Raw genomic sequence first — 144,179 nt, 5'->3', positions numbered from 1 at the left:
TAAGAAATATGTCTTTAAACATAATTCAGGCCTGGGTGAGCAAATCGTTAATGCAAAAATGTTTGTGTTTTGGGGGGGGGGGGTTACAGGCATTATTAATAGTGATGCATTCAATCCAAGTTTTTGTGATTCATCCAAATCCTGAATCGAATACTGAATCTACAGAACCGTTTACTTAACCTTTACTAAAAAGGAGAGCTGCATCTTTGCCATAACCCTCTGTTTTCTTTAATGACATTTCAACCTGTGTCACCTGATCTGAGAGTAAGGTTGTCAATAGGCTCCAGAAGTGAACACTTTAAGGAAAGTCAGGTCTTGTAACTCACCTCTCTAAACTGCAATGTATTCAGCAAAGTGAGTGTGAATTGTGCAAACTGTCACTAAATTAATTGAATTGTTTTATTTAATTGTTACCAAAAGTTTCCGTCAATCAATCAGACCTATACTGCATCTGAATGGCTTTCTGTGTGAAGCAAGAAATATTAAACAAACATAAACTTGACCTGCTGCCACGAGGTTAAATAATAACCTCATAAATAAAAAATTCACGCAATATGATTAATTGTTGTTACAAGGCTCTCTGGATAGAATCGCCACCACAATTAAACAATTAAAGAAATTTCCTAAACTGCTGAAGCAATTCACACTCACTTTACATGTCGAATTCATTTGGAGAGGTGAGTTAAAAAAACTTGACCTGCCTTAAAGTGTCCCGAGATTCGGGAGCCTGTTGGCAACCCTATCTGAGAGCTATGAGGAGAAAAATACCGTGATGGGTGATCTGAATGATCTCCCTGTGAAATAAAACCCACGTTGATTTAAATACACTGTGTTTAACACATATCAAATAGGCTACGAAATAGTTAAAAAAAATTATTTAATAAAACACAGCAGTTCCCAAATGGTTCAACTTGTATTGGCACATTACAAAAACGTAAAATCGTATTTACTAAAGCGTATTGTTCAACAACGTCTTGCACAGTTGACAGTTGTAAAGTTACAAAAAATATGTATTTCTGTGCAACGATTTTTTATTTTCCTTTTATTGTCAGTATGATCTCTAGAACACGTTTGACAGACAAAGCAACAAAGCACAAAAGTCTACAACAGTCTGCCGCTACTACAGATTACAGGTTTACTGCATAACTTTACTCCATGAAAAGTGTGATGTGAATGTGCGGTTGCATGCGGGGGTATGTTTGTATTAAGCAGCTGTGTGACGGGTTTAGTGCATGAGCCACCAGTAATTTATGAAGTTGAGAGCTATGACAGAGTTCATCAGACGTGTTCTTGTTATTAAATACAACAGTTATGTTCAATACCAGATTTGTGTCTTTTATTTAAAGAAGAACTGCACACATTGGAGGGATGTATTAAAATGGATGTGCGTCTGGGCGGATATAGGATTCGGTTCACAATGCTGGAATTAATGTGTTTTTATACCTCTGTAAAATGACCCCATCCCCCACCCACCCTACAAGGTGCAGCATTAGAGAAGCCACAAAATCCCCTTTGTGAAGCGTCTTGAACTTTTGTTGTTATTTTATTATATTTAATTTATTTTTCAATATATTCTGTATTTTCGCCAGTCATTTTCAGTATAGACACGGGCAATTAAGACAATTAAGACCTCTGGCCAAGTCTTGTCTGATACTTCAGTGAGCAGACAAGGATAATAAAGAACCCTAAAAAAAAAGCATTACACCGTGTAACAATTTTTTTTTTTTTTTTGGTTCCTGGGTAGTAAGTGTTATTTCCTAATTGCTTATGCCTCAAAAGTATAGAAAATGGCTATTATTCCCCACAGACTTTGCTTTTGTGACCAGGACAGTGATATTTTGAAATTTACCTATTTTCCAGAACATTCCAGATAGATTCAGTGCTGAGTAAACTTGGAGTAACTTCTAGAACTTTCTAGAACTTTCCAGTAATATAAATAGTAGTATAAATGCAGGGGCTTTAAGCCCACCAGTTCAGTTTAGTTCCAGCTGCCTTTCTGAGATGGCATCAAGAGGCTGCAAGCATCCGGCAGACACATTTTGCTATGTCTGCGGCCAATTTATCAAGACAAGAGCGAAAAAGTACTCCGTGGAAGCATCTGCTAAGATGTGTGAGGCCTACAAGGCATATGTCGGCATGCCTGTCGGGGATCAAGACAAACCCTGGGCACCTCATTTCACCTGCGAGCACTGCAAAAAAACTCTGGAAGGTAAGATGGACAATTGTTGCTCTGAATTTTATGTTATAAAATTTGTTAACATTTTTAAAATTGTAAAAGTTTTTAATTTTAAAATGTTTTACAATTTTCAATGTTATTGAAAAAATATATCATATATGAAAAATGTTGCGAGAATCTTTTACACATTAGTCATGGGTGAAATAATTGTATTTTTGTAGGATGGTACAGAGGGGAAAAGAGAGCCATGAAGTTTGCTATCCCAAGAATTTGGCAGGAACCCACTGACCACTCAAGCAACTGCTACTTCTGCATGGTGGACCCTTCCAAACGTCGGACTGGCAAGAATGCACCTGCTATCACGTATCCGGACCCTCCTTCATCCATCACCCCGGTGCCACACTGCCATGAGCTCCCCATACCAGAGAGAGAGGAGCCATCTTTAGAAGAGAGCAGCAAGTCAGAGAGCGAGGAAGACGTTGTAGATCCAGGTGACAATTTCAGAGGTGGAGCTGAGGAGAGAAACCCATACTACCCCAACCAAAAAGACCTCAACGACTTGATTAGAGATCTTGGTCTCACCAAGTCCAATGCCGAGCTTTTGACGTCTAGGCTCAAGCAGTGGAACTTGTTGAATGAAAGTGTGCAAGTCGCACACTTTATGTGAACGAAAAGACACAAATTCACCTGTTTTCTCATTGGAAATAGGTAAATTTCAAAATATCACTGTCCTGGTCACAAAAGCAAAGTTTGTGGGCAATAATAGACATTTTCTATACTTTTGAGGCATAAGCAATTAGGAAATAACATTTACTGCCCAGGAACAAAAATTGTGTTACATAGTGTTATCAGTCCTAACACACATATTAAAAACCATACATCATGCCTTCTCCTGCTTAGAAACAGAAATGCTTCTTATGTGAAATTTACCTCAAAGCTAAGAAATCTACTAAGGGAATTGTTAATTTACTCCAGATGGCATTTGCCCATTATTATCTGGTATAAACAAATATCTTGTTAAAATAGTGGTAACAGACATTAGCAGTCGAAATAATTTACTTAATGATCAAGTTTTAAAGGTTTTTATATCAAGATATAGAACATGCCAAGTCCAGACCATATCAATACCAAATTATAATTATTGATAGTAAATTAGGCAAGAAGGATATACAAGATTACAGTAGAACTAAGCATGACTGAGACGGGTTCATACATCTCAAAGACCACAGCAATCTCACTCATCTGGAGTTAAAAATAACTGAGGGGAAAAAAAAAAAACCTTCCAGAAACATAAATATGCTTTTGAATCTCCCTCCTCAGTGTTAAATGCAGAATTTAACAAAACTGACATGGAAAATTGCCATAGAATACTTCAGAAAAAATATTTTTTATGGTGTGGATGTTTGTAACCACAGTGTCATTCACTGAGATGGGACCCTTATTTTGTTTATTTTAATTATGTAAAACCGTGGCGTAAAACTGCTCTCCCCTCAGTGCTGGAATGCAGTTACTGAGGATTAGAAGGGAAACTGAAAGGAAGTCAGCTGCCTGTCTAAGCAAAGCTTACCCCAGTAATGACTGTTCCACTGGCATTGACTGACATTGAACAGCCACTTAAAGAATTAACACATAGTCAAATCTATTCAGAAAACAAATCAGACAGTACAGTATAAAAGAACAGAGTCTATTGTTTTGAGCTAAATTAGTTCTTTTACACTCATAATAAAATACAAATGTAGAGAGATGTAAAATGACATGAGTGCAGTATCAAAGTGTTTTGTGTTCATTTGTAAATGTCTACGTTGGGACCACTAGATTCTTTGTTCTCTGTGGAGGTTGATGGCCTACACTCAGCCCTATTGCTACACACACATTAATGGTACAGAAGCTGTCTACCAAAGCAAACTAAGGATCATTAAACCATAAACTAATAACGCCACAATGTTAATCTACAAAGAACAAGTGCTATAAATGTTGTATAAAGATTCCCTCTATGAAAGAACAGCTGTTTAAGGCTCAAAAGGGCCAAAAGAACATCTATCAATTGAGACATAACTCATGCTGGGAGCAGCAGGAGAGCAGTATCCATGGGCACAGTATAAATGCCTTCCAATGCCCATTCTTGATTAGCAGCCAACAGAAATTGCCTGTCTGTCACTTTGCCTTGCTGGCAAATACCCAAGAACCAACCACCAACAGCACTGTAATTGAGTTTATGACTCATGTGATATGTCTCATTTAAATGCTAACTATATCAACTTCTGAACTTTCATTATGAAATTACTTTTTTGCTGAGCGGGAAATATGTGTTCTCTACCTCAAGGTAGTACATTAATTAACCCTATAATGTTCAATAACATATGTTTGAGAACAATGTGATGGTAATGTAGTTTACATAATGAAAACATTTGGTAATTGTTGTTCACTGTTGTCTGACTTACTTTGGTAAATATTTCAGTTTTTTTTTTTTTTTTGTCTTCTTCTAAAGTAGTGTTTGTAAGAAATTGAAGACATATAGCAGGGCCTTAACCAGCCATGAAAAATAACTGAGGCACAAAAACTTCACCCTTGCTAAACTTGTCAAATAAAATTAATAATAACTGCAATGATTAATTACACTATGTAACACAATTTTTGTTCCTGGGTAGTAAGTGTTATTTCCTAATTGCTTATGCCTCTAAAGTTTAGAAAATGTCTATTATTCCCCACAAACTTTGCTTTTGTGACCAGGACAGTGATATTTTGAAATTTACCTATTTCCAATGAGAAAACGGGCGAATTTGTGTCTTTTCGTTCACATAAAGTCAGAAAAAAAAAACATATGAATCCAAATCAACATGTATTTATACTTAAGTAATACAAAAATGACTACAAAAGATTTAGAAGTGAGTAGTTTTTCGAGATTTACGATTATACTGTAAATCACTTTCACGAATCAGCCCCAAAATGTTGTCTCCCATCATGTTCTCGTTATACTGTCCTTGGTAGCGACGTTCAAAGTCCAGTATATCCTGGTGGAAGTGCTCGCCTTGCTCCTCCAAGTATGCTCCCATGTTCTCTTTGAATTTATCAAGATGAGCATCAAGGATATGGACTTTGAGGGACATACTACAGCCCATTGTACCGTAGTTCTTCACCAGAGTCTCAACCAGCTCCACATAGTTTTCGGCCTTGTGATTGCCCAGGAAGCCCCAAACCACTGCGACAAAGCTGTTCCAAGCCACTTTCTCCTTAGTGAGCTTCTTGGGGAATTCATTGCACTCCAGGATCTTCTTTATCTGTGGTCCGACGAAGACACCGGCTTTGACCTTTGCCTCAGACAACTTAGGGAAGAAGTCTTGAAGGTACTTGAACGCTGCCAACTCCTTATCTAGAGCTCTGACAAATTGTTTCATAAGGCCCAATTTGATGTGCAGTGGTGGCATCAGCACCTTCCGGGGGTCCACCAGTGGCTCCCACTTGACGTTGTTCCTCCCCACAGAGAACTCGGTCCGCTGTGGCCAGTCCCGCCTGTGGTAGTGCGCCTTGGTGTCCCTGCTGTCCCAAAGGCAAAGATAGCAGGGAAACTTGGTAAAACCGCCTTGGAGACCCATCAGGAATGCCACCATTGCAGCCTCTTGATGCCATCTCAGAAAAATGCAGATATGTATCCACTTAGGCAGCTGGAACTAAACTGAACTGGTGGGCTTAAGGCCCCTGTATTTATACTACTATTTATATTACTGGAAAGTTCTAGAAAGTTCTAGAAGTTACTCCAAGTTTACTCAGCACTGAATCTATCTGGAATGTTCTGAAAAATAGGTAAATTTCAAAATATCACTGTCCTGGTCACAAAAGCAAAGTTTGTGGGGAAATAGCCATTTTCTATACTTTTGAGGCATAAGCAATTAGGAAATAACACTTACTACCCAGGAACCAAAAATAAATAAATAAATAAATAAAAAATTGTTACACGGTGTTATGTGTTTGCATTATAATTATAACTTAAAATGCAGAGCAATTCATTTTATTCCGGCACCTTCATTCTGCAAGTTATTCATTGGAGTAGAAAGAAGTCTTAGATAATAGGCTTGTTTTACTTTTTAATAAAAATAGAGGACTCAGCATAAATCATACTTAAAGGCAAGTACATTCATCAGAAAAAAATTTAAAAAAACAGAAACTATATTTTTTATATTTTAAATGCCAATATTAAATTCAAATGCAGACAGTAGCCTACTAAACACATCAGTCAATAATCATAAGTAAACAGACAGTAAAGATGTTGAAGAGCACAGGGGCTATAGTTATCAGCTGGACTTGGGAATTAATGTATGTACACAGCTGTCCAGATAAGCTGACTATCTGCCATTTTTTACGTATTAAAAAATCCAAAATATGCATTAAATTAAAATGTAATGCTTAAAAATACGCATAGCAATTTTGCAGCACATCTTGTCTGCCTCCCCTCCGGCCTCCCCTAAAACTAACAACCTTCATCTCCCAGAATACAATGGCTTCAGTTACTAGGAAACTGTATACAAGAAAAAACAACCCAACAAACATTATCCAATCTCTGGCTAGCTCTGCTGCCTTTGCAGCCAATCACAGTAAAAATAAAACAAATTTGAAGTGACACAGGTTGAAGCGTAAACACCCCAGTCCAGCTACAAATCCAACCGGAACCATCATCAGAGGCAACCGCTAAAAAAAGGTGCCTATAATAGTAAACAAACAGTTTTATAACTTATTAATTTATGCCCTTATTTTATTTATCCATATGGCTTATATTGACGTTTTAACATGTTAACTTAGTTAAAAAACGCTCTGAGTCGATTAAGAACCTTGTTGAGCACACGTGCAGTTGTGCAGTAGTGTGGTAGTTTCTTCCACTGCCATTATTAGCCTATAATCTAAAGTGTTATCAAGAATCTTTATACATTATTAAAAACATTTCTTACAAAAAGCAGTCCTCAAAACAGTCACTTTGTGACTAGGACTACAGTATATGAATCAGAACCACTAACATTGTGTAGTATGTGCTTACAGTATGGAAACTGACCTGTACTAAGACTCATTGCCACTACAAATCTAGGCAGTTTCACAAAACTACTCTCAGATACCTCATTACAGTTGAACATGGCATGTACATTATTAGCAACAGTAATCTTATTATTATTTTTTTTTGTTTGTTATAAATGTTTTTTTTTAATTGTAAGAGTCTCACAATCCGGGTCAACCATGTTTAATCAGTTTTGTTATTTATAAAAAGTATAATACAAAGTCATATGAAAGTAGTTGACCTGCTGACCTTATGGTTTCAAACCTGTGAAATGAATTTTCTGTGTAACATAATTATTGAAATATTATTCAAAGGTTTCTCTTACTGGGTAGGAATTTTCAGCGGTGCAAAATGGAATTTACAACTCTGGGAAATGCATATTAGGTATGGCATTCTAATTTCGCTATGTGGCAGTTCAGCTTCAGTACTGGGAAGAAAGCTGTTATGGCACATCCATGAAAGCAGGGGGGAATTAAAAAGCTGACACTTATACTAACACTCTGGTTTTCATAAATATACTGTAAACAGTCGGACAAAGCAATAGACAGGGACCTAGTTCACTCATTAGTAAATGAGACAGATTTGTTTAACAGTTTATTCCCTACTGGGATTTTTGCAACCATTCAATCATTCTTCTGATATTTATCTCAATACTTCACAAGCTTGTTCATCTCACCACAACTACATTTCCTTATTCCCATCTTACCATTTCAATGTGGATCTGCTCTTCTGTAGAAATTTGACATATAATGAGTCAAAATATGTCTGAGCTTCAGAAATTAAAATGTACAGTAGCAGTTCCAAGTAGCCTCTATGTTTTATCATTAATGCTTTCTATCAAATTGGTTGGATGATAATACACAATTTCTAAAGCAATTTGGCTAAAAGACCTTTTCAGCGGCCAGCTTTTTAAATGTCTCCGCTGTGGCCTTTAACAAAGAGTTTACAGTGGCTTAAGTAACCATTTCTGCAAATTGCTTTTCACATGTCAACAGGTCAGCTATTGCTGTAAGTCCCCAAAAGAGACGGTTTGAGGAATAAAAAAAAAAAAAAAACTTACCCCATTAAATATCAATTCAGATACAAGTATTCCATGCCACCTTCCCTTCTCTTGCAGATTAGAAATGTCAGCATTTTAATTCCTAGTCAGTATGTAGGTCCTGCTATGTAAAGAATGTGCATCCTACACTTAACAGGCACAAATAACATGCTGCCTGCGTTTTTGCTGTGTGCTGTTCTTGGCAGACAGTATTCTGCTATGTGATTTAAAATCCTCCTCCACATCCACTCATTTAGCACAGCGGGTTAATTCTTAAAGATGCACAGCTCGCAGTCTCAGCCCACCAGTGTGTGGGTTTGGGTAGAAACTCCTGTTCAATATGTTTTATCTGGGTTTTTTTTTTTCTAGGTGCATTTTTTTTTCTCCTGCTCTAAGTGGAGATTATTTTTTTTTTGATTTTATTAATCTCCAGTTATTTGATTATTTTCTCCCAATTTTGCATATCCAATTATTTTTTAGGCTCAGCTCACCGCTACCACCCCCACGCGGACTCGGAACCGGCAAAGATGAGCACACACTGTCCTCCGAAGCGTGTGCCATCAGCCGACTGCTTTTATTTCACACCGCAGACTCACCGTGCACCTACCTCAGAGCTACAGCGTTGGAGGACAACGCAGCTCTGGGCAGATTACAGTCATGCCCCCAGGCGCCCGGCCAGACTACAGGGTTCGCTGGTGGGTGGTGAGCCAGGGACACCCTGGCTGACCTAAGCCCTCCCCCTCTGGGCAGTGCTCAGCCAATTGGGCACCACCCCCTGGGACCTTCTGTCTGTGGTCAGCAATGGAATAGCCTGGACTCGACCTCCAGGCTAAAGGGCGCATCCTGCATTCCACTCGGAGTGCCTTTACCAGATTTTTGTAGTTTGTAGCCAGGATTGGATGACTGTAATTTAAGTTACCAATCAAATTGTATTTTTGTACTTTAAAATATGACAGGTGTTGTTGTAACTCAAACCACTAAACCTTTAGACTAAAAAACAGTCAACTGCCATTTCATACTGTTGCCTAGATTTAAAGTCATTTTTGTGGACCTCAGTTAGTCTCTTCGAGTCCATTCACACTTGGTGCTATACTATACAGTACTATTAACACTGAATAACATTTTTAGACACATGAATTAATATGTTTTAGACACCAGAGGCAAAAGTTACTCAACACTATGCTAAGTGCCTAAAGCCTCAAATCATAAAACTTTAACTCATCCTCAAACTTCACACATTAGTAAAGCGAAGCTTAAACTAGGTTTAAAAAGGGACCAGTATTCGGATGGAGATATGTCTGCTACAGGTCAGGTATCTCAGTACGATAGACTCCTCTGGGGAATGCCGTACTCGGTCCTACCTTCTGAGGGAACAAATAGTTGCTCCATGGAGCACCATAGGGGGCAATGAGGAGCAGATTCTGTTTTGCCCACGTCAGTAGGCGAAAGGCTATGCAATGTAATCCCAGGAACCGAAGTCCTCCCTGGCGGTTGTCATACACCAATACTGACGTCGTCCATCCAGACCAGGACGTCTCCCTTGAAGCACCAGAAAATGCTGGAGAGCAAAGTGAACCATTCGCAGTTCCAGCGCATTCACATGCATGTCTGCCCAGACTGCTCCCCAACCTAAGTTGGATGCGTCTGTCATTATTATCTGATGGCTGTGGATCATCCCTATCCTTACACTTTCGCACAAGTGGGAGGTTTGCCTCCACCAGTGTAGTGCTTCCCAACATGCTTGGGATACTGTCTGCCAACTGTGCTTGTCGTGCTTGGGGTGTAGACGGAAGGTATTAATCCAAGCTGGAGGGCTGATGTGGCTGCGGCCATCAGACCCAGAAAAATTTGGCACAACACCAGACATACTGTCGATCCTTCTTGAAACAGAGCGAAACAGTTCTGTACATCGGCTACTCTGTCGTCTGACAAGCATTGCAAGGGATTCCAGCCGGAGTCACAAGTAAATCATATTTTGCAACGGTACTAATTGGCTCTTGGCATCACTGGGGGTGAGAACCAGCCTCGACAGATGTCCTTTCACAATCACCATGTGGGTCACTGCTCCTTCTTGTGACTGGGAACAGATCAACCAGTTATCCACGTAGTTTAACACTAAGATCACTTGCAGCCGTAAGGGAGCTAGGATGGCATCCACGCACTTTGAGAACGTGCAGTGGTGGTAGTGCAGAATGAGGTGCCGGAGACCAGGAGTGAAAATGATTCTTATTTAAATTTTTCAAATAAATAATAATAATAATAATAATAATAATAATAATAATAATAATAATAATAATAATAATAATAATAAACACACACAAGTTATTTTTATAATGCTAATAAATACGAATACAGTCCAGGTTCATGTCCACAGTGAACGTGGACCCTCTGCCGTAGAGTTCCCAGGTGAGTTGGTGCTGTTGTTCCAGTTGGTTGCCTCTGTCATCGGTTGGTGTTTGAACTTTGAGTTTCCCTTTTCCCCAGGGTTCCCAGGATCGATCATCAGATGGTGCTGCGAGGTCAGGATTACCAGGTAAGTAGAACGACAGGGTTTGGTGCTCAGGATTGCCACCGGCGGTTCACTAGAGTACTGCACTTCAAACTGCTCCCAGCCGACTCTTAATGGAGACAGAACAACAACGCTGCTGCACAGGTTAGTATTTGGCAGGTACTATGCTTTCAGGAACACTAACATGTTTAATGCTCAAACTGAACGCAATAGGGATTCAAGGAAACACATATACTTTGATTAGGGAGTGGTTAACGTGTAGAAAACACAAAGTACTGATTAGAGAAGAAACCTCAAAATGGAGTGAGGTAACCAGTGGAGTACCACAGGGATCAGTATTAGGTCCTCTGCTACTCCTAATCTACATTAATGATTTAGATTCTAGTGTAGTATGCAAACTTGTTAAATTTGCAGACCACACAAAAATAGGAGGAGTGGCAAACACTGTTGCAGCAGCAAAGGTCATTCAAAATGATCTAGACAAGATTCAGAACTGGGCAGACACATGGCAAATGACATTTAATAGAGAAAAGTGTAAGGTACTGCACACAGGAAATAAAAATGTGCATTACAAATATCATGTGGGAGATACTGCAATTGAAGAAGGAATCTATGAAAAAGACCTAGGAGTTTTTGTTGACTCAGAAATGTCTTCATCTAGACAATGTAAAAAAGATGCTTGGATATATTGTGAAATGTGTTTAATTTAAATCAAGGGAAGTAATGTTAAAACTGTACAATGCATTAGTAAGACCTCATCTTGAATATTGTGGCAGTTCTGGTCACCTGGCTACAAAAAGGATAGATAGAGTGCAAAGAAGAGCAACCAGAATTATTCTGGGTTTAAAAGGCATGTCATTATCAGACAGGCTAAAATAATTGAATCTATTCAGTCTTGAACAAAGAAGACTACGTGGCGACCTAATTCAAGCATTCAAAATTCTAAAAGGTATTGATAATGTCAACCCAAGGGACTTTTTCGACCTGAAAAAAGAAACAAGGACCAGCGGTCACAAATGGAGATTAGACAAAGGGGCATTCAGAACAGAAAATAGGAGGCACTTTTTTACACAGAGAATTGAGGGTCTGGAATCAACTCCCCAGTAATGTTGTTGAAGCTGACACCTGGGATCTTTCAAGAAGCTGCTTGATGAGATTCTGGGATCAATAAGCTACTAACAACCAAACGAGCAAGATGGGCCAAATGGCCTCCTCTCGTTTGTAAACTTTCTTATGTTCTTATAATCCACCGTTCTTCTTGTACAGGTCTCAATTCCCTTCCTGGAGGTTGGTGAAAGCTCTATTTCTTTTTATATTAGTTTAAGAATCAGCCTGATGTCCTCTGGACAGTAAAAATAAAATGTTCTTTTAAACCCAGCTACTTTTGCTGAGTGTTATTGCAAATCTGAACACCGGTGTATCTTCATGCCCATTAATGTACACAGTCCCGTCCTTTAATCCCTCCATGAGCACAAAGCCAAACAGACACCTCATACTCACTGTGCTGTAGCTCCGTGTCTGTGTGCATTGCTCCAATCCTTTACTCATTACGCGCTTTCAGTCCCTTGCCTTGATTAGAAGTCTTGCTTGTGTAACCCAGCGCAATGTCTTCAAGCAATGTTGTATTCACTCCATGATAAATGTGGTCTTCAGTCACAGCTCGGCTTTGCTACCGCATAACAAAAGTCTTATTTTTATTCCTCGTTGCTTTAATCAGCAATGTGGCAGACTCAAGCAGTATGCACCATTCCACTTTCGTCCCGGACTGTAATTATGTTTTTCGTTTCCATCTCGCTCTCCACTTTCTCTGACTCGGGCAGCTTTTTAAAGCTGCCACCAGTTCCCACGTGGCAGTGATGGGCTTCGCTAGGGCTACTAGGAAGTATAGTGTCTAACTGTGAGATATGTGTGATATTTTAACACCCGGACTCTTTCGGACTACATGTGTGGCTTCGGCCTGTATTTTCCCACCTGTATATTTATTTATGCTTATTTCTTTTTTTTTGCCTGAACACCGAGCATGTGGGCCGAGACAACAGGGGGAGTCGACTCAATAGTGGGACGCGGCAGTGCTGAGTCACAGTGGAGAAAATCATGCATGTTTTTTTTTTTTTTGGTTTTTTTTTTTAGTTGCAAGTAGCAGAAGAAAAAAACATGTAACAGCAGAAGATGTTGGTTAAAATGCAGGCAGACTGGTGAAAAGACAGAAGACATCAAAGTGCACTTGCGCAACGATAATAGCTCAGTTCAGAAGCTGAGTTTCTGATTATGGTGATGTGGCAAGCCAACTTCCAGCAATATATATATTTTTTTAAATAAAGCAGGGGAATTCCAGATAACTTGAGAGAGCTCTTTCATACAGACTCAATCAGCAACTGGTGTGGGTTAGTACTTTACCGCAACGCACTACGGTGAGAAACAAAAGAGGAAGTGAGCTGCGTGGAGTGACTATTTGTTCTCTCGGAAGTCAGGACCGAGGACATCACTCCCCAGAGGAGCCTCTCGGCAGCTCTGATATAAAATGCTCAGTGAATACCTGACATGTGGCAGGCATGGTTGGTGGTTGTCTTCGAACTGAAAGGGAACCATAAGTCCTGGTTCCACATGCGAGTCAAAACTTCTGGTCCAATCTGTTGCTTCGCCTCTATGTCGCTTCTAGTGTGTATGGTCATATCACAGCGTAAGTGTTTTGTAGCCCAATGAAAAATCTCATCATGTCTGGTGTGTGGTGGCCTTAACTCAGATTCAACTGGCTTAGGCTGGAGGGATTTTTTGAAGCTGGAAAGTATATCCCCAAACCTCTGGAAGAAAAAGCATGCAGAATTTAAAAAAAAAAAAAAACTTTTTTTTTTTTTCTTGATGCACAATCTGTATCATATAGCAGTGTAACTGGGCCCTTAGAGTAATTTGCTACTTTCCGGGAGGGAAGCAGTTGACCTTATGAAGAAAGATTTGTGTGGTGTCATGTGTGGGGAGGACTATGACAGGTAGACTGTAGTTACTCCCTTCTGTTTTGAGTTATGAAGGCCAAGTAAATTGGGACATTACAAGGAGACAAATGCTCAACACACAGTGTCAAAGAATGGATATGCCTAGTAAAGCTCAAATAGAATTTTTTTTTTTTTTTTTGTCTTTTGAGTTACAGAGAACACCCAAAGGACATTCCTCAGCTTTGATTTCATTTAGGATAGAGCACAGTGAGAACCAAACATAAATCCTACTTTTATCTTTATTACAGCTTAAAAAGTAATGTTTGCTTTTCACGTCAATAATCTTGCTTCAATAACGAGAATCTTTCTTCAATAGCAAAACCCTTGTCTTTCGTTAGAAAACCATTTAAACAAGCTGTAACTGTTTTAGTGCAATTGTAATCCATCTAATTATAACAGATGGGGTGCTTTAAAACAGAACCCTAAGGTTTCTCTAAATTAAAAGTCTACTCTATATTTAATCCCTTAATATGCAAACTGGCCAAAACTTTATATGATGAAGGAACATTACAGTATATAAGATATACTCAAAAGTAAACATTTAATTAACAAACATTCAGCATAGATATATAATACTGACAAAGTGCCATTGCTATTAAAGAAAATGAACATGATTTAAATGTATCATATTTTTTTGTTATTGTTATTAACAGTTAATCACTGATTTAAACTATGTATCACAGCTGCTGCTGCAGAGTCACTTATTCTATACAAAATGAAATCATTCCATCACCCACCTATCATTTAGCTACAGTGCTTATAGAAAGTCTATACCCCTTTTCAAAATGTTCACCTTTTGTTGCTTTATAGCCTGGAATTAAAATGCATTAAAATAGTTTTATTTTTTCATTTATCTACACATCCTACCCCACAACTTCCAAGTGAAAAAAATATTCTAGAAATTTGTAGAAAATTAATTAAAAATAAAAACTGAAATAGCTTGGTTGGATAAGTGTCCACCCCCCTTGTAATAGCAATGCTAAATTAGCTCAGGTGTAACCGATCGCCTTCAAAATCACACACCAAGTTAAGTGGCCTCCACCTGTGTTAAATTGTAGTAATTCACATGATTTCAGGATAAATTCAGCAGTTCCTGTAGGTTCCCTCTGCTGGGTCATGCATTTCAAAGTAAAGACTCAACCATGAGCACCAAGGTGCTTTCAAAAGAACTCCAGGACAAAGTTGGAAAGGCCTTGAATATCCCTTGGGGCACGGTCAAGACGATTATTAAGAAGTGGAAGGTGTATGGTACCATCAAGACCCTGATCAGGCCGTTCCTCCAAACTGCATGACCGAGCAAGAAGAAGACTGATCAGAGATGCTACCAAGAGGCCAATGGAAACTTTGCAAGAGCTACAGGCTTTTATGGCCAAGACTGGTCAAAGTGTGCATGTGACAATAATATCCCAAGCACTCCACAAATCTGGCCTATATGGTAGGATGGCAAGAAGGAAGCCATTACTCACGAAAGCCCACCTTGAATCTCGTTTGAAGTATGCAAATAAACACTCTGGAGATTCTGTAGCCATGTGGCAAAATGTTTTGTGGTCTGACAAAACTAAAATGGAACTTTTTGGCCTAAATGCAAAGCATAATGTTAGGCACAAACCCAACACAGTGCATCACCCAAAGAACACCATCCCTACTGTGAAGCATGGTGGTGGCAGCATCATGTTATGGGGATGTTTCTCATCGGCAGGGACTGGGGCACTTGTCAGGATAGAAGAGAAAATTAATGGAGCAAAGTACAGAGAAGTCCTTGAGGAAAACCTCCTGCCCTCTGCAAGAAAGCTGAAACTGGGACAGAAGTTCACCTTTCAGCATGACAACGACCAAACCACATAGCCAAAGCTACACTGGAGTGGCTAAGGAACAAAAAGGTAAATGTCTTTGAGTGGCCAAGTCAGAGCCCCGACCTAAATCCAATCAAAAATTTGTGGCATGACTTGAAGATAGCTGTCCATCAACGCTTCCCAAGGAACTCGCCAGAGCTTGAACAGTTTTGTAAAGAAGAATGGTCAAATATTGTCAAATCTAGGTGTGAAAAGTTGGTAGAGACCTATCCCAACAGACTCACAGCTGTAATTGCTGCCAAAGGTGCTTCCACCAAGTATTAACCCAGGAGGGTAGAGACCTATCCAAGTATGATCTTTCAGTTTTGTATTTTTAATGTATAATTTTTCTCAATAAAAACTTTTTTTTCCCCTTAACAGTGTGGAGTATGTTGTGTAGATAAGTGAGAAAAGTCCTAATTTAAATGCCTGAAACTCTGAGGCACTGACACAACAAAATGTGAAAAAGTTCAAGGGGGTGTAGACTTTCTATAGGCACTGTGTGTCAGCCACTTTCCACATAAAGTACTTTCCCGTGTAGAGGAGAATGTCCCGGGTAAGAGAGGCAAGAGAGTAAAGGATGTAGCACACCAGAAGGTAATAAAACAGGTCTGTAACTGCGTTAAGATCTTGGCTGGTTGTGCTTTAAACTGTGTTTAAAATTCATGACAAGAAGGAGTAGATTGAGATGGGTCTTTTGTCACTCAGTACTCCACATCATTTTAAATTCTTTAGAATCTTTAACCCAAATCTTCTGTTTTAGGCCTGGGAAAACATGACACAATTCGTGGAGGAAACTAAACTTGCTTGATCCACTAGGTGTGACGTGGTTTCTTGAATTAATTTGTGTGACTTTTTTTTGTTTTTGTTTTTGTTTTTGTTTTGTTTTTTTATCTGTTCTTGTTACAAGAACATGTAACAAAGCATCAAATGTAAGTTATATTAACATATTCCAAATGTTATTCACTAGGGAACCTAACTGATTGTATCGTGTTCTCACATTTATGATGTTTTTTTTTTTATGTTAACCCCATTTTCTAAACACCTCTAGCACAATATTTGACAATTGCACTTGGGATTTTTTTTTTTTTAATATATATTTTTATAAAAGTGCAAATACATACAGTGGTCCACGTCCAGCCCGCGCAAGGACCCAACCAAAGCCTACGAGCGTGCTAGTCCTCATAACGACAAAATAATCTCGCAGTACCTGAAAAGATAGAAACATTTGTAGAAAATTGGGAGTTTTTACATTATAACGATCCAAAAGAGGTGATGAGTGTATGATCAAACAAAGGCTGTTATCATGGTCACACAATAGACCGACAGACAGACGGAAGGTCAGATGAAAAGACACGATCAGTAAATAGGGATCACCAGTTATTCAAAAACCTAAGCTATTGGTCTCAATAAATCACAGGTCCAAACCTCAAGTTTTCCAAGTCCACTTGTGCTTGCTTGAAGCCATTTGCCTCAGCAATGAAGAGAATGGCTGCCCTTTGCGATGATTAATGATTGTATGATCTCCAGCTATTCTACGTGGATTGTTTTTGTGGCCTTGTATATATACTACCCTTATTCAATTTGAAATGAAAATTACCATGTGTAGTCAGCAGTAAACAAGGATTAAGTTTGCATAGGAGCATTTATGCAGCTGTGATGGAAATTGCCTGTGCGATAAATACATCCTGTTCTGGTGGCTTCCAATTTCTCCTAATTTAACCCCCACAAGCTGAATAATGAATGAGCTTTACCTACCTTCAGGTTGTTAAACAGTGGCTTTATTGTAGCTGATCCATGCAGGCAATTGTGATAGATTCCAGCAAAGAAAAAATGGAAAGAAAAATAACTGTCCTGATTCTGTTAATCTGTGCAGAAGTAAGTTATTCAGAAAGGCTCCTTCATCTTTCAAATTACGTCTTTATTAACCCAGTTTAATCTACTTTTCTCATGTTAGAAAGACACACACCCACACACTGCTGCTGGTGTAGTCTCTGTCGTTTGCACTTCAAACTATCTCTTCTGAGCAATGAAAAACAATCCCCAAGCTCAGAAACAATACCCAGGCATACAAAGAGAGCAGGAAGAAAATAATCCAGTTACGGTACACCCTTGTCCAGTCAGGTTGCGTAACACCTGAATCTGCTGCCTGGGGAAGCTGGGCCATATTAGGCTTTCAGTAAATCCAGCACCTGCTCTTCATTGACTGCTTTATTCGTAATTGGTATCCACTGCTGTTTTTTAAGGACTGCACGATGACTCTCAGTATTTTCGCTTGGCACGTACCATTTTCTTTTTCAATCTTTTCATATTTGTCCTTTTGTAATCTCTGTGTATATGGTGATTGAGCTCAATGGGTGTGCATTCTAAGTGGATTCATAACAGGCAGCTCCTCTGTTAACTACGAGCCACTAAATCTGTCACAGATAGTCATACTTTGTGTTCAGACAATAAAGGTTATACAATGCATTTACATTTCAGTTTTTAATGTGTTTTTATGAATGATAACACAAAAAGCCAAATGCAATGTCTCATTTGTGCTTTTCACAATGATTTTAATCATGAGTTATTTAAAGAATTATTAACTGAAGTACATTTTTATTAACATTTACATGTTTATAGATTTATTTTAAGTTACAGAATTCTAACTCGTTTACATGTAGCAGTTTATTTTTCACATTGGATTCAAGAAAACTTTTCCATTATTCAGTAATATAGTCATTAGTTTAAGCCACCTCTATTTTAATTGGATCATCCTGAAAATAAAAGGCATTTATCACACATGTGCTACAAAGAAAACGCAGATTAACAAGTAGTAACTGTTGCAAGACTCTGTGTCATTTACCCCTGCAGAGTACCACTTTAGCAGGCAGCCGATGTCAATGTGGGGGTGCGCTTCAGTATGACCCATAGAAAGCAGCTGACCTCCTCTTGGCATGTGGTGGTTGTCATTAACATTTTCATTTAGAAGAGGTTGTTGGATGACATTCATGAGGGACATCTTAACAGTGAGCAAGTAGAGGCTAGACCTAATTAAGGAAATATACTGTACGTTGAACTGATCAGCAAAGACTCATTAATCTCTAATGTCCTGGACCAAATGATATGGTGGCCAAATATCTGTCTGTGGGATACTTCAACCGTACAGCCCCCTTTAACTGAATTTCATCAGCTCTGCATTCCTTTGTGCATTTGCCATTAAATTAAAGTACTTGAGTTTTTTTTCTGTCATGCCTTTAATTAATTTACTGAATTCATAGGAGACAAAGGTATGTCCTAAAAGCTCCAGGCTAATTGACTTCAAAAGTTGTGTTTAGTAAGCGTTAATAATAATACTACTTAGAGCCAGCAAACCTAATTTAAAATACTCCATTAATAATGGGATTATCACTTCACTCATCAGTTAAAAACCGTGAAATTACATGACTGATGGATAAAGCAATGAAGCTTCACATAAAATGACAAATCGTTGCTGAAATTAAGTATATTTTAGGATACCTTTAAATATTTAAAAATTTCAAAAATAATATATTATCTTTTAATAAGTAAAAAGAGTTTGTCCTTTCAGGTGGATGAGTATATTCCATTTCATGGATATCAATCACAGACTGGCATGAATATATTTCTTTGTTCCTGCTCCAGCTCAGTTGATGAATGCTGGGTTTTCTCTTCTATTTTCCTTTTCTTCTGTGATTTCTTCCAGATGCCCTAGACTGATAATTTCACCAGTAGTACTTCATCAAGGTCCTGAATAAGTCATTCTCGTCCACTCAGTAGGTTGGCAAATGCCTGCCCACTTCCAATGTGGCAGCAAAAAATAAATAAATAATTGACCTGTTTTTTAGGTTTGAAAACGCTGTCAATGGCTTAAAAGAGCAGGTGTTATACTTTAATATATTGTGTACAGCTCTTGCTATTTCCATAAAGTAAGAATTATTTACACACACTGTCATTGGAAATCTACTTTAAAAAAGCAGTACTTATTTAGGACTGATAAGCCAATATATATATATATATATATATATATATATATATATATATATATATATATATATATATATATATTATATATATAATATATAAATATATATATAAACTGGTTTAAACTGGTTAAACACTGGAACTCCAAATCAGTTTTCCTTCACCAGATTACACTGCCCCCATGGTAGTTGGTTGTAACCCCAACATGTTTAATACACGGCTACACATTATTACTAATGAAATCTAGTGTATTTATTTACAGGTGAATACATGTGTACATTATAAAAGTATAATTGTGTTACAATATACCTGTTTTGCATAACAGCATTAATAATAATACTTTAGGTTACAATATTGCTTTTATAATAATTTTCCAAAATAAGGATTCTCAAACATCTGCAAAAGTCACTTCTATTTATGTATTTTGTGAAATTCCAAGCCCTGAAGTGTAATTTTTTTTTTTTTTTTTTTTTTTAACTCAAATAGACTTTCAAATGAGGGTAGATGTTATAGTAACCCTTTACATCCCATTTTTCATGACAAAGTAATGCTTTTTTTACAAGAATGGTATCGGTGTAACAAGTTTTTCTTTTCAGAAAAAACTACTGTTAACTGCAAACTGTATTCTCTCCACATACACCCTATTTATGTTCCCATCTCCAGCAATATACATTTGGATGAACAAACAAAATAGTTAGGGATGAGTTAAAAACATCTCCACTAGAAGATACACATTTCAGATTACAAATGAAACTTGTAACATAGTCAGCAACTTGTAAACTTTTTTTTTTTCCTGTGCATTTAAGAACGATCATCCAAGGTAAATGACATTGTTGAGTAGAGTGCCCACCCTGTATGTCCAAGCAATACAAGGAACATGTGCTACATTGCTAGTTTAAGTAGGGCTCCTCATTCTACAGAATGCACTATTAATTCATTAAACATTTATTAAATATTAAACCAATGTTATATATTTAACGTGACCAATTTGCGAAACCAACAACTGTTGATAATATATTGAACAATAGAATCGGCAAGCACTGACAAAAAATATTTATATTCATCTGCCTGCTCCAAATTCCTTGCATGAAATGAAGCTCCCATCTATTTTCTCGATCAGTTAAGTGGAATGAGCTGAGTACAATCCACGAGGATCAGATTTCACCTGATAAAAACCAGCAGACAATGCTGTCAATTAAATTCCAGGCTGTGTCATCGGGCAGCCCAGACTCATAGCGTAAGAATACAAGTCCCTTTATGTTAGCCACTCCTTCAAGTGAACACCGGCTCTAGATCAAGTTTCCTTTTGTATTGATAGGGATACAGAAGGTGTCCACTAGATGGCGCTGGCACTTGCTAACTTAAAGAAACTATCTGATCTAGCCTATGTAATGTATGACTATGGCTTGCATAGAACATAATAACATAAGAAAGTTTACAAACGAGAGGAGGCCATTAGGCCAATCTTGCTCGGTCAAATGGCTAATCTCATCAAACAGCTTCTTGAAGGATCCCAGGGTGTCAGCCTCAACAACATTACTGGGGAGTTGATTCCAGACCCTCACAATTCTCTGTGTAAAAAAGTGCCTCCTGTTTTCTGTTCTGAATGCCCCTTTGTCTAATCTCCATTTGTGACACCTGGTCCTTGTTTCTTTTATCAGGTTGAAAAATGATTTCCATTATACGGAGAGTAGATGTTAAAACTTTATGCTGATTTGAACTCGGCTCTCGCCAAGATAAGCAACAACTAAGACGTAGATTTACAATAAACTAATGTGATCCATATGTGTCTCCATCCATTTGCATTTCCTTCCATATAATGATGTAGATATCCTTCTGTCTGGTGTTAATGGCCGAAGTGTAATGCTAGCTCCCGGGATCAGCTTATTTGCCTCCCTGGCGCATCAGCACACGCAACGGCTGCGATGCTGGCTCCGGGGATCAACCACAATGCGGCCTCCCCAGCGCATCAGCATGACAACCGTCTGGATTGAGCTAAGTAGGGTACATCTCTGGGGTCTTCAAGTGGGCACCTTCCATCCTCAGTGTTTCGTCGACTAGCCCACAACACCTCAAGAGGGCTTGACGGTGATTCTGGCGTCCCAGCATCACTCCCCTCCGTCCCCCACTCAACTCAGCCCAGCTTACTTACCTGTACATCAGCGTTTCTTTCTTTCTATTGTGCTTGAGATCCCCAGCCAGAATCTTTCCGTCTCAACCACAGCCAGTTGCTGCTCCTCTCTGCTGCTTCAGATAAGTTCTTCACTGTGCGATGCAACTCTTGGCCACTGAATCCGACATCTCTGAGAAACCAGGTTGTACAGTTTGCCACAAATCCTCGACAACCCACTTCCACTGGGTAAACCCGGACTCTCCATCCTTGCTGTTCGCTTCAGTGGCTAGTTGGGCATACCGCAGTTTCTTCCTCTCATACGCCTCATCTACAGCATCCTCCCATGGCACTGTTAACTCTACCAGGTGAACAAGGCGTGCTGATCCAGACCACAAGACAATATCTGGTCGAAGGTTAGTGGTGGCAATCTCAGGTGGAAAAATAAGCCGTTGACCAACATCTGCCAGCATTTTCCAGTCTCTAGCAGCTTCCAGTTGTCCTGGGCGAGGATTGGTTTTAAAACCTTTTCTTGGTGGTTGCTCTCCTGGGCGGAGGAATGTTGTCTTTTGTGTGTAATGTTTTGATGGAACAGGTGGCAACTTATTGGTCAGGTTACGCTTGTCTTCCATTGCTAAGGCCAAACATCGCAGCACCTGGTCATGGCACCAAGTAAACCGACCTTGGCTAAGAGCCACCTTACATCTTGTCAAAATGTACCTTAATGTTGCAGGTGATGAACACAAAGGACATGAGGGATCCTCTCCTACCCAGAGGTTTAGGTTCTGTGGTGATGGGAGAACATCACATGTTGACCTGATGAGGAAACTGATCCTGCTCTGTTCCATTGACCATAGGTCTTGCCAGCCAATCTTGCGTTGTTCCACACTCTCCCATTTCATCCATTCTCCCTGCTTGGCCTGGGAAATGGCCTTTATACACCTCATCCTCTCCTCCTGCTTTTGCACCTCGTTGACTACCAGCTTCCTCCTTTGAGCTGGGGCTGCCTTGTGCCATGTAGGAGGAGCTGAACTGAGACCAAGACCCCCTCTTCCATGCTGAACTTGCCCCATGATATCACCAATTCGAAGGGCAGCCTTTGCATCTTCCACAGCTTTCTTTGCCGCCCACTTCCAGTTTTCAACACAGTTGCTGCCTCCCTTACGCATTTGTCGCGTGAATCTACTAATGTCATTTCCAGTCTGACCTTGGCGCACTTAAATTCCTCAGTTAGAGCGGAGACTGGTAGCTGCAGTTTTCCTTTACCATAAAGTCCCACTCTGTGAGGCAGCGTGGAACTCCCAACCATTTCCTGAAGTATGAACTGATTAAAGCTTCCAGCTTCTCTACTGTTGTCAAAGAAACCTCGTACACAGTCAGTGGCCACAGCAACCTTGTCAGTAGACCACACTGAAAGCACCAGAGTTTTAGTTTGCCTGGTAGAGCACAGCTGTCTATGATCTTCAACCCTTCCACTGCTTGTTGTCTAACTTCTCCCACACGAACTGTGTCCTTTAGATCCCCGTTGTACCATCTCCCAAGACTCTTCACTGGCTTCTCAGAGACTGTTGGTATTGCCTCACCATTAATGAAGAATGTTTTATCTACTACTTTGCCTTTAATTATAGAGATGCTCCTTGATTTAGTGGGCTTGAATTGCATTCATGGCCATTCAATGTTATTGGTTAATTTGCCCAATAACCGATTAGTGCAGGCTACTGTTGTAGTCATGGTTGTCATGTCATCCATGTATGCTCGAATTGGTGGTAGTCGCATTCCAGAAGCCAAGCGCTCTCCTCCTACTACCCATTTTGATGCCCTAATAATTACTTCCATTGCCATGGTAAAAGCCAGTGGAGAAAAGGTGCATCCTGCCATTATTCCAACCTCTAGGCATTGCCATGTAGTTCTGAATTCTGAAGTTGAAAAACTAAATTGCAACTCTCCAAAGTAGGCTTTCATTAAATTTGTTATTGTCATCTGTACACTGAAAAAATCAAATGCTGCCCAAAGAAGTTCATGTGGCACTGAACCATATGCATTAGCCAAATCCAGGAATGTCACATGGAGCTCCTTCCTCTCCTTTTTAGCTGATTGAATTTGTTGCCAGATCACATTGATGTGTCCCTTAAGTCGACATTGTCAATTCCTTTTAGAATTTTGAATATTTGAATCAGGTCGCCACGTAGTCTTCTTGTTCAAGACTGAATAGATTCAGTTTTTTTAGCCTGTCTGCAAATGACATGCCTTTTAATCCCGGAATAATTCTGGTCGCTCTTCTTTGCACTCTTTCTAGAGCAGCAATATCCTTTTTGTAGCGAGGTGACCAGAACTGAACACAGTATTCTAGATGAGGTCTTGCTAATGCATTGTACAGTTTTTCACATTACTTCCCTTGATTTAAATTCAACACTTCACTATATATCTGAGCATCTTGTTGGCCTTTTTTTTATAGCTTCCCCACATTGTCTAGATGAAGACATTTCTGCTTCAATATAAACTCCTAAGTTTTTTTCATAGATTCCTTCTTCAATTTCAGTATCTCCCATATGATATTTATAATGCACTTTTTTATTGCCTGCGTGCAGTACCTTACACTTTTCTCTATTAAATGTCATTTGCCATAGATCTGAAGAATAGAATATGAAACATTTTAGTAAATTAGTATGAAAATCAAGTATAAACTGATTGAATTTACTAGGAAATAAACAATAATAATAAACAAATTTAACAACTGTTGACATATCTGTTATGAATATGTACATCCTCCAAGCATTCTAAAATAGAAGAATGTGTACAGATATCCATTGTCCATTAGGCAAGAATCTTCTTTTATTTTATGTTATGATTTGTTTATATATTTAACAAGGATAGAACTCTTGAGATATACATCTCATTTCAAGGAGTTCCTGTCAAGAGAAGGCAGCCAGAAATAACATCATAAAATCAATGGCAAGATGAGACAAATCATTCAAACAGGATAAAAAGAGTAAAAACTAATACAAAATAAAAGCATTAAAAAGTCAAATAATTCAAATGTCTGGCCAGATTTAAAATAATTCAAACCTGGAGATTGGTTGTCTCTGCTAAAGTAAGCTCTGTACAAGTATGTGGCCTTATACAAAGTGTATAATATTCAGCAGCTCTCTGCATGAAATGACATGCTTGCTAACAAACCCAGCACTTGTTAAACTTAAACAAGAAATATATTATTATACTGATCCTTTACTCTCAAGGTTAATGGTGAGAACAAACACACATTTATCACGACGACTAAGAACAGGTTGAGTACACATGTGAAACCAAACATTCTAAGATTCTTTAAATGGAACTCTTGTTCTATCTGTTAACAAATAACTAGTCCTCAATTCAGAATGCAAAAAAGAAAGTGTGTTATCTCTGTGACCATTCCTCTTTGCCAATCATTAATGTAATCCTTGTTTTCACATGTTATAGTGTTAAGAAATATTTGGAAAGGGCTTTATATGTGGATCCAGACTTCTCATGAGATAAACTTTATTAGCAATGCCTCCAGAGAGGATTTGCTGCCCTATATGTACTTCCAGCGCTGCCCTTGTAAAATAAACCTGATTTATAGTGTTTGATTTCAGATTAAATTCACCAGTGCGGGAAATAAGATCAGAGGCAGCTAAACGTGGTCTTATTGTAAACATGATGCAAATACTATCCAATAGCTAGGTCAAAGAGCAGTACAAAAATGCTGTTCCATTAGATTAGACCTAATCACTTTCAATCTCCAACTGTTTCTAATGGGATCACAGTTCTCTGCCTTTATTTATGATCTTCCACCCAGCTGCTGCTAGACGTTTCATCTACAGGTGCTTAATTTCCACTTGAACATTTTCCATTGAAGCAAAGCTGAAGTGATTTGCTGTACATGTGGTTAAAATTATTTTATTTCTTTGTGATTTTAAAACATTATTGTCGTGGGAGGCTCCCTATTATAAAAGGTTAGGATGTTTTGCAAAGAAATCATTTTGTATTTACAGTATTTAAGTCTGCCCTGTGTAACTAGATATCTGTAGTAAAAGTAAGATTAAGTGCTCAAGAATGTCTTAGGCTCTTATTCTGAACACTGACAGATATGCTGACTTGTTCATTTTGACTGAAACTGACTAACAACACTGAGATTAATTTTTTATATATGTTACAAAATATGTCAGAGATGCCAAACAAATTAATCAGTCATGTGTGTAATACCCCAAGAAAAAGAGTTTCCAATTTTTTGTCAACTCACTAAATGTATGGTAAGTATGAATCAATACATTAATTTATTTTTAGGTTATGTATATTCAATTGTGTCCTTCAACTATTTTGACTCCATCTACATGTATAGTATATAATCCAGTGGAGTCAACACAGTATAAACATAAGAATACCACATGTTTTCTCAAGAACCATGGACCAAAGACAAGTGGCAAAACAACAGATGTTTCAAATTAAGATGGCAGCCAGGTACAGGTATAATCAGCACTGTTGATATGGTTGTGGGTCTGGGAGTAATCTACTCACTAAATTTTAACACTGAGAGAGTAAAATGTATTTTGAAGGGGCAAAATGCCTTAAAATTACCTTGAAGTCATTAATAATATCAATAAACATTACAATATGTAATGGTAATGGGGTAGTGTGGCAAAGTGGTTGATTGTGTGCAGGTACAGGTGATTAAAGAACAGACAGACAATTGTAATCCAGGTGAAAAGGTTTGTTTTATTTATTTTTAAGTCCAGTGCCTGACGGCAAAACAAACAGTAAATAATAATTGAGGTGAGTAATACAGCGGCATATATTACTTCATTTATAATCCCTGTGTTGCCCTGCAAATAATAATCCTGTTTTTATTATACACCCACACAAAACACAAAACACATACACAAGTGTGTTAGTGCGTGAATTAGTGCTAGTGGTGCAAATACAGTTTTATTTGTGACAAAGGTGCAGTGTTGTCCTGTTTTGTGCTGGCCCCTGGTGACAGCTCCAGAATTGTGTTAACTGTCTGTAACGTGCAAGACAAGACAATTACACAAACAAACAAAAACACAACACTCACGATTCTCAATAACAACACACTTTTACTGTCCTTCTGGCTTTTACTTACTACAAACCGATGCAAAGGAACAGATTACGATTCTCCGTCCCCCTTATATGCTGTCACGCATGACCCCTTGGTAAACTAATGCAGCTGCCTTTACAATCTGCGGCTGCTGCATTAGCTTGCCTTCCAGGTCAATACGTTCTTGCAAAAATTAAACAGCATTGCTATTTCTGTGTTTTACCACATAGTACATACACTAAGCAGATGGGGAACTTCGCTTCGGACTCAAATGTTACACTTTTGAGGTTAGGATTACTATTGGTTTGGGCTGGGTTTCAATTGTGGTATAATTAGGGTTAGGTTTAGGAATAATTGTATTTCGGTATCAGCAAAAACAACAGCCACACCCAGATGTATTTGCATATTGTACACAGGCAAGAATAATTGCACACATTAAAAATAATACAGGACATATATTATAGGCAGGCGCATGGACATACAGTACATATTCTATGTCACAGCAAATTTACCGTAATCCCTCTCAGTTTAATAGAATGTTATGTGCACTTGAAGCCTTTGCCAGGTTTATGACAGTGTTGCCTTAGTGGTTATGTGGGTAGGATGTGCTTCCTACTTAAGCACTGTATGGTGACCAGTTGAAATTTATTTAGGGTTGCTGGTTTAATTAGTATTTAAACCTGTTTTATGACTAGAATTACTGGTGCTATCTTAAACTCATATTAGGATGCCTATGCCTAGAATTTCATTACACAAAAGTTAATCCATGTTAATTAAATAGATTGATAAATGTATTGGTCTAACAAAATGTAATAAATGCATATACTCTAGGGATAATAAAAGTCCTTTCTAAAATATACACAGTGGCAAATCCTGGCATAGTCTTTAGAATCCTCATGTATTATCTGCCATCAATGTTTAATATCCAGGTTTTTAATAGAATCTTTAAAATGATATGTTAAATTGATATCTGTAAGAAATCTGTTATGAAAGGCTGTATAGAATCCTACCACCCATCAAGTTGTTGAATATCTTTACAGGTAAGGAGTTGGCAGCCCCAGTTCGGTATATCAGACATATTTTACAGTTGAGATATTGTGGAGGATTTGGGTATCCCCTTCCTACACAGTAACCAAAAATTGAGTTTTCTGGGAAAATAGTGTTTACCTGTATATGTGTGTGGAAGGGGTGTGGGTAATTCACTGACTAGGAGACAGACAGGTGTAATTGAAAACACCACACAGGTGACCAGTTTTATTTGAGACCAGTTCTTGCTTTTTCCGGCAGAGGGCACTGTTGACCGTGGGCTGCCTATCAACGATGATAGACAGCACCACGGAAATACCACAGCTGGTACGCGAACAGCAAGTGCACTCGCAGGTGCTCAAAGAAATAATAATGAAAATAGAAGGCGAAAAGAACAAGGGAAAATAAAACAGTAATAAAACTACAAATAAAAGTTGCTGCACTCGGCAGCGTTATCCCGGTCGTCGCTACCCGCACGACCCGGATCACCGTCCTACTCTGTCGGCTAACTAGCCTGCTCTTTTACAATACGCTGGGGTCTGCCCAAGGGTTCCCCACTCTCTCTGTCTCTCTGTGAAACTCTTTCTTTGTTTCGGCTGATTCCTGGTCCTGAATCAGAGCTTCCGCACTCTCGGCGCGTCTAAGTGGGCAGACCTGAGGAAACAGCAGAGCATTTTTTTATAGGGCTAGCAATCTGCCAAGACTCGCCTCTCAGCCATTCAGAGAGGGGGAAAGTACACACACCTACCTTCCCACCTCCCCGTGTCACTGCCATGACTCACAGGTGGTTGTTGGAAGACTGCCGCCCTCTTCCTGCAGTACTGTGAACACGCCAGCAGAGTCAGCACAGATCTCTCCCTGCTACAGTGTGATATTCATTTAAAGTGATATTAAGCAGGTGCTGTACAGTTGCTGCCTGCTGTCGTGTTCATATTTATACAATATATTTTTCAACATAATTGCTTAGATTTGTATACACATACTGTACCCTTGGCTATAAATCAGTGTTAACCATTTATTTTTGGTTGATATCAAATATGCATCCTATCTTCCTGTGAAAACTTCATGTCGATGACACAGCAGCTACTGATTCATCCACATTTCAATCATAAATATTCAGTGCTGTGCAGTTAGAGACAGCAGCTGCAGCAGGAACAGGGAGGCATAGCCCCTGACTACAGACTGAGTGTGCTAGTTCTTATTGGTTGTGTTATGCCTCTATATGTTCGTGTGTTTTTTGTTGTATTACTTTGTTCATTACTTTATGGCTGGTTGTCCCCAGAGACAGGTATCCTGGTTGGGGTTGTAGTGTGTGTCAGTTCCTGACCTGTTTGCATTCCAGATAAAAAATGCCTGTTCAGTTTTTACACTCTGACTCCTCATACATTCCTCCATATCCATAATTTGTTACAATATGATCAGATTTGAGACCTCATTGGTGAGAGTCAACTGAATATTTTATTTGACTTTGTGGAGACTACCAACAGTTTTGTTTTTGTATGAAAAATAGAAATACTGTAATTATAAACAAAAACTAAATCTCTCCATTTGAGACCAAACCATTTTTTGAAACAAAAAATATCCTTTTCAATAGATATTATGTCCTTGTTTGTAATGTTGCTTCTTAGAGCTTCAAAGTAAAACTTTCAAGATCTGGATTCTGCTTCCAGTTCCTTACTCTCCACCCACACACTGAATGTATATGAGCTGGTGTCTTGCTCAAGGGAGGGATTGAGCTCCAATATCAAAACTGGTTGGAAAGGGATATTACAGTGTTTAAGAAAAACAAATCTCTTTCAGAGAAAAGGGGCACAAGATGGAACCCTGTGCTAAAGAAATAAATACAGCTATATGCTTGTGTCTGTCAATTAAGATCATGGCAAATTAAAGCCTCTTAATGAGCTCCCTGAAACTTGTTAGAGGGGCAAAACTAGGTACTGTAAACAAAGAATAATAGCAAGATCCACAGAGCACATCAAAAGAAGGTTATTTATTTAGTTATTTTTAGTAATGGGGCAACCCCCCACCCCGGTTAAGTGACAATATTCTAAACCAAATATTTGATGTGAACTAAGCAGTAATGTTATTTTTCATGCATGCATTGGGAAAAGCTTAGATTATCATAAATGACTGCGTGAACCAGCAGCCATGTCTTTTTACAACATACTGTATTCAATAATACAATTACTGTTTGTCATGCCCCTTTCAAGCAGTGTCTTGATTTAAGAGGTCCCATACATAACTCCATGATTTCCAATTTCAATTTTAAACGACGACACAGACCCTATTAATTGACTGTAATGAAAGTAGTCAGCATAATTTCATGCATATTACTGAAATCTATTCATTGTTAGTTTCCCAGCATTTGTTGTGTGTCAACCATTACCCATTGCTCAAAGTTAGATTTAATCTGCATTATATCAGCAAAGCTTTTCAACAATGAATTGGTGAAAAAAAAATGTAGAAGGTAAAGATGCCAAGACTACAAGTATGTACTCTTAACAGCAAGCTATACATGAGTAGTGTTATTTTATTTACTGCAATTAATTTGTCTGCACACTTGTTCTATTGAGGTATACAGTAGTACCACCATCACTGACAAAGCTTCTTTCAGGGGAGTGTGGTGTTCTGTAGCTGGAAGAATTTTGTTTAGTTTTTTTCAGACAGTGTCAATCACTGGGAGCAATCTCCTGACACTGTGGCTCAAGTCATGGGGCTGCTGTTTTCAGGCTGTCAGAGCGTGACCTGATAAAAGCTGAAGGACTTCACTGCACTGAAGACTAGAGTTATATATCTTTTGTTCCCAGCTCTAACAAAAGGATGTCTTGGCTTCCCTCACTGATCAGCATTGATCCACAAGGCAGAGATGTCAGTTAGTCATCATTCAAGCCACAGCCTTTTTTTGTGTGTTTTTAACCCACACCCAATAAATAGTGCTACATCTGCATAAATGCATAAAACTGAGTAGCACCATCTGCTGTCAATAATAAAATAGCATCCACAGTAGGAGGGGAAGTGAGAAACACGTTTTCTTGACTTATCATACACATACCAGGCTCCTGAGTTTAATGTTTAATATTATCTAAGTTATTTCTTTTTACTTCAACTGTGTGTTTGAATGTGCCTACAGCATTGTCAAACAGATTAGCAGAAACACCATCAATTTAAATAATGACAGTCAAATCTACTGTCCAACTGACAAAACAAGTAATTAGCAAGACAGAGTAATTAACAACTAACACAAGAAGGTATTTTAAGTACAGATAGTTCCTAAGTGTAGCCTGATTAACAACTTATTTAGAGTTTGCAAATCAAAGGGATAAAACTTCATATTTGAGTAATGTCTTTCTAAAGGAAGGTCACGTATTTTCCTAATCAGGACTCTTGGGTGTAAGTTAGTTCATTACCAGTCATAATGTGAAATAGATGGATGTAAAATTGAAACAGTGCATATATAGTGCGAATTGCCCACTGACTTTGGGCAAAGCTCGATACAAACTTTTAAATAACTTATTTCGGGCTTTGCCCAGGCAAACCATGGTCTGCCCACTGTTTCTCGGGTCCAAATCACTCCCTCTGTTCTTTCATTGCTGTTCTGAGTGACAGGAAGACGTTCAGAACAAGGAATTAACATGAGAAACCCCACTGACACTTGCGTAGTACCATCAGCAATAGGATAGGAATCCAGATATATATACAAGGAACATCAGAACAAAAATTAACATGAGAAACCCCATTGACACTTGCGTATAAAAAGGACAGTATTATTAATAACGTAATAACAACCATCAAAATTCGGAAAGCGTACTTGGCAGAGTACCAACAATAGTAGCATCACCTGTGCAAAAATACACAGGAACAATGTTTGAAAATAAATACAAACATGCAAAATAAAACACAGTGGGAAAAACAGTAAAGAAACAAAAGCCTGCCAAACAAGCGGGTGAGCGCTGCTCCTGCTATAGCGGGCTTCCCACTCCAGGAACCTCCCTAACACACCCTCATATACCTCTGTGCGATTAAAATTCCCTAAACTAATTCCTATCTTACATGTATTCAGATAAGGATCCCGGTTTCACACACGGTGACAATATACCGATATTCACCTTCTCGAGCAAAGGAACTGGCTTTCCAGCATTGCTGTTTTATAACATGTGACCATGGCTAGTTTTATAATCAACAAATCAATCAACACCTGGCCACAATTCACAACTGTTTTCCCAGTGTGAGGATTCTAACCCATACCATATGTAGTAGATATGGCATGGGTTAGAGGCATTGTGGTCCAGTGGTTAAAGTCCAGGGCTTGTAACCAGAAAGTCCTTGATTCAAATCCCACCTCTGCCACTGACTCACCGTGATTCTGAGCAAGTCACCTAACCTGCTTGTGCTCCATCCTGCGGATGAGATGTTAAATCAATCTCCTATTGTCAATGACTCTGCATATAATGCACAGTTCACAGCCTACCTCTGTAAAGCGCTTTGTGATGGTGATCCACTATGAAAGGAGAGCGGATGTTAGAGAGCTACCGGTCTCCTGGAGGACAAAGGCCAGTCCTGCAGGTGCCCTGCACTGGATGTCTAGCCAGCAGGGTTCGCTGTTGCACAATGAGGAGAAGCAGTCCCTGCTGCTTTTGCCTCCCTAACACACATATGAGACACTCCATTCGGAATCTACACGGAGGTCGCTTCTTGAACATTCTTGAATTATCAGCAAATATGTTCACTAAATCATCTCTTTTGATAATCTATGCCCTGATCTAACACTTACATTTCCAATGAAGTATACAGTACTGTGCTCCATATATTTAAAATGGCTAATACAATCTGCACACTGCCATTATTGCTATCACTGATTCAACTCAAAACTTGACTTATGTAGTCTTTAAACATTGCCCTGTGGTATAAAACTACTGTATCCATATAATTATTGTTCTACAGCCTTGAGCTGCTTAAAATAAATGGATTTCCTGTTACAATATGTTATGTGCTCCTTTCGACACTGAGATCCTTATCCATTCACTCATCCTCGCCATAATTTACTTCTTTAATTGAGTCAGCAGATAACAGTGGTCAGGGCAACATTACTTTGTCTCCAACTAAAGTTTATAATCCATTTTAAAATCATACCTTTAATATGTATGGCCCTAAAGCTGGACTTGGTTGCATACAGATGCACCATGGGCTAGGTCTATTAGTCTTGTGCTGCCTATTTGCTTGTACTGACATGCAACATGATGCTTAATATTGTCACAATACTGCATGCATCCTCAGTTAAGGGATGCATACTGTACATTTCTTACCTTAGAAGATAAGAAATATACAGTAAAGTTTAGTGCACAATGAACAGACTAGCAAATACTGTCTTATAAAGTCAGTTATATAGTTGTGCAATAAACTTCTTCATTGTAATGTATTTCTTCAAATAAAGTGGGCTAAATATAAATGGTATGCATTGGCCTCCATTAGATAAACATTAAAATGTAAATGGGTCTGTGCAAATAGTTGAATTTAAATCATAGGGTACATTAATGCTTCTTTTGCCAGTGGAAATATGATTCAGTGTTTGGCCTGAGAACTTGATATTGCAGGCGGAAGAGGCATTCGTAATGGTTGAATAAATGGATAAAGACAAGTGGAGTTTTAAAAGACAGCGGAAGCTAGAATTACTTTTATTGAATTGGACACGGGAAAATACCTTGAGGGGATTGGAGTTTTGGATAGGTAATTGATTCTTGAAGTCTACAGCTCAAGGAGGTTTTCACAAATGACTGGTGTCATTAAAATGATGCACACCTGATTCCTTAAATAGAATTTAATCATATGGTCAATTATTTGCTGTAATTTATATTGCACAGAATTTTGAGCAATAAAAACAGATCACTTGGAATAAGTATCCAAACATCACGCTGTTACAGTATTATCGCTTCCAAATAATGCTCTAGAAATTCTGGTGGGTTCATTATTGTACTTCACATGAACACAATTTACTCAATGTCTTTGTCTCCACAACCAACTGTTTTACCCGAAATATGTATATTATCATGTGCTGATGCGGAAGTATTGTGACGATCCTTGTATCTGCCAGCAGGTGGCCCCATGCAACCCATGTTAAAGTCAATGCACCATGTATCCTATTCAGACTGATGTATGTAAATAAGCAAGATATGAATAATGGTAATGGGAAAACATTGTTAGGTAAGCGGCTAATACATATGTTAAATGTGAATGTTGGGGACCAGGAATATAATAACATTCTAGCAGGATTGCAGGTCATCTCACCCAGTGCTACAGGGACACCTTGGGGTGAATGCGTTTTTTTAGTACTGTGCTAATGTTTCCCTCTATCCAGTATATTAGCCATTAAACATGATTCTTCTCTCTGTGCTGTCTATGGCTTTGGCTGTCATGTTAATAAAGATGGCTGCTGGCCAATCAACCAGTGTGATCTGCTTTGGGACCTGGCTGCAGGGTTAATTGACTCAAATAAAACATTGAACAAGGTTGAGCAATTCCAGAGAGTCCAGCGAATTGTTTGCTTTTAAGAATTAATTTCAAACAAAGCCAAGTGGGGCTTCATGGTAGAATGTTCATCTCAAAAGGTTCAGAAGTGCAGAGTTTGAAAATAAGCTTGTGTTCTTTCTACTTGCATGTGTTCCAGAACATCTGTATATTCTACAGAGAATGACATCATCAATAGACTGTCCGTCCGTATTAAAATGTATAGCTACGGGTATCAAGGGGGATTAGACAAAGGGGCATTCAGAACAGAAAATAGGAGGCACTTTTTTACACAGAGAATTGTAAGGGTCTGGAATCAACTCCCCAGTAATGCTGACACCCTGGGATCCTTCAAGAAGTTGCTTGATGAGATTCTGGGATCAATAAGCTACTAACAACCAAACGAGCAAGATGGGCTGAATGGCCTCCTCTCGTTTGTAAACTTTCTTATGTTCTTATGTTCTTATGATTTGATCTTAATGCTTCTGAGGTGTTCTCAAAAGCAATCTGCAAAATGTCTTTCAATTTCTCCAATATATAGCAAGTTGAGTTTTTTGCAGATAATACAATATACAATTCTCTTGGTAGAGCAAGTAACTGTTCATTAATGCATCATAGGATCTGTAGTCCCTACAATACAGTACAGAGGTGCTAATGTGGATGAAGTTATTATTTTTACCAATATCCTTTACAATTCAAACTAACATTTTGTTTTGTTCACATTTTTCTTCTCTGGGAGGGCTCCAAAATAATTAGCACTAACAGGAAATTTGTATTATATAATAAGAAGTAATACATTTTGGTGGGACCTTGTACGATATTCGTCTAATCCAAGTTCGTTTTAACGAGAAATCAAGATATAAATATATAGCTCTATACATTATAAGAGCAACATAGATCTTGAAGAATACTTCAAGTGGATATAACATGATTATAAACGGTTTAAAGTACTGTCAGGGTTTCTGATTGTAATTGTAAAACCTGGTCACATAGGTAAAAGAAAGTGGCTGCATGCTTCATTGCACTTAATGACATAAGAATTCAACTACATATGAAGAATCAACACATTTCTCAGGGAGAAAGTTTAAAGAACCGATAGATCACAAAAAGCACACCAAAAACAATTAGCTATGAATCTAACATTTCACAGTTATGGTGCTTATGGAGCTTGGTTGTAAACTAAATGGAATTTATATCAATAAGGATCCCCTCACAATGTTCCAGTTAAACTTGTTTGTATCTATTTTCATATACCAACATTTTAAAATGCATAAAACCCATGTCTTACAGAACACTGGAAGTAATAGGCATGTTAAATTATTACTGATGAGTGACCAGAGTCATGCACTATTTGTTAACAACAAAAATGGAGGTAGCATGCTATGACAGCATCGCTATTATTCTGGAAACAAAGCTACTTGATCCTGTCCTTATAATAAACTTCTAAAGTGCCTCTCCAGTTCATGTCATTTTATATTAATATAATATATTATATTAATAGGCTATGCTAATATTTTGGATGTCACACAGCATTTTTTTTTTTTTTTTATGGTTCCATCATAGCATTGATTAAGGTGCTGTGCAAAACTTTGTACTATTAATATGTGTTTTATGCCTCTATTCACTCAGGATAACTGTAATAATGCTACTTGCTGAGATGTTAGTGATTTTATCAGTGACAGTGTGAAGGTGTGTATATTTCGACTGTATACTGTATTTGTAATGTATCCAAAACAAAAAGTACAATATAAACAGATGAACCTGTTTTAAGATTATTCAGAGTTTGCAATTACTGAGAATATACATTTGACAATTGGGATCGTGTACTGATGAAGCTCTGTGCCTTCCCAGGCAAGTTTCATTGGCATTATTTGTCCTGAAGTTGTGTGATAAGCATTTCATAACAAAAGATTTGCAATGGGATATCAGAAGATAAAGAAGCCTACATTTCATTAAATTGGCTAGAAAATCTTTATGTTTTAAATTTTACTCTGGGCCCAATTTTGATAATCGCTAGAAAAGTTTAAACCGCAACGTTATCATTTTTATGTTGTTATTTTGAACAGAGCAAACACTCGACACTGGCATGATGTGATTAGCACTGTCCAATTCATGGAAAGAGAGAGGCAAATAAGGTTAGCATATCAATAACCAAGAGAAACTGACATCACTTTCAATGTGGAATACTTCTTACTGTGTTTTCTGTTATTTAATAATAAAATAATCATTCATTTTAACAGTAAACCACAGGAACGTATATTGGGAAGTACAAAAAATGCAAACACCAGGTTCTTTTAACAACGTACTGAATGAGACATGTGGGTTCTTAAGTATGAACCCCCAAGTCTATTATGGTTTTTAGAAAACTAATTACCCATTTCCCTAAGCATAATGCCAACAAAACATTTTTTTCTTAAGGCTCTTTGTTATCAATAAATACCTTCACAAACTAATTTCTTATTAGCATATTCTTAATCCCCCTATTCCAGTTTTATTTTATTACCAACACTTTTTTTTTTTTTTTTTTTTTTTTACCAACACAGTATAATCTAAATAAATACAGTCCGGAGAATATGTGTCAGCAGATCAAACAGGATAAATACATGTTGTAACCAACTGCAATCTGATGCCAGTTAGAAGATGATCAGCTGGATAAAGGTTTGTAAAAACTACAAACATAATCTAAACAGAGGAGAAAAAACAGAGAGCATTTGTTTTTCTATTGGCTGAGTCTAGTTCCCATTAGAGGAAAGGTCCTATGGGGAGGAACTGCTGTGATATCGGTAATTTAGAGAAGACACATTCATTTATGATGGTTTGGTATATTTTGTATGTTGCCAGATGTTATGCCAAACACTGTCTCATGCCAAATAAGAACATAAGAACATAAGAAAGTTTACAAACGAGAGGAGGCCATTTGGCCCATCTTGCTCGTTTGGTTGTTAGTAGCTTATTGATCCCTAAATCTCATCAAGCAGCTTCTTGAAGGATCCCAGGGTGTCAGCTTCAACAACATTACTGGGGAGTTGATTCCAGACCCTCACAATTCTCTGTGTAAAAAAGTGCCTCCTATTTTCTGTTCTGAATGCCCCTTTGTCTAATCTCCATTTGTGACCCCTGGTCCTTGTTTCTTTTTTCAGGCTGAAAAAGTCCCTTGGGTCGACACTGTCAATACCTTTTAGAATTTTGAATGCTTGAATTAGGTCGCCACGTAGTCTTCTTTGTTCAAGACTGAACAGATTCAATTCTTTTAGCCTGTCTGCATATGACATGCCTTTTAAGCCCGGAATAATTCTGGTCGCTCTTCTTTGCACTCTTTCTAGAGCAGCAATATCATTTTTATAGCGAGGTGCCCAGAACTGCACACAGTATTCAAGATGAGGTCTTACTAGTGCATTGTACAGTTTTAACATTACTTCCCTTGATTTAAATTCAACACTTTTCACAATGTATCCGAGCATCTTGTTAGCCTTTTTTATATCTTCCCCACATTGTCTAGATGAAGACATTTCTGAGTCAACAAAAACTCCTAGGTCTTTTTCATAGATTCCTTCTCCAATTTCAGTATCTCCCATATGATATTTATAATGTACATTTTTATTTCCTGCGTGCAGTACCTTACACTTTTCTCTATTAAATGTCATTTGCCATGTGTCTGCCCAGTTCTGAATCTTGTCTAGATCATTTTGAATGACCTTTGCTGCTGCAACAGTGTTTGCCACTCCTCCTACTTTTGTGTCATCTGCAAATTTAACAAGTTTGCTTACTATACCAGAATCTAAATCAATAATGCAGATTAGGAATAGCAGAGGACCTAATACTGATCCCTGTGGTACACCACTGGTTACCACACTCCATTCTGAGGTTTTTCCTCTAATAAGTACTTTCTGTTTTCTACATGTTAACCACTCCCTAATCCATGTACATGTGTTTCCTTGAATCCCAACTGCGTTCAGAGTCTCCTGGCACTACAACGTGCAATATATTGTACAACCATATTGATTGGATATGTAATTTGTTTTACATTCTTTGCTTTGTAAGATCGGAGAACATTATACTAACAATTAGGGCATTTACTACTGTAGCGAAGCAGAATAGTGTATCTCTTTACATTTCAATGAAGACTCTATTTGGCAATGACAGTATCTGTCATTTTAGGTGCCAAATAAGGTCACCACAATTGTGTCCCATTGCAAATGACATTACAATTAACAAAACAGTAATATGGAGATGCTGATATCATATGTTCAGGATGTTTTTTTTTTTGTTTTTTTTTTACGATGGTCTCAACGAAATTGTTGCCTGCATAGCCCCACAGACCTCTCTGCTGGGTTCTGTAAAGTGTTCAATACTTACTTTTCAAAGTGAGCTTGTCTGCATATATCCTTAAACTTCCTTGAAGGTTTCTACAGGAATCTTTTGGGTATTTCACATCCAATAAATAAATATACGCATCTTCCAGAGAAACCAGTTCTTGTGGTGACCTTTCCATCATTAAATTTCAATGCAAAGCCATTGAAATGGACCGTTTTTAGCAGACAAGATTCAAATATGGTGCAAAAAATAAACTAGGCATGCGCAAATTAATTCACATGCACGCTCACTGCAAATGAGACTATTTTTCCAAAGACAGTATTCGGCATATAACCGGTACGTAAACTTTGCAAAATCAATATATAATATTTATAATGCATTTATGCTTTTACACAAACATTTACAAAGGACATATCTGCAAACTTATATCTGTAATCCTAAAGGGTGCAAAACAGACGCAGTACTGAAAAACGGAAGTATTGTGTTGTATCGGAATATCAATTTGATATTGCAGAGAAATGTTTTATTATTATTTTACACATACACACTGCATTCAACTATTTAACAAAGAGGATAACTTTTTATTAGGCATACAATTGACAATTATATATCTATAAAAAAAAATAATAATAAATTGTTACTTGTTAGTTTTCTCTACATTGTCACCTTAGTTTTTACCCTCACAAGTTGTATTGTGTGTTCACTAGCTACCCTGAGATTGTGTTTGCTAAGACCTGCTTGTTGGAGATTATTAAAATTGATCAGTTAAACACAAATCACCCAATTAGCCACTCACCAAATTTTTGGCCAACACCTAGCAGTTACGCAGGCATAAAAACTCAGGGCAAATCATAGTGCCAAACTCACTTCACAGGGCAAAGTCTGATTACTCCCACCTAGTGCCCTATAATCAGGTGTTAACAACCTTTGCATTAGCATTAATGGAATTACCGAATAAATAAATAACCTGTAGGTGATTTATTACATTACTCAATTCAATCAATATGCAAAGTATTTTTAAAAAATTGTTTTTATGGGGGTTCTTTTTGCAATTCTGCAAAACTGCAGCGAAAACATATATGTGCACTGACTGGTTAACTCTGTATCTGTGAACACTATCGACGTCATGAGAAAAATAACTTTTATTCTGTGCTCCTTAATGAAAAGAAACCTCTTATTAAATGAGCAGTTAATATACAACATGGTAATGAGCAGTTCATTGTATTGTCCATTTTTTTCTGTTTTTTATCATGAGGAAAATGTAGAACAGTTCCAAGTTTGCTTTTTGCCTCTATGGTTGGAACTGTTTTTTGTATTTTGTGCTAATGAACTTTGAATTTATAGAGCTGTACGCAAGCTTCACATAGTCCTGTGTTTGAAATGAGATGAAAGTTTATTGTAAAAATTGTGCTTGATCTGTATGAAAAATGACTTTAGAAATGGCAAATTCCTCATTGAAGAGATTTTCAAAAAACAAGCCCCAACACAGGCCAAATAAACAGGCCAAGTAACTGATCACAACTGTTCAGAATTACAGCCACTTTATTATTGACCACAGGTACTAATATAGCACTATTCGGTATTCACAGTAGAGAATCAATAAATAAAAAAGTGACCTACTATACATGACACAGCAGAACAGAAGGTAAGAATTATGGGATCATTTATTTTGTTTTGGAGTTGTTTCATTGAAATTCTTCATCATGTCTAGCCAATTCTAAAATAACACCTACTATTCTCATAACCTCAGTCTAGTTGTTCTTGGTTTGATTCTAATTTGGCACCTAAATTAGTTTCACCAGTGCATTCTACACTGTAGCCAAGCATTCACCACTTTTTTAATTGACTCCCCACACTGCCTTGTTGTAGACAGTCTACTACAACGCCAAAGTCTTTTTTGTGGAGGGCCAGTTCTAGTTCACTATCAAGCTTTTGGTATTTGAATCTACATTTTTGTGACTGATCAACACTACTCATTTGCCATGTTTCTGCCTAATCCTGGATATAGTCTACATTTTTTGATTTTCTGTGCCAGTGCATTTCTTGGTGGGCTTAAAGACAGGCTCGCTAATTATCCCCGTCGAGATTTTTCATGTAGATGCAAATGAGCAAGGGTCCTAGCCCCGACTAACCACCCTAGAATTGAGCACACATTTTACAACTGTTTAAATTGTTGGTGTCATTGTCCTGTGTGTCATGTACATGTCCACGGAATGCCAATGAATCAGAATTTGCTTTTTAGTTACTTCTGTTAATTATTCTGTAATGCAATTCTATATGCAAAAGATAACTGCAGTGCAAAAGGGTGAAACCTCTGATTAAATTATTTACATATTAGCAGAAATATACTTTTAATGACATTATCCATGCCAATGACTCACTTTTAGTGCTAAAAAGAAATTGACTACACATTTTAAATGAGTTAAGAACAAGCTAATGAAAACTGTCCCCATCCATTCGGATAATTCTGAATGAATGAATTGCAGCCTGGTTGGTGGTAATTAATCAGCACAAACCCGATATGGGACTCTCATTTTAGGTATGGACCTATAAGTCACTCAGACAAATCTATACATTTTTAAACTCAATGTGCCCCATGCTGGGCTTCCAGTACAGGAATCTATTAGCGTGGTTTAAATGTCCTAATTTGCACCTTTGCATTGAAACTGTATACTTGCTCATGACATTTGGCTATTCCACTTCTTAACTTCTGTTTGGTCTCTAATAAAATTACAAGGTGTGGCGGAGTGTCCCGCCCCTTTATGTTTTTATAAGTGTTTTATGTTGTATGTAGTGTGTTTAATGTTGGTGTTTATGTATAAAATACACAGGATATAAATATGGGTTGCGAGCACAAGGTTTAAAATGTATATTTTGTATTTAGGCACAAGGATTGCACAGCACTTCACATGCAAGTAAAATAATATGTGCGCACGGGGAATTGCACTTTTATTAATTCACGTGCAGCTGTACCGAGACTCCAATTGAATGATTGATTAGCAATCGAGTCTCGGTACAGCTGCATAAAAGCTGCATGTTTTCACTCACTCGGGGTTGTGTGTTCGGTGAGTGGAGAACGGGTGTGGAGAGGAGAAAGTAAATAATTGGTTTCAACTCACCGTGTTTGTCTATTCGTCTGCTGTTTGTTAGTGTCTGTTTCGTGTGGTGTTAATCAGTCCTTTGTTTGTCTGTTTGTTTGGCCAAACTCACCCTTTGTTTTGTGTGTTTTGTTTAAAACCTTTTGTTTGTGATTATTATTATTTAATAAAACTCTGGACGCCGTGGCCATTCCTAACTGTTTGGAGTCTGCATTTCTGGTCTGACGTCACCCCTACAAAGCTATTCTGTTCACACAAGGTCTTTCCCAGTTTTCAGCAAAAAACAAAATCTATGACTGATACAACTTATGAATTTGCAGGTCAGCACTGAGCTGTGTTTATGAATGGAGGCGAGAAAAGAGGATATTTGCAATAATAATGTATGACACTGAATATTCTTAGTCTTTTTGACAAAGCATTCAGTCTATTAAGCTACTTAAACAACAAATCATACTGTGAAAACAATTCTAAAATACAGTCCATTTTGAAATATTGCAACTTTACGTCTCCAGTGACCTCTAGGGAATACCTTACACAATTTACAATCCACTCCCATTTTCTCTAAGCACAGACCTTCTCATAGTCTAATTTACAACTTTTAAATTTCAGATCAAGGCAGGATAGCATCCTACAAGATGTATTGATTGTTCCAGATAGGGTCTTATTTTTTTAGCAACAATTTAGCCTACCAGGTTTTAATTAACAAAACAAAAACAAAAACAAAAAATGATATCTCTCTCTCTAGAGAGAGAGAAAGAGTGAGAGAGAGAGAGAGAGAGAGAGAGCGATATTCAATACATTTGAGAGAGAAACTTGCCAGAACAACTTTGCTTTCTCAAGCTATACTGTCCTAAGTTGACCTCTGTTTTAGCATATTTTAGTAAGGCATAATACAAAACTCCCAAATTATGTGATTAAATATAGCAACAAATTAACCAGTCAGAAGTTTTTTCAGTGTAATTAAAAGGAGCAATTCTGTTTCTTTTCATCATGTAATCATTATCTGGGGATCATGACAGACAAACGGCACTAGAAAACGACACATGTAAAATGCTGCTCTGCCACTATGCCCCCATATAGGACTAGAGGGAGATGTGACTTTGTTAACTAGTGCCCAGTTCAACCTGAAGTGAAGACTTCCGTTTGAGTTATAAATAAGATGGCTGTGCCAACTTAATGAGGGTTTCCTGCTGTGTGTAAAACTTTTAAATTAAAATCTAATAAATTGTAGTCATTAAAACAATGCTATTGATAGAATAAATCTATACTTCTGTTTCCGATTTGGACCAAAAATAGATGAATAATATTTTAAGTCTCATTCTAAAAACAAATATATAGGCATTTACTGTATAATGTATTGATTGTGTTCTGTTTATTTTATTATTTTAGGATTTTACCTGAATATATTGTTATATCTTGTTCTGGAGCTGTTTATTGCTTTTATCTATTATTTTGAATATTTCCCTTCTTAAAATAATGTTGTATAATTTCTGAATTACATAATAACTAATACAAATGTTGATGAATTAGATTAAACTCACAAGGATGATAGAAGAAAGCCTTTATGAAGCAAATAGGGACAAATTGCACAATTTTGACATTCTGTTTAGTTGTTGAATATATTACACAACAGTTTGCAGAATACCATACAGACCCTGCACTAGATTCAATTCAAGCTTAGTATTACTGATTAGCACACAGTACTATCCTCAACGACCTTAGAATCCAATTTCACTGCATGAAGCACCTTATATTTCAGGAGGACCAAGCAGTAAGGCAGAGGAATCTGATGGGTCCTGATGCCTCTCTTTGCATTTTGTCTACAGACATTCAGATTTGATTAGCCAGTACAACACTTACAATAACTTCCTCATAGAGAAAACTACTAACAGATAGAGGTATTGTTTGAACGTTCTAGTCATGTGCCCCTTTCTCTACAGCAATCTAACTGCCTTTAGCACACACATGCTAATGAAGTAATTTTCGCATTTACTGAAATTGTGGATTGTGCTCTGATCTCTTACATCGAAGTAAACCTCTTTGTTTTTGCAATCAGTGGGCAAAGGCCTTTTCAGGGAAAGATGCAGGGGCATTATCAGCTGTGTATAATAATTCAGTCTGGATTTTCTGCCAATTACTAAAAGACATGTGCCCAGAGGTGCTAAAGTGGGAAACAACCAAAATGTAGACTAACTTGACAGCTGCTGTCACTTCTGTCTATTAGATCTATGCTTGTGCACAAAAAAAATAAAGTTGGGTAAAAGAAGAATAAATGCTTTTTTCATATTAGAATACACGCTTCTGTTCTGCAGTGTTCTTACACCTGTCTGCAAAATGTGGAGTGCAATGAGATATATGGGTTTCATTACATTTTGAGAAGCACCTGAAAGCCTTTATTTGGTTCATGATAGAATCAGTTACAGTTCAATAAGATTCCTGAATACCCTGTGGGCAGCACAGTGGGGTTTCAGGTAATACGTTTAAACGTGGAGTGGGGGTGTTGGGCAATGTATCACAAGCTACAATCTTGTTGTATGAAAATAACAGGATACTAATAGTTTGATTCTCCCTTTTAGTCCAAAATAATATGGATTTTACATGAAATATTTGTAAAGAACAGGTTCAAGAAGGATTCTTATGTGTGTTCCTAAAAATATTATCAAGTATAAACATGGAGTAGCGGAAGAATGTAAAACAGTTTGTACAGAATTGGTATTCTTACATGAAAATGGATACTGTGATCGCTTCAGCACCCATACTGTAGTTCTAAAGGTATGATATTTGAATAGATGCACTGTCTAATGTACTGTACAGTGTTTTGTTTTTTTTGTGGATTATTTTATAAATACACTATGTGAGCTTAGCATTCATAGCATTGCTGACCTTCTTATCTGAATGCATAGTGAGAGTGTCCTTCTGGGCTGTGAAACAGGACAGACAGTGTGACTTGCATTGTCGAGATTAGACCAAACAGATATTTGGCAATAGGCAAATCATGAAAAAAACCAAACATTCTTCAGCACTATTCTGGGCTACTGTCTAGTGGTTTGCCACTCATTATCTTTTAAAACAGGTATCCAGACCCCCCCACCCCCCTTTATAAAGAGACAGTTTGCATTTCTCATCACAGACTTTCCAGTCCTGAAAATTTGAATTTCACCATGGTGTCGCATGATTGATCCAGTGATTTACAAGTCTTTTTTTTTTTTTTTTTTTCTACATAAAAGAATCAGTTATGGGTGGTCACAAGTTACTTTACCTTTAAGCTCATCAAGAAAGGGAGAAATTAGGCATACAGTTGCAGTGAATAAGGAAAGTCCTGGTTGTTCACCAACATGCGGTATCCTGAATGTGAAAAACATTCACTGTGCAGCCAACTATTTCAGAGAAATAAGTTCAATCACGACTCCACATGTTTTATCCAATCGCCTGTTTAAACATTTATGAATTCTCTCGCTCTGTTTCTCTAAAGGTTTGTTAGGTTCCACTGCATAATCCTTTTCTATGCTTCAGCTTCCAAAGAATTAGAATCGAAGTGCAAAACAATAATACTGAAGCCAAACAGTTACAAAAGGGATGGAGTCAAAAAAAATATATATTATTTATTGTCTATCCATTAAATGGCCCTGTGGAAGAGCAAAGCTCTGCCCTTTTAAATTGGCAGGGATGGGGTTAACTTCCCCTACCTGCCTGGGTTTAATGTTCAGGTGGCTGGGGTTGATTAGTTGATTAGGTTGATTAACGATCAATAGCGCCCAGCCACCTGATATAAAAGGAGGCCTCGCTTCTCATTTGGGAGGAGGGAGCTGAGGAAGCAGGTTGGTTTTTTTTTTGGTTGTTTGAAGCTTGAATCCAGTGAAGGCATTGCCCAGCCTGGAAATTGTTATTTTTGTAAATTTTGCTTTTTGTCTTTTTTTTGTGTTTAAATTGTTTTGTTTTGGCCCTTGTGCCCTTTCATTTTTGTGTTTATTTATAATAAAATAGTTATTTTTTTGAACTGCAGTCTGTCTCTGGGCCTCTATCCACTCGCCAGCCTGCCACATTTGGTGTCAGAAGTGGGATAGCGCCACCTAGAGGCTCAGAGCAGTATTTTTGTTTTGTTTTGTGGAAGATTTATTTATTTATTTTTTTTTTTTTGAAAAAAAAAAAATTGAAGAAATGTAAGCTGCTGCAGCCACCGCTGGAGGACCCGGCCAGCCTCTTCCCCTGGTGTTCCTGGTGTGGGAAGGAGGACCATCGTTGGCGGTCCTGCCCAGAAGTGCCACCGGCAAACTGGTGTGGCCGGTGTGAGGAGGACGGCCACAACTGGGCAGGATGCCCCTACAACCAGGCCCAGGAAGAGGTGCCGTGTTCACCCCGGGCATCAGGGGCCACCCCACTACCTCCAGCACCACCACCTTCACCACCGTCCCAGGAGATCTGGGACTGGTTGATGCACCCTGAGGCAGACCTCGTCCACGATCTCCCCATAGTTATCAACACGCTGTGGCGTCGAGATGGGGAGAGGTGGGAACAGTGGGAGGAACAACACCACCCGGCCTCCTTCCCAGAGGTTGCCCTCATGGTGGTTAATTACCTGGCGGTAGACATGGGAGATGCCCCGGTCACTCCAATAAAGAGGGGTGAGCCGCCTTCCCGAGAGCCAGAGAGGGGTGAGGAGCCGCCGTCGCTCCCAGAGCCAGAGAGGGGTGAGGAGCCTCCGTCGTCCCCAGAGCCAGAGAGGGGTGAGGAGCCTCCGTCGTCCCCAGAGCCAGAGAGGGGTGAGGAGCCTCCGTCGTCCCCAGAGCCAGAGAGGGGTGAGGAGCCTCCGTCGTCCCCAGAGCCAGAGAGGGGTTGCCGTCGCTCCCAGAGCCTAGCTGCCGTCGTCCCCAGAGCCAGAGAGGGGTGAGGAGCTGCCGTCGTTCCCAGAGCCAGAGAGGGGTGAGGAGCCGCCGTCGTCCCCAGAGCCAGAGAGGGGTGAGGAGCCGCCGTCGCTCCCAGAGCCAGAGAGGGGTGAGGAGCTGCCGTCGCTCCCAGACAGAGAGGGGTGAGGAGCCGCCGTCGCTCCCAGAGCCAGAGAGGGGTGAGGAGCCGCCGTCGCTCCCAGAGCCAGAGAGGGGTGAGGAGCCGCCGTCGCTCCCAGAGCCAGAGAGAGGATCCCAGAGCCAGAGAAGGAGCCTGCCGTCGCTCCCAGAGCCAGAGAGGGGTGAGGAGCCGCCGTCGCTTGAGGAGCCGCCGTCGCTCCCAGAGCCAGAGAGGGGGGAGGAGCCGCCGTCGCCCCCAGAGCCAGAGAGGGGTGAGGAGCTGCCGTCGCTCCCAGAGCCAGAGAGGGGTGAGGAGCCGCCGCCGCTCCCAGAGCCAGAGAGGGTGAGGAGCCGCCGCCGCTCCCAGAGCCCGAGAGGGAGGAGCCGCCGCCGCCGCTCTCAGAGCCCGAGAGGGAGGAGCCTCGCCGCCGCCGCTCTCAGAGCCGAGTATCGCCGCCGACGCTAGCCTGGGATCCCTCTCCAGCCGCCCGAGAGAAAGGAGCCGAGGGCTCTCATTATCCGCTCTCAAGCCCTAGAGGGAGGAGCCGCCGCCGCCTTCTATCTCAGAGCCCGAGAGGGAGGAGCCGCCCGCCGCTCTCAGGCCTGCCAGAGCCCGAGAGGGAGGAGGCGCCGCCGCCGCTCTCAGAGCCCGAGAGGGAGGAGCCGCCGTCGCCGCCCTCAGAGGGAGAGAGGGAGCCGCCGCCTCCGCCTCAGAGCCCGAGAGGGAGGGGCCGCCTCCGCCACCAGAGGGAGCCGGGCCGCCGCCGCCTCCGCCACCAGAGGGAGCCGGGGCCGCCGCCTCCGCCACCAGAGGGAGCCGGGCCGCCGCCGCCGCCTCCGCCACCAGAGGGAGCCGGGCCGCCGCCTCCGCCACCAGAGGGAGCCGGGCCGCCGCCTCCGCCACCAGAGGGAGCCGGGGCCGCCGCCTCCGCCACCAGAGGGAGCCGGGCCGCCGTTGCCATGCTACCTTGGAGATTCGGGGCCCCCTCAACCAAAGAAGGCTTGGGGCTCCGACATCAACCCCGCCCACCACCACCCACCATAACAGCCCACCCAAGGGACATAATTGGACTCTTGGGGGGAGGGGGGTGGGGGGAAGGGGGGAGTTGGCCGATTGCGGCCGGTGTACGTTGTACATGGGGGGAGGTGTGTGGAAGAGCAAAGCTCTGCCCTTTTAAATTGGCAGGGATGGGGTTAACTTCCCCTGCCTGCCTGGGTTTATTATGTTCAGGTGGCTGGGGTTGATTAGTTGATTAGGTTGATTAACGATCAATCGGCGCCCAGCCACCTGATATAAAAGGAGGCCTCTGCTTCTCATTTGGAGAGAGGGAGCTGAGGAAGCAGGTTGGTTTTTTTTGGTTGTTTGGAAAGTTTGAATCCAGTGAAGGCATTGCCCAGCCTGGAGATTGTTATTTTTGTAAATTTTGCTTTTTGTCTTTCTTTGTGTTTAAATTGTTTTGTTTTGGCCCTTGTGCCCTTTCATTTTGTGTTTATTTATAATAAAATAGTTATTTTTTTGAACTGCAGTCTGTCTCTGGGCCTCTATCCACTCGCCAGCCTGCCACAGGCCCCCAAATCCTTTTAATTGCAATTATGTCAGACTTTTAATACATAAGGTTCTAGGCGCCACGTTTCAGGTGAATGAATGTAGAAAACAGGCTTACTTTGGCCCACTGATCCAAATCAAAACATCAGTTCATTTATTTTTATATTTGATTTTACCACAGTTATTTTCTTGCAGGTACAGAACACAATTCTCATAAAAGGCCATTCATCCCTAAGGTATAACCTATCACAACTGAGATTACTGTCACAATGCTCTCTAAACACTTTAAATATTAACACTCAACATCCCAGACAACAGAGATCAAAGTTTCTAGTTTATTCACAAACTGAGACCTTGATATCACATTGCAAAGCCTGCAAAGTACTGTGACAGAGATCAAATGACACTTGGTGTTAGATCTCCCTCCTGACTTCAGAGGGTGCTAGATAAAGGGAACAAAGTACCCTGGACTAAAAGGCATGACAGTTTGTTCCCGTGGGTAGGTGGAAGTCAGCCGGCTAGAAAAGGGACTGAGCTATGGTACCCGAACTCAATGACCCGAACGGGAAACGGCGTGGCATTTATTGATTGGAGGTGAGGATGCACTCTTTAACCAAGGAGTCATGGACAAGGGTATAAAATAGGGGTGTAGCAAATTAATCTGTTCCTTTGTAAATGGTTGGATTTAACCTAGAAGAAATAAACGTATTGCTGAAAACCGTGAGTGTTTGTTTTGTGTTTGTAAAGTGTCGGCTGTAACTGTTGTTTGTCTATCAGTAACACGATCCGGAGCTGGAGTACAAGCCAGCATCAACCCAGACATCACTTTCACCCCAGCATTTCACAGAGTACTGTAATCACCACTAGCACTTAATTCCACTCACTGTCTTGTGTTTGTTTGTTTCGTGTTTAGTGTGGGTGTGTATAAAACCTGGACTTTTGGTTGCGGGTCAAACCCAGGGATTACAGTTACGAGTGATACACACCGCTGTATCACTCCAGCATTTATTATTTACTGGTGTTTGCCTTAGGGCTCTGGACATTATCGTTATTATCAATAAACACCTCTGCACCTGAAAGCAATTGTCTGTGTGTTTTGTACCTGCACTGCACTCACCACTTTGCTATAAGTACAAATAACACATCAATGAAATAGAATGGACTGTTAGGCAATCCCATCACTGAAATACGCACCATTGAGCAGGAGAGTATATAGGGCAGGTCAGGAGAGGGGAGGGAGTTTGAACAAACACCAGCAGAACTAAGAACTCACTTTACCACTAACACCTCCACACCCAGGTTTAGTTTTTTTTTTTTGGTTTAATGTCCTTATGAATTCTGGCACATTGTGTTTATGCAAGTGTAACTACAAAAGACTGGCATAAAATTCTAGTCTGTCGCCATTGCAGAAATATATATATATACACACACACACACACACACACACACACACACACACACACACACACACACACACACACACACACACACACAGTGCCTTGCAAAAGTATTCAGACTCTTCCTATGGTGTCCCATTTTCAGAAATTACAAAATGATGCATACACATTTTTTTAAAACTTAATATTTCATACAAAACTTGAATGCTCAAACTGAAGACTTCTAATGGTAAGATAAGTTACAGAAATGTCATCAAAAACTAAAGAGAAAAAAATTTAATATGTTGATTGCATAAGTATTCAGACCCGTCAACTCAATATTTGGTGGAAGCACTTTTGGCAGCAATTACAGCCGCAAGTCTTTTGGGGTAAGTCTGTACCAACTTTGCACACTGGCTTGGTACAATTTGTCCCCATTCTTCTTGGCAGATTTTCTCAAGTTCTATCATGTTGCTTGGAGATCGCTTATAGACAGCAGTTTTAAAGTATTTCCACTGATTCTCAATAGGGTTTATGTCAGGACTTGGGCTGAACTTGGGCTGGACCACTCAAGGACATTCACTTTCTTATTCTTAAGCCACTCCAGTGTAGCTTTGGCCTTGTGCTTTGGATCATTGTCCTGCTGAAAGGTGAATTTTCACCCCAGTTTTAAGTCTTTAGCAGACTGAAACAGGTTTTCCTCTAGTATTTGCCTGTACTTTGCTCCATCCATTTTTTCTTTAATCCAAACAAGCTTTCCAGTCCCTGCTGAGGAGAAACATCCCCATAGCATGATGCTGCCACCACCGTGCTTGACTGCAGGGACGGTGTTGACTGGGAGATGTGTTGTGTTGGGTCTGCGCCAAACATAACGCTTGGCATTTAGACCAAAAAGTTCCAATTTGGTCTCATCTGACCACAACACCTTTTGCCACATTTTTGCAGGATGACTCAGGTGCTTTTTTGCAAACTCCATGTGGGCTTTGGGATTGCTTATTTTTAGTAATGCCTTCCTTCTTGCCACCGTGCCATATAGGCTACTTTTGTAAAGTGCTGTGGATATTGTTTACTGATGCACATTTTCTCCCATCTCAGCCATTGAACTCTGTAGCGCTTTCGAAGTAGTCGTTAGCCACAGCGGCATCTCTCACCAGTTTCCTTCTTGCCCATCTGCTCAGTTTGGAGGGATGGCCTGATCTAGGCAGTGTCTGGGTGGTACAATGCTCCTTCCATTTCTTGATGAATGAGTAGACTGTGCTCACAAGGATATTCAGAGACTTCTCCTGATCTGTGCTTTTCAATGACTTTATCCCTGACTTGCTTTGAAAGATCCTTAGTCTTCATGATTGAGACTTTGCTTGAAATTTACTACCTGACCAAGGAACCTCACAGAGACAGGTGTTTTTATTCTGAAATCATGAGAACCACTAATAATGCACACAGACAGAGGCCATCCAAATAATTGGGTGGCTCGTTAAGGTCATTTTGTGCACCTGAATTAATTTAGGTTTGCCACAGCAAAAGGTTTGAATACTTATGCAGTCATGACTTTGTTCAGGGCAGTATGTGTGCAGGAAGAGGAGCAAGGTAGTGTGTAAACCTTTGTGTGTCATAGGGTTTTGCAATACAGTTAGAACTTGGAGTGAAAAAAGTATAGTGTAGGAGTTAGGTTATGTTTTTGTTTTGATTTTATTTTCTGTATATATATATATATATATATATATATATATATATATATATATATATATATATATATAGTTTTTTCTTCAAACCCATTTTTTCTTGTGACCCATTTTTTTATTCTTAATTTGAATTTTCACTGTCAGTTTTTTTCTCTCCTTCTGCCCTGCAGTTGGATCCTGCTTTTAAAGAATTGGATGGATAATTAAAAGGAGGCATGGTGACCTTTACAGATGTATGTGTTTATTTGTTCCCGTTGTCTCTCTCTATCTTTGAAGGAGTGGTAAAAGTGGGCAAGTATATAAGCAATGGAGTAGATGTCTATAACTTGTAAATCACAGTTCTCATCAGTACATTGGTTTTAATACCAGCAATCACTTTGACTTTTGTATTTGTTCTCCATACTCCAGTGCCACAAATCTGAGTTCCTGCAAGTGCTGAGTAGGGACCAACTGTGGTTGTAAAATCCAAAACTAGGACTTCCATAGATTTGGATCGAGCCACTCATGGTGTCTGGATAGGTTCGCATCCCTATTCAAAACAGCCTGAGTCAGTACAAAATGCTGAGCCATTTGGAAGTGACTGCAGTCAAAACTATGGGGATATCACAAACTTTCAAACCCCACTATAATCAGGCCCCTCTGTCTCCACAAAGCAATGTTGTCCAAGACATTTTCAGTACTAAAGTACATTGTAAGAGTTTGTAACAATATAAAGTCTACAGCAGTCTAACAATGTATGTCCTGAATCTCTGTATTTTGTGAACTGTAGAGAAGCGTACACTAATTTGGCAAAAAATGGTATAACAATTTTAAAGTGTGTGGAATTCTTCATAAGTCTAAGTCCAATAGAGACCTTGAGATTTCAAATATATAACAAGGAGGCTATCGACCTTCCTATTAAAATATATTGTGACTTTGTCCTTTCTAGTGTTGAAATGAATTAAAATCCCAGTGTATGAATTCAATGAGAGTTCCATGACTGGCAGTGTTATAGGCCCCTGAAAGCGTGTGTCAGAATTCCAGACTGTCTGGCTTGACAAGTCTGTTTACAAACTCCCTGGAGCTCCTGTTTGTAACTTGTAGGGTAGCGACTGAAAACACTTTAATTAAAGAACAGCATGATTAGTTACTGTGATACTAGTTTCTTATACAGCCACGTCTTTTGAGACCATGAGCTAGTTAGTCAATCCATATCATATGTGCTAAAAAGGCATTGCATTTCCAACCAATTGTCTCCATCTTCCTTCTGCACAAAGTCTGGCTCTTTATGTCCACTTGGACTTTGGCTTAAAGCTGGCATTGTCACTTGCTCATTTCCATTGACAATAAATAATAGTAATAAAAAATATATTTAATACAATGCCCGAATGCAGTCCTGCCATGAGTTGTTATTCCAGAAGAGGCAACATTAGTGTCCATTTTAATAGCGTTGTTGTTGAGACTTCATAAGCCCAATGTAGTAATGGGCTAGATCTGGCAGTTAAAATGCCATCCTCCATTTGAATATTAATATTCAGCAAGAACTGATCTTTAATTATATCTGTAGAAGTCAAAATATCTCTCCCCACCCACTGTCTTTTTATTTATTTTTTTATAAACAGACTCATCTCATTACAGAAGCAGTGGAGTCAATCTTTGTCACAACCCAACATTCTAGCTGTCCTGCAAAGTGAGCTCAGCTGAAACTGGTGTTAAGAATGGCACCTGTTTTGATTGAGGAGCTCCCCCTTGTGGCCTAACTATCAGCTAAAGAGAAATGAGTTGTTACTGGTGAAAAATTCAGCAAATAAGAATGTATATTTACTGCTTGCAGTAATCTGTAAAAATGTATTTTAAGTTACATGGGAAAACATTTTGAGAAAACATTTTTTACAGGGGGCAAACATAGGCAACAGAAAATTAACAGTACAGTATATACAGTATCTATTAAGAATTAATTAACTATGATAATGTGCTGATATTGCATAAATATATTGTTATCACTATAATGAAAACAAGCTTACAATTAATTTAATCAATTGAGTATCTAACTTCTGTATTGTTTCCCTTGAACAAACTGCAAAGTCAGCAGCTGTCAAAAAACACAGCAGCTTTACAGAATGGGTAGAATGCTACCCATTAAAAACAAAAACAAAAAAACTTGGGTGAATAGTGAATGGGAGATCAAAAAAGTGGATTTACAAAAAACATTATGTGCTAAATATACAGTACATACACACACTATTCCATTGAATTGAATTGTCATATTTTGCTATGCTGTAGGGTTAACAATACTATTTCATAATTATTTTATTATAGGGTATTGCATTCTCATTAAACTACCATTTTAGCACAGCCAAGTTTGTTGTAAAACCTCCTTAAAAAAGCACGCAAATCGAAAATCGTATCGTGATACAAAGCTACACCAACAGCTTCCAGTCCATTTACTCTGTTGTAAACATTGCCAGTAAATCATCCATTTAATGTGTGTTTTTTATTTCTGCTTGGAGAATCTAACTCACTGGGCTGGGGTTGTTTTTTTTCATCAACAATAAATCCTGCAATGTAACACAATGACACACAAATCAGTGTGTGACTACGCTAAAGAGTGTGTGTGTTGTGAGTGTAAAATAAAACAAAATCATTCTCGAATTCATATGCATGATTCTAAATTTTAAATTCTAAAAAATGAGTGACTTTTTTTTAAACTAAACATGTTGGAGTTGGAGTGAATGATCAGGTAAAAATGTTTATCTTATAAAATGTGTTCAGTAGGTGTTGGAAAGACAATTTTTTTGCCTCTTTTTTTTTCCTTGAACATGCCTCTTAAGAGTATTTTACTACTGTTCTATGTATTTTTTCATTTGGGACACTCACTACAAAGCTAACTTGTCAGAGGAGTAGAGACATGCTTGGTTGGATATGAAGAGATCACCTCAAGTCCAGTACTACTTTACAGGTCAGCATGACAAAAGTATTTCTAGTTTAGCAATCTATTATTAATAATGCCTCCAAGGAATTTACCAGTGATAAACTTCTATCTGTTCCTTTCTGTAATTTTGACAAAATTGACCCTAATAATTGAATATAAAGTATTCAAGGCATTTGTATTATTATTTACAGAAAACAGTATACCAATATACTTTGGGTAATTTCTGCTATTTATTTTTTTAAGTACTTGTACACTCCTTACTGTCAGTCTCACTGTCACAGCCAGTGTTTCTAAAGACTTCTCTTAGTGGGTCTTCTGCATTTGCTTCCCTCAGCAGTGGACTTGATTCAAGCCCATCATTCACTGTCACGCTGCTGCAGCAACAAAAACGTAGGTAACCATGGAAACACCATGCTGAAAAGTTTTTTTTTTAATAATTCTTGTTGTGTGTGGTGCAATTTCAAGAAAATACAGTATGTCAAAAAATGAATATACAGGTACTTGCCATGTATTACTAAAAACAGTTTAAAAATTTGCTTTTTAGAAGAAATGTAAAACAATATGTAATAATGCATAGTGTAATGAATTGGCATTTTACCACATTGAATTGAATGGAAAGGCAAGGGCTTAACGTGACTCACCAACCATACAGTTCAACGACAAGCAACTTACCATTGAACTAAAGAGTAAGCTCTTTGGTCAAGAGGTAAGTATGGGTCTTACGCTGATGTCAGTATTAGTAACAGCCGCTAGCAGGAGATTCATTACAACAGGTGACAGAGGCAGCAAGTAGTGAGAATGTTCTGAAAGCCATAGGTGTTTTGTATTGCAATGCTTCAAGACCAGATTTTACTCTTGTGGAGCTGGATGTGAACAAGGACATTGTTTAGTGAAAATAAAATTGAAGCAAAAGAAAAATCCCCAGCAAATGAGCTGAGCAGGCAGGATATTTCACTGAGGATTTCAAACTGTTCCTTCAGTGCGGCTCAGACCTCGGGGCTGAATATGTGTTGTTAGAGGGTCAAGGAGCACCCCCAAGGCCTGCAGCTAGCTTTCATTCAATAACTTGTTAAGAGTAGGAAAAACACAGCAAATAAATTCTAGACCAGAGGTTAAATAATTTAAATTGTTAAATGTTGGAAGAATGCAGTATTAGTTAAACTGTGCCTGGAGGCATGGGAAGTGAAGATATCTAAATATATAGTTAATTAGAAAAGCATACTTACTTTAATTAAGGAAATATTATTTCTAACATTTTCTAATGACAAATTAATAATGTATTTTAAACAATGAGTCTTCGTTGAATTAGCAGAAAGTGATAGAAAACAGACACAAGTACAGTTTTATCGCAATAAAGATCTACACATTCAAACTGGGGAAGAACTTTTATCCTTCAAATATTCAGGAATGCATGCTAACTAGCACACAATTCAGTTAGGGCTAGGATATTACATTTTAGAAGTCCTAAATATCTCCCATTCTAGTTTAGATTTTCACAATTGTGTAAGTAGTTAAATCATAACTATTCAATTTTCCTTAATGTCAATTTTTTTTTTCTTTAAATAAGACCAATGAAAGCACATTGGTAGAAAGGCACAAGATGAAATTGAGAGTACAGTTAATTATACATGCATCCTTGTATTACATCCCTAGGTGCACAGTGCCATTTCTAACAACATTATACATTTAATAAGAAAGACCGTAATGTCTTTGTTATACTGTTTTTCGCAATCACTCAAATGTGTTTTTTTACTTCTCCTCTGAAGAGATAACTGATAACTGAGCCTCAAGCAGAAGCACGTTTGTGAATCTTGCAGCAATGGTGAATGGTGATTTATAAATACCAAGCTGAGGTTTTTTGGTTTCTTAATGATAACACGGTAGGGTTGTAGTCATGGAAGAAGGCAGCAAAACTAATTAAAAACCTCATGAGTCGCCTTGTTGAATGAACTAAATCAATTGAAAACTGAGGTTATTCTATTTGTCTGAGTGATATTATCTGGCAACAAACTCCCCATCATCAGTTGTACTGCCACCCTAGAAAAAGGAGAATATTTTGGTGTACCATTCTACTTGTGAGATGTCTTTCTCATTAAATAATGTTCCTTTTTTATAGTGGAGGCAATTATCTATTCAAGGAAACTAAAATATTTAGTAAGGGGTCTGAGTGTGGAAAAATGAACAATAAAATCTTCATCCCCCATCATTCTGTAAGGCATCTGTTGTTTCTATAATTTGTGATGGGCTACAGTGTCATACATTTCAGAAAATATGGATACAAAAATTCAAAAACATGTCCTAATTAATGTGTGCCTTATAAAAGGGTAATATACATTAAATGAAGCTGAATTTATCATGTCAATTGCCTTAGTTAATTATTTAATTTAAACTTAATTTATTCATCCATTTATTTATTTTTATTTTTGTATTTTTAGGGTGAACCAAAAAATGGAGACCCTTAGGTGCTAATCACATCTGCCTGTCCATCTGTCACATTCACACTTTTATCAAAGCCTTGCAACCTCTTACAGACATTTCCATATGCATTTCAAAATAATCTGATAGACTATTTTATGCAGATATTTATAACCTTGTGAGGACATTCTGTATATGTGTGCACAGGTGTGGCAAAGTGGTTTGGAGTGCACAGGTGTAGAGGTGATGCAGTGCTCAGTAACAACAGTTCGATGGTGAAAACAAAGTTGTATTAATTGCTTTTAAATAATAAGACTGACTATACACAACAAAAACCACAGGGTTCAGTCCCGAAATGATAATAACAAACACATACTTTAAAACACCGACACGATCACCAGCCCAACAGTGAGTGCTCCGGATGCAAGCAGTGTTGTGAATACGATACAAGTGCTTAACAGTGGTGCAGTGCAGTCCGGTTTTTTGATTTATCAGCGACAGCTCCCGGTTAATTAGCCATCTACAAATGACACACACGAATAGTTAACAGACAGACAGTACAACACTAAACACTCATGGTTTCTTTTACTCCTTCCGGCCACTCCTTAACCATAACAGAAGAACAGATTGCTTGGCCACTTCCCCTGATATACCTTCAGGTGATATGACTTCTGGTATTGTGGCTCCTCCCCCTTCCTGGATGGCCGACATCCAACTGATCCTGGAATGAATTGCCAAACCACCCAGTCTGGGGCATACTGTTCCTGTTACACTGCGCCCTCACAGGTTGGGAGGGAAATTGTTTGCTTGGATTCATTTGCTCTCTGTCTCAACAGGTTATTATTATTTCCATTGCAATTCTGCTAAGTGTACTGCTTGATCTGTTTTGTTTGGTCTGGTCTGTAATTGTCCTCAAAGCTGTGCCTATGGGCAAGACTGCTGCACCTGCAACGGCAGCTGACATACTCTGCAATACTACTTTACTGATTTAGTAGAAGAGGAACTAAAAGCTCTCAGTCTCTGCTTCTGTACCATTTCAGACAGAAAAGTCCTGTATGCTAATGACAAGAGGAAAAGAAAATGATCAAGTTCTTAAATTTATGAGGAAAACACAAATGTGCCTGTGACCAAAAAAAATGGAGGACTACTGTTTTATTCTCTGTTACTACAGTATGTGGTCCCTAGTGACGCCTTTCATTAACCAAAATGTATGAACATTTTGAAAATTTCTGACTACATCTATGAGATCCTTACTTAACACAATTCATTTTAAAGAATAATAGTAATTTTAAAGACATAGTGCATGTACAGAAACATTGGATCAATTTGAAGGAGAGTAATGTTGGCCTACAGTACAGCACAGAAGTGTAGAAGGTGAGAACTACTTTCATAAATATTGTATAGATTCTAAACATAAGTTCTAGATTTCCATTACTATTTCAAGCAATTTCATGCCTGCATTTTGTATTTTATAGCAATTTCTGAATCTGGGCTGAATATTAGGCAAGAATCGTATGGTCCAAAATGTTAAACTCAAGGAGTTGTTGGAAAATGCATGCATATAACAGGCTGTAGACTTGACTATACTGTATAACTAAATAATTCATTCCTTTTTTTCTGTCCAAGAATAAAAGAAGGTTGTTCTTGCCCTCTCCCTTTCTCTGATTTTGCTAAATTATTCATCTGAGTCTTGTGAAGTGTATCATGAGGCTTAGGGAAATGGTGATTGGATGTTAATATTCGTGTTCACAGCCTTATAAATAACGCATATGCCTTATAAAAACAGAAGCACTTGCACTGCAATGATAAGCAGTGGCATCACACATAGCTTGCTTCAAAATCTGACCCACCACCTGCCAGCAATATTGTTTTATAGTTTTAATTCACTGGCACAATAGTAAATTAATAATGAAATGTCCCCTTTGTATTTTGCTTAAGAATCTGATACAACTTTCTTTTCATCCTGATGCAGCTTCCACTGCGGTTTATTTAAAGAACCTCTCATCTTCTGTACTGTGCTACATAGTGTATAGTTGAATATATAGTACAAAAAATACATTCACCTTTATTGTGCTTCAATCACTGTAAACTATAAGAGACACATGGATATATTACATATAATATTTTAAAGGTTGTTTGTGATACTGGACAAAATACCTTTTAGTTGCTGTCTTTTATGACCATACCTTTTCAGGTACACACTTGGTCCACTGTAAATTATTAAACTACCAAGAAAACTGCCCTTTGTGCTGGTAATATTCCAGTTTTCTTTTCTTTTCTGAACTTCCAAATCATATAAATGTAGGTCACCCCTGCAGTGTTGTTTGCAATTGAAGAGTAAATTAAAACAATCTATCAGCAAGTGCAAGCAAAGCAGAAAGGCTCTGGCTTTACATCCCACATGGATCATCTTGTGAATGATGTCATGCCCCATCTATTGAACCAGTCTGATAATTGTCAAGGTTTAGTGTGATTGAATTGTCCACAATGCATTACACATTTGCTCAGTTCTGCCAGGTTGTATGGAAGTCTTTTTTTTTAAATACAGTAATTTCTTGGCAAGACTAAGGCTGGAGTGACTGACTGTTTCTGCTTATATGTTTTATTTCATTGTTGTGTGTGGTATTGAAGTCTCAGTGGGGTTTAAAATGTTGAAAACCGTATGCTTCAGCAATAAAATAATCTGTCCTTTAATAAATAATAAATAATACATTTTGAAGCAGGTTAAAAAAAACAAAGGCATATTATAATATTATAATGGTATAAAACTAGTAAGAAACAGCTAGACAAGAACATGATACAATTTTAATTAGCAGTTTGTGGGGGTCCATTGAATGTGGCTGTATTGAGGTTTGCTGTAGCCATTGTTTAATTTCAAGCCTTTCCACAAAAGACTCACTGCTGGGCATCACACATGACTTCTTCAAGCCACAATCTCACTGGAAACAAGATTTTAAATCCAAAATTGGGACTAGAAATCCCTGTGGCTTTTTTTCTGTTATGAATAATTTCAAAATAAATTCCAGTGCAAGTTATGTAGCTATATAACAGCAGCTATCTGCTAATTTGGTTCTGTTTTTTTCCTCAGGGACTTACTTTCAAAAGCAATGCATCTCCCCTACTTCTGCCGTTCTGAAAACAAATGCACAGGCCACAATCTTTGTTAGCAATTCCACACTGACGGCTCTCTTTTTTCCCAGCTGTTGACTTGCAGGCAAAAGCACCAGCAGCAGTTTTTCCAATTCCTTTAATTATTTCAATGTCTTATGAGAGTTATCTCTTGTATACAACAGGAAGCAAGGACAGTGCTTTGAAAATAAAATAATTTAAAAAAAAAAACATATATTTATAGACTGAAGATCTTTGAGCCAATGCACATAGTTTGGTTCGTGCACTGTATGTCATAACACTTCCATAAAAGTTCATGACATCAACGGCACCATATTGAGCTTCTATCATACTTTATTGACAGTATCAGTAAACAATATTTACCTTCAGACTTCTCTCTGACTTCCTTTCATCAGTCTCATCACTCTTTTGATTGAAAGTGCCAATGGATCAAATGTAGATTAGAAACATTTGTAACTAGATTATTTTTCATATGCAGCAACAGTAAAACAGGATAACAACACTAGTATTGCTTCAAATAATTAACTTCTGCATATGTAAATATATACCCTATCTCATACATGTTCACCATTTTATTACTGAATAGAATATCAAGCATGAAACATACAAAGGGCTAGATTATTAAAGCTGCTATTAACCAATTTTCTTTTTCAGAAAATAAAGTTTCCAAAGCAAAAATAAACTTAATAATTAAAATGTTTCATTCAGGCATAAATGTTTCTTGTTCTTTTTTAAATTCGAACTGGTAATTTTTTTATTCAGAAAACAAAGTGTAACACCTATAAGCCATACAAATATGGAGTAAAAAGCTTTGAGAATCTGGTCTATACATGTAAGATGTCTACTGCATATTGAGCACACTACCAGTCAAAAGCTTTAGAAACACCAACACAATTTATAACAAGCCCAACATATCTGACTAATGTGCTCTTTTTGTTCCCACAGTTACCTGTAGCATTCAATCAGAGCATTGGTGTTGTTGTATGAGGGAGAATTGATCTGGATTCATTGATTGGACAGAAGGCAATTTGCATGTCTTCACAAACCCTACCAAGATGGATTTGTGAAATGTGTTAGGATTATTTTCTATCTGATTTATGTACAGTAACCCTTTAATTAATTCGGTGTAATGAAAAAAGAAGAAAAACCAGCTCGTCGCATGCAAGCCCTAATACAAATGCTGGTTGAGCCATCTGTGGTTGCTTTGGCATCTGTAGTATACTTGATTTTGCCAGAAATACAACCCACGATCTGCTAATTTATTATTTCAAATCTGTCTTGAGACTAGCCTGTGACTACATCTTTGCATTCTATCATAAAAACCTTTAACAAAGCCCACAGCTTATGCTTACCTAGCCCAAGCATAGCTATGTAGCCTCAATCAACTTTAAAGGCACAGGGCTTCCTATGGGTGTAATGGGTAACTGGTGGCAGTTAATGATGCATTCCTGAGGTCTGCATGGTTGTAAAACTGTCCCAGCTGGGAACTGGATGCCTCCTAGCCAAGATTCCTTGAGATAGAGCTGTCTGTATTGCAAGGCTTATGCTGGCATAGGTAATGCCAAGGCTGTGTTAATTGAGCAGCCACTGTCAAACCACACAGCAAGTTAAAGAAAGCTCCTGTTCCAGGTAAAATGATTGCTTTCTGTGTCATCTTCAGGTTCCTCATTGGGAGATCATTTAGGGCCGCTCCTGCCATACAGTGGTGTGTGATATTGTTGCTGTGCCCGTATCCTAACAGCTAACCTGATATCTAAACTCTGGTTTTGTACTTGTGATATCCTAACACATCACGTAACTCAATGCACAGTAGATTAAGGCTACTTATTTCTGTATAGGTTTTACTGGTTTTGCAATTATGACTTTGTGTTTGTCTTTTTTTCTTTTCAGATAGTAAACCCCTTTCTCTATGTTTCCATCTGTTGTGGCTGTCTGTGTTTTCTTTTCCTTTTTAAATAACAGCTGTCAGACATGGGTAGGTCTTCTCAGATTTGTGTCATGATTGCTAGACAAAGGGCTTTCTGTATAATACCAGTACTGCCACATAAACTGTGTGACAGCTAGCCTATGATAAACACTATGTAACACAGTTTTTGTTCCTGGGTAGTAAGTGTTATTTCCTAATTGCTTATGCCTCAAAAGTATAGAAAATGGCTATTATTCCCCACAAACTTTGCTTTTGTGACCAGGACAGTGATATTTCAAAATATCACTATTTCCAATGGGAAAACGGGCAAATGTGTGTCTTTTCGTTCACATAAAGTCAGAAAAAAACATATGAATCCAAATTAACATGTATTTATACTAAAGTAATACAAAAATGACTACAAAAGATTTAGAAGTGAGTAGTTTTTCGAGATTTACAATTATACTGTAAATTTTGTAGTCATTTTTCATTTTAAATAGGGCAGAGAGGTTTACAGCAGCAGGGTGCAAACTAACAGGAGCTGTTTCAGAGCTTTTAATCACGACAGAAGTGCAACACTGCTGGTGCAAAGATACTGTAAGATATGTTTTTGTCATTATTTTAAAATTTTAAAACTGGCAGGAGTTGATGCCATGCAACATTTTTAAAGCCTGTTATCTGTTTTATATTCTGCCTGTGCTGAGGCAAAGAGAAGCCTCCAAAGAGTACAGTAAGAAGTTAAAGATCGAAGCTGTCCACCCCAGCAGCTAATTATCAGGTTTAAGAGGCTTGGTATACAGTGGCAGAAGGTTTGCAGAGAACAGCATGCTGCAAAAACATATTGACATACCAAGAGATTAAACTAGAAACAGTTTATGATAGAAGAAAGACACTGTTCAGTAAAGACATGGTGGTTTAATACTATGATGTTAAGAAATCTGCACCCTGTTCCTACATGTTTACAGCACTGGAAGTTAAATTAGTTTAAATTAAATGATATAATCAAGAGAGATACAGGTACAAAAAGAGGCATTGTGGCAAAGTGATTTGTAGTGCTCCGGTGTATAGGTGATTTGAGGTGCTCCAACAAAGGACAAACACAAAGTTTACCGGTTAGGTTTCTTTTAATGCCCTTTTTAAACCGGGTTTCAAATAATAAAGCTGGCTCTACCCAGCAATGGGTATTGTCAGCTACAAAACAAAGGGGTTGCAGTCCCGAAATAATAACCACAGAAAACACGTCTCCAAACTGGGTGCTCTGGTGCAGGTGCGGTGCTCTGATTGCTGGTGATCGTGCGCGTTCAGATCTGGGCTTCTCGCTGCAGCTCCAGCTTCGTATCAGCCGTCTGGCAAAACAAACACAACACTTCTCAATGAACCCACACTTCATTCAAGGTTCCGTCCTTGTCTCCTCCCATTAACCACAACAAAGGAGCCGATTACGGCGTCACGTCCCCCTAAAGTACCCTAAGCCCCGCCCCCTCCGATAGCTAGTTCAATCACGTCTCCTCCAATTCATGACTGAAACTTCGCTCACCGTACTAGGGCGATGACTCCAGGTACCGTAACGCCGCCCTCTTCCTGAATGGCCGGCTCCCGACTGTCCCTGGGATGAACTGCCCAACCATTCAGTAGGAAGCCCGCAGCTCCTGTTGTACAGTGCCCTCACCGGTCGAGAGGGAGATTGTTGATTTGGATTCATTCGCTCTCCGTCACAGGCATTCTTATATATATATATATATATATATATATATATATATATATATATATATATATATATATATATATATATATATATATATATATATATACACAGCTCTGGAAAAAATTAAGAGACCACTGCAAAATTATCAGTTTCTCTGGTTTTACTATTTATAGGTATGTGTTTGAGTAAAATGAACATTTTTGTTTTATTCTAACAACACAATACTAATGTTTTAACTTAGAAAGAGTTCAGAAATCAGTATTTGGTGGAATAACCCTGATTTTCTGATTTTCTTCCAGGACAACCTTCTACTTGGCTTGATTCATGTACCCTTCACAAAGACAAATCTGCCCGATTCCAGCCTTGCTGAAGCACCCCCAGATGAGTCCAATTTTCAGCTTTGCCCAACACCTGGTTGTCTAATGGTTAGATGGAGACCTGGAGAGGCCTACAAGCCACAGTGTCTCGCACCCACTGTGAAATGTGGTGGAGGATTGGTGATGATCTGGGGGTGCTTCGGCAAGGCTGGAATCGGGCAGCTTTGGCTTGAATCAAGCCAAGTACAAGGTTGTCCTGGAAGAAAACTTGCTTCCTTCTGCTCTGACAATGTTCCCCAACTCTGAGGATTGTTTTTTCCAGCAGGACAATGCTCCATGCCACACCGCCAGGTCAATCAAGGTGTGGATGGAGGACCACCAGATCAAGACCCTGTCATGGCCAGCCCAATCTCCAGACCTGAACCCCATTGAAAACCTCTGGAATGTGATCAAGAGGAAGATGGATGGTCACAAGCCATCAAACAAAGCCGAGCTGCTTGAATTTTTGCGCCAGGAGTGGCATAAAGTCACCCAACATCAATGTGAAAGACTGGTGGAGAGCATGCCAAGACGCATAAAAGCTGTGATTGAAAATCAGGGTTATTCCACCAAATATTGATTTCTGAACTCTTCCTAAGTTAAAACATTAGTATTGTCTTGTTTAAAAATGAATATAAACTTATTTTCTTTGCATTATTCGAGGTCTGACAACACTGCACCTTTTTTGTTATTTTGACCAGTTGTCATTTTCTGCAAATAAATGCTCTAAATGACAATATTTTTATTTGGAATTTGGGAGAAATGTTGTCAGTAGTTTATAGAATAAAACAAAAATGTTCATTTTACCCAAACACATACCTATAAATAGTAAAACCAGAGAAACTGATAATTTTGCAGTGGTCTCTTAATTTTTTCCAGAGCTGTATATATATATATATATATATATATATATATATATATATATATATATATATCTCATACCTTAATAATATACAAGTGAATACATAAGAAGACAAACAAAAATTGATTCCATTTTATTTCAAGCACTAGGTTTTTTCCAGCTCAAGAGGACCAGCAGGGGTTACTTAACCTTGTACTGCAGATAAATAACTTGTGTCAAATCATTTTAAAGCATGCAGATGTATTATTTTTGTTGGATTGCCCTTGAAACATGCTTTAAAATTATTTTAACAGCATTTACCTGAAAAAAAAGTCAAAGGCCATTAAAATTGTCATTTTTACCATCTTCACACACTTGTTTTGCATGCATACAATACTGCAGCGGCACAAGTTTATGACTCAAATGTGGTTGTGTTTCATTAATCACAAATGGTAGAAACATCTCCCAGAATTTGTTCAACGTCAAGATCTGTTGTGGAACATTATAATTTCACCAATTGAGGCAATGCAGGTGGCAGTTAGAGAAATGGCCCTTGATATCAGGAGGGATATGTTAGGTCTCAAATAGTGGTTGAAACATTGGTATTTGGAAGGCAATGGACCAAGTAAAAGAATTATGAACAAGGGATGAGAGTTTTTTAAAAGTAGGAGTAGACTGATTTTAGGAGAACTACAGTGGCTCTCAAAAGTATTCATCCCCCTTGGACCTTTCCACATTTAATTGTGTTACAGCATGGAATCAAAATGGATTTAATTAGGAGTTTTTGCCACTGATCAACACAAAACAAGTCCATAATGTCAAAGTGAAAAATAAAATCTACAAATTGTTCTAAATTAATTACAAATATAAAAGAGAAAACAATTGATTGCATAAATATTCACCTCCTTTGCTATGACACACCTAAATAAGCTCTGGTGCAACCAATTGTCTTTAGAAGTCACATAATTAGTTGAATGGCGACCACCTGTGTGCAATTAAGGTGTTTCACATGATTTCAACACATAATACAGGGAGAATAAGGCAATGGTGTTTAGAAATGAGAAATAAAGGAAAAAGAGAGATTTAGGAAGCCAAAGTTCTCAATGTTCTTCATAAGGAGGTTCTGGTCCATTTTGTTTGTAAAGAAAATGGGGTGCATTTCATATCAGTAAAATAGTTTGGCAATCAATTGCAGATAATGTATAAACTGTGCGCTTTGCAAAATGAAAGGTGATTGACTCCCAAAAAGGTGCCAAGAGGTAAGAAAAAAAGCCAAATCAAAAGCTGCCTTTTTAAAATAGAGAGGCTCCAAAACAGGAGGAGGATCATGTGTTGTGTTGCCCTAAATCAGCATTAACAGCCCACACTGCTAGCAAACACTTTCCTGTGAAATGTTATCAGTAAAAACACCAAAAATGTAGTTCACATAGTGACAAAGCAATCAGAAAGCTTAAAAAGTAAGTTGAAGGGTTCTGAAAAATATAGCATTACACGTCCCCACATGTTGCTACAACTGCTTAAATAATGCACCTGTAATTTCTTTTCAGTGTGCACATCTTGACAGCTGTTTGCACTTACAACTTTAAAGTCTGTTTCAAAGCTCTTTTCAAAATGGCCGCTCTTGTGCACTGATAGTGTAAGGATCATTGCCCATGTTGTCAAACGGTACACTTGTGTGAGAATTTAATGACTCCAGCACTGTAATTTAGCCTTTTTTCTTATCAAAATAAAGGTTCATTGATACTCCTGTTCGGTAGGTGGCATTAATAAATCCTGCTGGTGGGCAATGTGCAAGTAAAGCACGATAACACCAGTAAATCAGTGTTTAACACGAATAACTAGTTAAATACAATTGTAATAATATATTTATTTGAATGCACAGAAGAAGTTCACACGTCTACTGTGGTTCAGTAATTTCCATATTACTACTAGCCGATGTAACTTGGACTGATACAAAGTTGTGATATAACATTCTTGCTGTCATTAATATGTGTTATTCAAACATATACCCAATCAGCAGCATTTAATGTTTTGTTTCCTATTAGCACAGTTAATATTACTATTTTTTTCTTTTAATTTTCTATCATTATTCCCTCAAAAATCAAATAACTAAAAACCAATAAAACATGTTAAAATGTAACTGTTATGAAAGTGGTATTACATTTTTTAATTTATATAAAATACATGTGCATTGCATAAATATGTATTTCCATGTTTTTCTAGAGGTGTTGGTTTTGAGCTACACACCTGTGCCAAGCTGCACTAGTGAGTTGAACACATACTGTCACATGTTTACATATAATGACACATGTTTACATGTGTCTACAGCCCTTTCCTCCAGAAACTCTTGACCTTTTCACCTTGTTTGAAAAACGTTATTGATATGTTATAATTTCTACATAGTAAGTGGGTGTTGTTTATGAGATTTTGTGTGCAAAGCTATGGGGACAGGAGTCGGTAATGAGATTCAAAATATGAAAGCAAAAAGGCTAAAATGAGGTACACATACCTTAGCCTGGAGGAACTGTTTTTGTAAAGATTAGTTTTTTTTTTTGTTTTTTTTTTTAATCTGTACAATTTTATATAACACTAAATGTAAAAGGTTATTATTTAAAAAAAAAATGTACTTAAAAAATGACAAGCCCTATGAATATTTTTTAAACTGCACAGTACCTACAGAAGCCTTGAATATACAGTATTGTGCTGCTGGGTGTAATACAGAATCTCACCCACTTGATGGCACCAAAGACTCATAAAATAGTCACTTATGTAAAAACAGGATTTGTTTTCCACTGTTCTTGCATAAAATCACTGTGTAATTTCTGCCTTGTAAGTAAGGCACACATTTTAATTCCCAGTGCTTTTCCATTGCAGAAGATTTGAACAACTGCAGACAAAGTGTTCTCTGAGAAAGTTTGTGTCTATTTTCTTACCGCCAGGGCAGCACTGTTGACAGGCCGCTATCAGACTCGCTCTGGAGTTTACCCTGGTGTCTTCTAGCCCGGGTCGAAAGGTGGGCTCCCACTAAATGAGACCACTATCGCAGAGGTCCTCAAGCCCTTGGGCTACACTACAGTCATGGTTGGCAAGTAGCACCTGGGCATTGGAGCCAAGGGACGCTTCCTACCTGTCTACCAGGGATTTGACCATTACCTAGGTGTGCCTTGCTCTCACGCCAGTTAATGAGGATTGATAATGTCAACTTCCTATGATGTGGAGGCAGAGCAGACGATGACACTTACAGTCTCATTTTTCAAAAGGGGCAAAATAGCAACAAGGAAGATCAAGTGGTAACCAACAACATTTTAATATTTCCAACATGAATATTCTTTATTCAGCGGTCTGAAATCATAACCATTATACAACTGTAAGACAGATTTAACATTAGTTGATTAGTCCTCTAAAATGATATATCCAGCCCTGTTCCCTGGGTATTGTTTTGGGCAGAAGTGCCATGTCTTTCACAATAGAAGGGCTATGTCTTTCCCAGTAGAAGGGCCATGTCTTTCACAGTTGCCCCTGTTTATTTTTTTTTTCCAGGCCATGTAAGCTGATAGACTTGATTCGGATTGTTGCTAAATGTTAAAGCAGTATGCCTGTAATACAGTTTTATATTACCAGCTTTAGAAATGTAGTCGCAAACAAAAATGCCTCTCTCTCTCTCTCTCTCTCTCTCTCTCTCTCTCTCTCTCTCTCTCTCTCTCTCTCTCTCTCTCTCTCTCTCTCTCTCTCTCTCTCTCTCTCTCTCTCTCTCTCTCTCTCTCTCTCTCTCATTCTCCTAAGGCTCTTGCCAGAACCTGACCTGCTTTCCTCCAGACACAAAGTGTTAAGGGATGTGTGACCTAGGGCTGGTCCTGCTGCCCTTGTTTTTCAACGATACAATAATTCAGCAGCCTGTGATCTTCCCTGATCTGGAAGATGCACCACAGAAAAAGTCTGCCAGAAAAAAAAACAGCCATTCTTTCTCTACTATGCCTCACAGGTGTGTATCATGTAATTTTTATGTAAATAATGTAAATGTAGTAGCATTTGTGGCTCATTTGTTTTCTGTCTCAGTCAGAGTAAACTACCTAATTACCTACCTCATAACATTACATATTTTAAGAACATAAGAACATAAGAAAGTTTACAAACGAGAGGAAGCCATTCGGCCCATCTTGCTCGTTTGGTTGTTAGTAGCTTATTGATCCCAAAATCTCATCAAGCAGCTTCTTGAAGGATCCCAGGGTGTCAGCTTCAACAACATTACTGGGGAGTTGATTCCAGACCCTCACAATTCTCTGTGTAAAAAAGTGTCTCCTATTTTCTGTTCTGAATGCCCCTTTTTCTAAACTCCATTTGTGACCCCTGGTCCTTGTTTCTTTTTTCAGGCTGAAAAAGTCCCTTGCGTCCACACTGTCAATACCTTTTAGAATTTTGAATGCTTGAATTAGGTCGCCACGTAGTCTTCTTTGTTCAAGACTGAACAGATTCAATTCTTTTAGCCTGTCTGCATATGACATGCCTTTTAAGCCCGGAATAATTCTGGTCGCTCTTCTTTGCACTCTTTCTAGAGCAGCAATATCTTTTTTATAGCGAGGTGACCAGAACTGCACACAATATTCAAGATGAGGTCTTACAAGTGCATTGTACAGTTTTAACATTACTTCCCTTGATTTAAATTCAGTAGAAGCTGTGAAGTGCAGTGTGAACCCTTATTTGTGTAAGTACATTTTACATTTGGTTTCACAGGCCCTGATTAGCACATTTCGCAGACACCAGCCAGCTTGTTGGTTTACCTTAGCAAATCTTTCGTACATTTTCGATTTAAATCCAGGAATTCAAAGTACTACTTAAAAACAACACGGCTTGTTTTCAAAAGACTGCTCACTGCACTAGAAGTAATCGAAGTAAATCAATAATAATAATCCTTATGTGATGTCCTGCCTCTCCAGGTGGTACATCATTTTTAAAAAATCTTATGATATGATGCAGTGATGGTTTTAAATTATTTTAAAACTTTTTTTTTTTTTTTTGCTGATAAAAAAAAAATACAACTTGGTGATGGATAGTCATTTAAAGTACAATTCAATTCTTTTTTTTTTTTTTTTTTTTGGTTGGTTTTTTGTTAGTATATTAACACAACTATATAGCTGGAATTACATTTACAATGTTTTAAGCAGCTCAGTCTGCCACAATTACTGTGCATAAATCTTTCCATTGTACAGGGGTAAATTCACCCATTCCAAAGCTGTTGTAGCCTTGTTCTAAATATTGTAGATCTACATTATTACCAATTGTGATTAAATATTCTAAATCTATGGATACATTTTTGTCTATTATTTCTAACCACACATTAGAAAGTTTCTGGCATGAGATTTCTCGAACTGTAGAGAAATCTTGTCAGAACGATTGGTACATAGGTCATTCTATGGGAATGGGACAAATTGGAGTTCCAAATATCTTTTAATTTTTTTTTTTTTTTTTTTTCATTGAAACAATCTGAATTAAGTAATTCAAGCTCTTGTTAGTATGGAACTTTACTTGGCCAAGCTGAAATTTTACTATTTTTATATATTTTGGGGTTTTCAATTTTTTAAACTTATGCATCTGTCATTACTGAAACACAAATAAAATATCTTGTATAAAGAAAAATACACACCATATTGATTAAATATTATAATAATGCATATTCATACATAATAATACATAAGTAGAAGAAAAACTTGGATTTTTTGTTTTTTATTGACTATTAAAATTAAATATAAATTTAGTTTTTGCAATTGCATGAGGTTTTGCATAGATATTTTGTATCGTAAAATAAGTTGTGAAAAAACATAACAAACTTCTTTATTATTTAAGACATGAATCTCTGAACCCCCTGACATTATAACACCCAGCTCTGGTACCGCAGCTGCAGTTTTATTTGTTAAATTAACCATTGTTACAGTGATGACACTATAGTTACCATAAGGACAGCTTGTTACAGTAATGACATTTAAAGATTTAAAAATTGATTTAAAACATTTTTCTTATTGTAAATGCTTGTACTTCAGAACATGCAATCATAAAAAAATGACTCATTTCTAACTCTAAAGTATCAAACCACCAAACAAAAAATTCTTAACTTACAAATTCACGTCCTTAACTGTGCAGGAGGCTCTTGCAGTTTATTAATTGCATATCCCAATTATAAACAATTGAGTGTACATTCTTCATTATCTAATACCTATGCCAAGATCCCAAACAAAGAGAACTTGTCTGTATGAACATATTTGTGCTAGTGCAGTGTTGTGCCCATATTGTTTATTGGGCATTATAGCCATGTGGTTCTCCCCCTCCCCCAGATTGTGGATCACGGCCAATGGTGAAGGAGCTGCAACATTCTCGCATTCTTGAAGGCATAGACTCCCTCCCTGGAGCTTGGCCTTGGTTAGTGAGTGTCCAAATACCCACAAGGTCACAGGCATTCCTGTGGGGCCACTCTCCTGAATAATAAATGGATTATTACTGCATCACACTGCTTCAAGACACCGGAGAAGTAAGTACTTTACTTCAGCTATGCGAGGATGTACAGGGTGATTCTGACGTCAGCAAGGAATAACAAATTGATCATAGGATTATATAACTTGAAGGATACAATAAGGGCAACAGAAGGGGAATCCCATAGGAGTTAAGTCCAGGTTTAAAAGAAACACATGAAAAATAATTTTCTGATAGTGATACATCAGAAGATGTCAAAGTTAAAATCAAATGCAGATTACCTAAGTTTAACTTTTAGCAAAGTTTTCCCTACTGGTGTCATAGGGCTTTGCACACTATCTGAAACCATCTCTGAATAAATAATTGTCTCCCCTTTAAAAATATGTTATATGTATGTAGAACTGGGGATAGGGAGTTTGTTGCCCGATAACTTCACTCTCAACATGCTCACTAAATATCTGGGTATTACTGAATAGAAAATAGTCTCCTCTTTAAAAAAAATATGCTAAGGATTTTAATGAGCAATCCGTCTCACCAATTTAGTGAAAATGCATTGCTGTCTTCTCACTTTTCCACCAACAAAGCACTCATAAAATAAATGTTGGATTTTTTAGATCCTCATTACTATTTTCGTAGCTTGGCGCTTGTACTTGGCAGTATTATGAGGAAGGACCGCTCTGCTCTGTCACAACTTCAAGTGAATTCTTAGATTTCTGCAGGATCCAGACAACACACTTTGAGATGCTGTCTTCATGTCAGTTACACAGCTTTGATCTTTGATTTTCTCAGTTCTGTTACAGATGTTCTCCGATTAAAAAGAATCATCTCACTTGGGCATAGTTTATCAACGATAGTTTATCTTCACTATTGGTACACAGCTATAGTTTATGAGTCTTTGATTAAGTTTCATAATGGTCATTGTTCAACAAAAGTGTCCACATTTGCGACCTCCATCCATAGCTCAGATTCCCCCCAACCATCCACCCCATTCTAGTTTAAGCCAGATAAATAAACTAGTAATATAAAAGCAAAAGAAAAAGCAGTTTTGAAAAGGTGAGTAAGTTTGCTTAAAATCTAGTTTTGAAAATAATAACCCCCTTTTTTTCTGCAGATGTGATTCTTCCCACTTGCAAAGTGTAACAGTACTGAGTGGTATAATGGAGTGGTGATATCTCTGAACTTGTGTGTAGGGTTTGAGAAAGGAGGAGTTGACAGCTGTCAGGTATGAAGCGACCACCATCACCTTTTTTAAAACATCTCAAAAACCACCAGTGGTACACCACAGCCATTGACTGAACATGGGTTTATAATTTAAACATATTTCTCCCAACTGCAGGGCGACAGTGGAGGGCCTTTGGTGTGCAAGGATAAAGTGAGTAAAACATATATTGTAATTGGAGTCACAAGCTGGGGACAGGGCGGTACTGAAGGCAAACATCCAGGGATTTACACCTCCATGCAGTCTTACCTTGACTGGATCACAAAGACAATGAGCAGGACACACACATGTGGTCAGTCTCCACTGGATATGATGAAAACCAACAGTAAACAAATGTCAAGGATCATCGCTATAAAAAAAAACACCTGCTTCTGGCAATGTTTCCTCCACTAGCAATGGGTTAGTTTACTGCCTGTCTTCTGCACTCCTAAGTGTACTGCACACATACCTCCGGGTGTAAAGAGAGCTTCAATTAAAATTAAAAAAAAAAAACAATTTGAGTAAAATAACTGTTTCTAGGTTTTTTTTATTATTATTATTGGAAAAGTTAATAAAGTTTCTAGTATTACCTTGTTTACATAATGTTCAGTATTTGTCTAGTCTACAGTTTTCTGGTCCCCACTCTATTTGGTTTATAAGAATACGACCATACGTTTCTTCCCCTATCACAATTAGGAATGGTTATTTCAAAGACACTAGAGAAAAGTGTTGATTTCTCCACCTGCTACCTAATAATTTAATGTGTTGTAGTTCAAATTCAATCCAGTGGTCTAGCAGCAAGCAGAAAATGTGACCTGCAGGGACATGGCACTTTATTTACAGTGTATTTTAAATATGTGCGTGTCTGGAATTAACATAAAAAGCAGATGAAGAACCAAAAGATCCGAAGCACAATACAAGGGGACCTGCAGTAAGAACATTGAAATGTAGTGTGCTGGTCTATTGTGTCAATGCTGAACCCTCAGCACCTAACGAGGTACACTACAAATTAAGTAAAAATAAGGTTACATTTGCACTGCAATTAACCATGGTATTTAGCACATATTAAACATATTAACCATGTTTATCTGTGTTCTTCTGTGATTTGGATTTTCCTATGGCATGATTTACGTATACTACCCATTGCTATGCTAGGCTATTTCTGTACACATATTATGCAAATAATTTAGTAACAAAGGGACTCTTGAAACTATAAAATCATACATCGACCCATTAAAAATGCAAAGAAATCTAATTGACACCAAGCATATATTTTATTCATAAGACCAAATCCATGACAAGGCAGTGTGAATAAAGATTTTTTTTGTGTTTTTTTTACAAGTCCTTTTTTTAAAGATACAAGATAATATTATTTATTCCATACTGATGTGTTATAGTTATACAGTGAGGAATATCAGTTTAATTTCAAAGTTACATCATTATGGATCATACAGCTAGAAGAATCCATTTGAGAAATTGTGCCGGTCAGGGAGGGGGAAGGAGAGCAGGAAAGAAGTAGCTGTTAGTTTTTAAAATGCCATAAGCCTCTCTTTCATCAAAACAAAACTGGTCATGTCAGCAGAAATAAATAGAAATGGAACAGATTATCAAGAATACCGTAGCAATTTGCAATGCGTTTTGTGTATGGAAATGTGATAAAAAAAAATCTGCACTTTTCCAGAGCAGGGAAAAGTAAACATTTGTTCATACACAAATGTTTCTTATACTACAAACAGTGCATGCCATTTGCCATACAAAACTACTGCTGCATGGCAGAGACATGCTTGCACAAACCTCTACACAAATATTGGCAGTGTTTGTACAAAATTAATCTTGCTTATCACATAGCGGTCCATAACAAATACAAATGAATTTTGGTTATTAAATAAACAAATAAATTAATAATATTACCTTCAAAGAAAACACGTGTCCTGCGCAGTTTATTTCTTGACAGATGCTTTAATATAATTGTATCATTGCTTAATTTACTCTAAAAAAGTACACTTTTTAAATGGCATTGAGGCTAAACTACACAAGATATGTTATTTTTTATTTTTTGTATATTCCAATATTAGAATTATAATGATCAAGAATAGCAGATGGTATTTTACATTATTGTTATTTATTGTTTTTCCAGTCTCAACCCAGTTTGATTACCACTTTTGGTTGCCTTGAGAATACTATTAAAATGAAATATGTCTGGAAAGATGTAACTATTTGCATTATTATAGAGGGTGCAGCACATATCTACATCACAATCTACTCTGTAAATAACATATTTTTTATTATATTCTCGGATTACAAACATTGTATTCCTATATAAAATTGGATTTCATTGCTTGGTGTGACTTTACTTTAATGGTCATTCTCTTCTAAGCTTAAGTATTGAACAGTTATCTAATTTCATCAGAAGCTTGCTCAAGGTCAACAATTTCAACCATCAGACAATTATCCATCCAATAAAGAGAGCAGGAACTTAGACACCATGACACACACACATCAATTCACTATAATAAGGAAATAAATAATGATTGTTTGGTAAATATTCCATTTAAATAAGTTGGCCTCTACTACCATTAGCAATTTAGCAACCAAGCTCTGTGTGAACTGCTATGGGGGTATGTTCATTTACAGTAATAAATCATTCAAAATGTTTATGTTTTCTATGTTTTCATTTTAGATAACAACTTAATTTTAAAATTTATCAGGATGAATTTGCAAGCATTTTTGTAGCAGATTTAATTAGACTATTTGGTGCTCTAAAGGCTAAGCCAACTCCTGAATTTAAAACTTTGAGTGTAACTCCCAAAAGTTACTAGATACTAGTCTCAGTACCAATTTAATATAAATTAATAAAAGGGAATTCTATTTCCATTCAAATGTGCTTTATGCAATAGGTATAAATGAGCAGACACAGCAGTATAATAATGAGCTGAGCCTGAGCATAGGACTGTAGGCCCTTCTGCACCACACGTACTGGAAAAACAGGCAACTCACATGACTCATTAGAGAAAGATCAAATGAAAGGCAACGGAAAACTAAACAACCTAATGGACGCTTGACTGCCATACAGTCTCAATGGATGACGTTTCACTGATCTGGAAGAAGGTTGCTGTACTTAAATCCCTACAGGAGTTGTTGGGATGCATAATTCAGCAATAATTGCTGTGTATAGTAGATGGAATACAAAATGCTACCCAGATAAACACAGGTGGTCCATGCAGGCCAGTCATGCGTGAAGGTGAAATGTCATGGTCTTTACAGTCACTTCAAGGTTGAATGACAGAGCAGTTCTCCAATATTCACATAGGATAATACAATGTTATTATCAATCATGACATCATGATGCACTCACTGTTACTGTTTTGCAGTGTATCAACACTATAAAAACAGCCTGAGCACGTTTAAAACTAGTAATGCCCTTCTGAATGTTAATGAATGCTACTTGTTAAATTCAACTGGTAATTGCAACTACTTATAAACAGAATAGCATTAATGGTCTTAGTTGAGTGGTATATTTCCTTGATGTTCAGGGTTTTCAAAATTTGCTCTCAGTATTTATAGCATATCATTTTGTCTTTAAACTTGAAGCTGCTACACCATTTAAATAAGCTGTAACAAGATTTTGCTAAAGAAGTAATTCGTTTTCAAAAAAATATTTACAATAGGTAAATAGACAGGTTAATTCTTGACATTTGCACACCTTTTAATTACAGACACATTGGAGTTTTAGAAACAGTGTGTGTGGATTGGGGGGGTGGCTTCGTAGAATGTTACTGAGACAGAAAGACTGAGGGGAGATTAAATAAAACATGACATTACATGTCTGCTATACAAGATGGATATAAGTCACTATGCCACTGGACAATAGAACCTGTCCTTGTGACAAACAGAATACATATTCGTGTAATTACACTTGCAGGGGTCAGCTACAAGTTTCTTTTGGAACCCTGGTCACTCAATCACAGTCCCAGTCTGCCATATATATTTTTTCTTTTCACATTAGCATTGCAAAGTGAAATGCTGATTTTATATTCACTTTGAATAAGCAGAGCAATAGTTTGCAGAGTAGGAAATATTCAGCAGTACTTTCAATTATTAGTTACTGAGATCAATATATCTATATATATATATGTGTGTGTGTGTGTGTGTGTGTGTGTGTGTGTGTGTGTGTGTGTGTGTGTGCAGATTTAATATAATGTTCCTAATACATTGGAAAGATTATATCCAGGGCTTGCGGTATTCCGAGTAAGTGCACTCTTTATGAGAAACCTTGTGATATAAGAGAAACACTGGATTTCAACTCGCTGACAGAAGATGCTATAAGTCTTCTCTATTGGGAAGGAGAGAGGAAAATCTGGTGAATGCACAGCACCCTTAGATATGTGAAACCTGAAACAAACATCAATGCAGATAATGACCAGCAGAGGGACACGTGTGAACATGTTCCATTGGCTATATAATTCACATCACAACTGTTTCATGTAAAGGCTGTTCACAGAAAATATTGTGAAGAAAGATTAAAATAACCTCTCCTCAGAAAACCTTCTCTAGCTAGCACAGACAGACACACAAGGGGAGAAAGCAGACAAACACAATGTACAACAGGATGAAGATCTTTTGGGATGTTAAGCCTTTCAGTAACATCATCAAACCAAGAACCACTCTTCTATTCCCTTTATATATATATATATATATTGGTTTATACAAGTTACAAACCAGAGTGAAACCAGCAGAGTATGAGTGCAGCAACTGGCTGTGACCTTGGGCTGCAGTGCACAATATCAGTAATTGGACAACTTGCATGGCTGGAATGATTGGACTGCCTTTGTTGATACTGACTAATGAATGGACACCATCAAACTGCCACTGCTCAGTGGTGCTCAGAAAGGTTTAGCATCAATGCCTTCTCAAATCAAAAATCATTATTATTATTATTATTATTTTTAATATTTACAACCGCTATGCATTAGCACACAATCATACAAACAAAAGATTAATTTATCATGCCGTTCTTTTCAATTCGTTGGTTTTAATTATCGTGACACTAAATTGTTCTCTGTGCCAGTAAGGACTGTGCTGCCATCTAGTACCTTTGAATGAGGTTTTCTTAAACACAACCTATCGGCAGTTAACCTGAAATGACCTTTTGATAATTATTATGGATGTTAATTACACCTAACAAATGAATGAGTTGCCTCTCTTGTCTTCGCTGTCTATACATATATACAGTGAATATCAAACACTGGCTGGCATTTTATAGCCCCACTTCCCCAGTTATGGAGTTAATGTGTCTTGTGTGTGTGTGCTGCAGCAGTAGACCTGCACATGCCTGCTTCTGTCCATAGTCATTTGGCTTGCACTAATTTCATCTTGTTAAACTTATTCAAATTCACATCTCAAGGCTCCCAGTTCAACCAGACAAAAACAATTTGAAGAATTTCTTTCTACTGCTTTTACAAAGGCTGTACAATCCCCTAGAGACATGTTTTTATATATTTAAATCACACTTTGTATTTTTTTGTGTTAAAGACATGCATGAAAGTCAGACATGTACAGTAGTAGAGTATTTTCCCCATTTTGGTTGATGTTTAAAAGACTGTTCTTAAGCCAACCTGTTTACCTAAAACCCCAAAAATAAATAAAATAAACCCATGGACATTCATTGTGGGCATGATGCAAAGGGAGAAATAAAGATCCCACTTTGGAAAGAAAATGTATTTTACAAGAGAAAATAGCTTGAGAACCCCCCACTATGGTGTGCCTGAAGGACATACAGATCCAGGGATTGGTATGAACCATCTTACTCCAGATAAATGTCCTCTGTGGGGCAGGCATACTCCAGATGCTCCTGATAATATTCGTGGAATGCTCGTCTGGAAAAGAACAACATGTGAAATGCATTTCCAAAAGTATTTAAGCGTACCTATTTGTTTAAAATCTGCACCCTTTTGGTTCATGTGTACCTTTACATATGATTATTACTAATAGATTTACTGCTGCAGTAATTCATGGATTCATCTTGTAAGGGTTGACTGAGCCCAGCCAAAAGAAAAAAAAAAACTGAAAAGGTACAGAGCAGATATACTATGCTTCTTTTGTGCTTTGCTGTCTCTACCCTAAGTATCTCTTTGATGCAAAACAACTCCACTATGGCACACTCAAAAGAATTACTTACCACTTCCTACTTACAACTACATCTACTACTACGACTACTAATAATAATAATAATCATCATCATCATCATCATCCAAATTTGATTTTTAAATACTCATCTCAGAGCACTCACACCCTTCAAGGAACAGCATGCAGTCCCGTTCTGTCTCATCACTGTGGCACCAGCTGTGTAATAACACTTACACTAAGCATGACACGGTGCTGGTTATAAGGAGATCTGAATTATTTAAAGAAAGGATTAAAGAAGGAGACCGAACCTACCCCACACTGTCAGCTACACAGCGCATTGACTCCTGGGATACAAACACGTGACAGGCAAAGCGGTTCAGAACCGGATGCTTGGTGATAAACCCAAAGTAGCTGAAAAAAATAAGAAAAACAAACTATTTAAAAAAGAATGATCACATTGAGTTATGTGTGTAATTCAAGTTGGTTTCCTCAAATTAGAAAAATATTGTACAATCATCCACCCATCCATCTCTTCACTGTATACTTATTAAAATAGAATATTCTACTCCCATTGTTGAACTATGATTGTACAATATAATTAACTACATACTCTGTTTTATACAAATGGCTGACAGATTTGCATTGGGTTCATTGTTGAACAAGCAGAACTCCAAAGTGTTTCAAATACCAGGCAAATGAAATCAAATGAAACAAAATCAGCAGTCTGAATAATATACAATTGAGTGGGGCTAGGTACCTATTGGAGTTAGTTTGGTTGTTTACAACACCTTGGGTTTGTTTCCTTTATGATTAACTCAACGAATACTGATTCTTTGAATGTCCCTCCCACCCCCATGATAAACTTACCAGCTGTTTTTAGGATGACAGCCACAGTAGGAGATGTTCTTCATCTGAAAGAAGTGACTGCACCTGTCAAACTGATAAAAAGAGATACATTTAACACTGTTTGAAAACAGCACCAGAGTTTATCAGTATTTCTGTTCCCTGAAATGCAGTTAATCATAAATCATAACAATAAGAGATGTTTCAAATGTAAATAGATAGGATCAGGGAACAGTTTTCTAGAACTGGGATGTCTATATATATATATATATATATATATATATATATATATATATATATATATATATATATATATATATATACACAGTGGCTTGCGAAAGTATTGACCCCCCTTGGACATTTTTCCTATTTTGTTGCCTTACAACTTGGAATTAAAATAGATTTTTTGGGGGTTTGTATCATTTGATTTACACAACATGCCTACCACTCTGAAGATGCAAAATATTTTTTACTGTGAAACAAACAAGAAATAAGACAAAAAAACAGAAAACTTGAGCGTGCATAAGTATTCACCCCCCCCAAACTCAATACTTTGTAGAGCCACCTTTTGCAGGAATTACAGCTGCAAGTCTCTTGGGGTATGTATCTATAAGCTTGGCACATCTCGCCACTGAGATTTTTGCCCATTCTTCAAGGCAAAACTGCTCCAGCTCCTTCAAGTTGGATGGGTTCCGCTGGTGTACAGCAATCTTTAAGTCATGAGAGGTGTTGGGTTTGCACCAGACATAGTGTTTTCCTTGATGGCCAAAAAGCTCAATTTTAGTCTCATCTGACCAGGGTACTTTCTTCCATATGTTTGGGGAGTCTCCCACATGCCTTTTGGCAAACACCAAACATGTTTGCTTATTTTTTTCTTTAAGCAATGGCTTTTTTCTGGCCACTCTTCCATAAAGCCCAGCTCTGTGGAGTGTACAGCTTAAAGTGGTCCTATGGACAGATACTCCAATCTCCGCTGTGGAGCTTTGCAGCTCCTTCAGGGTTATCTTTGGTCTCTTTGTTGCCTCTCTGATTAATGCCCTCCTTGCCTGGTCTGTGAGTTTTGGTGGGCGGCCCTCTCTTGCCAGGTTTGTTGTGGTGCCATATTCTTTCCATTTTTTTAATAATGGCTTTAATGGTGCTCCGTGGGATGTTCAAAGTTTTGGATATTTTTTTATAACCCAACCCTGATCTGTACTTCTCCACAACTTTGTCCCTGACCTGTTTGGAGAGCTCCTTGGTCTTCATGGTGCCGCTTGCTTGGTGGTGCCCCTTGCTTAGTGGTGTTGCAGACTCTGGGGCCTTTCAGAACAGGTGTATATATACTGAGATCATGTGACACTTAGATTGCACACAGGTGGACTTTATTTAACTAATTATGTGACTTCTGAAGGTAATTGGTTGCACCAGATCTTATTTAGAGGCTTAATAGCAAAGGGGGTGAATACATATGCATGCACCACTTTTCCGTTATTTATTTTTTAGAATTTTTTGAAACAAGTTATTTTTTTCATTTCACTTCACCAATTTGGACTATTTTGTGTATGTCCATTACATGAAATCCAAATAAAAATCCATTTTAATTCCAGGTTGTAAGGCAACAAAATAGGAAAAATGCCAAGGGGGGTCAATACTTTCGCAAGCCCCTAATATTGGGTTTTTTTTTTATATATATATATATATATATATATATATATATATATATATATATATATATATATATATATATATATAAAAGTCTACACCCCCTTTAAAAATGTTCATCTTTTTTTGCCTTACAACCTGGAATTAAAATGCATTCAAATATTTTTCTTTTCATTTACCTACACATCCTACCCCACAGCTTTCAAGTGAAAGAAATATTCTAGAAATTAGTAGAAAATTGATTAAAAATAAAAGTGAAATAGCTTGGTTGGATAAGTTTCCACCACCCTTGTAATAACAATCCAAAATTAGCTCAGGTGTAACCAATAGCTTTCAAAATCACACAAGCGCTATGTTTCTTGGCATGCAGCTCACCTCATCGTCCACTCCATACTCATCCAAGCTCATGACCAGTTTGACCCCTTGAAGGCTTATTTCCAGGTCGCAAGTGGATGGAGGCCTCAGGTGGACAGTTTGCTTCCTTGTAGTTGCAATCTGAAGAAGTGGGGGGGGGGGTAAAGTAAAACAAAGCGCTTTTTAAATTTACAAATTCAAATGTAATGCAACATGCTCCCTGTTGACCTAAATAAATTGAACCGTCTCAAGAGATGGGAATTCAGTCAAGGAGCCAAGCTTACAACCCTTTCAGGTGGCGGTTTAGACAAGGAAGAGAATCTTTGCAAAGCAAACAAGTCCTTTGTTTTACAGCAGATCACAGCTGCCAAGTCTGAGCACTACTCCAATTTACAGAAGGGAATTAATTACTTTCTGCATGGCAGCACACAGGATACCGTTGCCCTGATGATATGGGACTTCCACTGAGCCCAGGAATTGAACGTTGTACCTCTCCACCCAGCCTGTTTTCCTCTTCCTTCCTGAAAGATCACATAAAATGCATAGCGGTGTATTACACTTAAAGTGGGGAACCTTTGCTCTCAACACAGCCATACTGTAGGTAAATCATGTTCTCTGTGATGCAATTGTTCATTAGTCCATTGTTTTGTCCAATATTCTAAGTCTAGGTCACTTACCAATAAATTCTTTGGCTTGGCTCACCACTGCATGAGCGTAGTACGCTGGAAAAATCCCCCTCTCTCCAGTGCGCATGTTGTAACCCCTGTACCAGTAATCATCTTCCTCCACTTCCACAAAGAGCGGGTCATCCACATCCAGCTCCAATTCATCCTCGTGCCGAGGGACAAACCTGAGGTACAGGATAAGGATTTGCCAGCTCTCAGCCCATTACTCATTTTGCTATTCATTGCCAGCTTGTTTGGTTCTCAGTCCTATATTGTTTTTACATAAGTGAGGTAAGACAAGGGGGTTGTAAGGTAGAGTTGGGACACACAGTTTAAAATTACCATGTTTGTGTATTTGCAACAAGTATCATCCAGGTAATCAGTTAACATTACTAACATACACAATACATTATTTTAAGATAACAAAACATGGAAGAAACTACATATCTGCACCACCATTGTTTCTTGAAAAAATGCCTTGGCAAGTGCTTCAAAAGAAGGCCCTATGTCTTTCAGGTATCCAAAACCAAACTGAATCTTGCTGTCAACACAGTACATGCCTCTAATGCACATATTTCTGGCTGAGAATCTGTGACAGCAGTGAGCTAATAATGAAATAATACCTTTATGTTTGTTAGCATAGTGCTGTACTGTACCTATGGATTGTGGTTCCTGTGAAGTTTTTGTCATAACTTTGAGGCTGCTGCATCTAACCGGTCTAGAACAGATCAGGTTACACAAAATTGGGATACATGATTTATTGACTACCATCAGTGATGGGTCATCAGCCATCTTACCTAGGGACCACCACCCAGCGTCACCATTTCTATTCCTCTTATGATTCCCCTCATACTGTTCACCAGGGGATCAACAAGGTTCAATTTATTTAATTCCCTGTCTATATTACTGTATGTATACAAGACAGAGTGACAGAGTTAAACTGATTAACCAGAGATGGGGTTCGCTCAAAGGACCAATCCTCACTCACAAGTTAAAAAATGGTTACTATTTTCATTTTATTTGCTTCAAGGCAGTTTAGCAAACTGCCACTAATTAACATTTCTGTCATCAAAATGCTTTCTGGTCTCTGATGATTACTGTATTAAAACCATTTATACACAGGAAGAATTTTAATGAGAATGAATCTCTATGTTATCAAGCCAGTGAGCTCCCACATGATTTTAAGCCTGGCGTGAATCCACATACAAAATGGTTGCTTGGTTAGGTGATAGAACTTACGGCAGAACAATCATCACATTTTAGTGGAGATTTATAGCACCAGCAATTACCATAAAGACAAATGAAGTGTACACATTTAAACAGTACCTTTCAATTATTTTAAAATTAATATTTTGTTATAACTTCCCTAGAGTAAAATAATATTGTAATTGAATTGATTGTTCAATTGATAATCAAAAGGCTCCCTTTAAAACAGCCCCTCACCACACATAAATCTGAAAAGGAGTCTTTCTATAAACACACTACCCTCCAGCAGGCCCCCTGACTTCACAAAGTAAAGGTGGCAAATCAATTGTTTTTCTTCTGTGAATAAAACTAATGTATTAATAACAATAACCCTTTCACTAAGCCAACTTACTGACAATCAGACAGAAGACAGAAAGATCTGTGTCACTCATGCGAGTGACACCTACAGTAACTCTGCTCCAACACCAATGTAAGCCTTGCAATCCACAACTGAGTCCAAGGGAGTTAAATAGACAGCTACTCTAACAGACATCTGTGATCTATGCTGTACTTATGGAACTAAACAGAAATCTAAGGAGATCCTCAAAAGCCATGACAATGGCAAAAGTGAAAATATGTCATTTGGGATTATACTCACCTGAAGACAGCTCTGTGGGTCTGTTCTCTATCTTCTCCATTTATTGTGCATGAGAAAAGGCCAAATGACTCCGTACCTATACAAAAAACAAATCAGTCTGTAGCCATAAACTGAAGAATGACAGGAGAATTATATATTATTCAGTGATGGTCAGACAACAGGCAATATTGGTCTGAATGATGTAAATATCACTGGAATTTGTGGCTTGGTTTCTTGTAGCATCCAGCACTCCAGTAAGTTGCTCATTTGGGTAAGAGCTGGTCATGCAAACCATAAAGAATAAATATAATTAAAGCATTTGGTTGTAAAAACAAATATCACACTTTCATGGGCAACATGATTATGTATTCTCTGCATACACAGCAAATACATTATATCAAATGTATTGAATCTGTGTTGACAGGAAGTCAATAAAAGGAGATAACTCATTTAGTCTACTGTTTTAAACTTAAAACATACAGCACGCCACTGATTTCCTACCGCCTTAATCCTAAGCACAAATCCTCCTTCAGTATTACAGACTTGGGTAATATATTTTTCTTTCTACAATATAGAGTTCTGACCACTGCCTACATAGAATATACTGGTAGAAAAACGTCAGTCTCCTGTTAAGTCTCCTTAGAAATCATCAAGTGTCTTTACTGTGTAACAGCAATAGGCAACATTACATGTTACTATAGTAACAGCACCAATAATAAATCACAGTGGTTCCCCCATTCACTATACTATACTTATATATTCTGAAAAAGAGTAAAGATATTTCAGATGTTACTCTCTCATAATGATATTTTGGACATCTTACAAATTTAAATATCCCATAGAAATGTTTTATGTTGTTTTTATAACTGGTAAAAAAGTAGCTGTTTTTTTAACAGGGAGCCTCTTACCAGTATTTGTATTTTTTAAGTGGGAAATTGTAATATTGCAACATGCTTTGTTGCAGACCTAAATGAGTTACTTACTTGAGGATCTTGATGTGCTGTTCACAAAGACGTTCAAGAACTTCTTGGAAAACTGCACATCAGCTTCAGGGGATGAATCTTCAGATGAGCTGAGGACTTCTGGTCCATCGACATTGTCATCAAATTCATTGTCCCCCTCCAGGTCACAATTGTCACAGATGGTGGAGATCTCGCTGTCATCGCTCAGGACAGAGGTGCATCTTTTCAAGCTAACCAGCTCCAGGGTTGTGTTTTCATCCACCACCAGAGTGTACTTAATGGAGTCGTAAGCCAGGGATTCATCTCTCTGCTTGGGTGCCAACACATCTAAAGGAGGGAGTTCTTTTAAGTTATCATTCATAGAAGGGGAGTTGTCCAAGCAGTGATCATGATATGGAGACTTCTTGATGCTCTCAAGAAATGATTCTTCTTCTTTGTCAGTGGAGTAGGTCAAGTTGAAGCACCTGTTTGTTTTGACAATGGGAATATCAAGAGTCAAACTGTTCTTAACCTCTTTAATACGATCAAACACACTTGTGTCTTCTCTGCCTTCATCTTTGTCAGTGTCTAGCTGCTCACTTGCAGATGGAGATACTGATCCATTTGAATTTATAGATAGATCATTATTAGGCTCCATTGTGTCCTCTTTAAGGTTCTTTGTAGACTTGGCAACTGTAAGGCTAACAGATGAATCCTCGATATGCCTATAGGCTTTATCTGTATCAGATGCACACATTCCTTGGTTTTTCATATTGTGTGCACTTACTGAACTATTACATCGATCAACAAAGACTGGAGTGATTGTATCATTGGTAGGGTTACTCATGTATAAACACAGGCCTGAAATTTCAATGGTGCCATCTGAATCTAGTTTACATTCAGAGTTTATAATCTTATCTTTGGCTTTGCTTCTGAAGTCTGAAGTACTGCAGCCTTCACTGCCGTCTGGTTCCTTATTTGAAAAACTTTCTTTGTTAGTCTCTGTATCTAAGAGGCCTTCCTTAGAGTTGTTTGTCCATGCATCAGTACTCAAACTCAACTGGTGGGCTTGCCTGTCTAGGGGTTCATTAAAAGCATCTGTCTCCAAATCTGACATTGGCGAAATAGTGTCAGATACTGAGCCAGACCTCTTGAAGCACTCCTCTGGACAGCTTATGGGATAAGAGCCTTCTGAAATCATTTTATTTACAAGGTTACTCAGGAGCCAGGGGGAGTCAGCGTCTTCGCTCAGGTCAGCTTCTGAATCAGACTCTGAATCATATTCACTATTACCTTCTTCATTGTCCATATCAGGCATCAGTTTGGGCCCTATCGGCAGGTAAAATGACCTCTTGAAACTCTCTAAGCTGTGGTCAGGTTCAATCTTAAGAACTAATTGTCTCATGAGGTGGTCTTCGCCACGACCTGTTGGTGGCAAGGTTTCATCTGGGTCTGCGATGTGTTCATATGTAAGTCCATCAATATTTTGAAGACCCATTAATGCTTGATCATCGTCAAGTTGTGGTTTGACTTCCAGTTCTGACGTTGGTGAAGTAACTTCATAAGGATCGGACTGCCCAAGAAGCAAGGAGGCCTTGATGCCAATTATGCCACTCTCTGCCTCTAACTCTGTCTCAAGCTCTTGGTCAGAGGCGGGAGAGCTTGCTTCTTCAATAGAGTTGGTGAGGTGTGAGGACCGGCCACTGCTGCTCTCACTGGTGAGGTCCAACTCTGTCTCAGAGATAGATGAGATCATGTTATTGACCAAGTGGTCTCCACAGGCAAAGGCAGCCTCTATTTCTCCTTCAATGTCAGAATCAGAACCTGGAGAGCTAAAATCGTCAGTGTGATTACCAGATGGCATGTACCTTCCTTTACTCCTGAGATCTGCTTCAATGCCTGGGTCAGAAGAAGGAGAGGCTGTGTCATTAGATGAAGAAGGTGGGTGACAGTGTACATTTGCATCACTGTTACTGTGTGGCCTGTCTAATTCTGCATTTGATTGACTTGTAGGGGAACTGTAAATGCAGAATGAAGTAGGCTCAATTGGAGGAAACTCAACATACGATGAACACTCTGGTTCTTTTGAGACACAGTCCTTGCTTTTTCTTCCCATATAATCAATGTCAAAGACCTTATCTAGTTCATCATCTGATATTGGAGTACCAGCATCATTAACTACCGGGTTAGTAGGAGACAGGCACGTACTGGTGCCATCTAATGTAAGGTCATACTCCACTTCGGGATCTGCCACTGACTCTGAGGTGACGGTGTAAGTATCATTGGCCTGTCTATATTGGCACATCCACGTTTTGGAACAGGAAGTGGTCAGGTCACGGTCAACCTCAGTATCAGAGCTCTGTGAGACTTCATCTATCACCGGTATGGTTGTGACTGGGCTGGTACTATCCGTGTTGGTTTCCACTCCAGTGTCTGAACTGGTGGACATTTTGTGTTGACCAAAAGACCCTGTTGAAGAGAGATATTGTTTAGGAGACATCCCCCTGTCATGGAATGGAGAATATAGTGGAGATGGTGGTGAAGAGGTTATGTTCATATTATAATCTTCCATGGGAGGGTCAGACATTTTTTTACCGTATTCCAGGGTTTCCCGTTTGTTGCCCTCAAAGTCGTACAGGAGGGGCCTGAGTGGCGATTGTGTCTGTTCAGTGTCCCCTGAGTGTTTTGTGGGTGTACCTTTGCTTTGAGAACCAGCACTTGGTGCTGCAGCACAATGGCCATTCAGGTGGGTACTGTCTTCAAGGCATAAATGGGAAGGAGACAAATGTCCTAAGAAAAAAAGTATATTAAGTGTTACACTAAAATGTCTCGGGTAATGTATACAGGAAAACACTTAAGCCTGTTGTGAAGACTTTAGACTTAAGTCTTCATATGTTTTATTTACTGTAAGCAAGAAGTAATTGCACCCTTTAAACCAAGCTTCAAGTTATCATTTTGCTTCAGAAAATAAATCAGAAGCTATTGTAGGTAACTATGAGCTATTTACAAATCAAATAAAAAGGGGAGAAGATGTTATTCACTCCCATATTCACCTTGTTTTTCACCCCCATATTCACCTTTTTCCAGGGCTCGCTCATGCTCATTAAAGGTATGGTCAGCCATAGTGCAGACTTTTGTCCATAATATGATTTTTGTGAACTCTTTTGAACTCCATAAGGCAAGCTGCCAACATTCTGCACTTTATAAACTGAGCTTACCGTGTGAAGATGAATGACAAAGAGCTTCCTGCCAGTTGGCTTTCCGTGGAGAAAAACTGCCATTATTATTCAGAGAATCCTGGGAAAAGAAAGGGGTCAGAGTGAATCACAGCATAGCAAGAATGCAGGCTTCAGTGGAAGCTGGACAGCCAATTTGAATCATATGTGTTTAACTGAATACACAAGCAAACTGCTTCTGAAAATAAAACAATGCAGTCCCTGAAGGAAAAGCTGCCCAGTACAACTCTGTCAGAAAATGGTGCTATGTTTTAGGCATCACATTTAAAAATTGCGATGTTTTTATAAGTGTTGGACATGTAAAAAATATTATAAAAAAACAATACAAAAACTGTATGTACATTAACTTGTGATAATTGATCCCATTACATAATTTTAAATGCATGTATTAAAGTATCCCTCAAGCCAGGAGGAAGCTCATTATATATTAAGCGACAAGTCCGGAGATTGAAAATAAATAGACATAAAAAAAAAACCAGGCGAATTACTTACTGTAATAGCACTGCCCTGGCATAAACCTAAAAAAACTTTACAGCACAACACATAAAATTATAAATTTTTTAAACTATATATTAAATATATATATATTGATATATATATATATATATATATCATATATATATATAATATATGATATATATATATATATATATATATATATTAGATATATATCCTAATATATAAATAACTGATTTCTGATACTTGTTTAGAGGTAATGTTAACAAGGTAATACTGTACTTCTCTAAAAGCTTAAAACAAATAGCAGTCTAGGAATAGGAGGGCCCTTCTGCTTTAGTGACATACTGCCCCAGAGTTGAGGCCCTGCACTGCATTTCAAACTGTCTCCTATTCCAAGTAGGGTTGTGCCAAGTACAATGATCAAACTTGAATCAATCACCATTATGGCAAGTGTTGCCTATACGAGTTATAAATACACTATAAAAAATGTATACCACATTATTTTTCAATATTAAAAATTCAGTAAATAAACTTCCATGTTAACTCATGCACAGGGGATAGTAGGCTAATAAATGCAAGAGGATGAACTAACACAGATAGATAGAATACTAAAGAAGTCTAACAGAAACGAGTGAGTGTGTCACTTAAAGACAAAAAAACTAGTGATATTACCTAGAGTACAAGACAAAAACCCAGATCAAGGTTGTTCACAGAAACAGAGCATCTCTTCAGAACAAAACAGCCCACAGCATGCCCCACATATGATGCCACAAAGGCAGAATAAACCTGACTATCCTTGTTCCCATTAACAGTGCCACTTACCAGAGAGATTGCATTACTTGACAAACCAGGTAGCAAAAAAGTTTATTTACTTGAAGGACAAAGATTTTTAGGATTAGTTACCACAGAGTTTGTTGCAGTGAAGTTTAGTTTTTTGATAAACAGTTACCTGAGAGACTGGCGCTTGAAGGTTCAGTGTGGTCGGTCGGCTCTTCTGCGTTGTGCCCAAGGGTGAGGCAGGAGGAGAGGCAGAGGGGGAGGGCGGGGCCTCAGGGTCAACTTCTTCCTCCTCTTCTTCCTCCTCGTCATCATTATCGTCAATCATCTCAAACTCCTGGAAGTCATCCTGGAAGGAGCACACTGGATGATGGAGGTCATTCTTCTCCAGGATAAGACAGTCCTAGAAAAGAAACAACAACGGCAATGTGTTAGAGAATTAAAACACTTGCATCCTTTAATAAAGAAAACCTGTAGTAGAGGAAAAATACAACTGTAATGGTCCAAAAAATAGTAGGTTTTAAAACTACCCAGCAGGGTTAACAAGGATAGGGGTTTCTAGTTTCCAGTTGGCGCTGAAATTGATCTGAAAGAGACAATTCCAACAGATTCTGCAGCCAGCCACCATTTCTAGTAGTAAAGAAGAATTCAGTATGTGCCTAGATGTTTACAACGGGGTCGAGTGGGTTGTCAGCTGAATTTGGAGAATCAGACCAATCTCAGCATCTGTTCAGCAAGGTAATAGTGTAATTTCGAACAGTGTTATAAACTTTGGTAATTCTGTCATTATATTTGAATGAATGCAAGAAATATTCCTGCTACGCTTATCATGTTTTTATTTTATTTTGGCCCCTCTGAGTCTAGCTACGTCACAGTGAGTCACTTGCATACAGACACTAGTTTCCTCACTTCCACCACTACAGCAAATTCTCCCAGTACCTAATCCAATCCCATGCTGTCAGAGTCCCACTGCAATCCCCACTGACATCACTCTGCTGTGATGGAAACCAATGGGACAGATTTCAAAAGCGCTTTCAACTACAATGGTATCTCATACTATACATACTGTATTGTATAAAATGCTGCCAATATAAACTATTTTTCCAATTCTGCTTTATCCTGAAAATATACTCTGGCTCAAGTGGTAATCTTCTAATCTAATCACTGATTCTTAACCTTTAATTAACATGCTACTCATTTCAGTCCAAATCCAAATGCTATAATCAGACCAGTACTGCAAGTAAATACACATTAGTTTCAAATATTCTGCCATTTGTTTCCATTTTTATCATTGTGGCTTTCACATTGTTTAATTAAAGAAAATGTAGATAAAAATGTATTCTCTCTGCATTCAAATTATATTCTGAACATTTGCCACGTAACTAAATTATAGAACATCATGGGGTATAAAATCCTAGTCCATTTTATGATTTATTTAAATGACACAAACATTATAAATTAGTATTAGTCCAATATAAAAACAGTGGACCATAGGGAGTTCATTTTAAGTGAAAGGCACTGGAGCACTCACAATTCATAACTGTTCATTTCTCCACAGTAAATACTGTAAATTAGTGCACACATGCAGAAGACTGAACACCAGGACGTGGATTAACCACCATTAAAGGCTCAGGTGTCCGTTCAGGAAGCAATTTGAAAAAACAGGTCTTGCTCTCCATTAAAAGCTCCTCTGGTGTATAAATACACCATGGCCCAGATACTCAAAGTGATGCGCAATCCCCATGCAAAATTTGTGCCTCAAAAAATGTGTCCTTTTGCACAAAAATTTATATTTTCCAACACGGCACAAAACAGTTGCGCAAAATTGGAAAATAGCAGTTTTTTGCTCAATTCGCAAATGTGTTTGTGCCTCGCAAAATCACCTGCGCATTCAATACCAATATAGCAGAAATGCACAAGAGCGACGCGTGAATGCCCAGAATTGGAATACTACACGACAATGTAATGTAATGGAAACATTCTGCACATTGCAAGCCTGTCACGCTTATTGCAACATTTTCATTCAAATTTGGCCTTCAGAGCAATTCAAATATTTTTGTGCTTAAGCATATGAAATTTGCACACATGCACACATTTGAATCTAATGTGTATCATTATCACAGGCATTAGCATGGCTAATAAGCTAACTATTTAAAAGGCCATCACAGATTTTATGGAATTCAAACAGATGTATCTATGCTGTTTTGTTCGCTGGGAAATGAGTTTATGATGTCTCTGCTTCTGTCTCCATAATTTTGACAGTTGTCACACAAATAGGAGTACATGTTACTTATTCTAATTCATTTATATTTTTTTATTTTCTTGTTTTATGTTGCAGTACCATCTGTTCTTTTTTTCTTTCTCAGTATTTGCTGTGATTCCACTTATCAAACCGCTACTGCTCCCTGTCTGGACTGATCCGATTTTTGTAAGAACTGTAAGGATAAGGGCATCTGTTATAATAAAATACATACATACATTAACAACAACAACAAATTCTTAATAATCCATCTGGGGGAGGGGGGCGATTAATTCAAGTTAAATAAAACGGGCTGAATGCAAGGTAAGGAGGTGCAAAGTGTTGCATGATCGATCTAGGGTTGATATACTGCTGTATGTGTAAAGCTTTCCTGCATTATACAGGTAGTTGTTTAGTATGTGCTGGCTCAGTCTATGTACTATGATACCGTGCTGTACTCTTGATTCTGTTTTGAGATTAATTCTTTCAGCAATAAGAAAGAATGCTTGGGAAAGCGATTAGCTTTGTTTCAGTTCGAAAGACCGATCATGATTGCATTTTCCTTGTTTATTTTTTAAGCATATAATCATTATATAGATGTGGTCGGAACCGTGTATGATCTCTGGGTGTTTTCCATTGTTGTAGTACCTCGGAAAGTGCCTGCATTTCACTTCAGTGATTGGGTGAGTGAGTGCTAAAGTGATATGCCCGCTTGCTTTTTAAATGCGTTACTTTGTGCCTTGCAAGACTGGTTTTGTGCTTGCCGCATAGTTTTGAACATGGTAGAATGTCGGCCACTCCCGCCAAATTGCGCTATGCATACATTACATTTGTGCATAGCGCAAAACGGATTGTGGCACGCAAAAAGAAGTTTCTGATATGGACCCATTTGTTTTCATTTTGCTCACATTTCACACAATTCATAATATTTTAGCAGCCACAAAGCATGAAACAGAATTGTGCTTACCGTTTGATCTTACATAACTATATTTTACATTTTAAAGCCTTATTTTAGATCATTTAGCTGCTGCCTCCATCAAATTGGGTTTATACAAAGCCCTGTTACTGTACACCATGCCATTGGTGTTGGTAACCTTTAGTTTACGCATGCTCATAAAATCATTTTAGCTTTATGCCACACTTTATCTGGGCACTTTAATTACTCTCCAACAGCCTTTCTTAACAAGTGGAGTGACCTTGAAGAAGTCATTGTTTTCTTGTGCCATATACTCAATCCGCTGTTACACAAACCATTTGGAAACAATCTGTGACATTCCATCTTTCTGGGCTACAGTATATATGGTAAGAGATTAATAAAATACATCAAAGTCGTCAGAAGTGACCTTAGTGTTCTGCAGAGGAATGCAGCAATCCTTATTACAAAAGCTGGAGACTGAATTGTTCGGTGACTGTGCAGATTCTTTAGAGGTCACCTGGACATTGTGACTCACAGACATTTACCTGCTGCTTAAATGCCTACCTGTTTAAGTAAAAATGTATTTGCAATTGGGGAGAGGAGCGTCACTTTCAAAATTAAATATTGTATGTTTTCAATATATATTTCAAAAAGGTATCCTTTTCTATTTGGTAGTATTGCTAGTATTTTTGTTTTGTTATACTTTACAGGTATAAAATACCCCCTTTGGGTTACAGGTACTGTAAGTAGGTGGTTTATTAAGATGCATTTATAAATAATCCATAGCAGGTACAACATATACCATATTACAAAAACACTTGAGGTGAACTTTGCCAAAAAATATGAAACATACACAGGAAAAACACATTCTGCCCAGCTAGCTCTCTTTTGCTAACAGTGGTCAAATTGTAAGGTATCCCTATCAGAAACAGAACTGTAAGTCAGCATAAATACAGGATAGAAGTGTTTTCTTTCCATCCACTAAGTCTCAGAGATAATAAACCTCCAGTGATAGGCCAAGCCAGTCTCCTAGCTGATGAATTAACTCCCAGTGCATGAATATTTCAAGGGAAACACTCAATTTTAAAGAGGGCAGTCAATGTAGCCAATGGAGCCATGCATCAGGAGGAAAAAAATCAATATGGCACATCATGAGTTAGGGGGAGCTTTAATTATAATGGGACATTTGGTTCAGCAAAAAATGTTGAAAAGGACACATATCAAGTGGCCAGTTACATCCCAAGGCTTTAAATGAGTAATTATTTGTATTGCATTTGGGAAGCATATAAAACACAAGAAATGTAATTAAAATCAACAAATATGTACACTGATATAAAAAACAAGCAGGTACAATAATTTCTCTTCTAATACTTCTTTACTCTATTACAAACAGCATTACTCTATATGAAAAACGCACCTGACACTTACTAAGTACAAACAATATACTCATAGATGTATAAATAAATAACTTTATGTGCATGCAAAATAAATGTGTGTATTTATTTTACGACATACACCATATATATCGTATATATTATAATATATATAATAATATATATATATATATATATATATATATATATATATATATATTATATATTAAGACTTACAGTTAATGCAAGAATGATTTTATATTAATACAACCCTAGTCCTCAAGAACATCCAGCAGTATAGGTTTTGTTTCAACCAGAAACTGCATATTTGTTTTAAACATGTATTGTTTTCCAGTGCAAATAAATTAGCACTTATGGACACTGATTGATTTAGAGTCTACATTCATTATCATAACCTAACAGTATCACCTACCAAACCCACATACATCTTCATTTCAGTGTAAACTCCATGTTGCAATTCTTGCTATTCACTCTTATTGTACAAGGCTATGGGTGACTAACTGCATGCTGTACATTATACTGGCAGCTCAAATCTTTATGAATAGACTGAAGTGACCAATGTTTCTCTGGAGAGATGTGCACTAAGATTTATACTTATAAAAGAGTATTTTTATGCTTATAAAGTTGTGTACCCCCCTCAAGTGATCACAGCACTGCTACTTATTGCTGCAAATTATAGTTCAATATGCCATTGCACTTCCGAGTCCAGTCGTTCTGCCCTCACAGTGTGCACTACTGGGATCACCCAGAGAACTGCCTGACTGCTTACATGACAGGCCAGTTCAATAATATTACAAAACAAGAGGAGTTTACTAAAACCCAGGACTTAGTGAGATACTAACTTCAATTCTCATACAACACCTTCATTATCAATGTTTTTTTTTCCTACTAAACTGCATTGAAAATATTTTTTGAGACTCTGGTCAGTAAAGGGCCAACCAATCGTTAAAATGAACATTCCAATATAAATCTATTCACCTAGGAAACATTCTGTAAAATACCCCTACAATCTATATGCAAACTACAAGCCTACTAGCCTATTCCTAGCACAAAATAATTTGCTGTATACAAGTAAGCAGACAGGTCTAATGAGAGAAACTAATTTGATCAACTTGTATATGGAGAGTCCGGAAGACACACGTAGTGATGTTTAGATTAGGTTTCTGCTGGCATCAGCTGGGCTGTTGCAATGCTAAAATGAGAGGGAGTCATTTGCAAGTGCATCTGGTGATTGGTATAACAGTCTGAATAGGCTTTTAGCCCTGGGGTCTTTTGCAGATTATATCACACAAGCTGCTGTGTATCCTGTAATATTTGAAGCTTGGTAGGATTTTCGCCTTTTCCTTTTTAGGTTCAAATTTCATGCTTTTAACTATTCCAATTTTTGTTCTGTTTTTATTGTGTTGAACCACATTCTGTACATGCAGCCTGTTCCACTAAGTTAGCTTAGCAGAGCTTGGCAGGAGGTTCAGGGAAGACACAAGGAATAAGCAGAAGTAGGGTATCTTGGTAACTCACTCTGTCTCCCGTCTCCTACTCACTAGACTCTCTCCAAAGCCACAAGATCCATTTCCAGTGCTGTGACTAAATTTAAACAGCATTTTAAGTGTGGTCTCTCCTGTATAACTTCATAATAACATCTCTACATGTTGTAATCAATATTTTTGATAACATAACCAAGCTTTTTTTAATTGCCTCCCCACAATCACAATGCCAGGTTGCTGATAGTATTTGATGCCACATTAGGACCAGCATGCAAAACTTTACATTTATTAGCATTGCAGTAACTCTTGCAGGCTAGTCAGACAGATCAATGTTGACTGACGGTTATGTTTTTGTATAAATAATTACCCCTTATGATTGATTGTATATCAATAGAGCCACTTGTCCAATTGATCATTACTAGGGATATTCTTTAGTGCAGGTTATTCAATGTTTTAGAATCTGGGGTTATATGAAGCCTGTCTGAGTGTGAGTCTGTCCTTATGTTGATCTACTTTTGATAGCTCTAAAAGACTATGTACTACTTAAAAATAAGATTTTATTTAAAAAAAAGAATAAGATGATATTCAAAAGGCTCTAAAAGCATCATGCAAGCTTTCAGTTTGAATGAGCTTCTGACCCCAATGAGGTGAGGTTAAAATCTCATCCTCTTCCCTGTTACATTTGTGTGGTAAATCTCCAATGTTCACCAGACCGGGAGTATAAATAAAAGACCCCCTTTTCCAAATTGATTACAGTCTCCTGTCTGTGTTTGTTCTTGCACTGCATCACCTATGCACCTGTTCACAATCAGCAGCCACTTTGCAGACCATTGTCCCAAAACACCCCAAAACCCCACCCAATGCTGGATATATGAACATACAGTAATCATTAGGGAAACACCCATACAGTTTTTTTGTACTAAATTACCCAGGAATATTGCAAATATTTTTGTATCATTTTTGAAAACCAGACAAGATGACTTGACCTTGCAGACTATAATATAATGTGGGGGATGCTGGGTTATTACAAAAAGATTAAAACAAATGCTAAAAATATACAGTATGCATGTAGAAAATGTTTCAGTGCTGTCAATGTGGTCTGACATTACCGATATCAATCCAAGTCTGCTTTCGCTACAATATTGTTATGTCACAAAGTGATAACTATAGCTTCTAAATCATACCACTCTTTTTACTGCATTACCCTCAAGTTATATTACTCATGACTGCAGTACACTGCTGTGAGAATCACATGCTGGAGAGATAGCTAGCTTGGTTTACTGTACTGGGTGGAGCACATGTTTGGAGCCATACAGTATGTTAAATATACACAGGACTAGCTTGTTCTGAGAAGAAACCAGCAGAGGACAGAATGTATTAGATGGAAAATTTGAATCTGCATTCATGAAAGGGGGACAATCAAGTCTGGGATGCAAGGTTTTCACATCCTAATGTCTTGGAAACATCTTTTCTAATGCAAGCTTGCTAAAGTGGAAAAATCAGATATGAAATACTTTGTTGATTCATATTTTTTTTTCTTTAGGTCTCCCAAATGTCTTTCTTTATTATTTGTGGAACTGGGTAATGAGTCACAGCTGTCAGTTGTGAAGAATTAACTTTATTCCAATACTGTGACAGTTACAACAGTCAAGGGTCCATATCCTAAAGGCATATGTCTTATATCGATGGTGCTTTAATTGGTTCTACAAAGTGGATAGCAAACAGTTATTTGTTTCAGAATGTTGCTATTCTGCAGACGTAAGCACCATTTTTGCTCTTTTTGTTGCAGGACCACCTTTGGAAATGGTTAAATAAAGCCCTGTAGTCTGCTGATACACATCTGGCAGTGGTTCAGATGAATATGACACTGATTCATGAACAGTCCATTGTACAGTCATTGGGATTGTTGTCTGTACTGTATCAGCATGGCAAATGCATTCCAGTCCTGGAATCTGGTAATTCTGAAATAACAGTGTATGTTAATGTGATAGACAGTATGCAATAAAAGACATAATTTGGTTTACACTAACAAAATTAATTCATATTTAATCTCAAAGACTTCACTCACTAATATAGTACTATATATCAGAACTGTATATTTGTTGATGTCCTAATATTAAAGTAACTGAATGCTGCTGTTTTGCAAATCTCTCTAAATAAGAATGGGAGAAGAATGGAACACGGAACACCTCAATCAAGGGGAATGCAGATTCATTTATATTAGGTTGATTCATGGAATGTACATTATATAACTAATAAAAATGGGTCAGCTTGCCAAGAATCAATGCAAGACTCGTTTTGTCATAGAGAAAGCTAATTCGCCATACATTTTCACTGTTGAAAATCAACTATGACCACATATATCGAGTGGGTAAAGCAATGTAACTTTAACATATAAATCATGAACACTTAATCAAAACTGATATTTTTGTACACAAATATAGTAACTGTTGCCTTTTAATGGATGGAAATGCTTAAGATTCTGACAACAAATACTCATTGAGTGGTCTGAAAGCTCAACAGCAATATGCAAGACAAAATGTCTCTGATTTTTAGGGAGGCGCAAGGATTAAGAACATGATGAATGGACATTTTTCAGTTCCAGCTTTAAGAAAGGAGAATAAAAATACTGTAGCCCCGAGCTCTGAGATGAATCAATATTGAGAAGAAAAATAACTGGAAAGCCTACTCCCATCAAAAGAAAAGTGTAACCGTTATCTGTATAAGTCAGTGCAAAGATCAATCAAACAAAACAACCTTCACTATGTCTAGTTGTAAAAGGGCAGTGAAAGTTTCCAAGAAGCATTCATTCAGTAACTAAAGTAGGTTCATTTTCCATTCCTTTTCAAAAACACAAAATCCTTTTCAGTCGGAATCAATGCATGCAGCATTTACTTAAGACAATCTGCAGATTCAATGAAACTATCATTTTGGCTTAATTTGTCTGTTTATCCAATTGGAATACAAAAATAAAACTTGTATTTTTTTTTTTTTTTTAATCAACTTGAACATTGAATTTTGAAGCAACTTGGCTGTCACTCTGTAAGGAAGGGTGGTTAAAAACTATAATACCTATACTGGCTCAGCTGTATGTTTTTACAGTATATCCCCCCGAGCTAGTGTGACATTTTGAATAATGTATTAGATGTGTGTAGCACACTCATGCAAACACCAGAAAACGTACTGCAAATTATGGATGATACCAGAAGGTAGACTTTGAAATAAAAAATAAATTAAAAATGATGTATTTTTATGACAGTGGTTCACTGAGGGGGAGTATGGTCTGACTAAGAGCTTACTCATCCATTTTAATCTAGTGCAAAAAGCTGGAAGATTTTTTTTTTTTTATACAGCCTGACATTCATCATTGATATGCCTTTTTTTTCTCATTCCTGTAATTACCCAAACGGCTAAATGAGGTAGCAAACCCTCTGGTGCAGTCTTCAATCTTCTCCCATCCCCGCATCACACTGCTTCACTTCCCCTGAAATGAACTTGGCTGACTGCACAGCAGCAGGTCAGTTCTGAACTTCAGGACAGACATCAGGATGCTATTTAAAACAAGTCTGCTTAATGGAACAGAAATGAAAGGTTCTGAATACAGACACAAAACAATTGTTCCAAATCACAGCGGTTCCAAATCAGAACAAGATCTGTAATCAAGCTTGGAAATAGGAACATTTTCAAGCAGAACCTCTTGTTGGTTCAGTGTAAGGGGACACAGTATAGTCCTTTATATAACATTACTGGAAAACCTCAGTCAGACTTTCACAGCTCTGAAGGTAATTGCATAACAATACATTATAACAATTGTAGTTACTATTATTTTTTTGTGCAGTGACCTAATGGTAACGGTTAAGTTTGCCAGCTGTGAGAACTTGGCTCAGTTAAAGGTGCCCATGCCTGATCAGAAGCCAGTAATATGGTTTGCTCTTAATTTTCTTGGAAATTTGTATGCAACTAGATTAGCATGTGATGTCATTCGACATTCCGGTGATGTAATTTGTGTGACAGCAGTGACAGATGGAGATCATTTCAATCTCTACAATGATGGATTGGTTCCATCACTGTTTTTCCATTATCGCATTTACCAAAGCGACAAGAGATTTAATCCTATTGTGTGTGTCCAGATACACTTTCAAGATCCAGATTCGTGATGTAATGGGTCAATACACTAATGCACATATGTGTTTGAGTACAACACCTACTGATCGGATAACTGTATACAGCATAAGCTTACTTGGATTCTAAAGATGTGCTTCTAAGATGTAAATCAGAAGTCTCTTGGCTAGTATATGTTACACGTAGGTTAATTTTTATATGAAAACCTACTTGTGTTGTACAATAAACCAAATAGCATGCATTTCCAATCATGTGCCTAGTCTTTTAGCTTCATACATGTTTTAAAATCAAATTTAGTCCCTTCTGGAAACCTTGGAGTTAATAGCTATAATATCTGCAGCCCATTAATGCAGCCTCTATTCATGTAATGTTTCATTTTGCAATATTTGTCAGATATCGTGAATACTTTCAGAGCTTTTTATGAAAAAAAAAATCATCTTGAACCTATAATTTAACATAAGTAATCATTTCTCTATAATTTAACAATATTTATGCTGCAATAAGCTATGTCTATCGTTTTCTAGCTTCCTGACAAATTATATAGTTATCCTTCGTTTCTAAGCTAAGCTCTGCATAGCAGCAACTCCTGTGGGTCACAATTCCTCCACTGCAGACGTGGCACTGAGCCATTGCAATAAAACATTTACATTGCTCAGACAGAAAAGCAAAGTGCTGATAGCTTCCTTCACTGTATAAACAGTGTGCACATAAGGCATAAAGCAAGAGCCTGAAACACTCTATAAACATTTCCCTAAGCCTTTAATTGTGTTATAGAGGTTATGGCGTGGCACAGCTATATATTATCATCTACCCACTCCACACTCAACATGTAAGGGCCAGCTTTAATTTGGACATAGTGTGCAATGAAGTACAAAGTCCTGGCATTACATAAGCATCCTAGGTGAACCACAATAATATCACAGAGGAAACAACACTCTCCTCCCAAATGGTTGAACAAATCAAACCTGGGAGAAACCAAATTAACATCCCAAGAGACACCACCAGAATGAAACCAAAGTTCAGTTTGTAACCTGTAACTCCCAAGGCACCCTTAAAAATGAACAATGAATCACTCAAGGAGGACACAACCCCTTAATACAAGCATTTGACAAATAAGAAGGTTTCTTTGGCCTGTTGGGAAAAATTATTGGCTTAATTATTGACTTTGTATCCTTGAACAGCAAGAAGTTGTCACAGGCAGATACAAGAAAAAAGCTCAAGCAGCTCTCTGTAGCCCTGTCAACATTTTAAAACCAATATACATAGGCAATGATTGAACTTAAAAATCAAGCAGTAATTTAATGTCCCTGTGTGACCTCCCAAATAAGACAAAAGACAATATTCCTCTGTCCAGGAGAGCAACCACCAAGAAAGAGTGTTAAAACCAAGCCTCGCCCAGGACAACTGGAAACTGCTTGAGAATGGAAAATGCTGGCAGATGTTGGTCAACGGCTTATATTTCCACCTGAGATTGCCACCACTAACTTTCGACCAGACATTGTCTTATGGTCTGGATCAGCACGGCTTGTAGAGTTAACAGTGCCATGGGAGGATGCTGTGGATGAGGCGTATGAGAGGAAGAAACTTCTGTATGTTCAACTAGCTGCTGAAGCGGAACAGCGAGGATGGAGAGTCAGGGTTTACCCAGATGAGGTGGGTTGTCGAGGATTTGTGGCAGCAAGGTTTCTCAGAGATGTTGGGTTCAGTGGCCAATGCGTCGCACAGTGAAGAACTTATCTGAAGCAGTAGAAAGGAGCACCAACTGGCTATGGTTGAGACGAAAAGATTCTGGTTGGGGATCTCAAGCACAATAGAAAGAAAGCAACGCTCGTGGGCTAATTGACGAAACACCAAGGACGGAAGGTGCCCACTTGAAGACCCCAGAGAGTACCCTACTTAGCTCAATCCAGACAGTTGTCATGCTGATGAGCTGGGGAGACCGCACTGTGGTTGATCCCCGGAGCCAGCATCGCAGCCGTTGTGTGTGCTGATGAGCTGGTTAGGTAAAATAAGCTGATCCCTGGAGCCAGCATTGCACGTCAGCCACCAACACCAGGCAGAAGGATATTTACATCATCAGATGGAAAGAAATGCAAATGGATGGAGATGCAGATTCACATTAGTTTACTGTAAAGCTACGTCTTGGTGCTTAATATTGGCGAGAGCCCAGTTCAAATCAGCATGAAGTTTTAACATCCACTCTCATGTAATGGAAATCATAAAGATCTGGATACATCCAGTGACTGCTGTGAATAGTGCAGCTGGCAAAAGGGAATGACCTTGTGACAGCATGGAGAGACTGCTGACAAGAGGAAAGAGACCCCATTGGGGCTGGCAAGGGTTAGCTATCCTTATCAGCAGTATCCAGCTCTATGTTTTCAAAGGATAATAGGATGCTGGAGACACCAGCCCATGGCTTCTAACAAATTAAAGAGAAAAATACCCCAAGAGTCTGCAAGAGCGGGGGTGGAAGATGACTCAACGTAGGATAACACAGCTAACGACTGCAGAATGGAAACGGATATGAGAATGGAGAGTTCTTCACAAAAGACTAGTTCAAGATCTGCAGAGACATGGAACTCCAGGTCTGTGTTTGCGGCCGGAGTAAGGCGACAATGGTCAGGGGTTTGAAGATTCATCAAGGGAGAATGAAATGCTTGAGGGAAAGGGGACAAGGGCCTTGCATTTATCAGTACTTCTTACAAAGTCAGTCAAGTCAGTCAAATGAAATCCAGCGACAGGAGGCAAACCACAGTTTGCAGGATATCAGCACCCCTGTCACAGACGTGAGGAGGACTTGTGTGGATACAACTAGTGATGTACCTAATGATCCTTGCGAACCCGGTTAGACGAACCAGCGTAAGAGAGAAAAGAACCTCAACGGGCACAAGCCTGGAGTTAAATGGCCAAGAGCTTGTGAGAAAACTGTGTGGGACACAGTAAACACGGCTCTCTGTTTTACTTTGGAAAGGTTAAGTAGAACAGTTGAAAAGAAGCTAGATAAATTTGTGGACATCATCTACGCATATGGAAGCAAGAGGTTTGGAGTTAAAAAAAAGGAAGGAAAAAGTACAAACTATTCCTGGAAAGTCTAGACAGCAACAGGAAATTGAATGCTTAGTTAGAGAAAGGAGGCAGCTGAGGAAGCAATGGAGAAGAGAAGAACAAAGTCAGGAGGGACTCAATCTGTTACAAAGGGTCATAAAAGATAAGCTTGCAACATTGCGCAGAGCTGAGAACCTACGGAAAGGTTACAAAAAGAAAAGAGTGTGCAAGAACGAACTTTTATAAAGATCCATTTAAATTTGTAAAGAAGATATTCACCAGTGAGAAAAATGGCACACTAAAAGCATCTAAGTTTGAGAGATATTTCGAGGAAACACATACAGATTCAAAAAGGCAGGAGCCTATGAGAGTTCCTTCGTGACATCCCACCTATCAATCCACCAGATTACCAAATGGAGTCCGGGTTTACCCAGTGGAGGTGGGATGTCGAGGATTTGTGGCATACTCTACATCCCGGTTTCTCAGAGATGTCTGGTTCATTGGCCAAGATTTGCGTCACACAGTGAAGAACTTATCTGAAGCAGCAGAAAGGGGCAGCAACTGGCTGTGGTTGAAATGGAAAGATTCTGGTTGGGGATCTCAAGCTCAATAGAAAGAATGCAACGCTGATGTACAGGTAAGTAAGCTGGGCTGAGTTGAGTGGGGGACGGAGGGGTGTGATGCTGGGACGCCAAAATCACTGTTGAGCCCTCTTGTGGTGTCGTGGGCTAGTTGACGAAACACTAAGGATGGAAGGTGACCACTTGAAGACCCCAGACGGTTGTCATGCTGATGCGCTGGGGAGACCGCACTGTGGTTGATTCCCGGAGCCAGCACCCCAGCCATTGTGTGTGCTGATGCGCTGGAGAGGCAAAATAAGTGATTCCCTGGAGCCAGCATTACACTTTAGCCATCAACACCAGGCAGAAGGATATCTACATCATCAGCTGGAAAGAAACTCAAATGGATGGAGATGCAGATGGATCACATTAGTTTACTGTAAAGCTACATCTTAGTTGGTGCTCATCTTGGCGAGAGCCAAGTTCAAATCAGCATGAAGTTTAACCATCTACTCTCATGTAGTAGAAATCACTGCCAGAGGCCTTGCTTGCACTGACAGCCCGGTCTGAGTGACAATGATCTATTACATAGAATTTGGTCAAAATCTTTTCTTACCTTCTCATAAGGATCTGAATCATAGTTTAGCCCAATTCCGCAGTCATCTGTAATTTCTGATAAATCCTCATCATCAAATTCCTCCAGGCTGATGTCATGAGCTGGCCTATAGTAATAAGAGGGGAAAATTACACATATTATGTAAAATACTGTCTGTTAGAGGTTTTCTACAAAGGCTTACTTGAAGGACCATAGTTACTCGTGTTCTTACTGTTGATGTGGAATAGAAATCCAAGACTTGAAATATTAATTCTCCAGCTTTTTTAAGCACACAGTATGGATACTTAAACGAAAGTGCCCACCAATGACGGCTCTACTGTGTGATGGTTGACCACAATGGGAGTTATGTGTCCCGAACCGAAGGCGAGAGCACTAACAAAAGTCAAGGTCAACTATCACAAGGTACAGCCCTCATCAAGAGGACACTATCACTATTAGAAAAAGAGAAAAACTATTTGTTTTAATAAATCTATTTTTATTAACTTAGAGTTTTAATTACTGAAGAGTCTGTGCATATTGGAGCCTGAACTAACAATACAATCTCTTATTAACGATCACTCTAAAACGCCTCCTAACTCACCATGTTTCTACCTTCAGCCAAAACCTTTCTCTCCTGAATCTTTATATGAATGGAGCTATATATTACTGAACTGTCTGTGTTTCATTTTGTTGTTATTCAAAAGATGCTGTGTCTATGCTGTAGTCGAGCTGACAGTCTGTGATTGGCTCACGGCAGTTGCAGGTTCAGGACTGGTTGCTTTCGTAAATGCAAAGTATTGATTGGCTGGTTTTGGTGGATAATGAAATTAATTTGTTTAGTATTTACTGTGCAATAGATGTGAACCACACTTGTGAAGTACAACATCAGATAGAAGCACAAAAAACACCAAATGCCAAGTTTTAGGATTAAAAGATGCGAGGAATGTTAGAGATCTAAATACTAAATTTAAAAAAAATTGAAACAACTTGAAACAAGCTTCAGTGACATTCACCTTGGCCAGAGCTGAAAATACAAAATCAGAGCTATCAGTAAACATGAAAAAGTAGTTCACTATGACCTACATCCATTGAATGCACATTAAGTGTTTAATCAAATTAGATACATGTTTTTTAGATATATGTAAATGTAAGTGTGACAGACAAACAAATGTATGACAACCTCCATATACTCAAGATTATGATAAACATAATACTGAACCTAATGAAGGTCTTTAGGAAGTTTCATCACAAATAGGCAAGCGGCTCTCTAAATACATGCAAAAGTGACATAGGCACTTGCATACCCCTTACAACAATAATCCATTATGTATAAGGTTGGCTCAATTATAACAAGCTTTAGATTGCTTGACACCCATCAGATAATTCTAAGTCTAAATATGCAGTTCTCGATACAGTTTAAAATGATGATTTTGCTGCCTGGAGACTAAACGGTGCTGTCACTCCAGCAGATCCACAGAAGAACACAGTGAGAGTGAAGTGGAAAGACAGAGGTAGTTTTGGCCTTAGTAAAGGGTCTTCGTTATTCATTATTCATTATCTATTCATATCTGAAATCAGTTCATGTGCAGCTATAATCATTTTTCTGTGTCCAGCAAAAACTATTGGTAACAAAGTTTTATGTGCCATTCTGTTATTCGCTGAATTTAGCTCCATTGTTCCATTGCTTCAATGAAAAGACTGCAATGCAGATTTTAACAATCTGGGAATTCCACTGAATGACCACTAAACGCAGAGTAATGCCTGTGCATAGTAGTTGGTAAAGACAAATAACATTAGACCCTTAGAGGTGATTTTACACTGGCTTGATTGCGAGGTCTTAAATCATTACGGTATACGACGTGAATCAACCTCAAAATGCACTTTTTCATTTACGTGCAAAGTGAAATGTCGAACAAGGGTTACCTTCTCTTGTTCTTTTTTGTTCTTCTCGAGGTTAAGTTTCTGGGTGGGGGGGGGGGTGGGGGTGGTTGTAAACTTGGTTCCAGTCCAGTTATTCTTAATGTTAGACCCTAATGATTTGCATAATGTGTCCTTAGTAACTTGTATCCCTTGTAGTCTACTTAATAACAATATTAGTCCTTCAAAAGATGAAGGGATAATGTATTTTCCAATTGATCTATTGTATATGCTAGTGTATATTTTATTAAAGATGAATTTCCCACAAACTGTCTATCACTATAAACCATCAAGTACCTGTGATATGCACAATAAATCAAAATACAGATTTCTGTTAGCAAGCAAGCTTCATTGAGCAAATACAATTCTGGGAGTTTATACAGACTGGATTTGTACAAAGTACTGATAACATAGCCACATCCTTTAGGAAGCCGCAGTGCATGTCTTTCACGTATTCTTGACAATATAAACAACCCTGCCTGCCAGAGAATGTTCTGCCTAGGCTTTGCCAATCTGAAAATAATCTAACAGTATGTAAGAAAAACAACAACAGTAATGTTTCTGATTTTCAAAGAGCTGTCTCTACTTAAGCAATAGCAACTCAATTGTATCATACAGAGTCCCTGCCAGGACAGAAAGAAGCTATAACAAGCCAGGAACAGAATCAGCAAAAGAAGCAGAGAGAGACAGTAGAGTGTTTCACTACAATGCAGTTAGTGGAATGGGCATCATGGTGCACTAGCAAGGGGCATCGTGGTGCACTAGCAAGGGGCATCGTGGTGCACTAGCAAGGGGCATCGTGGTGCACTAGCAAGGGGCATCGTGGTGCACTAGCAAGGGGCATTGTGGTGCACTAGCAAGGGGCATCGTGGTGCACTAGCTCAACTTTCCACTGGCTTTCATCATTCACTACAGCTGTGGTGCTTTATTCTCATGCCCACCTTTACATGCACTGTCACTGACTGTTATCCAAAAGTTAACCTGATTTCTCACACTTTCGCACCATGATCCAGTCAAGGAAACAAATGTTATAGCTTGTGGCTTTATCCACAATTTCAAACACTTAATGATACGTTTTTAATGTAAACCTTTTGCCTTGTTTTTTTACATTACTTTGTCTCAATATTTATTTTCAAAATCCCACATTAAAAAGTTAAATAAAACTGTATAATAATCAAACTGTAAAACACAATCTCACTGTTTCCCAAAATGTCAAAATTTACAAAAATCTCGTCAGTCATGTTTACTGCAATAAATTCCAATATGTCTGGTGTTTTTTGTTTTGTTTTGGGTTTTTTTTTAATTCTAGTCTGTATGGATATCTACCAGTGATTTGCCCCTTTTTAATAATATATAATAATAATATCTACACCCCCATGTGACCTGTTTTTGACCAATCAGGGTAGACTATTTAAAATACACATTTTAGAATATATCTAGTAGGTGTGGGTGACTGTCTGTTATTAATCTGTTTCAGAACGATGGAATTTATCTGCAAATTCTGGTACATTATAATAACTTGTGAAACATACAACAATCTTATTTATAATCCTATTTAAAACAGTGCACACTGGTTACTGTGCAGGCGCCGTTTTAGTGATGATGTAAATGTGTTCCTTCAGTCATTTAAATAGTGCTGTAACATTTCCTTTTCTTCATCTTACAAATGAAAGACAAAATGAGAGTCTGAGCAGGCTGTAACTGACTTAATACTAAAACAAATCATTTTAATCATAAATGATCCTATTTTCAATCATTAAAAGTAAAAAAATAAATTCCTGCTGACGTATTTCTTAAATTCACTAGGGACAGTGTTGCAAGGGGACAAGCTGGTGGTTACCATTTGCTTTGCAATAGTGAAAACAGTATTTTCAAGTGATAAATAATTTATTTTTATTAAGATGTGATAGATCGTCATCATCAAGTGCCACGTTTCACTGTACTGATAGTGTACAATAGCACTGATACTGATACGGATTCCCTGGAAAAGACAGAAGAAACTTTCTCTCCACATCCTCTATCGCCTGTGGTTCAAAAAGGCATACCTCTTTGTGGAAGGTGTGAGCTGCACAAGAGCAAGAGTTTTTTTCTGAAATTGCAAATTTAACATGTAATCCAGCAGCACTGTACTCTTGACAACTGCACATGCACAGTTACTGTAGAAGCACAGGAAGCACAGCTGTAAACAAGCCTCTCATCATAGCCATCACACATCTTCCCAGATGGCAGCAGGGTATTTCAAGATGAAAAGAACTGAAGTAAACAAAGGACAATAGTCCCTGTGTTTTTTTCAGACAGGGAAGACTTCTTTTTTATCATAAAGCTGGTGAAGTGGCACACGAGACATGTTGTAAGCATTTCACATGGACCTGTAGTCCCTAGTTTCATGCTATTTTGGTTAATATTTAACATCCAATGTGGTTTGCCCTGATCACAAAGTATGCTCTTGACCTGGAAATAGCCAAAAACGTTCTGGTGCATTACAGAGTCCCAAACCCCTTCCCCACGCTATTATTACTGGGCTACAGGCTGTATTCAGTGAAAACACCAAAATCTCATGGGGAGTCAGGTCCATTTTCTCTGGAGTTTTTATTTTATTTCTTCTGCCTGGTGGTAAAACAGTGATTGTACTGATTGTACTGTACCTTGTAGGTGCACTAAAAATGTTTTAAGATGTAATACTGAAGTTAATTGTCTGGTCTCTGTTATAGTTTTAATAAGGTAATGTTTGTAAGGGTTGCTAGAACCAATTACGGCTTTAGTCTGGCTGACAGAAAATGTTTATTATTTAAAATATTGGCAATTTTTAATGCATTTTGACTTGTTAAGTAATAATATATATTTTGGCCATACCTCTTATTGAGATGTAACGGTACTGTATGGATTTCTATATTAGTGATGCAATTTGTTTCCCGTTACCTACATGCTCAGATCCTGAATTGTATTCAATTAATTTAAATGCCCTAATATAAGTTCTCCTCGGGAGGCTGACAATTTGGACCATGCACAGTTTTCCACATTTTTTTTTTAAACAAACACTTAGATCAGCAAAGCCATGAATATAAAAACTGAACATAAAATGGATGGAACTAAAAAAAAAAACAATTATGCACTTTAACCAGTATAGAAAATGTAAGGTTAAATGTTGCAATGTGGTCAATGTACTGTATAATAAAGGTTTAGTTGTGATTGTTTTTAAGCTTATGTAGTTATATGTAGTTGATAAGAGTAAATGCGACCAAAATAAAAGACTTTGTCCTGTGAAGACAAGCATCTCAGTGAGTACAATGTAAAATGGATATGTTAATAGGATCTGGATCACTGATGGATTGACTGGATTTACCAAAATGTACACATTCCCCTCAACCTTCCAGAATTGATGATGCACATACATTCTCATCTTGATTTTATTTTTGACAGAGAACTGCCAATACAATCTCAGCTGTCCACACTCCTATGTGTCCATGATTTATAATGCCTCATTGACATGGTTCAAAAGATGAGGGGGTGTTAGAGTGAGACCCATGTACCTACACAGACATGAAAGGTAATTCTTCTGGCTCCAAAATAAGATTTATTCTAAATGACTTTTGGACAAATGTTATGTGTGAAGGCCAACTACTGTGACAGGAAGACAATGCCGCTTTTCCAACACCAATGGAACTATCCAACCTACAGTGACACAAATACTAAGACCTGGAATTTACAGTACCAAACACAGCTATACATACAAAATTAGAAATGTCAGCGACTTGGGCAACAATGGGTAATAACTATTCCACCTCCAGTCGTTCATCATTCCTTATAAAGATGAAGAGTGGACAATGATCTACACAGGGATACCAGTATTTTTAATAAGCAAGTGATATATGACTTGTTTTAAAAATAAAATCAACTGCTAGGCTTTTCATGTTTCCTACAGGACAGCCAATGTTGCAGTTATGCTGGGGTTGACTAGGAAGAGGGTGGGAGTCGATGCACTGATCTCCATGAGAGAAGATGATAAACCGCTGAGCCAAGCACTGTTTAATCCATATATAGAGAATTATAACAGTTTGATCATATATTCCAAGTAAAGAGCAGAACACTACAGACTCAGTAACATTAAGAAAACTGACTTGTAGTTTTTTTTTTAATTTAAAATCATTTGGCAGAACAAAACATAAGACCACAGAAGTGATAGTCAGCCCTGTAAACATCAAAGAAAAACATGCTGTATATGTTTCTAAAGAGTGAAAAGACAGCTTGTACTATCTAACCAGGGAGCCAGCATGAACAATATTCTCTTTGTCATTTCAGATACAAAACAAGGCAGAAACGTGTTCCACATTTAATGATGAGGGTCTTTAAAGAAGCTTCGTTTGAAATATGAAATATTGTTGTTAAAGTTACAGTGTGTTGTTAACGTTGGAGCATATATATAAATGTTTGTAGTGTTTGACTTAAACCAGCATGTGGGATCAAGAAAATGTATGTTTAGTTATTTGTCTTAAAAACACAAAAACTATTCAAATAAGACTTACTTTTTTAAGACTTCAATTTGAGCGTTAGTTAGATAACTGACTTGGAGAAATAAAATAAATGCATTCATTACATTTTTAAACGTATTTAATAATTACTTACATTTAAAATCTTACCCTTGCATTTAGAAAAAAAAAAAGTTAGAAATCATTGAAATTTTAGCATTTCTATTTCTTAAATAGGGTTATAGGTATTTCCTGGTCTGGGACTCATTTTAATCAGTATTTTATGTCATCAGATAATAGCCAGCTTGCCCATTCGTAGTAGTACAATATACAGATATGAAAGACATAACCTAGTCTGAAACAATAGCCTCACCCTACTGGCCTTTGAACTCTCCTTAATGACATTACAATTGCAAAGTGGCAGCCCTTATCTGAAGACTTAATTCACCAACAGCTCGCACTCTGAGCAGTGCCTATTATTGTATTATGTGATTTCTGTGCAAAAATAAATAAAAAAATCCATCTCACGGGATCTCCCTCTTTTAACCTGAAGGCTAATTACCCTTCAATGTACATTTTAGGAGGAACACAGCGGGGGAGGGATTTGTGTAAATGTGATAGAAAATCACCGCAGCTGGTATCCTTGTTTCCATGGCAGCTAAAAGCATTAAGGCAGACTGCGGTACCCAAATAACATCCACTTACTGTGCTTACACATGGCTGCAGTGGCTCCATGTGTAAGCATCATTATGTTTTCAATGTTGAAAAGTGGCATGTGCCAATTTCAATATTTTATTATTTCTTTATAGGTCAGCTGTGTTGTGGACACTTAACTGTAGGAAAACTGACATGGGTTAAAACATCATTGACATCATTTGGACAGCACGTGTTTATTTTTCTTACAATTGTGTGAAAATTTCAAGCTTACCAACCAAAGGCTGAAACAAGTGGCTTTGCGATATACCTAATTGCAGAACTGGTACAGTCAAGCTTTTAAAACTGTCATTGCTCCTGTACCACTGCACAGTATCCAGGACCACAAGTATTATTCTGTCACAGATGTACTGAAATAGATTTTCTAGTTGAACCCAGTGACTGTAAAAAGTCAGTTATAAGCCAGCTGGGGGCATTATTTGTACAGTGTATACGGTAAATAAATCTACATTTTTAAAGAGGTAGCCAAGAAAAACAACAGATAAGAAGAAAAAGAAAACAATCAAACTTATATTTTATATATATATATATATATATATATATATATTATATATATATATATATATATATATATATATAATATATATATATATACAGCTCTGGAAAAATCTTGGGGAACATTGTCAGAGCAGAAGGAAGCAAGTTTTCTTCCAGGACAACAAATTCCAGCCTTGCTGAAGCACCCCCAGATGAGTCCAATTTTCAGCTTTGCCCAACACCTGGTCGTCTAATGGTTAGACGGAGACCTGGAGAGGCCTACAAGGCACAGTGTCTCGCACCCACTGTGAAATGTGGTGGAGGATCGGTGATGATCTGGGGGTGCTTCAGCAAGGCTGGAATCGGGCAGCTTTGGCATGAATCAAGCCAAGTACAAGGTTGTCCTGGAAGAAAACTTGCTTCCTTCTGCTCTGACAATGTTCCCCAACTCTGAGGATTGGTTTTTCCAGCAGGACAATGCTCCATGCCACACAGCCAGGTCAATCAAGGTGTGGATAGAGGACCACCAGATCAAGACCCTGTCATGGCCAGCCCAATCTCCAGACCTGAACCCCATTGAAAACCTCTGAAATGTGATCAAGAGGAAGATGGATGGTCACAAGCCATCAAACAAAGCCGAGCTGCTTGAATTTTTGCGCCAGGAGTGGCATAAAGTCACCCAACATCAATGTGAAAGACTGGTGGAGAGCATGCCAAGACGCATGAAAGCTGTGATTGAAAATCAGGGTTATTCCACCAAATATTGATTTTTGAACTCTTCCTAAGTTAAAACATTAGTACTGTGTTGTTTAAAAATGAATATGAACTTATTTTCTTTGCATTATTCAAGGTCTGACAACACTGCATCTTTTTTGTTATTTTGACCAGTTGTCATTTTCTGCAAACAAATGCTCTAAATGACAATATTTTTATTTGGAATTTGGGAGAAATGTTGTCAGTAGTTTATAGAATAAAACAAAAATGTTCATTTTACCCAAACACATACCTATAAATAGTAAAACCAGAGAACTGATCATTTTGCAGTGGTCTCTTAATTTTTTCCAGAGCTGTATATATATATATATATATATATATATATATATATATATATATATATATATATATATATATATAGCGCAGAACATTCTGTATCTCTCTGTGTGCTGTTATTAAATAGAATACTGTAAGCACGTTTATTGGTAGCAACTGTATTAACATTGCTTATTTAGGCTATTACTGGTAAGTTTAATGATGTCAAAAGATGGCCATCTTTTAAAATAAAGTGAACGTTGATACTGGATGTTTTTGGTTTGCTGAGTATGCTTTGCTTCAAGGACTCTTAGCAATGCGTTTGTCCTCTATGCTTCAATAACACCACGACAATGTCGTCTGAAGCTTGTCATGAGATGTGCAATACGTTGGTTGAGGATTTCATCTGGAAATACATCTTTCCAGTACATCCCACACAGGCTGGATAGGGTTTAGGTCTGGTGAGCCTGAAGGCCATCTAATGTGCTCATCCTCTAGATTCTGGGTGACTAAGCAACCTTGTGAGAACATGCATTAATATCTGTAGGCATACAGTCACAGCCAATGGCACTAGCAGTCACAAATCCATAAAGGTTCACATCCATATATTTTTATGTCCAAAACATTACAGATGGTCATCGTTAGAAGTTGGGTACTGCTCCCTACACTGTAAGTCAAAAGTCTCAACGATCCTAAATCTTTTTAGGATTTTAACAGTCATTTTAAAGGGCTGATTACACACAGGCGGTCCACAGCGGATGTCTGCCGAGCTACCGGTCTTTGGAGGACTTTGGTGTCCCACTTTCACCTCATTGGGTTCCTGGCCAGTAGGGTCCACTATAGTGTGGTGAGGAGAAACAGTCCCTGCTGATTTTGCCTCCCTAACCCACGGGAGTGCCAATGTGACACTCCCTGTGAAATCCTCAGCGAACACCAGCAACTTCGCACAGCCAAGGTACAAACCTGCTCTACCCTGATTGCATGACTCACCTGCACACCCCACTGTCATGCCTTTACCAGAGGGAGAATCCGAATCAATGTATTACTTAAAACATTACCTGCATTTTGTTCTTCAGAATAGAGATGTGACGTGTTTCCCACGGCCCATGGAAGTGTAAATGTACCAGGAAGCAATATTACATTTTTCTAAATCTTTTGCATGATATTTAAGAAACCTGCATATCCCTGATTAAATTACAAATAACAAAATCACAAAAAACAAGCTGAGGGCATAAAAATCTTGAGCGTAACATTAAGGGGACAAGTGATAAAGCTAATGATAAAGCCCTAGTTATTAACATTCAGGGTGAACTTTAGTAATCATCAAAAATATAACTTCTATTTTATTTTCTAATGTTTTTTTTCGTTTCAGAACGTTTTAAACTGTAAATTCACATTGTAATTTTGTAGTTTACTATACTTGTTTTTTCTGTGTATTGATCATCTTGTACAGTGCTTTATAATGCATGTAAGCTTAAAGGTGCTTGTCACAAAGACGGCCGGAGTGGGTGGCGTCAGACCAGAAGCAGGAAAATAAACAGAGAGAGAGAGGTGGAGTTTGGTGGAGCTGAGCGAATGGTCTCGCTCAGTATTTAATGATATTTATCTACTATTATTATTATTATTTTTACCTCCGTCTCCTATCCCGTTCTTCACTCACCGAACACCCAACCGCGAGTATGTGAAAAAGTGCATCTATATATACTGTTGTGCTGGGATTCAATTACTAATTAATTATTCACTTGAATCCCAGCACGTGAATTAATAAAGTGCAATTCCCCATGCTCACATATTATTACATTTTACTTGCATGTGAAGTGCTGTGCAATCCTCGTGCCTAAATACACATATACATTTTAAACACTCGTGTTACACAGACCCGTTTATATCCCGTGTACCAATGTCTATACACCAACATTTAAACACACCACATGCAACACATAACAGATAATATACACAGGGGAGGGAACTTTGTCACATATACCCCCCCCTGTGCAAAGCCCAAAAGTCCCGCCCAAAGTTCTTGGCCAGGACCGGAGGCTTCCAGGGGCCCACAGGTCGTAATGCTGACAGCGGGGTGGCATTCTCCTGCCAGGGTAGTCCTGGCAGAGGAAAGGCTGCTTGGAGGGTGGTCTCTTGACCTCCCCCCTTCTTCAGAGCCGTCAGCTCCCCTTGGTGGGGCTCCGACCCCCGTTCTTCCAGCAGGGAAGAAACTGCAGTGGGAGCAGGTCTCCTGACCTCCCCCACGATCTCCGGCAGCGAAACTGCTGCTGGGGTTGGTGGTCTCCAGACCTCCTCCCCCTTCTCCGGCAGCGAAACTGCTGCTGGGGTTGGTGGTCTCCAGATCTCCTCCCCCTTCTTCATGGCTGGCAGCTCCCCTTGGTGGAGTTCCGGCCACTGTACTTCCTGCTGTGATGCAGAGCAACAGGCAGCCCCAGGCAATGCGGAGCGGCGGGCAACCCCAGGTGATGCCAGGCAGGCATCCTTGGGCGAAGCGAGGCAGGCATCCTTGGGCAAAGCGAGGCAGGCATCCTTGGGCGAAGCGAGGCAGGGAGTCAGGACAAGCTGGGGTGCGGGTGTTGGCCCTCTTCTCGGCCACTGCAGCCGGGAGGTTCTTCCCCGTGCTTCCCTCAGCAGCCTATGCAAGGGCTGCTGAGGACTGCCAGCATCTAGTCCTGGTCCTTCTGGTGCAGGGAGAGGCAGCTCCTGCTCCTCTCCCCCTGATGGAGGTGGAGGCAGAGGAAGCTCCAGCTCCTCTCCTCGTGATGGTGTGGGAAGTGATACCAGCAGGCATTCACCCTCTGCTGGTGGGGGAAGTGATACCAGCAGGCATTCACCCTCTGCTGGTGGGGGAAGTGATACCAGCAGGCATTCACCCTCTGCTGGTGGGGGAAGTGATACCAGCAGGCATTCACCCTCTGCTGGGGGACGGGGACCCAGCAGGCATTCACCCTCTGCTGGGGGATGGGGACCAAGCAGGCATTCACCCTCTGCTGGTGGAGGAGGCAGAGGCAGCTCCTGCTGCTCTGCTCCTGCCGATGGAGGTGGCGAAGGCAGAGGCAGCTCCTGTTGCTCTGCTCCTGCCGATGGAGGTGGTGGAGGCGTGTAGTCTCCTGCCAATGAAGGTGGCGGAGGCAGAGGCAGCTCCTGCTGCTCTGCGCCTGCCGGTGGAGGTGGCGGAGGCAGAGGCAGCTCCTGCTGCTCTGCACCTGCCGGTGGAGGTGGGAGTGGCGTGTAGTCTCCTGGCGGTGGAGGTGGGAGCGGCATGTAGTCTCCCCTTGTTACAGGGGACTGGTGCAGCTCTCCCTCACTTGCAGGGGACTGGTGCGGCTCTCCCTCACTTTGCAGGGGGACTGGTGTGGCTCTTCCTCCTGCTCTGGAGACAGAGGCGGAACCTCTCCCTCTGGTGCTGGAGACGGCAGCAATGGCTCCTCTCCCTCTGGTGCTGGAGACAGCTTCTCTCCCTCTGGCGGCAAAACCAGCAGGAACTCTTCCTCTGCTGGTGGAGATGGGAGTGGTGGATGCTCTGCCTTCCTCTTCCCCCTTCTCTGCCTCCTCCTCACCTTCCTCTCCTGTGCCAGTTCCTCCTCTCCCTCTTGGTAGGGGCAGCGCACCACCGGGTGCCCGAACTCCCCACAGGCAAGGCACCAGCCTTGGTCCTCCAGACCACAGAGGAAGTCCTCCAGATCCTGGAAGCCATGTCTCCAGTTCCAGCCTTCCATTTCTTATTTTTTTTTTTTTTTGTTGTTGTTTTTTTTTTTTTTTTGTTTTTGGACCCGAAACTGCGGTCGGAGGAGGCAGAGGCAGCTCCTGGTGGTGGACTGGTTTCGTGGCCTTCAGGCGAAGCCACTCCTCCACATCCTCCACCTTTCCCTGATCGAGGGCCTTCAAAAAGAGGGGGTCTTCATAGGGGCAAACTTCCCGGAGGTGCCCATACTCCATGCAGGAGGCACACCATGGAGCCCCTCCTTCCTTTAACTCCTCCTGGCGATCACGACATGGCTGCCTTTCTTCCTCCCATCCCATTTTTTAAATTTGTTTTTTTTTTTTTGGTTATTTGTGTGTTGGTTTTTTTTTTTTTTTTTTTTTTTAAACAACAAATTGCGGTTCCTGCTCTGGTCTGACGCTTGGAGGTGCTGTTAATCCCACGATGACACCACGTGTCACAAAGACGGCCGGAGTGGGTGGCGTCAGACCAGAAGCAGGAAAATAAACAGAGAGAGAGGTGGAGTTTGGTGGAGCTGAGCGAATGGTCTCGCTCAGCATTTAATGAGTGAACAGAACACAGAAAATAAACGGTTGTAACAAACAAAAACACAGGACACGGCACATTCGCCAAAATAAACAGACTAACAAAACGGACTATACAGACAAACACGGTGAGCAGATATTTAACTACTATTATTATTATTATTATTATTATTATTATTATTATTATTATTATTTTTACCTCTGTCTCCTATCCCGTTCTCCACTCACCGAACACCCAACCGCGAGTATGTGAAAACGTGCATCTATATATACTGTTGTGCTGGGATTCAATTACTAATTAATTATTCACTTGAATCCCAGCACGTGAATTAATAAAGTGCAATTCCCCGTGCTCACATATTATTACATTTTACTTGCATGTGAAGTGCTGTGCAATCCTCGTGCCTAAATACAAATATACATTTTAAACACTCGTGTTACACAGACCCGTTTATATCCCGTGTACCAATGTCTATACACCAACATTTAAACACACCACATGCAACACATAACAGATAATATACACAGGGGAGGGAACTTTGTCACATATACCCCCCCCTGTGCAAAGCCCAAAAGTCCCGCCCAAAGTTCTTGGCCAGGACCGGAGGCTTCCAGGGGCCCACAGGTCGTAATGCTGACAGCGGGGTGGCATTCTCCTGCCAGGGTAGTCCTGGCAGAGGAAAGGCTGCTTGGAGGGTGGTCTCTTGACCTCCCCCCTTCTTCAGAGCCGTCAGCTCCCCTTGGTGGGGCTCCGACCCCCGTTCTTCCAGCAGGGAAGAAACTGCAGTGGGAGCAGGTCTCCAGACCTCCTCCCCCTTCTCCAGCAGCGAAACTGCTGCTGGGGTTGGTGGTCTCCAGACCTCCTCCCCCTTCTCCGGCAGCGAAACTGCTGCTGGGGTTGGTGGTCTCCAGATCTCCTCCCCCTTCTTCATGGCTGGCAGCTCCCCTTGGTGGAGTTCCGGCCACTGTACTTCCTGCTGTGATGCAGAGCAACAGGCAGCCCCAGGCAATGCGGAGCGGCGGGCAACCCCAGGTGATGCCAGGCAGGCATCCTTGGGCGAAGCGAGGCAGGCATCCTTGGGCAAAGCGAGGCAGGCATCCTTGGGCGAAGCGAGGCAGGGAGTCAGGACTAGCTGGGGGGCGGGTATTGGCCCTCTTTTCGGCCACTGCGGCCAGGAGGTTCTTCCCCGTGCATCCCTCAGCAGCCTATGCAAGGGCTGCTGAGGACTGCCAGCATCTAGTCCTGGTCCTTCTGGTGCAGGGAGAGGCAGCTCCTGCTCCTCTCCCCCTGATGGAGGTGGAGGCAGAGGAAGCTCCAGCTCCTCTCCTCGTGATGGTGTGGGAAGTGATACCAGCAGGCATTCACCCTCTGCTGGTGGGGGAAGTGATACCAGCAGGCATTCACCCTCTGCTGGTGGGGGAAGTGCTACCAGCAGGCATTCACCCTCTGCTGGTGGGGGAAGTGATACCAGCAGGCATTCACCCTCTGCTGGTGGGGGAAGTGATACCAGCAGGCATTCACCCTCTGCTGGGGGACGGGGACCCAGCAGGCATTCACCCTCTGCTGGGGGATGGGGACCCAGCAGGCATTCACCCTCTGCTGGTGGAGGAGGCAGAGGCAGCTCCTGCTGCTCTGCTCCTGCCGATGGAGGTGGCGGAGGCAGAGGCAGCTCCTGTTGCTCTGCTCCTGCCGATGGAGGTGGCGGAGGCGTGTAGTCTCCTGCCAGTGAAGGTGGCGGAGGCAGAGGCAGCTCCTGCTGCTCTGCGCCTGCCGGTGGAGGTGGCGGAGGCAGAGGCAGCTCCTGCTGCTCTGCACCTGCCGGTGGAGGTGGGAGTGGCGTGTAGTCTCCTGGCGGTGGAGGTGGGAGCGGCATGTAGTCTCCCCTTGTTACAGGGGACTGGTGCAGCTCTCCCTCACTTGCAGGGGACTGGTGCGGCTCTCCCTCATTTGCAGGGATACTGGTGTGGCTCTTCCTCCTGCTCTGGAGACAGAGGCGGAACCTCTCCCTCTGGTGCTGGAGACGGCAGCAATGGCTCCTCTCCCTCTGGTGCTGGAGACAGCTTCTCTCCCTCTGGCGGCAAAACCAGCAGGAACTCTTCCTCTGCTGGTGGAGATGGGGGAGTGGTGGATGCTCTGCCTTCCTCTTCCCCCTTCTCTGCCTCCTCCTCACCTTCCTCTCCTGTGCCAGTTCCTCCTCTCCCTCTTGGTAGGGGCAGCGCACCACCGGGTGCCCGAACTCCCCACAGGCAAGGCACCAGCCTTGGTCCTCCAGACCACAGAGGAAGTCCTCCAGATCCTGGAAGCCATGTCTCCAGTTCCAGCCTTCCATTTCTTTATTTTTTTTTGTTGTTGTTTTTGTTTTTTTTTGTTTTTGGACCCGAAACTGCGGTCGGAGGAGGCAGAGGCAGCTCCTGGTGGTGGACTGGTTTCGTGGCCTTCAGGCGAAGCCACTCCTCCACATCCTCCACCTTTCCCTGATCGAGGGCATTCAAAAAGAGGGGGTCTTCAAAGGGGCAAACTTCCCGGAGGTGTCCATATTCCAGGCAGGAGGCACACCATGGAGCCCCTCCTTCCTTTACCTCCTCCTGGCGATCACGACATGGCTGCCTTTCTTCCTCCCATCCCATTTTTTAAATTTGTTTTTGTTATTGTGTGTTGGTTTTTTTTTTTTTTTTTTTTTTTTTTAAACAACAAATTGCGGTTCCTGCTCTGGTCTGACGCTTGGAGGTGCTGTTAATCCCACGTAGGACAACACGTGTCACAAAGACGGCCGGAGTGGGTGGCGTCAGACCAGAAGCAGGAAAATAAACAAAGAGAGAGAGGTGGAGTTTGGTGGAGCTGAGTGAATGGTCTCGCTCAGCATTTAATGAGTGAACAGACACAGAAAATAAACGGTTGGAACAAACAAAAACACAGGCCACGGCACATTCGCCAAAATAAACAGACTAACAAAACAGACAATACAGACAAACACGGTGAGCAGATATTTATTACTATTATTATTATTATTATTATTATTATTATTATTATTATTATTATTATTATTATTATTTTTACCTCTGTCTCCTATCCCGTTCTCCACTCACCGAACACCCAACCGCGAGTATGTGAAAAAGTGCATCTATATATACTGTTGTGCTGGGATTCAATTACTAATTAATTATTCACTTGAATCCCAGCACGTGAATTAATAAAGTGCAATTCCCCGTGCTCACATATTATTACATTTTACTTGCATGTGAAGTGCTGTGCAATCCTCATGCCTAAATACACATATACATTTTAAACACTCGTGTTACACAGACCCGTTTATATCCCGTGTACCAATGTCTATACACCAACATTTAAACACACCACATGCAACACATAACAGATAATATACACAGGGGCGGGCACTTTGTCACAGTGCTTTACCATGATTTTACTGTGATCTACCCTAATATACTACACTTTTGCTTTGCTTTTTCCACGCAATACCTCAGTAACTGTAAGGGTAGTAAAACGCACTTGTCCTAGTCCCTTGTTGTATTTGTCTCTGTGCTTGTGTGATAAATGTTGTCATTCAAATTCTGGAACCCCTGTTTCACACATATACTGTGTCTCCAAGTTGCAGGATATATTCCTGATAAACCCACTTTCTGCCTCTGTACTCACTGCCTGCAATTTTATATTGCAGTGGCCAATTCTTTTTTCAGCATCAAAAAGATTTACCTACTACAGTGAAATGTCCTTAACATGAATCTGAGGTGAACAGCAAAACAGCAGCAAAATAATTTAAAGCTGAGGAGAGACATCGATGTATTGATGCACTGTATCGATAGTCAAGCCAGTGCATCATTTTTGTGTTAAGGGTTTTAACAAAGGAAATGTTATGCTGGCTCTGTTGAACAACAACAGTGCGGTCTCATCAGTGCATCAGCATGATAACTGTCTGGATTGAGCAAAGTAGGGTACATCTCTGGGGTCTTCAAGTGGTCACCTTTCATCATCAGTGTTTTGTCGACTAGCCCACAACACCTCAATAGGGCTCGACAGTGATTCTAGCTTCCCAGCATCACCCCCCAGCCCCCTCTCCATCCCCCACTCAAAAAGCATACCGTCTCAAAATCTGTGTTTTCAACTATAGCATCTGCATTTTTACATATTGCATCAACATAGTTATATTATTTTTCCAGTGTAATTGTTTCAGATTAACAAAGTTAAAAAAAAAAATACTTGTGCTAATTCTCAGGCACTTCCATTGAAATTGTCATGTTTTAGATGATCTTCACGTAAACGACAGTGTTAGCTAGTCTGCTGGTACACTACATTGGACCGCCACGGAATTTGTTTTCTTTTTGTTTTTAAAAAGAGGATGCAGGGAGCAATGGAACCATTTTTACACGCTGCATTGCATATAACTATTTTGAAATATAAACAATATTATTGGACAGGGATAAAAATGGGAAATATTGTCTTTTATACCTGTGTTTTAGAAATGCACTGCTGCTACTGTTTTGTGTTTTATTAAAAGGTTCTGCATAGTTTTTGTCTTGGTTGGTTGTTACTCTGACTGGTTATGGATTTAAACTTTTTATTTTTATTTTGCTTTGACTGATGTAATCAATTTAATATGCATAGTAATCCACAGTAATCCACAGCTCCACCTGTATCACTGCGTTTTTTTTTTTTTTTACCCTTTCATAAGGTCGATGAATCGATGCATCGGCTTTTTTGGAGAACGATATATCAATAGTGAAAAATTAGGCATTGCCTCAGCCTTAATAAAATTCACTTTAATTAACATTTTAATTAAAACTTAAATACAGCAAATGTCTTTATTTATTAGATGTTATACAACTTTGACAGAAAGAACATTTTCAGTTACATTTGCCCCACATTCATAGTCAAGTTCTGTACATCTCTGTTTTACTGTATTTAAGAATTAGTGTAATATTTGGTATAAGAAAATTCAGAATCATCAGCCAATCAGCTTCCAGGTCAAGCTGGCTTCTATCAGACAGTAGATGCTGGAACATCGCAGCATTCACTGTGACTCAAACTTAAAATCAATCCGCACGTGCCAGCTTTTTCATTTTGACTTGCCATAATGACAGCAAATACCACACAAAGACTTGGTCTGTGTGTATTTCATTATCCACCAGAACCAACCAATCAATACTTTCCACCAAAGAAAGCAACCAGTCCTGTACCCGCAACTGCCGAATCAGCCAATCACGGCCTGTCAGCTCAACTGGAGCTCAGCATCTTTCAACAACAATCGAGACAAGGACAATTCAGTAATATTGCGCCATTCAGATATCTGGCACTGTCCAGATAACTATAAGCAATTCTGACAAGTATACCATTGTAACATCATAGCAAGGTTTCAACACATGAAACTGAAAACATAGAAAAGGACAGTTATCAGCTAAAGACTGACTAAAGACTGATGCTGTGAACTACAAACTGGAATATATGGTAAACTGCAGCATAACAATGTACATTAACCAGGCTCAATGTTTATAAAGTAAAGCTGTTAATATGCTTTTATATTATTATCTGTAGTGTTTCACGTATCTATGATATGTAATCATGGAGGATTAACAACCTTCCTTAATTGTTGTAATTTGTTGCCTCATAGATTGGGAGCAACTTATTTTACCTTGGCCCCTAGTTTTCCAGTCATGTCATGAAAATCCAGTCATCTTTTTCTACAATAATTTAATTGACTTCTGTCCAACTGACATCCCCCACAGCACTTCATCTTTATCAATAATTAATAACACAATCTGATTGATTTTTGCAGTACTTTGAACACCTTGGGGGCAATCATGTGTCTGCTAAGGTATACACTAGAAAGGTAAAAGAAAATGCTGTTGGTCACATATTATTAGATGACAATAAAGCCAATTATCGATGCAAACATTAGAGGTGCTCAGTACTACCACTTTCAAAACACCCAATCTGTCATGCAAATATAACTGATGACTGCATTACTTGTAAAAGGAATAGCTAAATATTTTTAAAGTAGCCACCATAAAAATAGTGTACTTGTGATGCAGGGGCTCATTGAAGCTTCTTAAGCAAGTCACCTATGGGGACCTGAGTTTGAATCTGGTCGAGTTCGGTGGTCCCAGAATGGCAGGGATCATTCAGGTTCTGTCAGGAATATATTATTAATTAAAGCGTACACTAGACAACATTACTGCATTATACATATCTTCACACAACATTCTTTGGCCTTTGGCCTCGCCTTTTCGAGGTATCCCTGCCCATTATTTAGCTTGCAGATAAGTGGAGAGGATGAACGTAGAGAAGCCATGGGCAGGATAGCTGCCTTCCCCCGTTAGACAAAGCCGAAAAGCAGGCGGAGGCTGGGGAGGAGGTGGCAAACTGGCGCACAGCACTGACGTAATGTCAGCTGTTAGGTTTTACTTTTGTAAAATGAATATTCTTTTAACAAAGGTAATACTGTTTTATTATTGTGGTTATAATATTATAATGAGTATAGGAAAGAAAAAGGAAACCCAGGTTCAAACTCAATCACTATCTCAAAGCGTACTTTTAGATTTGAATCTCATACATGCAAACACATACATAAGAACATAAGAACATAAGAAAGTTTACAAACGAGAGGAGGCCATTCGGCCCATCTTGCTCGTTTGGTTGTTAGTAGCTTATTGATCCCAGAATCTCATCAAGCAGCTTCTTGAAGGATCCCAGGGTGTCAGCTTCAACAACATTACTGGGGAGTTGATTCCAGACCCTCACAATTCTCTGTGTAAAAAAGTGCCTCCTATTTTCTGTTCTGAATGCCCCTTTGTCTAAACTCCATTTGTGACCCCTGGTCCTTGTTTCTTTTTTCAGGCTGAAAAAGTCCCTTGGGTCGACACTGTCAATACCTTTTAGAATTTTGAATGCTTGAATTAGGTCGCCACATAGTCTTCTTTGTTCAAGACTGAACAGATTCAATTCTTTTAGCCTGTCTGCATATGACATGCCTTTTAAGCCCGGAATAATTCTGGTCGCTCTTCTTTGCACTCTTTCTAGAGCAGCAATATCTTTTTTATAGCGAGGTGACCAGAACTGCACACAATATTCAAGAAGAGGTCTTACTAGTGCATTGTACAGTTTTAACATTACTTCCCTTGATTTAAATTCAACACTTTTCACAATGTATCTGAGCATCTTGTTAGCTTTTTTTATAGCTTCCCCACATTGTCTAGATGAAGACATTTCTGAGTCAACAAAAACTCCTAGGTCTTTTTCATAGATTCCTGCTCCAATTTCAGTATCTCCCATATGATATTTATAATGTACATTTTTATTTCCTGCGTGCAGTACCTTACACTTTTCTCTATTAAATGTCATTTGCCATGTGTCTGCCCAGTTCTGAATCTTGTCTAGATCATTTTGAATGGCCTTTGCTGCTGCAACAGTGTTTGCCACTCCTCCTACTTTTGTGTCGTCTGCAAATTTAACATGTTTGCTTACTATACCATACCATCTGCCATCACTTTCAAATAAATCTGAAGTGATAAAAAACGTGTTTTATACTGTATTTTTAAATAGATGAACTGGGTATGCAATTTAAACACATTTTTAACTGCAGTCTGTTGCTACCACTTGCATGGTTTTAATGATCCTCTCCTTAATTAACAAGATGTCCGCTGCCATTGTTTATTGCTGCCTTTTCTATTGAACCTGGTCACATTGGCAGTATCTTATTCTGCATCCTACAAGTCATCCCACAATATCTGCAGAGATTAAAAAAAAATGTCATGCATTCATCATTACCACATTTGTGAAACAGTTTTTTTTTTCTGAAAAGGGAAAGATTTGCCAATTGCTCTGATGGACTATGCTGCCAGGAACACGCTAACCCAAGAAAATCCTTCAGCGTAACAGTTTGTAATGCTCTATTTCAAATTTGATCACAGATGCTCAGTATTCTTGAGCACTAATAGACTCATCTAAGTTACAGCTGAAACAGCTGCTGAGAAATATGACACCAAGCTTCCCATTAACAAAAAATCAACCATTTACCAGCAGATTCCAATCTAATGAAATGGGGGAAGGAGCGACAGTACAACTGGTACCCCAGAAGCAATCACTTCAAGGACAAAAAAAAAATCATGAAGTTGAAATACATCTTGCATGTAACTTGAAAGAAAGTATATTATGTTAGCATTTACTAACCGAGGTGTCTTCAAAAGAGTTAATTTAAACAGCTTTATAAATATAATCACAATCTACAATCACAAGTCATCTTCAGAAACTAACTTTGCTTTTTTCCTTTTCTAAGCTTTTAATGAATGTTGAAGAGGAACCATTTCCCACAGAGGTATACATCTCACCAGCACACACTGGAAATGGAAAAGGAGTTTTGGATCTCAGTTAATCGAAAGCTTCATTTAGATAAATAAAATACCAAAGTCATGAAAAACACATGCAAATACTGTATAGCTGCACAATCCAATTGTCAAATCTGTTAAATAAGCAATTGATCATAACTTTGATTAATCGATTAGTCTGACAAGTAGCATGTGTAACTTGTTCAGCGGGCTTTTCATATTTATATACAGTTTTTTTTTTTTATGTGTTTTGAGAATTTAGATCAGTCAGCTGTAAACTCATGTACATGTAAGGATAGCAGTGGAGAGTTGCCATATGTCAGCTGTCTCAATTGGAAATGTTCCTTGGTGACAGAGAGAACAGATTACTCCTGTGAAAGGAAGGGCTGAGCAGCAGTTATCTATTATATTTACTTATTTATTTATATTTTTCAATGCAAAATTCTATGTGTCCATCGTATTATTTAAGCTGTATTTTGTCACCATCAGCAAACTGCCAAAAACTGCTGTGCACAGAGGAACTATGTCAAAATAGAGCTCATCTCCGTCATACCACATTATACTGTGTGTGAGAGGTGCACATTCTGAATCATAAAATTGAATCCCACTCTTGTTACATTTAAACTGCCTGATATTTGATCACTTCACAATCTCACCAAAGTTACAGTATTTTAAATGCATTTCCATATGAACTACAGCACTAAGATGGATAAGTCAGTTTATAGCGCAAAGTAGTTATTTTATGCCTTAAACAATGACATCATGCAGTAGTGAGCTCATTTCCCTTCACAATCTTTCATTCAATATATCGGAGGTTCCCCGAAGGCCTGTTCCCAAAAGAGCAAACACACACACAGTAATTACAAAACATGTGCCGGGTGGCTCAGTGAATTGGGATATGTGCCCATTCACTTTTGGGTCACCTACATCAGCTCAGGTTGTTAGTTACTGAGAAACATTTCTATCTAAATACTGTGAAATTAGGTCTGCTGTCTGCAGTCTATTTCCTGGTGGAATTGTATCCACATACAACAACTATAATTATTGTACAGGACTGTATGGTCACGATGAATTGCTCCATACAAAGTGGCTATTCTAGGGCAGGGCTGAAGGACTTTGGCACGGGAGAAGCTAGCAAAGTGACTGTTTATGATATAACAGCTCTGCTATATGAGAAAATAGTGAAATTACATCTGTTCTTATTTCCAAGCTGAATGTAAAAATAAGTGCTGTGAATTCCAAAAACAATTATATTTATTGAAATCATCTTGAAATTCTGCCTCTAATCTTTTAACCTGGGTGGCCCTCTCTGATCTTAAGATAATGGTTTCTGAAACCGTAAAAGCAGTCTAATAGTCCGGTAAATCAGAGATGGCATCTGCTTCTGACAGACAAATAAGTCAGTGGGAAGGTAATGAAGGATGCCCCTCTTTCTGACTTGCAGTCTAACTCTGTAATGTGTTTAATGTGACCTTGTTGACTTTGCCCCTTTTATCTAGTGCCCTTCATGGCCTCTCTGCCCTTTAGCTTCCCCTCTGAGCTGTGCTGTCAGACTTGCTTGATTTTTTGCTTGATGCTTTGCTTGTCAGGACGCTGAGGTAAATCAGAATATTATCACTGATTTGATTTTTGGTTGAGGCGCCTGTAAATCCTTTGCTTTTATCCTGTCTAGGAATCCCCACCAGCTAATAGTTCATTACTTGATCCAGAACATCACATGGAACATGGAAACAAACATATATTTGATTTGAATTGTTAATGTTAAAAAGCATTCATTTTCCTTATAAAGTATAATAATATATGTAATATCTTTAAACACTGGAAATGTTAATTCCATATGTAAAGTTGCTAGTGCTTACTTTAATAAGGATGCCAACGCAGTCTTACACAATTATAACGCAATGCTGTATTATTTTCCATAATGAATGTAATCAAGAATGTACAAATATATAGCGCGATACTGATGAGATGGAAAAATCGTTCTCGCCAGCACCGGATTATTCTCCTTCACGAAATAAATAAGTAAATCGGCACTGGAGGGTTCATGTTTGTTTGTATCCAGCAGGGCGTGGGCCTCGATGAAGCAAGCACGTCTAAAATCCCAGCAGCAATGCAACATCGCAGAATTGTAGAAACACAAAAACAAATACATGTACTTCAGTCTTTAAGTCATTAACTAATATTCCACATACATACACAATGTCTTTATTGTTCATATAGCTATGTTTGTTAATAAAGAAAAATGACTGCTTGTATAAACAAAAATATGTAAATGTTTATGGTAATTAGTTATTTTTTAAATGGCACATGCTTTAGTCCTTGCTTATGGTCTCTATGCACCATACTAAGGAGATCTATCATAACGGTACCTAACGGTACCTGAAATCGCCAGCAAATGACATTCTCTAGACCCCTCTATGGTAGGTTTGGCGACTCTGGACTCAGCAGACACCGTGTGCAATTCTCTTAAATCCTTTGTATATTGGAAATCATTCTGTGTTTGTGTCGTCTTACCTACAGCCCGGAGGAGACAGGGAATGAAAGGTGGAGAGAGAAAACATCTCAGCCCTGTCCGCCATCTTCTTCCAGAAATGACTCTAAAGTGACTGCAGATAATCACAAAGCACAGCCCATTCAAAGGCAAACGGGATCAGGGGATGATCAGCGAAGATTTTTTATTTTTATTTTTCCCGTGGCGACACTGCGGATGTAACTAACAAAATGAACTAAAACATACAGATAAGCGAGATCATAAATCCAAAGAAGCTACGATTAAAATACAAGATAAAGGATTTTAAAGCCAATGTGCGTGTTTTTTCCCGGTGTCCAGGAACCATGCGCAGCACACAGACACACCTGCAATGATCTTGAGCTACATGGTACCAGAGCTTTGGAATGCATATAGCAACAGTGGCAGAAAAACGCAAGCGCAGCCTCTCTCGTCTGAAAAGGACGCACAGTCGAAACACACAGCTCCTCCGGCAATACGTACAGCAAGTAGTGTTACAGAGCTGCTAAAGCATTGCAACCGGGTTCAGGAAACAGCACTGCGGAAAATCATAGATACCAGTTTAAAACAGTAGGCTACACACACCCTTATCCGTCTCGTACTGGGATTATTACAACTTGCCGATTACTATTTGTCATTGAAAATTCTAATTTATCCCACATATTTGTTTTATTATTATTTTGGAATATAATACTTTAGTCCACGAACACAAAATGTGAAGGACAGCAGGCTGGTCCACATGACTTAATTAGAGGAACCTCTATAACACGTTGTCACACGTTGGTCGGGGGATTTGAGGTTGTGTCATTGTGTTCGCCTTTGCTTGTTCTGTGCCAGTACCAAACATCCATCACTCTGGCTAACTTCATGCCAGCCCCAGGTGTTTGGATATTTCGTAAAGCTAAAACACTTAAACTATACTTTACTTGTATAGACTTTACTGTCCGCATATTATCGAGACACTTGATGCACATTTGTCATGAGTTCAGATACACTCGTTTGTAATAGTATAGCATCTGTACATGTTTAAATTACTGATTTGACAAACCAAATTGAAAATGTATGGAGTAGTCAAGACCTGTCCAGGAAGAGAGGTGCTGAATTTGTTCAACCTAACGTTTACCTGGTCACCCGCGGGGTGACTATTCCGTTTTCGTTAATGGGCTGTAAACACCTTTTAACAGCGAAACATTAAATATACCAGTTATGTTATTAACAATGCCGGGTAACTACAAACACATAATTTATGCGATCCAGGGTGATTCCGTCGTGCTGTAAACAGCTCTAAAAAACAATCCCGTCGTGGTTTATCACAGCAGATTGCAGCTTGTAGTTGTGTAACTAATAGAACGCATAGGCATGCTGTTCATTACATCACCCACATTGTAATAACACATTTCATAATAATAATATTAGCAACATTTAAATATCATATGTATCACAGTGGAGAAAAACTACTGACTTACAATACTGACCTCTACTGAGAATCAAGTGTATTTTGTTAACTATTACATTTGTTAGACTATCCTTATTTTCATATTTCCATAATTTTACAAAGATTAAGTCAAATAAGTTTGAAAGTTTATTTTAATGAAAGACACCAAAAACATCAGTAGACACTACTGGTAATAAAACAAAAACACTTCAAGCAAGAGTTTCCTGATAATGACCACTGACACGGCACGAAGAGCCACTATTATTTTATTTCTGCCAGTAAAAGATCCACGTATGCACCAATGATGAGGTCCTCTTTTTTCACCCCCAGTTCTTCCATCAGTTTTTGAGCAATAGATTGTCCTTCCTCCAGGCTTTGTCCATCGTTTAGCACCACCTGCAGGTGTTATACATGTATGACATTAGAAATCTGGAGAATGCATCTACTGCAGTTGTTTATTAACTCACCTGAAGTAAAGGCTTTGACTCAAGCAAAGTTAGAATTAAAACTGCATGTGTACAGTGGAGTTTAGAACAGAAGAAACAGGCAGTTAAATACTGCTATTCTCATTCTTGTTGAACAAGCAAAGCATATGTAAATGAAAGGGGGTTTGTTATGGGTTGATATTACTCTCGGAACACAATTTCTTTTAATTATTTTTTACATTAAAAAAAGGAACACTGCACGTGGGTTTGGGTATATTCTGCACACTCTACACTTAAAACAGCCAACAAGGGCTTAGAAGACAAAGGACCCGTCTTACTGCAGGTCTTTCCACGCCCTTGTTAATCTGGTTACCAGCATATTTGGGCTATTTGTGTCGATATAAACGTAATATACTGTATGGTCAATTACAACAAAATAGCGAACTTAGGGCACCAATTTTTGTACAAGTCATGTTTTTTCTGTAACTGGGACACAGCCCAGTATGCAATACGATTGGGTTGTGATGAGTTTATAAAATGCAACGTACAGAACTCTTTCAGCACTGGACAGAGTTAATAAGGTGTCAGTTTACCCATAACCCAAAGACATTCAGTACCTGTAGAATGGAAAAGAAACTTAACAAATAGTTAAAATTAGACAAACAGTTTTGCCAAACGTGTCTATTTATAAAGCTAATTTTCTTTTTAGTTATAGTCAATACAATTCAGCTGACAGGATTTTTGCAGAATGCACTAACCTAAGTGTAACCTAATTTAACATTTGCAGAATGTATTGTATTTGATTTTCAAGCAATTTGTTTTAATGCAATGACAAAACACATCAAGGAATTCTATTCCTTTGAGTAACAAGTTAGTACAGCACTGGCATAAAGTAAGGCGTTTTCCAAACCTCTAGGGGCAGAACAATGATATAGTGTGGTCGTTGCCATTGAGAACATCTTTAAAACCTCCCTGCAGACTTTTTTTTAAGGCATTTGGTTCATTGCAATTGGTACTATAGTGCAGTCACTATATCACTGTCCTCAGTAATAACTACAGGATCATTCACAGGCAGTACAATACTTTTAGTTTGTTGCATTTGACATTTAGTGTTACTGTTTATTTAATATAAAAGCTGACAGTAGATAAAAACGAGCCCAGGTTTAATTATTTAATTACCTGTGAATTGGCATCTGTAGAATGTCAGACAGGAAAGTGCTGATTGATCAGCTCTCAGCCGACATACATTAAGGCAACTAACTGAGCTGTTAAGAAGACAGGTAGCTGAGAGTAACAGGATGGATGAGCAGGTATCTAAAAGCAATATGCTTTCTGGTTGAGGTTGATAACAATTGGTTTAGTGCTGACACAAGTCACATTATTTACATTCCGTTTAACATTGTTTTTGTTCACACCAGAAATACTTATGCACTTATCACCATTACCCTTTGAAGCAGTGGCAAATAACTTAGTTGGTCGAGCTGTGCCTGGACCTTCGAGGTGGAGAAGAGGTCTGGGAAGCAAACTGGGATGTGTGCTCTAGGTAGCGATCATCTAGCATGTGGTCTTACTGTGTAACTCATTTTTATTTTCAGTGATTGTTCACATACAAGATAACAAAAGTGACTACAACTCTCTGTAAAAACACAGAGTCAGAGGATCTTAGGTACCTCTAGCTCCATAAAATTCCCCAGCCCCTCCACTGTATCCACATGGACTCTCGTCTGCCCCACCATATAAAGGAGCCGCTCTTTCTTCACAACTCCCATGATGCCCAAAGAATCTGCAAGCACTTTCTAAAAACACAAGCATAAAACTAAATTAATGTAATATATGCATTAAAAATATTAAAAAGAACCCAGTACAACATCAATTATTTTTATTAGGACAACTTGCCTATATAACTCCTATTGGATCTGAGGCTTATTACAGCATTTTAACAACATAACGTTATGCTATTACAACAGCCTGATAGAAAATTTATTGTGCTTACTGTTAGACCATCTGGGTCAGTTGTGGGCGAGATGGAATAATTAGAGAGTTTTGGTCCATCCACATCTGGGCGTTCATAGAATATCAACTGTCCACTACCATTCTGCTTGGGAAGAAAAAAAAAATGTAACTGTATAAAAAACTTCAAAATGTTTCTAAAAGCATATTAGTTTGTTACTTACCAAGAAATTCCTAAGTTTTAGGCGCCCAGTGAGGACATTAAAGAATGTGTCTTGTTGCATAATTATGTGTCCTTCTGATTTGCTGAGTTGCTTTGCATTTTGTATCAGCTGCTGTAGATCATGCACTTTAGCTTTGATCTCCACGTTGGAGGGCATTTCTACAGGACAAATACTGACATTTTAAAACCTTTAGCTTAGTCAATACACTGCATACACAAATCATACTGTCAACTTTTTGTGAAAGCTGGTAGAGTTAACATTCATTGAATTAAAATCTGTAAACTCTAGCACCATTATTTTAAGGAGTTCGTGTCTTTCCAGAGTGCAGACTCAATTACTAGAGAGCAGAGAGCTTGCCCAAGGATCAAGGTACAGCAAAGGTACCTGATTCGACCAGCAATTCAAATAGTACACCAAAATGCGAAAGCTATTCATCGCTCAAGTGCTCATTTTACCTATGCAAAATAAAAGCATATTAAGACGTAATGTTAAATGTGCACGCCACATGAGTCACTTGGTGTACCAGCCAGCGAGTGAGTTTGTGATCTTTGCCTCTAAAAAGATTAAAGTAAGGAAATAAACAAGTACCGCCCCGTTGAAATAATGAGCACAGAGCTGGTAATTAAAACGGAAAATGTTGGTTTGCAAAAGCAAAATAAATCCGGCCGGCCACGATTTACCTTCCAATCTGCGCGCTTTCGTTTGACGGATGACGTCAATAAAACGCTACTTCTCAGTGGATGCCCAACTGCACGTGTGCTTGCTCTCACCCAGTGCCTGAATAGCGAAGTAAAAAGGGTGTTTGCAATTGGAAAATGTGGGTCACATCTCAACTCCCCCAGTCTCTATGGAAGGCCACCTGGGTCAAAAATGAATTGTGTAATAAATTACTACGTGTAGTACTGCGATACATTAGGCTTACTATTTTTACTATACATACAAATTCATTCCAAAAGTGATCAGGGAATCTGAGCATTTGATCTCAAAACATGCTTTTTTAAACGTGCCTTTCCAATTGTTTACCGTCTGTTTGTACAGTGTTTTTATATGCCTTTACTTTTCCTGTAGTATTTTTTTCTGTCACCGTAAAACTTCCAATAATCGCCTGGTCTTTTGTAAATGACGAGTTATGAATAATAGTGCAATGCGCGTTACACTGGATGTGGTCTTTTTAGTTAATTTTATTGGTTTTATTATTATTCAAAATGGTAGATGCAATTCAGTTTTTAAATCCAGATTCGTTCTTCAGCTTGTTCATTTTGTAACGTTTTGCATATCCGTTTACATTCGCTTTATTGTACAATGTACAATGGGTGTACAATACAGCGGCATTGTGTTATAAAATATAACTGTTACTTAATACCCACTGCACAACCTTTTAACAATGTTGCTGGAATGCTGCAATTTAGTTATGTTAATGCAATAAGGTTGTATGTTAGTGACTTCTCCATAATTACATCTGAAGTAATTGAAGATGTTAGTTATGTTACATAATAAACCCCGGGTCTCAATAGTCGGCGGGGCTTTCGTAAAGAAACCCCATCTCCCCCCCCCCCCCCCCCCCCCCCCCCCCCCGCTATATAGAAAATAAGAAGAATATAGAAGAAGAAGAAGAAGAAGAAGAAGAAGAATAGATTGTGATGACCCTTACTATTTTGACGGTAAAGCAGGAGACTGAGAGATAACAATTATTAGCAAATGTATTATACTTAATAATAAACAAGATCCATTTCCAAGCCAGGATCACACCACGTAAAAAATCACAAATGCCAAACACAAATGAGACGGCTGCACTTAAATTGATGTCTTATTGTCTAAATAATACACCAAAAGTTACTGGCTACGGTGCCAATTACGTTGTGCATAAGAAGCGAATACAAACTAATATGTTGCCATGACAAATCACTAATGTAAAATGACTAACCACAAACGTAGCATATACGTAGCTCGTACCATTTCTTTTTAGAACACGTACCAATTAAAATTGGTACACGTGGTCGTTTCTGTGCTCTGATTGGTCCAAATGTATTTGACACGTGACTACGCAATTCATTTTTGACCCAAATGGCCTTCCATAAATCCCTGCTGTGTAACCTACTACGCATTATGTTACACAACAGGGGCTATGTTTAAAATTGATTAGTATGCCTATGCATACACCAGTGTGCTGAATTCTTCCAAATGTGCTTCGTAACAAGTTTTTCCTCGATTTGCCCGCCCACCTTTCTAGCCCTTCTGATTGTTACCTTGTTCATTATTGGATGTATCTAAAGCTCTTACAGAAAGAATGATTGGTTAAGAGTGGCAGTCGTCACTACTCATGCTTGCGTGTGAAATTGTCAATGCTGAAGTCGTGAGTTAGCATTAGCAGGTAATTACTGTAGTTACAAGGATATCTAGAGAAGAATAGGAACGAAACGAAGATTATTATCTACAATTATTGTATAGCGGACACCTAGGAGAGCTTACAGAATACGTATTCGCTATTATTATTATTATTTACTTAATTTTTTTATTGACAATTTAAGAATGATCTCAAGTCTGAGTTTAATTTGAATGTAGTGTTGATGTTGATAAAAAAAAAAAAACGCAGTATGAATATATAAAAAATATATTTCGTACAGATTAATTTGAAACGTTACTTCTGTGTTTAAATCTGATAGGTATTTCAGCCTACATTATTAAGAAAATTCAGGAGTACAGCACCGGTAAATTAATTTTAATCCTTTTTCTACAAAATATGCAATCTTCTGGTGCTGCTGGACAATTGACGTTGAGCACCAGTGACGGGATACTTGTTAATTCAGTTAGAAATGCTTGCAAAAACACGTTAAATATAGGACTGAATGCAGAGGACACAGATGCCATTGAGTCTCTGGTGGGTGATTCTCGGCGATGTGAAGCAGTTGATCCAGGTCATTTGAAGGCCTCCAGTCCGCGGGCTGGCAATGCTGACGGTTCCTGTGTGGAAGATGACTCAGAAGACGAGTCGCACAGGGATGGCCGAACCGAGGAGGTGGACAGGGATACGAAACTTAGGGCATACGCCTGGTGTAAAGGATTCCTGTCTGGATCATGGAAGCTCATTTCTGAAGATGAATTTCAAATTGGTATTATCAGGTATTTTTAAAATTTATTTTCCTAATAATAGTAATTCAACAGACCCGTGTTATTCGTAATTTTAGAATTAGCATTTGCATAACATTAAGAACACGGAGTGTGCTGTAGTATACAAGTAACTGTTTTAAAAAAGGTTTCAGATCCGGTTAAGTCACCACACCACTTACCGCGATGAAGACTCAACCATGGCATTAGTTAAGGAAGGGCAACTAAAATATTATTACAAGGAACGTTTATGTTTTATAAATAAGCAACTGTTAAAAACACCACCTGTACCATACAGGGCAGTTGAGACATTATTAATGTTAGTAATATGTTTTTGTTGTGCCCTCCTATCCATCCCAACAAGATAAGGAACCATCCTGTAGTTTTTCATTTTAGATTGATTTTACAATCCAGTTATAGTACTTTGCTGTATTAAGGACAATATTCCATTCTAAGGAATCATAGAAGGAATCTATGAAAAAGACCTAGGAGTTTTTGTTGACTCAGAAATGTCTTCATCTAGACAATGTGGGGAAGCTATAAAAAAGGCTAACAAGATGCTCGGATACATTGTGAAAAGTGTCGAATTTAAATCAAGGGAATTAATGCTAAAACTGTACAATGCACTAGTAAGACCTCATCTTGAATATTGTGTGCAGTTCTGGTCACCTCGCTATAAAAAAGATATTGCTGCTCTAGAAAGAGTGCAAAGAAGAGCAACCAGAATTATTCCGGGCTTAAAAGGCATGTCATATGCAGACAGGCTAAAAGAATTGAATCTGTTCAGTCTTGAACAAAGAAGACTATGTGGCGACCTAATTCAAGCATTCAAAATTCTAAAAGGTATTGACAGTGTCGACCCAAGGGACTTTTTCAGCCTGAAAAAAGAAACAAGGACCAGGGGTCACAAATGGAGTTTAGACAAAGGGGTATTCAGAACAGAAAATAGGAGACACTTTTTTACACAGAGAATTGTGAGGGTCTGGAATCAACTCCCCAGTAATGTTGTTGAAGCTGACACCCTGGGATCCTTCAAGAAGCTGCTTGATGAGATTCTGGGATCAATAAGCTACTAACAACCAAACGAGCAAGATGGGCCAAATGGCCTCCTCTCGTTTGTAAACTTTCTTATGTTCTTACTGTACACAGTACCTATTTTGTTAATGACGCAAACAGGTTGGATTTTTTTTATTTTTATTTTTGTATTATTTTTTTTTTAAATACATCTAATTATATTCCGCATGTTAGGAATGGAAACGTTCTCCACTCTCCAAAACTGCCTGCCACTAGTTACTCCGTGAGCCTTACAAGCACAACTGAACATGCCAAATAAGCCTTACCTTAATCCCTTGCTATATAATTATTTATAACATGGGATTGGCTTAATACTTTAGCCAAGTATGTTGAAATATGTTCCTGTACTGCAGGGAGCGTTTCCATGGCTCCATGCTACTGTAGCAGAAAACAGTATATGAGCTAAACTCTCAAGTGTTACCTGTTCTCCTTGTACACTCAATATTCCCTGTGTAGTTACCACATATTATATAAAAAAAACACTCAGTATTGTCACCCCTTGGACAAAAATCAATCTGCATATTTCTTCTTGTTTTTTTCTGTTTTGTTAATTTTCTATCAATTTACTAGGTGATGACCAAATATAAACTATTTCAACTAAATCCAGGTTCGTGGTCTAACTACTGCTCAGTCTGTGAAGTTTAGGTTGCAGTTTCACATTAGTCCTCAAGGATACTGCAGCATTTAAACCGATTTGTGCATTTCCTGCATTGCAGTGTCTGGGGTAGGGTTTTGTTTTTTTTGTTTTTTTTATGTTTTTAAAAATGATTGGCTTCTGAATTGGTCTGATTACCCCCTGGCCTCTTACTTGGATTGGTCCATTCGTGCAGGCTTGTTCTTTATTTAATCTTCGATTTATTGGTAACTCATAGCTGTCAGCTCAAATTTGGTGGCAGGAAACTGTTTAGTACGTTATTATAGTATAGCATAGCCTACTTGTTTAACTTGCTTCAGATTGTGAACACGATCTATTCTGTGGTGTGTTTGACAAGGTACAGTAGACATGACCTTTTCCCAGGTTTTGCATGCTTAATGCAATGTGGAGTGTTGAAGTTGGACTTTATTCCATAACAAATGATGTGTAGACTAGTGCTTACTGTGAATCATACTGTAGTTCCTTTTGAAATACAGAAAGCTGCCGTGCAGTAGTTGTGTCACAGAAACTGGGGTTATAAAAACACTAAAGAAAGCTATAAAGACGTACAATCATGTGGAGCAAAATGTCGACGGTGAAATTTGAGAATATAATTTGTGAATTTCCTAATCTACGTGCCGCAGACATACTTGCAGAGTATTGTGACAAACTCCAGACTGACTGCAGTACAGTGGCCAAAATCATTAAATCATTAAACATTAAATATTGGACACTTTCTTCCACACAGTGCACCAACAGCTTTGCATTGTACAATTTTTATTTATTTATTTATTTTAAATCAATGTAACTGTAGATCTTCTAGAATATGTAGTCTTCATCTTAATTTGAAATCTGGTATTCATGGTACGATTATACTGTATTTACAGTATAATTGTAAATCTCAAAACTACTCACTTCTAAATCTTTTGTAGTCATCTTTGTATTACTTTAGTATAAATACATGTTAATTTGGATTCATATGTGGTTTTTTTCTGACTTTATGTGAACGAAAAGACACACGTTTGCCCATTTTCCCATTGGAAATAGTGATATGTTGAAATATTACTGTCCTGGTCACAAAAGCAAAGTCTGTGGGGAATAATAGCCATTTTCTATACTTTTGAGGCATAAGCAATTAGGAAATAACACTTACTACCCAGGAACAAAAAAAAAAAAAAAAAATGTTACACAGTGTTATTAGCCAGCGTATGTTAGCTGAACTTTGTCAGACTAAAAATATCGGACATCTCGTGGTCCCTACATTTTTATTAATGGGGATCTTTGAATACCAAACTGTTTTAGACTGGATTTATTATGTGGCTAAATAGTAAATTGTTATGAATAGAAAATTAAAGGCATACATTTGTTTTAAAAGTGAATGCATCATTCGGCTGGATCACTTTGTAATTTCCAGAAGGAGATATCTGTGTGTGTTGACATGCTGACTTCGATCTTCAATTTGTCTCCTTTAGTGGTGGATTAAGTAACCTGCTGTACCTGTGCGCTCTACCGGACCATGTGCTCAGTATTGAAGAGGAGCCTCGCAAGGTTTTGCTGAGAGTTTATGGAGCTATTTTACAGGTAAACATCACAAACACTAAAATCTTTAGTAGAAAATGTTCATGTTGAAAGTGTCCAGTTCTTTAAGAAATTAATAGAGCTGTGGAAAGGATATCAGTGAGGCCTAATACTTTATAACCCATAATTTCTAGCAAATGTTTTGTTTTTACCATATGAACTTCTGCGTGCAGTGGTTACATCAACTGAAGCAGGCCCTGAACATGGTTTTAATACTTCACTTCTTTACTGGTGAAAAATTACCTCTTTTTAATGACATCCTTTCTTCCAAGTAAAAAATATGAAACATATCAGGTGCCTCTCCAGATTAACCACCATGCATCATTGTTGTCATGTGAGTGTTCATTTATTTTGGTTAGTCCCCAATGTACATGTTAATAATAATACTTATTGTTACACCTAACCAAAAACTAATACACCTCCTATTTGTTTTCATGTCTAGGGGGTCGATTCCCTTGTTCAGGAGAGTGTGATGTTTGCAATCCTAGCAGAACGGGCGCTGGGACCACGACTCTATGGGATCTTCCCTGAGGGGCGGCTGGAGCAGTACATTCCCGTATGAAACCCTACCCTTCCTGACTGTCACACCTGGTTAAGAACTCGCAGAACTCATTTTTTTTATATGTTAAGCAACTTCCGTAGTAAACACTTAAACTAAATTGTTTTTAGATTTCTTACTAAAAATCACCACAATTTGAATCTGAATTTTTACTGATAAAGGTGAAATTTATTCCCAGTTCTCAGAGGTCCACCGATTTTTCTTTTTACTCCCGTGGAAATCGACCATGTCAGTGTTAGAATTGATGTAAGCATTTCCGTAGTATTCACCTCAGCAATACCAGCCAAACTGGGGACGGGTGAAAATGCAAAAATTCGTCTTCTCTGGCCACAAAATCGCACTTTATTTTGAATTTATCGTCTTTAATTGGTGAGAACTAGTTCACGTCTGGGAGGTTACTAGACCTGATTTTTAGTCCTGTGCGAATCATGCTTTGCATCTGCTTTCCCCTCTACACATGGCTATTTTATGTTGAATCTTCGTATTCCTCTTTTTTTGCATTTCCAGAGCAATCGGTTATTGACAGAGCAGCTACGAGTTCCTGATCTCTCTGCGGAGATTGCTGTGAAGATGTCCCGATTCCATGGGATGGTCATGCCTTTCAACAAGGAGCCCAAGTGGCTGTTTGGGACCATAGAGAGGTATGACATCCGTACTTTGCAGTAATAGTGCCTGCTACTTCCATTCTCATTCAGGACACTGGAATACTTAAAGGCTGCTTTTCAATATAACCCACCACTTGAAATTGTTAAAAGTTTTGTAAAGGTTCTGCTGGGGTTTTAGATTTTAAGCTATGCAGTTTTCTCTTATGTTGGTATATTTTAGCATCTGTCAAACCCTTAAAATGTATAGAAACATTAGTTATATTAAAGTGATTAGTCTTGTAAATATGTAATATACATATCTCCTATGTGTCACAGATATTCAAATGTTATTTTTTTTATATTAAACCAGTATCCAGAAACATAAGAGTAACAGTACAAAATATCTACAAAAAGCCAAATGTTATACAGAATGGATCATCCATATGAAGATGTGAGATTTACAAAAAGTGCAATCTAGAAGCTATAGTATAGAACCTGTTGTTTTATAAATATCATTATTATTAATATGATCCCCAGGTATATGAAACAGATTTTGACATTGAAATTTACCAAAGAAGCCCATTTGAAAAAGTTCAACAAACTGATGAAGTACAACCTGCCTGCAGAGATGGAGAGCCTGAGGTAAACTGGGAATGATAGTAAGCTTATGAGGAAGAGGATTACTGTAAGGAGTCAAACTGACAGAAACATAACATATATTTTCTGATGGAACTTGAAACTTGCCAAGGACTTCCCTAAGTATCAGTTATGTGATATATTTAGGGCTCTTCATTTTTGGTTGTTTATTTTGGTCATGTGATGTCCCTTTTAAGTTCATTGAGCCAGCACTGTTAATTAATTAAACTCTTGAGAGCTCAGTTGGAATGAAAACCAGCAGATGCAGAGGGTCCCCAGGACCAGGGTTGGGAACCACTGCTCCAGAGTCATGTATGTGGTTTGAGGATAACACTGGTGTCAACATAGTAGATCTCAGAAGTTTTTTCACTTTCTCTTCCTAAATTCATTACTTTATTTTTTGTTTTTAATTGCAGAGCTCTTCTTGAATCAACTTCTTCTCCAGTGGTTTTCTGTCATAATGATGTGCAAGAAGGTAAAAAAAGAGAAAGACATAATATAGTAGCTTAGTCAGTTGGCAGGCAGGAATCACATCATCTATTCTTTGCTGCAGTTATTGAATGATTATATGTGAGGGAACCAGAATGTATTTGTTGTGATGTAAAACCTACAAAGGGAGGCAGCTAAGAATGCAGGCATTCATTGCTTTGCGCTGGCTGTCTAATAAATCGGCTATCGGTGGGAGGAGCAATGTGCAAACTAACCAGGAGTCTCTGGCATTCTCTTTAAGAGCATCCCACTGACTGTATAGCCAACATCCAACTGAAAACATTCACATTTTGCTTATTTTGCAAAAGCTGCCAATGTTTCTCCAAAAGATTGCATTTCTCCTACAATAATACTGTTTTTTGTTAGAAATTAGTATTCACAACTGAAACATTGGGAAAGACACAGGAGTATAAAGTCTGGTAGAAAGGTTCAAAATAATGTCATGTGTGATCTAGCAAATTGTTGGGATCTTCAGTCCTGGGCTCCAGTGCCCCTGGCAGTCTTTTTAAAAAAAATTTTGCTTCCCTTTTTTTCTGTGTTCTTTCTTTTTTCCTTTTAAATTCATATTGCAATCTGGTAATGAATACAGCTTCTTAGCACTCAATATACCTACACACTGTTTAAAGTTTTATCAGCACCAGAATACAATGTGTGTTCAAAACACATTTAGTGCCTGGTTGAGACTAAAGCGTGGGCCATTGTGGGTACTGCTTGTGTGAGCATTGTGTAAAAAGCAAATGCCAACTTGGCTGGAGTCAGTACTAAGTCACTACTAAGACTATAGTGCAGACTATGACTGCATAGATTTTCTTTTTGTCTTTTAACTGTTCTCTCTTGTTTCAGGTAACATACTTATGCTGGCTGATCGAGAGCCCTCTTCCAAAGAAAAACTTATGCTCATAGACTTTGAATACAGCAGCTATAATTACAGGTGAAAATGAATAACTTTTTCATTTTTTCATATGATAACAAACAAACCCACACTCCTCCAGAGCCCAGTGATATAACAAAAGAGCACATTGTTTGGGAAGGAGATCGGGAAAAGTTAGGGTGCAACATTTCACTATATCAGGTGGTTACCTCTAGGAATGTGTCAGCTGGGCGTTCAACATAATAAAAGAACAAACAAATCAGAAAAGCCATATGTGTCTATTGATTTGTGTCGTAAAGCAAGCTTTTGTTTGTGTTTTCAGGGGTTTTGATATTGGCAACCATTTCTGTGAGTGGATTTACGACTATACCTACAACCAGTGGCCCTTTTTCAAAGCTACTCTGGAGAACTACCCAAGCAGAGAGCAACAGGTAAGATTCTTTGTATAAAATAATCTGTGCTTTGGTGTAACATGTAGAGGATATGACATGGAAAACCATATCATACGTTAGTTCTGTCATTGGCAAACAAGCCCTTTGGTTGAGTCAGTGAGCTTACTAGTCACAAATTAATAAAGACGTTTAAAACAAATGCATTGGTTATTTTATCTCATTATTTATCCTATTTTATTTTAATCTCGTATGTCATGTTTTTTTATGACATACTGGTATCACAGGTGTTTACATTTTCATTAAATAAAATATCAGTAACAATATTGTAGTTCCCCAAACTAATTTGGCGTTACTTACGGTAATCTGTTACTGTTTACAAGGCAATAGTACAGAGTAGGCAGAAGGGAGCTTGTCCCTTCCTACAGGTGCTGGGTGTAGATATTAAAATATCCTCATGTAAGTAAAAATAGTTTGGATTTTCTGAATATTAGTGTTGATTTTATACAATACGCAGCATACTTGGCAAAATAATATATTCGCAATGCAGTATGTCACCATGAAAAACAAAGAAGATCTGGTCACTAACTATTCATGAGATAACATAAAAATAACTTAGTGTAGCCATGAGTGCTAAAGTCATGCTTGTGATTTGCAACAATAATCACATTCCTTCAGGAAGTTGGAAAAAGATTACTTTCTGAGATCTGCAGATACTTTAAATGTCCTGCAAATGGTTTCTTTTTCATTTATTTATTTTTTACTTGAAGTATGTAACATGCAAATATGGAATACACATTTCATTTTTAAATAGTTATTTTCCATTGCTTCCCTTCCCCTGTGTATGGGTTTAGGTACATGTATGTGGCAATAGAAATTGGATCCTGTATAGAACAGTACAAGGATCTTACTGTATGTTGTATTGACATTATCAATCATTTGAATGTTGTTCTTCTTTTAGTTGCATTTCCTTCGCCATTATTTGTCTGAATTTTCTGGGATTAAGGGAGATGTAGAACATGACGATCGAGCAAAGATTGAAGAAGAAATGATTATTGAAACTAACAGGTAAAGACCTCTTCATGTGTCAGTTGACATGACAATAGTTCCCCATTATGTAAGTTCTAATGGTCATTGTGGTAAATTGAGTATTCACTTTTGAAAGAGACTAACATATGTGCTTACTCACCTTACCAACCAACAACTTACACAATGACTTGTGGAAAAAGTTTAGTTAATTGTGTGTTTTTTGTTTTGTGTAATTCTTTGCTTTAGATTTGCATTGGCATCCCACTTCTTGTGGGGTTTATGGTCCATTATACAAGCTAAATTGTCAACAATAGAGTTTGGATACATGGTAAGTACATGAATTCTTTATTTCTATGACTATTCATGTTTATATTCTTTCTTTCCACCCATCCCCCAATATCCTGTGTATATATTCAGCTGGGGGAAAGAAACTATCATTCCAAGGAAGGAATCATTTGCATTGTAACATTATCATTGCTAACCAGTCCAAGTGCAAAAAGATAAAAATGCATTGCAACCACTTCATAATTGAAATATGTATTCAAGGAAGAAGAAAAAAAAAGTCCCAGCTAGTACGCTTTATAAGTAAAACCTGTCCCATTTTAAAACATTTAAAAATAAGTCATTAATAAGGACATTTTCTATTTTGTAAAGTGTATCCATGCCGTACATTTAAAAACATTGTTGCTTCATACATGTTTCAGTGCCATTTTAATATAAAACACAGTAGGACATTGCACTGACCAGTAATTATCATTCATTCTCGTTCTGTTTTTCAGGATTATGCGCACTCTCGATTCGACGCCTACTTCAAACAAAAAAAACTGTTTGCATAGCAGTTGTATTTATTTCAAGGGGACCCTTCAAAAAAGATGAGAATCTGAGTTTCAATTTCTAAAGGAATCCCCTGTTCCACTGGATTTATTTTCCAGTTATGTGAATGTATAATCTTCAGAGTCAGGCTTCTTTTTAAAAATAATTTAGTGGTCACCAATTATTTTTTTATTGTTATCACCCCAATTTAGTAATGTCCAGCCCACTGCTACTACCCCTGCACTGACTCGGGAGGGGCGAAGACGAACACACGCTGTCTTCCGAAGCGTGTGCCGTCAGCCGTCTGCTTCTTTACACACTGCAGACTCACCGTGCAGCCACCCAGAGCTACAGCGTCGGAGGACAATGCAGCCCTGGGTAGCTTACAGACAAGCCTGCAGGTGCCTGGCCAGAACGGGGGTTGCTGGTGCGCAGGAAGGGCTGACCTAGCCCTTCCTCCCCCCAGGCGTCGCTCTGCCAATTGAGCGCAGCCCCCTGGGAGCTCCTGTCCTTGGTCTGCAAAGGAATGCTTGGACGCGAACCGGTGACGTCCAGACTATAGGGCGCATCCTGCACACCATGTGGAGCGCCTTTACTGGATGCGCCACTCGGGAGCCCCCAGGTTTTTCCATTTTATTTTAAATGTATTTTTGGTTCAGTGGTCAGTAAATATAAGACGTGCATTTAGTGCAGCCTGGACTCTAGACCTAAAAATGGAGTGAAACATGAACCAAAAAAAAAGCACAATGCTTAGCGACAATGTACTGTAAAACAGTGGGGAAACAAAGCATGCCATAGCATTGTCCTTTAAAATTAACTCACCTCTTAGTCCTTGTTTATATATCAAGATAAAAATACTGTAAAAAACAAAACGGCACCCTTGATATACTGCCAGCATAACACACCTTTTATTTTGGGCCATTCGATATTTTCAGCTGGTTGTGCGATTGAAGTCCATTTAATTGATAACTTAAACTGCTGCTATTTTGAGTTTCTTGAAAAGCTTTAAAGAGGTTGTTTATTTCATTTATGTATTGTTTTTGTATCATTTTAACCATCAATGCACACTTGCTGACACATAGTCCGTACATAATTCTTTTTTGTTGAGTTGTCTGTTGCATTCCCATATTGCATTGAGACTGTTTGCAAATAGGGGACCAAGAAATGGTATAGAATTTATAGAAGTTATACCAATCATTATGGGTCCTCTTCACTGCCCTTGATAAACACATTACCTGTATTTG

At 38.6% G+C, this 144,179-nt stretch overlaps 2 protein-coding genes and 1 long non-coding RNA gene across 7 annotated transcripts; 2 read left to right on the top strand and 1 right to left on the bottom strand.

Annotated features, from left to right (window-relative positions):
- Positions 1-69,228: 69,228 nt before the first annotated feature.
- On the top strand, positions 69,229-73,380 carry LOC121319928. Of its 2 annotated transcripts, XR_005950768.1 has the most exons (4): positions 69,229-69,263; positions 70,888-71,081; positions 72,135-72,245; positions 72,360-73,380. It is a non-coding gene; the product is annotated as an uncharacterized LOC121319928 (long non-coding RNA). The 2 variants fall into 2 exon arrangements; XR_005950767.1 differs by lacking the exon at positions 69,229-69,263 and having other exon boundaries at positions 70,875-71,081.
- A 96-nt stretch (positions 73,381-73,476) lies between these two features.
- On the bottom strand, positions 73,477-127,566 carry LOC121319927 (C-Jun-amino-terminal kinase-interacting protein 2-like). Of its 4 annotated transcripts, none has more exons than XM_041257898.1 (13): positions 127,146-127,566; positions 103,462-103,567; positions 89,258-89,488; positions 87,832-87,910; positions 87,209-87,403; positions 84,656-87,082; positions 83,694-83,769; positions 81,863-82,035; positions 81,597-81,706; positions 81,207-81,326; positions 79,215-79,285; positions 78,660-78,758; positions 73,477-78,097 (listed from the first exon to the last, which is right to left on the bottom strand). In XM_041257898.1, exons 1-13 carry the CDS (start codon positions 127,208-127,210, stop codon positions 78,025-78,027), a joined length of 3,825 nt encoding a protein of 1,274 aa, XP_041113832.1. In that variant the 5' UTR covers positions 127,211-127,566; the 3' UTR covers positions 73,477-78,024. The 4 variants fall into 4 exon arrangements, with proteins under 4 accessions (XP_041113832.1, XP_041113833.1, XP_041113834.1 ...); XM_041257899.1 differs by having other exon boundaries at positions 87,311-87,403; positions 127,146-127,565; XM_041257900.1 differs by having other exon boundaries at positions 84,656-86,344; positions 87,311-87,403; positions 127,146-127,565.
- Positions 127,567-133,477: 5,911 nt separating this feature from the next.
- chkb (choline kinase beta) lies at positions 133,478-143,113 on the top strand. The gene is made up of 11 exons (XM_041257896.1): positions 133,478-134,294; positions 137,460-137,568; positions 138,008-138,121; positions 138,632-138,765; positions 139,246-139,350; positions 139,761-139,819; positions 140,677-140,764; positions 141,027-141,135; positions 142,055-142,161; positions 142,369-142,450; positions 142,902-143,113. The coding sequence occupies exons 1-11, from the start codon at positions 133,915-133,917 to the stop codon at positions 142,956-142,958; spliced, it is 1,344 nt and encodes a 447-aa protein (XP_041113830.1). The 5' UTR covers positions 133,478-133,914; the 3' UTR covers positions 142,959-143,113.
- The last annotated feature ends 1,066 nt before the right edge of the window (positions 143,114-144,179 follow it).

The sequence above is a fragment of the Polyodon spathula genome, chromosome 8 (genome assembly GCF_017654505.1).
Source record: "Polyodon spathula isolate WHYD16114869_AA chromosome 8, ASM1765450v1, whole genome shotgun sequence".
NCBI lineage: Eukaryota > Metazoa > Chordata > Actinopteri > Acipenseriformes > Polyodontidae > Polyodon > Polyodon spathula.
Note: the sequence above shows the minus strand (reverse complement) of the source record. Positions and strands in the feature narration are given on the sequence as shown.

Bases quoted from the DNA above. Each gene is read 5' to 3' on its own strand.
- LOC121319927 (XM_041257897.1), bottom strand. From the start codon at position 127,210: ATGGCGGACAGGGCTGAGATGTTTTCTCTCTCCACCTTTCATTCCCTG. The intron at 89,489-103,461 runs GTAAGAAAAGAT...TTTCTTTTCTAG, and splicing joins ATTCAGATCCTTATGAGAAG to GACTGTCTTATCCTGGAGAA. The intron at 78,759-79,214 runs GTAAGTTTATCA...TATTTTTTTCAG, and splicing joins TGTCATCCTAAAAACAGCTG to CTACTTTGGGTTTATCACCA.
- chkb (XM_041257896.1), top strand. From the start codon at position 133,915: ATGCAATCTTCTGGTGCTGCTGGACAATTGACGTTGAGCACCAGTGAC. The intron at 139,351-139,760 runs GTAAACTGGGAA...TTTTAATTGCAG, and splicing joins GCAGAGATGGAGAGCCTGAG to AGCTCTTCTTGAATCAACTT. The intron at 142,162-142,368 runs GTAAAGACCTCT...TCTTTGCTTTAG, and splicing joins ATGATTATTGAAACTAACAG to ATTTGCATTGGCATCCCACT.